Genomic DNA, 112,162 nt, shown 5'->3' with positions numbered 1-112,162 from the left:
ACGCGTTTTGAATTATTTTTGAGAAGAAAAGGTCAGAGTTATTGTTGCTCAATTCACATCTCTCTTTCTTTTGTTTAGGCGCCAGCCCAGCTTCATAGAGTTCAAAGTAATACTCCTTTTGGGCGCTAGTGTCTGTTCCAAGTCCAACTAATACTACTCCCAAATCACAACCTCCACCAATTGGGACTTTAAAGACATAATAGGAGCACCTGGAAAAGTGAAAATTCACACGATTGCCTTTACTGATATCTCCATCCATGACATAAATACAGTTCCTGTGACTCCATCTGCTTTTCAAAATAAATACAAGTACTTTCCCGGATATTACCTAGCACAAATTGGGCCGTTTTTATTTTCTTTCTCATTGGAATCATGTGATATTCTTTGTTGCCACTATGATGGGGAAGCCTGTCTTATTGTCATAATGGAAAATAAAAAACGTAGGTACAGGGGAAGAAAGAAAGATGGGATACGGTGCATTATTCAGCCAAAAAAGAAGAAGGGGAAGCAAGAAAGAAAGAGACACACTGAGCTTTGTAGTCATGAGTGTTGTTCATTGTAACTTTTTTTCATAATTTGTTGAAGTGGTTGATTATGTCTATGAGAAGTGGACAATTACGTTACATGGATCCACAACTTTTTTATTCATCACTCACAATCAATTATTTTAACAAAGTAATAACAAAAGTTATATCCCTAATTTATTGTTTCTCACTTAAAAGAGAATTTGGGTTGGATTCCTCTTTACCTCAATTATGTCTGAATTAAAGGGAGGAGAAGATAGTACAATAGAGTATTTTCATAATTGATGTTTTGAAAAATTAAATTTTCTAAAATAATGTTGTTTCCGTTCTAATGTTATTTTGTTTTTGTTTTTATTTTTATTTTTTGGAATTTTATAATTCAAGTTTACAAAATTGGTTCTTTAATCAACTAATAACTTGTTTAACTACTTAGATTGACTAATTAACTTTTGGCAAATATCTCTTACTCACACACAATTAGGGTCTGTTTGGATATCGCTTATTATTGAAAACTGAAAACAGTATAGCAAAATAATTTTTAAATATGTGAATAATACCGTGAGACCCAGTTTTAAAGTTGTTTTTCGTGAAAAAAGTACTTGTAAGTTCCGCGAACAGTGCATGAAACCCACAGAAAAACGTAGCCGCATTGAGAACCGCTCTAGACACGCTATCCAAACTCTACCTTAATGTCTATTTGGAATTCGCTTATTTTGTTGAAATTGAAATTTTTTTGCTAAACGTACGGTAGATAAAGGTAAAAATTAGTTGAAATAGTGTAGTGAGACCCATGAATAGTACCAAAAAAATACCATGGGACCCATAAATAGTAGCAAAAATAAACTGAACAGTAAAATAAGTTATTTTTTTAAGTTGGAGCCAAACACACTTTTACATACAACCATTAGTCTGATTTGGCTAAAATTGTGACTTGAAGTCATGATTTCAAATTTCAACTTTTCCAAGTCCAACTTAAAAATTGTGACATGAAGTCATGATTTTTGTATAAAAGTGGCATGTGTATATGGTTGTCTGTGTAAGACTAGCTTTTCTTGATTAGTCTTGCACTAAGTTCTTGATCCTATGCTCATGTTTTGTACTCCACACGTACCTGATCAAGCTGTTGTGCTGGTCTAAATGAATTTTGGGCTGGTTCCAGCTTTGGGCTTATTACAGGAGACCTAGCTTATGAATTGAATCAAAAGAATTATTTTGAGAAATCCATTTTAAAAACAATACTAGCTAGAGTATTATTTCAGGAAAAACTTATTATAACACTCGAGAATTACCACCCAGTTAATGATGATTGTTGTCCATTAGGTGGGGAGTATGTTCCATGTAGAATACTACCAAGTACGAAGTCAAAACAGATTCAACAACAGTCATTGAAAAAAAAACATGATTCAAGGATTTTCATAGAAGTGTTGATTCCAGGATTTTAGTGTTTTGGAATGATTCCTTTATTTGCATATTTGAAATTTGAAATTTGAAATTTGAAGGTCTTCTCCCTTATATCTCATATACGTTTTTTGCCGTATAGTTTATTTGCTTACCCTTTTTTTTTGGGGAGAGAAAGGTCATTTGCTTATTAGACCGTAGGAATAGAAGTCATCCATCTAAATGTCATAATTAATTGACAATCCCTATGATTTAAAAACTAAAAAGAAATTTTAAATCATAAATATAATTTGACGAGGAATAAGTAATTACACGGTAGATATAGTGATGATGAACTCAGAAGAAGACCTTAGAACACCTGAAAATGAAGAAGGTGACTTAGGTTACTCTGGTTAATTTTATTTTTGCTTTTAACAAATGGGGTAAAGATGAGCATTTAAATCTTACCATCTCCATAATTTTTGGAGCTTTACACATTTCAATAGTGCTTTACATTAAGTTTAAAAATACAATAAATTTACCACTCGCTCTTGTAGATGGGATGGTATCTCTCCATGCATGAAGTGCTTATGGGTTTAGGGAACTGGAATTCGAGTTGCAGAGTTAGTAACATATTAAAGTTGTAATTAATGTACAATGAAGATGATGCCAATAGTGGTTTCATATGAGAGTGATTTTGACAAATCTCAATCAACCATCTTAACAAATTAATAAAATAGTTGTGAAACATCTTGTGTTAGCAGCATTGTTGTAGTCTTTGGTGGTCCTCTGCATTTATTTTGTCTTACCATTTTCAATAAACATGAATTAAAAGAATCAAACGGTCCATAGCATTCAACTTACAAATGTCAAAAAGAATAAAAGAATTATATTACGTATGTAACAACTTACATAGAGAACATGAAATTAATCAGAGAGATACAAAAAAAATTAAAAAATAAAAGAATTGACACAAGGTTCCTAGTCCTATTTTTGCCTAGGATGTGGTACATTCTGTAGGAAGGCCTTGGGGAAACCTCTTTGTGTCTGTGCAATAGTTGTATATCATATAGTTCTTCTGCGCGGATTGCAATCTCTGCTGACTCGCTGAATCCAACCCTTGTGAGAGCCAAGCATTATTGCTAGAAGTAGCAGAGGGAGAGTTTGAACCGCAGGAGGATACCCCAGAGGTCCAAACACAAGCATTTGCGTTGAAGTTTCTATAGGAAGCAGTGAAAGGAGCTTGTGTCCAATCTGTCTTGACGAGTCCACCCCTTGTGGTCCAATCATCAGCATTCCAGAGGCTAGAGTATATCCTCATTGGTTGATTCTTTGGGAATGGAACACCATTTGACTCCAAGTTCTTGAACTCTCTAATGGGAGTGCCATCCACAGAGAAACTGAGATGAAAAAGGAAAAAGTCAATACATAGTGTATAGGGAAAAAACTGGAACAGCTACATAAATTTTAACTAGTAAGAAATTGGTGCAATACTTACATAATGCGCTGGGGATTCCAAAGTATGGAATAAGTGTGAAAATCTGCAGTTGGGTCAAACCATAGATAGAATTGCTGCTCTCTGTTGCCCTTGCCTTTGCTGAACACATTAGTGTGAAGTATATAAGGATCACCACTCAGATTCCCCAAGAATTCAAAGTCTATCTCATCCCATGTTGATCCTTTCGAGGACAACTGCAGACACAGACATAAGCATTAGCTATTGAACATATAGTCCTGTTTAAAATAGAATGAAGCACTAGTGTCAGAAAAGCTTACATAATAGGCAGTGACAGTGCCAGCAGAGTTTCCAGGGACAAGCTTGAGCTGCATGTCAATCTTTCCAAATAGATATTCATTCTTGGACTGGAATCCTGAGCCAGAAGTTTTGTCTAGTGAGAGAGTAAGGAGCTCACCATTGTTGATTATATTAGCACGGCCATCTCCCCATGTAATGTCAAAATCTTGGTTCAAGTTAGCAACAGAGGCAACCATGATTGACCCAAGAAGAAGCACTAGAAGGATGAAAGGAACTCTTGAGGAAGCCATAGAAGCCATGAATTCTATGTTAATGGGTGATAAGAAAATTGGAGTATTTCTGTATTTGACTATTTGTAATGTAAGTGAAGTTTACTGAGTGAAGAGATTCGTGTTGGCAGAACTAGTTTGGGCTAGTATTTATACTAGGCAATTAGGGTGTGAAGACAAAAAGCATAGGAAGGTCGAGTCATGTAATATGCTGTAGCCAGTTGTTGTCATGAAAAGTTATTACAAAGATAGCTGTTTGAATTGCACCAACACCACCAAATAAACCTTCAATTATACATATAACACGCTGTTTTGCATAAGTTTCCCATGAAAGTTCCCAGTTACTGCTGTCCAGTTGTTATCACCTGCCCTGCCTCTTTGGATATCCCTACATATAAATTCATGAGAAACAGTGAATTGAAAACGTATATAATAAAAAAAATGCAATTCCACGAGCATTACGACTGACCCAAGTACCAAAGACTGTACAATTCATAAAGAAACCATAGGGAAATTAGTATCACATGTATACTCTAATCGGTCACGCGCTGTTGTAAGAGCATTCACATCAACTCATGTATAATCTTCTAAAATACAAAAAGTGCTCAATTTTGCACATTTTAACCCAAAAACCTCCTACACCAAGTCGTGTATAATCTTCTAAATATACACCATGCTCTTAAAAATGAACAATAACCGTGCATATATATAGGGTTACTGTTCACCGTGCAAATGATTTTTTAATTTTTATTTTCTCTCTCCTCTATCAAACTGCAACAAACTAGCACAGCAAGGAAGAAGAATATCCAAGCGCCAGCACCACCACCAAACTACAACAACCCCAACCACCAAACCCAGCGCTACCACCAAACACCGCAAGCTAGCACAGAAAAATATCCCAAAATCAACAGAAACTCAAAAATCAACCTAACCCAAAATCAATAGAAATCCAAAAATCAACCCAACTCAAAATCAATTAAAACTCACCGGGAAACCCAACCCAAAAACAGTCCACACCCACCAAAAAACCCAGCCCAACAGAGCCGGATCTGCCGCGCGATCTGCTGCTATTGCTGCCGTTGGGTCTCCCATTGCTGCCGCCGGATCTTCCATTGTTGTTGTCGATTGGGGGTGGGAGGCGAAGGGTCAGTTGTGAAGGAGAGAGGGAGGGGTGAAGGAGAGAGGGAGGGCGAAAGCAAAAGGGAGGCCGAATTGATTGATGGCTGAGGCGGCGGCGGTGACGAGCTGGGAGTGAGCTGGATCAGTTGGGTCGGCGAGCTGGGAGTGAGTGAGGGAAAGAGAGAAACGGGTGAGTGAGTTGAAAGAGAGAATGGGTGAGGAAAGAGAGAAAGAAACGGTTTTAATAACTAATAATAAAAAAACAATAAATAATATTATTTAATTAGAATAGATTTGTAAAATAGATGAACTGATGTAGGTGTTTTGGAAATATGATAGTGTAAAATAAAAAAAGTAGGTTTTTAGTGTAAAATAGATGAAAATTTTAGCCGAGCTGATGTGGATGCTCTAAGGTTATTAAATAACAAAAGTCATATATAAATTAAAAGAGGAGATTAGATGCCAATCTTAAATGCTATAATGGTCTTATAAGGAATAAAAGCTGGCGGTAGCTTAAATTTAAATATTGTATTTTTTTTTTTTGAGAATTAATTACAATATGCTGCTAACCCCGCAGCTCGAACCCTTTCCCCCCCTAGACTCCTAAGCACTTTGTACATGGGGAGGTGCCAATTCAGTTACAAGACCTTTGGCTAAATAGTGTATAATCGTGAATTAGAAAATACATACTACGTACTATGTGTAATTCTACATTGTTGGGTTGGGTTAAGATTTTGAGCACCGGTAATTAACCAATAAGTTGAGTTAATTTTTAGTTCAATTACATGTAAAATCAATACAATCAAATCACCAAACTAAAGTTGAATGCAGCGGAAAAAAAAAGTTTGACACAGTGATTCGATCATGACGGGAATACTTTCACTTGCAAAACCCCATCCGGTAAGTGTTTAGGCCATCACTCTTAAAGAATCCACTAACAAAAATAGAAGATACAAGTACAATGAATCTTACTCTATTTCGAAATACTTACCTACAATAGAGGATACTAATCTTTGAGAAAACTTAGGTCCAATCCCAATTGGACTACTTCCTGCAGCAAACTTCTTTTTTGCGCGAACGTCCAGTCATGACTAACACCACCCAATTGTTGTTTAATGTAGCTTTATGCAAATTTCTTTAATACATACCTAGATGAAGCGGTAGCAATTTGGCACAAAATCCTAAGAGCACAAATGTCGCAGTTGCTCCATAGTATGTGCATATCTCTGTGTATATGATGACAAACATAAAAATTTACCTTTTATTTGTCTTGGAACCCTAGTGTATGAAATCAGGACAAGTCAAATCATTGTGGACTGAAACAGAAATTATTGTTCAATTTTCCCATTGCTGGATAGATCGAGAGTTGTCGAGCTAAGTGTCGAGATTCATTTGTTCTCAATAGATTGACAAGTATCAAAAGATTTCAAAATCCTATTTCTAGTAGCTTTACTTGAGTTGTCTTGTATTTTCAAATTATATTTCTTGTTTATGTCTTTGAACATACTTAAACTAAGATTGAATTACATATAGAATTCATTTTATCACATGTTTACCAACATCAAGAAATATGACCCCAACATACATGTATGAAATTACAAATCTTGTAATTGCATGGATTTTGTTTAACTTTATGTTAGAACTCTATATTCTCACTCCTAATGTGTGCGTGTTTCTTAAGAAAAAACTTCAAATGTTTTTCTTTTTTAAATGGTCTTTCTAGAAGTGAAGGAAACACCAATGATCTTTAGGTCAACTAACATCTCATTTTATTTTTAATATGTTTCGAATCTCTCCTACTTAAATGTATTGAAAAAAGAAAAAGAAAAAAGAAGTAAAGGAAGCAACTAACATTAGGATTTAAAGGTTGAAGTCTTAGTCCAAGTAATTTGTCACTTTAAAAAATGAATTTGGTAAACAACCATTATTATTTTACCACCAACTGGACCATTATTTTCCCTTTATATAAATGAATTTGGTAAATAACCATTATTCTTTTATTGGTAATTTAGCTCGGGCCGTCTATTGGTGGAACCGGCCTATGTCCGATGGTTCTAGGCCCAGGTCTAGTATGGGCTGAACTTTTTTCTCCCACATTTAATTTTGTCAATTTAGTCCACCAATTTTCTAAAATGACTCCATTTGGTTATTTTGTTCAAATTTGTTAACAAATTAGCTTATTTAAATCATTATTTTTTAAAATAATATAATGTCTATTAAGTAATATATCTCATGAATTTTTTAGTTAATTTGTTAATAAAAAATGTTTAAGCTATTTGTTTACTAATTGATTTTGAAGGAAGGATTAAATTAACTCATTTTTACAAAGTGACAGACTAAATTGACAAAAATGGAACTTCAAAATTAAACAATTTATATCTATATATAGTATAAAAGAGAAATGTTTGACTTTTTGTTGACCATTCTCTATTAAGCTACATGGCTATATAAATTATGCCATGTATACATTTAAAAACACTGAACAATTGTACATTTTCATTTTACTCGTTAAGTTTCAGTATCTACTTATTGTTTCATATAAGATGTATATATTAAAACAAAAAACTGTTATTGAGAAGAAAAGCATTGGTAAGGCATTGGAAAGAGAATGCAAATTTTAGAAAAAAAAGTATTCTTAAGGTATTTAAAGAAACTATTTAGTATTATTGTTGTTACCGTTGGTGTGGCTTGATTTCTAAGCCTAAATCAAATTGCCCAAACTGTTGGGAATTTAGAGGAGTAATATAATGAGATAACAAAATGATCTAGTAGACAAATGGAAAATTTGATTGGCTTGGAGATACAGTTGAATGATATCTTTAGACAATATTTGCCCCCATACAAGAGTTGCTAAAGGGTTATCACAAATTTGTCCCTAGGATACTACCTAATTTATTGAGTTTTACAAATAGCAATTTTGGAGAAGACCCACAGATTTCTTGTGTTTCTAAGAAAGATGAAAGAGAAGAAATTGAGAAGAAGTTACCAAATGAATATGAACCACTATTTATACCCAAAGGATTATGACCCTTTAATAGACACATTTTCATTCAATATGCATATTTTTGGTCAATAGGCATATTTTCGGTCAATAGGCATATTTTCATTCAATAGGTACCTTTTCAGTCAATAGGTACATTTTCATTCAACAAGCACCGGTTATTAGTATATCCAATTAATATACACATTTTCGATCAATAGACACCTTTTCATTCAATAGGCACATTTTTCGGTCAATAGACATATATTCGTTCAAATAGGCACATTTTTGGTCAATAGACACATTTTCGTTCAATAGGCACATTTAATATATATCAAATATAAAGGTTTGTGACTTTTCAATAGGCATCTTTTGGTATATTCAATATGAATGGTTATGACATTTCAATAGGAACCTTTTGGTATATCCAATTTGAAGGGTTATGGCATTTCAATAGACACTTTTTCGTATGAAGGGTTATAACCTTTCAATAGACACCTTTAATATATATTTAATATGAAGGATTATGACCTTCCAATAAGTACTTTTTGCTATATCCAATATGAAGGGTTGTGACCATTTAATAGGCACATTTTGGTATATCCAATAAGGTTGTTCATGGGTTGGTCCGGGTCGGGTTTGTGCCTAACCCAAAATTGACCTGATCACTTCGGGTCTCCTATACCTAGACCCGTTGCTAACTGATAAATGGAGACGGTTTGGGTGGTCAGATGCCTTCGGTTTCTAGTTGGGTCTCGGTCGGTTTTGGATTATGCGAAAAGTCTTTAAATTTTGCAAAAATCGATCCGTTTATGCTGAAATTTGTCGATTTTTTCAGAATTTGGCTGGATCTCAACGAGATCTCGGTGGATCTCGAAGAGATCATGCCAGATCTCGACGAGATTTTGGCGAATCTTGAAGAGATCAAGCCGAATCTCAATAGATTGGACAAAACAAACAGGCCAACCACTCCAATTGGTGGAGGACAACAAGTTTCCAGTGTATAGTTGGTAGGGTTGATGGAAATCATTTTTCTATACTCAAACCAGTCAACTGACCCGTTGGTGTTGGGTTTTAGAGGCGGAGACCTGCTATCGATCGTCATTGACATCGGGTTGGCTGGTTTTTGGGTTGGATCGGCTAGGTTGGTTGGGTACTGGGTTTGGTTGGACACCCTTAATATCCAATATGAAGGATTATGACATATCAATAGACACTTTTTGGTAAATCCAATTTGAAGGGTTATAACATTTCGATAGGTACATTTGGTATATACATTACAACATATCTTGTATATACCTATATAAGCAACACAAATTAAACTAGAGACATAACATTCTGTCTCTTATTCATTCCCACAAAAAATAATAAATAAAACAACATTACTTTTTCCTGTCTAACTAATAAAACTTTGTGCTATTTCTTTCAATATCATTTTTTTTTTTTAAATTTCATGCAGTTTTGCATATACTACTCCAACTAAAAAATAATGTTGTTTTTCTTTTTTTTTTTTTTTTTTTTTTTTTTTTTTTTGTTTTTTCTTTTTGTTTTTTTTTTTAAACTCATCTAATAACTATTCTTGTGCTTCGCATGAGTTAGCAACTAGTATATGTAAAAGTTGAAGCATAACATTTATTATTATTACACTCCTATTGAGCTACATCAACAGTCATGTTATCATTTTATTTCCACCATTTCTTAAAAAAAAATATGTATATAAATATTAATGTATGCAATAATGCATTATGCCTTTCCATATTTTCAAAGTGTTTGTGGGGTGTGGGGAGTAAGAACCGGGGTTCAAGTCTCTAGAAGAGAGCTTTCACACACTATTAGGTTCTAAAGATTTAGTATTGAATATTTAGAATTATTGTTGTATTATGTTGGCAAACTGAGAACAAAACATGTCTAGTCTAGGCGTTTAGGCAATACTTAAATAAGCGTGTTTCAAGGTTTGAAGTCTAGCTAATTGCAGAAAAGGAAGTGAAGCTTTGCCTTTCTCAACCGATTGAGAATTAGGCTCGACCAATAGAAAATTGCAGGCACAGTTTTCTGTAGAATTTTTAAACAGGCCCAAATCTTGCGAAAACATTTAGGGTTTCATCTAAACTTCTCTACATATAAAAGGGAAACTCTAACCACATTTTGAGGGTGCTGAAGAAGATTTGTGTGTTACTCTTTGTGAGATTTGAGAGGTTTTGTACCTTCTAACTATACAAGAATTTACCGGAGCCAAAACTACAATCAAGAATTGGTAGAACATAGTTGTTGCATCAAGATCATTACTGAGGGTGATATGAAACCTTTGAGTGGGATCTCAAAGTCACAAGCAAGGCGGCTTGTGTTGCTGTAAATCCAAGAAGAGAAAGAGTCCGTAAATTCGGAACTTGCATGTGGTCGTGTCAGTAAGTTACTACATGAGGTAGCATTAGATTTAGGGTTAAATCTTTTGTGAAAACTTCAATTCTCTTATAGTGGATTTGGTTTACCTTAAGGATAGCTAGGTTAAATCCTCCCCAAGTTTTTACCTTGAAACGATTAGTTTCATTGGTTTTCCTAGGTTATCATATCGTGGTGTTATTGCTTTTCCGCATCTTTGCATGATATGATTTATTTGTTTTTAACGTAGATTTGAAAATTAATATAAGTAATCACTTGGTTAATATATTAGGTTAAATAATCTGTTTAAGGGGTCTAAATGAACATACACACACATATACCAAGGGAGTCAATTTCGTACAGGAGGTTGTATTGGTTTGGCCAGCAAAACGATATATTTTGGTACCGGTCAATACTGGTGTATCGTTTCGGGTTTACCGCTATTTAAAAAAAAATTTATTTGTATATATTTTAAAAATAATTTAATATATATTATTTGCATATTTATAACTTTAATTATTTGGTAAAAGTTAATTTGTTAAGCAATTAAACTTATTAAGCTTATAAGTTTATTATAAAAAAATTGAAAAGAGATAAAAGTATAAGACCAAAAATAGATAATAAAAAAGAAGGGGTAGTAGGTGAGAAATGAGATATTACGTGAAATGGGTTTGGTAGAAAAAGATTAAATAATTAGAAAAATTAAAATAGTGGGTGATAAAACCAAACACATGCCTGATGCCTCTTGCCAGTTGCGTCCCACCCTTATTAATTTCTTTTTCTTTTTCTGATCTACATCACACACCAAAGACCTACAAGTACAACCTACATGTCATTACAATTTCCTACAAGCCCACATCTTCACACGACTAAACTTTTCACTTCACTATCCAACATTTCTTTATTTTCCAAGACTCTTTCACCTCCATCACAGCTCTCTCTATCTTTCACCTCAGACTCTCTCTTTCTCTTAAAGCTTCAAACCTTCAGCCCCTTCTCAAGGACTCAAAGCTTGCTGGATATTTACCGGTGCCGCCGCTCTCCACCAAATGGCATGACTTCATCGTTGGTGTAAAGAGGAGATAGAAATGAAGGGAGGCAGAAAGTATGACTGGCGTGAGGGGAGGGAAAGTTTGTGTGTAATTTTGTATCAGTCCTTTATCCATTAACTGGCCGGAATCTGGTATATATATGACCGAAACAGCTCTGGTACATCCGGTATTTAAACCGGTATGAAATGCTAGTGTTTCTGTACTAGTGAAGGTTCCGGTACGGTAAATACCGGTTGTACCTGCCGATACAGTACGAGATTGTCTTCCTTGACATAGATACTTATATTAGGATAGAGTAAAATTTCTATCTTGTATAAAAAATAAAAAATAATTATAAATATTCAATCATGACATGACTATCACTTTTCGCTACAATGACTTTACACATTCTTGAACCTAAATGTAATTTATAATAGAAAATACATATAATATAAACATCTTGGGTGGATAGGTCATTTATTTAATTTTTAGTTTATACTCACCAAAGAAAAAAAATCTTATTCCATCGCTGTATTCATATCCGTATGCTAATGAAGTATTCAATGCTAGGTTTAAAGGTCCAATTCGAGAGAGATAGAGATAATAAAGTTTTTTTTTTTTTAATTATTAAAATATTACATGCTAGTCATTTTCCTAATATATATATATTTATATATATATATTTTTTGTAGTATGCCATATTTCTCTACATGGTACCTAATATATATATATTTTTTGTAGTATGCCATATTTCTCTACATGGTACCTTCTCCTCTTTCCCCGTTTGTGTGTTAAAAATACTTAATATTTTCTTTAAAAAAAAAAAGTTCAACTTGAATAAAACTTTCAACAGGTACATAAAATCATAAACACATGCATAATAATTTAGGTAAAAATATTAATGTGATAATAAATCTGATTGAAACAACAAACTACTTTCATAGCACATAGAATCATAAATGCATGCATAATAATTTAGTTAAAAATATTAATGTGATAATAAATCATGATCGAGACAACAAACCACTTCCATACTGAATGCCTATTAATGGACTAGGATACTGGAACGGAGGAAACCTATAAATAGAGGGTATGCGGAGAATAGAATTGGGGTTTAGGGTCCTTTTCCATTTTCAAAATGAAGCAAACGAAAAGGAGACCCTAAGTCCCCAGGAGCTCCACTAAAAGTTCAAAAATCCAAATAATCTATGAGGTATTTTGAAATACCTCTCAACCATATTTCAGCCTAGCCTATATGATGATCATGTTGAAGCGGAAATCAAAAGGTTCGATTAATTCAATGTCCTTGTCACCTTCTTGATGAAGTTGCTAGCTATCAAGGCATGAAATATGTGAAAGTAATGGGTATTTCTATTTCTTTCTTTCTTTTGAATAATCATGGGTCGTTCTTGCATATTCCTTTCTTTTGTGGTTCTGGGATCAAAATTGTCTTAAATTTAATCAAACATAATTAATCAGCTTGGTATTTTACCATGAGACAATTAATTTTGGAAATTTTATTGAAAAAGAAAAAAGAAAAAAGAAAAAAACATGATGACAATTTTATTCTATATCTTCCAAGTCAAGGATTTCTATTTCCTATGTGAAGCAATGGATCCATTAATGACCAATATAGCATAAACAATATTCTATGTTCTAGGAATAATTTAATCATCAATATATTACTAAAAGCTGAAGCGTAGCATTTAATGTTGCTACGCTCCCATTGAGCCACGTTAGCAGCCATGTCATTATCAATTTTTTTCCAATTTTTTAATACAATTTTTTAACATTTAAAGTGAATTAAAAACTCTATTATATTACAATCAAAATATCATATTTAATTTATCTTATTTTTAATTATTCTTATTTATTATTAAATTTTCAATTCCATTTTAACTTTTCATATCCCCACTACTCTCTACCTTAACTTTCTTCAACCTTTCTCATTCCATTTCAACTTTTCATATTCCCACTACTCTCAATATTAATATTATTCTATCTTTTATCTTCCTTTATTTTTTACTCTTCTTATTCTTATCCTCATGCTATAAAATTGTCATTCTCCCTCTTATTCCATGTATAATTTCTATTTTTCCACACACAAAAGCCCCTCTCTCTCTCTTTCTCTCTCTCTCTCTCTCTCTCTATATATATATATATATATATATTTTTTTTTTCCTTCAATTTTTGGTATATATATATATATTTTAATTTTAGTGTAACAAGTTGATCATCAAAACATACTGATGCAGTATTGAAAGCTCCACCAAATGTATCACAGAAGGTATCACAGAAATCAGTTTTAGACTACTAGAAGTCAGTTAGTTTGCTAAAATTGGAATTGACAGGTAATCCAGCTTGTATTACTAAAAGCTGAGGCGTAACATTTAATGTTGCTACGCTCCCATTGAGCCACGTCAGCAGCCATGTCATTATCAATTTTTTTCCAATTTTTTTATACAATTTTTTAACATTTAAAGTGAATTAAAAACTCTATTATATTACAATCAAAATATCATATTTAATTTATCTTATTTTTAATTATTCTTATTTATTATTAAATTTTCAATTCCATTTTAACTTTTCATATCCCCACTACTCTCTACCTTAACTTTCTTCAACCTTTCTCATTCCATTTCAACTTTTCATATCCCCACTACTCTCAATATTAATATTATTCTATCTTTTTATCTTCCTTTATTTTTGACTCTTCTTATTCTTATCCTCATGCTATAAAATTGTCATTCTCCCTCTTATTCCATGCATAATTTCTATTTTTCCACACACAAAAGCCCCTCTCTCTCTCTCTCTCTCTATCTATATATATATATATATAGTTTCCTTCAATTTTTGGTATATATATATTTTTTAATTTTAGTGTAACAGGTTGACCATCAAAACATACTAATGCAGTATTGAAAGCTCCACCAAATGCATCGCAGAAATCAGTTTTAGACTACTAGAAGTCAGTTAGTTTGCTAAAATTGGAATTGACAGGTAATCCAGCTTGATACAATTTAGTTTTATATTTTATGTTGTTATCTTTTTTATTCTCATTGGTTGTTAAATGTTATATTATTGCATTATAAAGATAGTATATAAAAATATAATATTATTTTATTACATAGCATAACTAAAATAATATGGTGTTTATTGCTATACATTTCATTTTTATTATTTTATTCTCATCTTATTTTATTCAACATTTAAATTTAGCAACATCCTCCATATCATAATTATTTATATTTTGTCTCATTTTTTTAAAAATTAAACGTATAATATTTTATTCAATAAATAAAAATTGTTCTTATAAAGTCTTCCCATGAAATGTTACAATGCATCAATGGAAAAATGAAATACAAAACAAATATCAATTTAGAAACACTCAATTAAAAAAAAAAAAAGAATAAACAATTTTCTTATAAAGTATTCCCATAAAAGTTACAATGCATTAATAGAAAAAGAGAATACAAAACACATGCTATTTTAGAAACACTAAAATATAATAATAATAATAATAATAATATCAAACCAAACATATCATAAAATAATAAACTAATAGTTATGGATGTACTAACTTCATGGCAGCAAAATGGAGTAAAATAAAAATAAAAATAAACGTTACAATATGCATATTTAGTACATTAGAATTATCATCAAATTTGGGAAAACAATAGGATGTTAACAAGGAGGGAGAGAAAGAGATTAGTAAAAGAAATCAAACGTCAATTAAATAAATTAATTAGTAATCGTTAATTGGAAAACAAAGAGACCGACGGCTAAAGGAGTAAAAAATTAATTAAAGATGACCCTACGAATGTTATTATAAACTTTACAATGCAAATAAATAAATCGTTAAATTCACTTAATTAAATCATATAATCATCAATTAAATAAAATCATACAAAATTTAAAGTTGAAACTAATCAATCTCTAACCTAGAAAATCATATTTATTATCAAAACTAAAAGGAAAACGTTCTTCAGTAATAATAGAAATATATAAGAAATAAAGATGAAAATTTTCAAAATCTTTTTTTTTTTGACATTTCATTTAACATTATTTATGAATAATAAAATATAAAAAAAGTCCTTAAATGCTTATATTCTTCACACACCATGACTTTTAAAATCTAATGAAAGGTTCGAAGAATTTAACTCCCATTTAATGCCTCTATTATGAAAATCAATAGCCAGTAAAATATGATAATAGTAAGAAACGTTATAAATGAGAACATGAAAAAAACTAATTAGCCATTATTATTATGGAACAGATGTCTTTTTTTTATGCATCTAAGAAAATGAAATGCATAGGGTTTACTTATTAAGGTATATGTAAAGATTCACATTAAAAAAATATGTAAAGGTTTTTTGAAAAAAAAAGCAGATGTAAGGTTTTTATTAACTTAAAAGACAATGAAAAACCAATTTTTAATTACTACAACTGTCGCTACTCTATAAATCACACACAACACTATATTCAATATCCTAAACAACATAGTTAGGCCCTTTTGGATATACACCACCATATTCAACTTATAAATTACAACCCAAATCAATCATACAATTACACAATCAAAGCATGAACATGTAACATATATTACCTTCTGAATTATTGCTTGGAATTTTCACAATTATTGAAAGAGAATCTCCAAATTTAATTTTTAGAAAACATCAAGACAAGGTGAATTTTATTCTTTTTAACTTCCATGAAATGTTACAATGCATCAATGGAAAAATGAAATACAAAACAAATTTCAATTTAGAAACATGCAATTAAAAAAAAAAAAAAGAATAAACAATTTTCTTATAAAGAATTCCCATAAAACGTTACAATGCATTAATAGAAAAAGAGAATACAAAACACATGCTATTTTAGAAACACTAAATTTATAATAATAATGATAATAATAATAATAATAATATATAAGAAATAAAGATGAAAATTTTCAATTTTTTTTTACATTTCATTTAACATTATTTATAAATAATAAAATATAAAAAAAAGTCCTTAAATGCTTATATTCTTCACACACCATGACTTTTAAAATCTAATGAAAGGTTCGAAGAATTTAACTCTCATTTAATGCCTCTATTATGAAAATCAACAGCCAGTAAAATATGATAATAGTAAGAAACGTTATAAATGAGAACATGAAAAAAACTAATTAGCCACTATTATTATGGAATAGATATCTTTTTTTTTATGCATCTAAGAAAATGAAATGTATAGGGTTTACTTATTAAGGTATATGTAAAGATTCACGTTAAAAAAATATGTAAAGGTTTTTTGAAAAGAAAAAATAGATGTAAGGTTTTTATTAACTTAAAAGACAATGAAAAACCAATTTTTAATTACTACAACTATCACTACTCTATAAATTACACACAACGCTATATTCAATATCCTAAACAACATAGTTAGGCCCTTTTGGATATACACTACCATATTCAACTTATAAATCACAACCCAAATCAATCATACAATTACACAATCAAAGCATGAACATGTAACATGTATTACCTTCTGAATTATTGCTTGGAATTTTCACAATTATTGAAAGAGAATCTCCAAATTTAATTTTTAGAAAACATCAAGACAAGGTGAATTTTATTCTTTTTAACTTCCATAGAAAAAAAATATTACGCACTTTATTTCAACCCTTATGGAAAAGAAGGTTTACATATAGCATGCAAAACGTGTTTAATTGACTTAGAGATGTAAAAATTAGTCAACCAACTATGGTAGAATTAAGGTTTCAAATTTTAAATAAAACAATTCTACAATAATAAAAAATTATTTTGTGATAAATATGATTATGAAATGCATTACTTTTCATTAAATTAGTTCAAATTACAAAATAATAATAATAATAATGAGATCTCCATAAAAAATAATCACGCGCAACGCGCGGGTTTGTGATTAGTTTAATATAACAATATTTTTGAATTTAAGTAGAAAATTTAGAGTACTATTGCGAACAAATTGCACCTAAGAACATGTCAATTAAAGAAACAATAGAGAGTATAACTTTAGACAGGATATAGTGAAAAAAAAAAGAAAATAAACAATTGATTTTAACTAATTTGCCGAGGATTCATAATCAAACCCTAAAATTTTTTGGAACTAAAGGCTTTGTTGTTGTTTTGCATAGTATTGGCCCAGAACATAGAGCACAGCTATTTCTTCTGAACCAATGTTTAAATGATTGCCACTAGATTATATTAATTAATAAATATCGTCATTCCTAGTGCTATATATAAAATAACTTTGATGACATTATTGCAGTGCCAACATATTACGGGACCTTTAAATTTAGTTAAATTGCTGCAGTATGGATTAATTTTGTTTGCCACTTAAAATTTCACATTATGCATATGTTTATGTGCTTAATCATTGAAGTACCATTTTTATTTTTTTATAAATACAAGTCAATATAACCATAAGCACGCCAAGAACCAACAGCACTGGAATGTAGTGGAGAAAACAATCTCTTGTATTATAGACATATATAACGTACATTACAGGATTACAGAGAGAATAAGAATAGATTTTGGCCAATGTAGTGATGACAAAAAGGCAAATAATGAAAGAATTGAATTCTAGAAATTACATGAATAGACTAACTAATATAATATTAAAAGAATCTATATATGTATAGGATGTTCCTTTTCTCCATCAAGCGCTGCATTCAGGAGGGAGGCCCTGGGGAAACCTCTTAGTGTCTGAGCAGTAATTATATATCATGTAGTTCTTCTGCACCCATTTTAGCCTCTCTTGACTTGCACTGTCGAGCTCTTGTGAAAGCCATGAACTTCTTTTGGAGGAAGGTGAAGGAGTAGTTGAACTACAAGAAGATGCTCCAGAAGACCATGTGCAAGCATCAGCTTTGAAGTTTCTGTATGAAGCAGTAAAGGGTGCTTGGCTCCAGTCTGTCTTGACAAGTCCACCTCTTGTTGCCCAATCATCAGCATTCCAGAGGCTAGAGTATATCCTCATTGGCTGGTTCTTTGGAAATGGAACCCCAATTGACTCTGAGTTCTTGAACTCTCTAATGGGAGTGCCATCCACAGAGTATCTGAATACCAGTTAAAAAAATGTAAGACTACATGTACACTAGGAAGGAAACAAAAAGACAACTCATGTAGGAAAATAATAAGTCTAGGGACAACATTTTTCACTACCTGATTTATGTAAAATAAAAGTGGTGGACAACAGACTAGGTCAGAAGTTATGAAAAATTATGAAAAATGTTGAGTGTCTAAGCATTACTAATGGGAAAATAAATACATATAAGGAGAGCTTACATAATGCGCTGAGGATTCCAAAGGATAGAATAGGTATGAAAATCTGCAGTTGGGTCAAACCAGAGATAGAACTGTTGCTCTCTGTTGCCTTTGCCTTGGCTGAAGACATTAGTGTGAAGGATGTAAGGATCACCGCTAAGATTTCCCAAGAACTCAAAGTCGATCTCATCCCATGTTGATCCATTAGAAGATAACTGTATGTAAACACAAAAATTCAAAGGGATAAATATTAGTAAATGAACATTAATTTGTGTTGATGGATTGTGATTATACTGACTCTACAAGAAAACTTACATAGTAGGCAGTAACAGTGCCCGCAGAGTTTCCAGGAACTAGCTTGAGCTGCATATATATCTTTCCAAAGAGGTACTCATTCTTGGATTGGAATCCTGAGCCAGAGGCTTTGTCAAGTTTGAGAGTAAGAAGCTCACCATTGTTGAGTATGTTAGCCCGTCCATCTCCCCATGTGATGTCAAAGTCTTGGTTCAAGTTGCCAACAGTAGCAACTATCAAAGAGCTAACAAGAATAGGCATAAGAAGCATCAATTTAACACAAGAAGAAGTGGAAGAAGAAGCCATGGAGAGGATTTGTAGTATTTCTTATGTGTATGAGGTTTGGAAGGAAGGATGAGTGTGCTTAGGAACTTGGATTGGTATTTATAGCAGCAGAAAGGTTACAAAGACGTGTATCCAAAAGGGAAGGAAAATGCATGGGAAGATCCAATCAGCTAAGTTGTAGACAGTTGTTGCCTTTAAGAAAGAGCAAAATTAGCTGTAAAGATCGCACTACCAAACACAACCAAATCAATATCATTAATATTTTGTCCTATAGTTCGCGGATTCAATTATTTTAGAGTAGAAAAGGTTGAAAGCTTTTGTTGCCCAATTCTCATCTCTCCCTTTCTTTTGTTTAGGCACCAGCCCAGCTTCAGAGAGTTCCAATGAATAGCCGTTGTGGGTGGTCTAGTGTCTGTTCCAACTAATATTCCGAAATCACAACCACCCCCACAACTTGAGCACCTGGAGAGCACCTGGAAAAGTAAAAATTCACACGTTTTCCTTTAGTGATGTCTCCATCCATGACATAAATACAGTTCCTATGCGTCCATCTGCTTTTCAAAATAAATACAAGTAGCTTCCTGGATATTGCCTAGCACAAATTGGGCCATTTTTTTTTCTTTCTCATTGGAAGCATGTGTAAAATCATTATTGCAACTATGACGGGAAGCCTGTCTTATAGTCATAATTGCCCCCCGGGGGGGGGGGGGGGGGTGGGGGGGGGGGGGGTAAGAATAAAGAGATACCATTGTGCTTTGTAGCCAAGAGTGTGTGATTCACAGTAACTTTTTTCATTCATTAACCTGTTGAAGTGGTTGGCTATGTTTATGGGGAGTGGACAATCCCTTTAGATGTAATCACATTTTTTTTTTCTTCACTATTTATAGTTGATCACTTCAACAAGTTACGATAAAAGTTGTATCTTGAATTTATTATTTCTCATTTAAAAGAGAATTTGGGTTGGATTCCTTTTTACCTCTGTTGTGTTAAGAATAAAAGAGAGAAAAAAAGACACTTAGAACAAGCTAGTATTTTCATATCTGATGTTTTTGAAAAATAATTTTTCCAAAATAATGTTGTTTCTGTCTTAATGTTATTTTTTTTTCCTTTTTAAATTTTTTGGATTCTTCTAATTCAAGTTCACAAAAAATTGGTTCTTTAAACGACTAATAACTTTTTTATATGCTTGTAATAATTAATTAATTAGTTTGAAGAAAAATTTTTCAAACTCTTTTTATATCTTTTTATTGGATGTAAATTTTGAAAATCTAACCATTGGATTGTATGTTCTTCATGTTCTTAACATTTACGTAAAATTTTATTGAAATTAGATTTTATTTATTATTTGGTCAATAAACTTATTTTTTATGCATAATTTTAGACCGTAAAAACTTGAAAATTAAACATTTGATTATTGAATAGGTATTGATCTTTGATCTTTTTGAAATTTTGCAAACATGGAGAATATAATAAGAATATACAATTCAGCTGTTAGATTTTCAAAATTCATATCTGTAGGGACTAGGTTCGAGCACTTCTACTATTGGATGAGTAGATTCAAGCCCAACTAACCTAATACAATAAATTCATAGAGAATGGGTTTAAAAACTAGGTCTTAGTCAGGATTACAACAATTAGACACGGTTATGTATGGATTGAATAACAAGGATATAGACTAAAGTATGAAGTTCTATCCTTGGGCACTTCGTCCAAGGAACTTAGTAATCTTCTTCTTTCTTCAATGCTAGGTTCCAAAGGCTTCCAAGATCATGCAGATTTCTCCTGTATTCTCCTTTTTTCTCCCTCCTAATTCTTGATCCCTCATTCTTGGAGGATCTCTCACATTGTATATCTCCTTCCAATCGATCTTGGCCCTCCATCTATTGGTCATGCAGGTCCTTATTCGAGTGCTCGTCCCATCAGCCACCTTCCCAAACTCTCTGTGAGTTGCGGCAACCAAGACCGCACTGTTCAGGGGTCATTTCCTCATTAATGCGGTCAGAACGTTAGTTGGGTGCATTTAATGGGGAGGTGACAGTTTCTCCTTGAATCACTTCTACACCATACCCCCATGGGTGTCCTACTGTACTTGTCCTTTTTTTGGGGGCGCTCTAGGAGGCTGCCTTTGACGGCGTGCCGTTCTTTCCTTCTGGGATCTGGGATGCCAAGAACAGGATCGTCCTCGGCAACGTTTCTAAGCTGTTTGGGCTTTCTTTGTTCGTCCTCGGCCATTTCTTCCTCCTCGGCATGGGCTTTGGGCTTAGTATAAAGTGGGCCGGGGTTGTTAAATTCTTTGGCCCCACAATATCTAACAAAAAGATATAAAATGAATTTGAAAGATTTTTCTTCAAATTAGTTCAGAAAGAAACCTTTTCAATTACAACCCCACCCCACCTCTCCTTTTATTTTGTTTATCTTTTGCTTAGGCACCAACCAAGCTTCATAGAGTTCCAAGTAATACTCCTTTTTGGGTGCTAGTATCTTTTCCATTATTACTCCTAAATCACAACCACCTAACCATTTGAGACTTTAAAAGACATAATAGTAGTACTTGGAAAAGTGAAAAATCACATGGTTACCTTTACTGATATTTCCACTATCCATCCATGATATATACTGTAGGGACTAGGTTTGAGTACTTCTACTATTGGATGAGTAGACTCAAGCCCAACTAGCCCAATACAATAAATTTATAGAGAATGGGTTTAAGAACTAGGTCTTAGTCAGGATTACAACAACTAGACACGGTTATGTATGGATTGAATAACAAGGATATAGACTAAAGTATGAAGTTCTGTCCTCGGGCACTTCGTCTGAGGAACTTAGTGATTTTCTTCTTTCTTCAATGCTAGGTTCCAAAGGCTTCCAAGATCATGCAGATTTCTCCCGTATTCTCCTTTTTTCTCCCTCCTGATTCTTGATCTCTCATTCTTGGAGGATCTCTCACATTATATATCTTCTTCCAATCGATCTTGGGCCTCGACCTGTTGGTCATGCAGGTTCTTACTCGAGTGCTCGTCCCATCAGCCACCTTCCCAAACTCTCTGTGAGTTGCGGCAATCAAGACCGTACTGTTCAGGGGTCATTTCCTTATTAATGCGGTTAGAACGTTAGTTGGGTGCATTTAATGCGAAGGTGACAGTTTCTCCTTGATTCGCTCCTACACCATACCCCCATTGGTGTCCTATTGTACTTGTCCTTTTTCTGGGGGCGCTCTGGAAGGCTGCCTTTGACGGCGTGTTGTTCTTTCCTTCTGGGGTTTGGGATGCTGAGAACAAGATCGTCCTCGGCAACATTTCTAGGCTGTTTGGGCTTTCTTTGTTCGTCCTCGACCATTTCTTCCTCCTCGGCATGGGCTTTGGGCTTAGTATAAAGTGGGCCGGGGTTATTAAATTCTTTGGCCCCACAGAACACATGTAACAAATTCTAACTAATTTGTTGAAATCCATAATCAAACCCTAAAAATTTTGGAACTAAGGTTTGTTCGTTATTGTTTTGCATAGTGTTGACTCATTATGAAGAACATACAACGCATTAATTTCTTTTAAACTGATGTTTAAATAGTAGGAAGTGTTAACAGATGCCTTAAAGGTATTGGTTAAGCAACTATTTTTAGAAACATTTTATGGGAAAATAATAAATCAATTAATTTTTTTATAGCTTTTTATATTTTCCATGAAAGTGATGTCAAAACTTCTCTAATATAGTTTATTAACAATTACCCTAAGGGTATCCATTAACATGACCCTTAAATGATTGTCATTAGACTAGATAAATTAATAAACATCCTCCTTCCTAGTGCTATATAATAACTTTGATCACTATTGAAGTGCCAACATTTTATAGGACCTTAAAATTTGGTTAAAATGCTGTAGAAGATAGTATTAATTAATTTTGGAGAAAAATTAACAGATGCCTTAAAAATATTGGTTTAACAAACAGTTTTAGAAACTTTTTGTAGGAAAAGAAGAAGAAAAAAAAATTACTTTTTTTGATGGTTTTTTATATTTTCTATAAAATTAGTGTCAAAACTTTTTAAAAATTGTTTTATCTATAATTACCTTAAAGGCACCCATTAATATAACTCTTAATTTTGTTTGCCACTTAAAATTTCACATTAAGCATATGTTTATTTGTTTATTCATTGAAGGGTCCTGTTAACGATGCTTAAGATATTTGTTAATAAATAATTTTAGAAATTTTTTTGATTTTATTTTTATAGAAAATATAAAAAGTATAAAAAAAAAAATTTACTTTTTTCATTTTCAATAATTTTTTTTTAAACCAATACTTTTAACACATTCATTAACTTCTTTCTATCATTGAAATACCATTATAAATTTTTTATATGGATACAAGTCAATTTAAGCATAAGCTCGCCAAGATTCAACAGCACTGGAATGTAGTAGAGAAAAAAAAATCTATTGTATTTTTCCGTACGATTTATGACAAATAGGCCAATAATGAAAGAATTGAATCCTAGAAATTACATGAATAGATTAATATATAATAAAAGAATCTATATATGTAAAGGATGATCCTTGTCTCCATCAAGCACTGCATTCAGGAGGGAGGCCCTGGGGAAACCTCTTAGTGTCTGAGCAGTAATTATATATCATGTAGTTCTTCTGCACCCATTTCAGCCTCTCTTGACTTGCACTGTCCAGCTCTTGTGAAAGCCATAAACTACTATTGGAGGAAGATGAAGGAGTAGTTGAACTACAAGATGATGCTCCAGAAGACCATGTGCAAGCATCAGCTTTGAAGTTTCTGTAGGAAGCAGTAAAGGGTGCTTGGCTCCAGTCTGTCTTGACAAGTCCACCCCTTGTTGCCCAATCATCAGCATTCCAAAGACTTGAGTATATCCTCATTGGCTGGTTCTTTGGGAATGGAACCCCAATTGACTCTGAGTTCTTGAACTCTCTAATGGGAGTGCCATCCACAGAGTATCTGAATAACAGTTCAAAAATGTGAGACTATATGTACACTGGGAAGGAAACAAAAAGACTACTCATGTAATGGAAAATAATAAGTCTAGGGGAAACATTTTTCACAGCTGATAATATGGTCTGGTGTGATTTATTTATAACAAATAGTGAAACCAGTAGTAGACTCGTTTGAACGTGACTTGATCCAATCACATCAGGCAGACCATGTTATGCGTTTTGAGATGTGTACAATATTGTATTACTCATGAGAAGATGAATAGGTAGAAGGAGAAGGAGAGCTTACATAATGCGCTGGGGATTCCAAAGGATGGAATAAGTGTGAAAATCTGCAGTTGGGTCAAACCAGAGATAGAACTGTTGCTCTCTGTTGCCTTTGCCTTGGCTAAAGACATTAGTGTGAAGGATGTAAGGATCACCACTTAGATTCCCAAGAACTCAAAGTCTATCTCATCCCATGTTGATCCTTTAGAAGATAGCTATATGTAAACACAGACATTCAGATGGATAAGTAAACGAACATAAATATGTGTTGATGGTATGTGCAAATACTGACTCTACAAGAAAACTTACATAGTAGGCAGTAACAGTGCCAGCAGAGTTTCCAGGAACTAACTTGAGCTGCGTATCTATCTTTCCAAAGAGGTACTCATTCTTGGATTGGAATCCTGAGCCAGAGGCTTTGTCAAGATTGAGAGTAAGAAGTTCACCATTGTTGAGTATGTTAGCCCGTCCATCTCCCCATGTAATGTCAAAGTCTTGGTTCAAGTTGCCAACAGTAGCAACTATCAAAGAACTAACAAAAATAGGCATAAGAAGCATCAATTTAACACTTGAGGAAGTGGAAGAAGAAGCCATGGAGAGAATTTGTAGTGGGTGGTAAGCAAATACTACTAGTAGTAGTAGTATTTTATGCATGAGTATGGGAGGTTTGGAAGTGAAGGATGAGTGTGCTTAGGAACTTGGATATAATTGGTATTTATAGTAAGGACACAGTAGACAGGTTACTAAGAAGTGTATCCAAAAGTAAAGGAAAATGCATGGAAATATCCAGTCAGCTAAGCTATAGACAGTTGTTGCCTTTAAGAAAGTGTAAAATTAGCTGTAAAGATCGCACTACCAAACACAACCAAACGAATATCATTAATTTTTTGTACTATTGACGCGTTTTGAATTATTTTTGAGAAGAAAAGGTCAGAGTTATTGTCGCTCAATTCACATCTCTCTCTTTCTTTTGTTTAGGCGCCAGCCCAGCTTCATAGAGTTCAAAGTAATACTCCTTTTGGGCGCTAGTGTCTGTTTCAAGTCCAACTAATACTACTCCCAAATCACAACAACCTCCACCAATTGGGACTTTAAAGACTTAATAGGAGCACCTGGAAAAGTGAAAATTCACACGTTTGCCTTTACTGATATCTCCATCCATGACATAAATACAGTTCCTGTGACTCCATCTGCTTTTCAAAATAAATACAAGTACTTTCCCGGATATTACCTAGCACAAATTGGGCCATTTTTATTTTCTTTCTCATTGGAATCATGTGATATTCTTTATTGCCACTATGATGGGGAAGCCTGTCTTATTGTCATAATGGAAAATAAAAAACGTAGGTACAGGGGAAAAAAGAAAGATGGGATCCGGTGCATTATTCAGCCAAAAAAAAAGGGGGAAGGAAGAAAGAAAGAGACACACTGAGCTTTGTAGTCCTGAGTGTTGTTCATTGTAACTTTTTTTTCATAATTTGTTGAAGTGGTTGATTATGTCTATGAGAAGTGGACAATTACTTTACATGGATCCACAACTTTTTTATTTATCACTCACAATCAATCATTTCAATAAGTATTAATAACAATAAGTAATAATAAAAGTTATATCCCTGATTTATTGTTTCTCATTTAAAAGAGAATTTGGGTTGGATTCCTCTTTACCTCAATCGATGTCTGAATTAAAGGGAGGAGAAGGTAGTACAAAAGAGTATTTTCATGATTGATGTTTTGAAAAATTAAATTTTCCAAAATAATGTTGTTTCCGTTCTAATGTTATTTTGTTTTTCTTTTTATTTTTATTTTTGGAATTTTCTAATTCAAGTTTACAAAAGATTGGTTCTTTAATCAACTAATAACTTGTTTAACTACTTAGATTAACTAATTAACTTTTGGCTAATATTTATTACTCATACATACTTAGGGTCTGTTTGGATATCGCTTATTATTGAAAACTAAAAACAGTATTGCAAAATAATTTTTAAATGTGTGAATAGTACCGTGGAACCCAATTTTAAAGTTGTTTTTGGTGAAAAAAATATGTGTGGGTCCTGCAAACAGTGCACGGGACCCACAGGAAAAACGTAGCCGCACTGAGAACTAGACACGCTATCCAAACTCTACCTTAATGTCTATTTGGAATTCCCTTATTTTGTTAAAATTGAAATTTTTTTGCTAAACGTACGGTAGATAAAGGTAAAAATTAGTTGAAATACCCATGAATAGTACCAAAAATTAATGGGACCCATGAATAGTACCAAAAAATACCATGGGGCACATGAATAGTAGCAAAAATAAACTGAACAGTAAAATAAGTTAGTTTTTTAAGTTGGAGCCAAGCACACTTTTACATACAACCATTAATCTGATTTGGCTAAAATTGTGACTTGAAGTCATGATTTCAAATTTCAACTTTTCCAAGTCCAACTTAAAAATTGTGACATGAAGTCATGATTTTTGTATAAAAATGACGTGTATATGGTTGTCTGTGTAAGACTAGCTTTTCTTGATTAGTCTTGCACTAAGTTCTTGATCCTATGCTCATGTTTTGTACTCCACACGTACCTGATCAAGCTGTTGTGCTGGTCTAAATGAATTTTGGGCTGGTTCCAGCTTTGGGCTTATTACAGGAGACCTAGCTTATGAATTGAATCAAAAGAATTATTTTGAGAAATCCTTTTTAAAAACAGTACTAGCTAGAGTATTATTTCAGGAAAAACTTATTATAACACACGAGAATTACCACCCAGTTAATGATGATTGTTGTCCATTAGGTGGGGAGTATGTTCCATGTAGAATACTACCAAGTACGAAGTCAAAACAGATTCAACAACAGTCATTGAAAAAAAAACATGATTCAAGGATTTTCATAGAAGTGTTGATTCCAGGATTTTAGTGTTTTGGAATGATTCCTTTGTTTGCATATTTGAAATTTGAAATTTGAAATTTGAAGGTCTTCTCCCTCATATCTCATATACGTTTTTTGCCGTATAGTTCATTTGCTTACCCTTTTTTTTTGGGGAGAGAAAGGTCATTTGCTTATTAGACCGTAGGAATAGAAGTCATCCATCTAAATGTCATAATTAATTGACAATCCCTATGATGTACAAACTAAAAAGAAATTTTAAATCATAAATATAATTTGACGAGGAATAAGTAATTTCACGGTAGATATATAGTGATGATGAACTCAGAAGAAGACCTTAGAACACCTGAAAATGAAGAAGGTGACTTAGGTTACTCTGGTTAATTTTATTTTTGCTTTTAACAAATGGGAGATGAGCATTTAAATCTAGCTTGATATCTTCTCTCTATTGTAAAGATGGGATAATGCCATTGCTTTACAATAGTACTCTTACCACCTGCATGATTTGGAGCTTTAAACATTTCAACAGTGCTTTACAATAAGTTTAAAAATACAATAAATTTACCACTCACTCTTGTAGATGGGATGGTACCCGTACCTCTCTATGCTTGAAGTGCTTATGGGTTTAGGGGGTTGGAATTCAAGTTGTTAGTAACATACTAAGGTAGTAATTAATGTACAATGAAGATGATGCCAATAGTGGTCCCATATGAGAGTTATTTTGACAAATCTCAATCATCCATCTTAACAAATTAATAAAAAAGTTGTGAAACTTCTTGTGTTAGCAGCATTGTTGTAGTCTTTGGTGGTCCTCTGCATTTATTTTGTCTTACCATTTTCAATAAACATGAATTAAAAGAAGCAAACAGTCTATAGCGTGCAACTTACAAATGTTAAAAAGAATAAAAGAATTATATTACGTATGTTACAACTTACATAGAGACCATGAAATTAATCAGAGAGTTACAAAAAAAATAAAAGAATTGACGGAGGTTCGTAGTCCTATTTTTGCCTAGGATGTGGTACATTCTGTAGGAAGGCCTTGGGGAAACCTCTTTGTGTCTGTGCAATAGTTGTATATCATATAGTTCTTCTGCGCCCATTGCAATCTCTGCTGACTAGCTGAATCCAACTCTTGTGAGAGCCAAGCATTATTGCTAGAAGTAGCAGAGGGAGAGTTTGAACCGCAGGAGGATGCCCCAGAGGTCCAAACACAAGCATTTGCGTTGAAGTTTCTATAGGAAGCAGTGAAAGGAGCTTGTGTCCAATCAGTCTTGACAAGTCCACCCCTTGTGGCCCAATCATCAGCATTCCAGAGGCTAGAGTATATCCTCATTGGTTGATTCTTTGGGAATGGAACACCATTTGACTCCAAGTTCTTGAACTCTCTAATAGGAGTGCCATCCACAGAGAAACTGAGATGAAAAAGGAAAAAGTCAATACATAGTGTATAGGGAAAAAACTGGAACAACTACATAAATTTTAAGTTTTTAACTAGTAAGAAATTGGTGCAATACTTACATAATGCGTTGGGGATTCCAAAGTATGGAATAAGTGTGAAAATCTGCAGTTGGGTCAAACCATAGATAGAATTGCTGCTCTCTGTTGCCCTTGCCTTGGCTGAACACATTAGTGTGAAGTATATAAGGATCAGCACTCAGATTCCCCAAGAATTCAAAGTCTATCTCATCCCATGTTGATCCTTTCGAGGACAACTGCAGACACAGACATAAGCATTAGCTATTGAACATGTAGTCCTGTTTAAAATAGAATGAAGCACTAGTGTCAGAAAAGCTTACATAATAGGCAGTGACAGTGCCAGCAGAGTTTCCAGGGACAAGCTTGAGCTGCATATCAATCTTTCCAAATAGATATTCATTCTTGGACTGGAATCCTGAGCCAGAAGTTTTGTCTAGTGAGAGAGTAAGGAGCTCACCATTGTTGATTATATTAGCACGGCCATCTCCCCATGTAATGTCAAAATCTTGGTTCAAGTTAGCAGCTGAGGCAACCATCATTGACCCAAGAAGAAGCACTAGAAGGATCAATGGAGCACTTGAAGAAGCCATAGAAGCCATGAATTCTATGTTAATGGGTGATAAGAAAATTGGAGTATTTCTGTATTTGACTATTTGTAATGTAAGTGAAGTTTACTGAGTGAAGAGATTGGTGTTGGCAGAACTAGTTTGGGCTGGTATTTATACTAGGCAATTAGGGTGTGAAGACACAAAGCATAGGAAAGGCCATAGGAAGGTCGAGTCATGTAATAAGCTATAGCCAGTTGTTGTCACGAAAAGTTATTACAAAGATAGCTGTTTGAATCGCACCAACACCACCAAATAAACCTTCAATTATACATATAACACGCTGTTTTGCATAAGTTTCCCATGAAAGTTCCTAGTTACTGCTGTCCAGTTGTTATCACCTGCCCTGCCTCTTTGGATTTTCCTACTTATGAATTCATGAGAAACAGGGAATTGAAAACATATATAATAAAAAAAAAATTGCGACTCCACGAGCATAAAGAAACCATAGGGAAAGTGAGTATCACATGTATACTCTAATCGGTCACGCGCTGTTGTAAGGTTATTAAATAACAACAGTCATATATAAATTAAAAGAGGAGATTAGATGTCAATCTTAACTGCTATAATGGTCTTATAAGGAATAAAAGCTGGCGGTAGCTCAAATTTAAATATTGTATAATCGTGAATTAGAAAATACATACTACGTACTGTGTATAATTCTACATTGTTGGGTTGGGTTAAGATTTTGAGCACCAGTAATTAACCAATAACTTGAGTTAATTTTTAGTTCAATTACATGTAAAATCAATACAATCAAATCACCAAACTAAAGTTGAATGCAGCGGAAAAAAAAAAGTTTGACACATTGATTTGATCATGATGGGAAAACTTTCGCTTACAAAATTCCATCTGGTAAGTATTTAAGTCACTACTCCTGAAGAATCCACTAACAAAAATAGAAGTTACAAGTACAATGAATCTTACTGTATTTCGAAGTACTTACCTACAGTAGAGGATACTAATCTTTGAGAAAACTTAGGTCCAATCCCAATTGGACTACTTCTTGTAGCAAACTTCCTTTTTGCGCAAACCTCCCATTAGGACTAACACCAACCCAATCATTGTTTAACGTAGCTTTATGCAAATTTCTTCAATACATACTGTAAGGGCACGATTTGTAACGAACCATAATAGTGTTGGGCTCGCGCGTAAAAAGGCCCAAACAATATCATTTGTAGAGCGTGGGTTTGAAAGGTTAGGCCTTAGTCACCAGACGGCAGGTTTCTCGTGGTGTTCATACATAACTAAGTCGTTTTCGCCTTAGGAGTCTTTCTCCTGGAGGCGGGCTGGGAGGCTCTGGTTTTTAGTCATTTTTCCCAGCCCCCTCTATGAATTGTTTACTTTTCCTTTTATACTAGCCTGTGTTTTTTTATCCTTCGTCCACGTGTAGGATCGACATTCCAAGACTGATACTCTTCCCATCAGCCCATACCCAGAGTGGTTGGGGGTGGTTGTAAAAGCTGGAGAGTATGGCTCTGTCAGGTGCAGAGTATTGAAAGGACAGCTTTTCCTGGTCATTATTCTTTCCAGCATACCCTTTTCTATTGGCACAGATATTTTAGATTTTTTCTCAAGTTGTTTCTATACCATTTTAGCCCTTTCTTCTTGTGAGATCTCGGACATGCCGAGAACTGAATCGTCCTCGGCTGTGTCCCTAAGGCTATTTTGTACTTGTATTACCGATCCTGGGCTATAACCCTTCTCGGCTCGGGCCTTTAAACCCCAATGAATAAATAGGCCAGGGCCACAAACTATTGGGCCCCACACATACCTTGATGAAGTGGTAGCAATTTGGCACAAAATCCTAAGAGCACAAATGTCGCAGCAGCTCCATAGTATGTGCATCTCTTTGTGTATATGATGACAAACATAAAAATTTACTTTTCATTTGTCTTGGAACCCTAGTGTATGAAATCCAGACAAGTCAAATCATTGTGGACTGAAACAAAAATTATTGTTCAATTTTCCCGTAGCTCGATAGATCGAGAGTTGTCGAGCTAAGTATCAAGATTCATTTATTCTCAATAGATTGACAAGTATCAAGAAATTTCAAATTCCTATCTTTGGCAAGTTTTCTTGACCTGTCTTGTATTTTCAAATTATATTGCTTGTTTATGTCTGTAAGGACTCAATTTGTATCGATCCCAAACTGATATTGGGTTTGTACGTTAAAGGCCCAAATAATAAAATTTGTAGAGCGTGGGCTGAAAGGCTAGGCCTTGGTCACCGGACAGTGGTTAGTCATGGTTTTCATGGTGGACACATAGAGGTGAACCACGTTTGCCCAAGAAATCTCTCCTCGGCACGGCCTGGAAGGTTCTAGTTCTTGGCCTTTTTTTCCAGCCTTTTTTCTGGATTGCTTACTTCTCTTTTTATACTAGCCTTTACCCTCTCTCCAACGTCCACGTGTAGATTCAGCTTTCTAGGGCTGATACTTGTGGTCAGCTTTCTATCAGCCCATACCCAAAGTGGTCAGGGGTGGTTGTAAAAGCTAAAAAGCATGGTAAAGAGTATGGACCTGTCAGGCGCAGAGTACTTAATTGCAGTATTGGCAGCCTTTTACTTGGGCCGCTCCTATACTGTGCTCGCCTTTTCTTTTAGGAGCGCTCTGGGATGCCAAGGACAAAATCGTCCTCGGCTATATCCCTAGGCCATTTGGACTTTCATTGTATGTCCTCGGCAATGCCACTCCTCGGCTCGGGCCTTGGGCCCTAATGTAAAGTGGGCCGGGGTTATAAATTCTCTGGCCCCACAATGTCTTTGAACATTTAAACTAAGACTGAATTACATATAGAATTCATTTTATCAGATGTTTACCAACATCAAGAAATATGACCCTAACAAACATGTATGAAATTACAAATCTTGTGTTTGCATGGATTTTCTTTAACTTTGTGTTAGAGCCCTATATTCTCTCCCCTAATGTGTGTGTGTTTCTAAAGAAAAAACTTCAAATGTTTTTCTTTTTTAAATGGTCTTTCTAGAAGTAAAGGAAACACCAATGATCGTTATGTCAACTAACATCTCATTTTATTTTTAATATGTTTCGAATCTCTCCTAGTTAAATGTATTGAAAAAAAAAAGAAAAAAAAGAAGAAGTAAAGGAAGCAACTAACATTAGGATTTAAAGGTTGAAGTCTTAGTCCAAGTAATTTGTCACTTTAAAAAATGAATTTAGTAAACAACCATTATTATTTTACCACCAACTGGACCATTATTTTCCCTTTATATAAATGAATTTGGTAAATAACCATTATTCTTTTACCACCAAGTGGACTATTATTTTCCCTTTGTATAAGCTCTAGAAATAAAAATAGCCGATTAATACACTACCAACTAAGGGCGGATCTAGGATTTCAATCTAGGGGCCAAAGTATAAGAAAAAAAAAATAAAAAAATAAAAAAACCCCAAATGGTTACCTATACATAGTATTAAGTATTAACAAACTATCAATCAAGATAAATACACAAAATAATTGTTTTTTAATACATTAAGATGAAATTATTTACCAACAACAAAAAAACACAAACTAATATTGTTTCTTAAGAGCATCAGCTGTTGCAAAAAAAATTTATTTTCACAAATTAAAACTTACTTTTGCCACTCTAATATAGCATTTGAAATATCTCGTACATTAGTGTTTTTGGTATTTGGTGTTCTAAATACTAAATATTTAGCATTTACAACAATTGATGCTGGTACTCTAATACTGGGTTGACTAGGATTTTTTATTTTAAAATTTTGTTTTTGTTAAGTTTTTGAGTTGGGTAGTTGCTAGTTGAGTTAGGCTAATTAAAAGGGAGGAGTCTAAGTTTTTAGAAGAGGGAGGTGTAACTCTAGAAATAAAAAAATATAACCAATAATTTTTTTTTCTTTGGGCCAGGGGTCGAGTCCCCTTGGGTCCGTGCCTGCTACCAACCCATTTATAAGATTATGAAGAGTCGTATGACTCAACTGACTCCTTATGATATTTTAAACGAAAACATCCAACGTTCAAATCATTCACTCCCTCCCAGTTATTGAATTATAAGAAAAAAAAAAAAAAACTTATTTATAAGATTAACAAAAAAAATCATTTGAAAAGTGAAAAAAAGAAAAAGGAAAAAGAAAAAGAACAAACATAACTAAAATACCCAGGCTGAAGGTTTGTAAAAACTCCACAAGCTTTTCGGTTATAGAATTATGATGTGATCTCCATTTTTTATGCCCGTTAACCTTATAGGCTAATAGTGGGCCTATTTAGCAAACAGGACAGGTCTTGCATTATTGGTTTTGACCTATTGAATATGAGAAAGTTTATAGATACAAAAATTTTAACAAAACTTGTTTTATAAACAATAATGTGATATCAAAATAAGTGACAAATGCCAAAGAATAAAAGAATTTGATTATATAAATGGCATACAGATTAATTAATCAATTGGGAATGTCCAAAAATAAAAGAATTGACTTACAAGCTATCTTCTTTTCTCTAAGACATGGTGCATTCCGGAGGGAGGCCTGGGGATAATCTCCCCGTGTCTGTGCAGTAATTGTATTCCTATTTTGAATGCTGTTACTCAGGACGTATTGACACATGTCGCATAAAAATAAATAAATAAAGTTGTTGGTATTAGAAGATTTTAATACCACAAAAAATTTTAGTATTTTTTTTTTTTTTTTTTTTTTTTTTTTTTGAGAAAGGAATGAATCCACTTTTATTAAGAAAACCAACTTTAAGTCGTTACATCAACATATACCAAATAAGAAATGTCTGGCGGAACCGATTCCATCCAAACGGACAAAGGTGAAGAATTTCTTGCTCTCCTAGCTAAAGCATGAGCAACTCCGTTGCCTTGCCGCCTCACGTGAGAGAAAGAACAGGATTGAAACCAACCCCTAAGCGACATGCAGTCTTTAACAATATGTCCAATACTGGACCTGTCTGGGCAGCCCCCTGTGAGGGCCTTAACAACATTCTCTGAATCCCCTTCAAAAATAACCCTTCCCAAACCCAATTCCTCCATGAAGATCATAGCCCTTCTAGCTGCCAACGCCTCAAGAATCTCCACCGTTTGAGGCATGACGATTTTTTCTGTTAGGGACGCCATCACCTGTCCCAGTTCATTCCGCACAACGACGCCAATTCCAGCTGCATCTTCCTCTGCAAAATAAGCCCCGTCGAAGTTCGCTTTGTACATCCCAGGTTCCGGTGGTGTCCAACGCTGTGACTGAGGTTGTGATCTCACTGGCATGTTCTTTGGTTTTGCCTGAAACTCATATAGAATAGTTTCTGCCGTGTCCACAATCTTCTCAGGTGGTAAACACTACTCCTTGAAGTGGCATTTGTTTCTTCTGCACCAGACCAGCCATGCGACCACTGTGAACAGCTCTACATCCTCATCGCCTTGTTTTACAGCAGTCAAAAGATCACTAAAAGACCCCAGGTGCACTTGAGTTTGTTTGAAACTATTAAAGCCACGAGTCCAGCAGCATTGACTTTGGGCACAGTCCCAAAGTGCATGTAGCACGGTCTCCCTGCTTACTCCGCATCTGTTACACACAGGTGAGTTTACCACATTCCGTCGATGGAGGTTCGCCATGGTTGGTAAGGACTCGGTACAAGCTCTCCAACAGAAATTTTTGATTTTGTTTGGAATCCTCATCTTCCAAAGTCCCTTCCAGAAACTTCGTAGATTGCTACTGCTTGACCCCGACGCATCTCCCCTGTTTTCCCACTCTTCCAATAACTGATATCCCGTCTTCACCGAGTAGTTTCCGTCCCTAGTTCGTGGCCACACTAAGCAGTCCCTCTGCACCGATTTACATAAAGGAATGGCTTTGATTTGCTGAGCCAAGAAAGGTGCAACTGTTAAGTCAATTTGCTCCTCATTCCACTCCATTGTGACCGGATTTATAAGTGAGGAAACAGTAGAATCATCCTCTGATCCTGGTGTGCGTGGAACAGCTCCATTCGGGAAGCATCCAGGAATCCAATTGTCATGGAACACCCTAATCTGCATGCCATCACCCACTCTCCACAACATTCCTTTTTCAATAACATGTCTAGCTTTGAGCAAGCTCTGCCAAGCAAAGGAACCTGTGGAACATTTAGCTTCAAAAACCGATCCTGAAGGGAAGAATTTGGTGCTGAAAACCTTGTACAGAAGGGACTCCTTTTCAGTTTGTAATCTCCAAATTTGTTTAGCGAGCATGGCTTCATTAAATCTAACCAAATCTTTGAATCCCATTCCCCCCTCCGCTTTTGATTTGCACAAGATTTTCCAATTTTTCCAATGGATTTTCCGCTGCCCCCCTCACTCTCCCCACCAAAATTTTCTAATTAGCATTTCAATCTCTTTGCATAAGCCCACCGGTAATTTAAAGCAAGTCATTGCAAAAGTAGGGATCGCTTGGACCACTGCTTTAAGCAAGACCTCTTTCCCTGCTTGAGATAAAAGTTTCTCCTTCCACCCTTGAAGCTTCGCCCACACCCTTTCCTTAATATAGTTTAAGCTCTCCTTTTTATTTTTCCCCACAACTGCAGGCAGCCCAAGGTACTTCTCATACTCCTTTATTTCGGCAACCCCTAAAAGGTCCATGATTTCCTTCCTCATGTCAATGGACACAGCTTTACTAAAGAAAAGCGTTGTCTTCTCCCGGTTTATTTTCTGGCCGGATGCATGCTCATAGCTAGTTAGGATTTTTTGGATGGCTTGTAGATCTTCCTTCCTTGCACGGCAGAATAATAAGCTGTCATCTGCAAAAAATAGGTGAGTAATTTTTGGCCCATTTTTGCATAATGAAAAGCCTCTGATACTGTCTTCCCTTGCAGCCTTCTGAATCATTCGGTTTAACCCTTCCGAGCATAATAAGAACAAGTATGGTGACAATGGGTCCCCTTGGCGAATTCCCCTAGAAGGGAAAATTTCACCCTTAGGTTCCCCATTGACCAATATTGAGTAGGACACCGTGCTAATACACTCATGAATGAGCTTCAGCCACCTATCACAAAACCCCATCTTCCTCATAATTTCCACCAGAAAAAGCCATTCCACCCTGTCGTACGCCTTGCTCATGTCCAATTTGAGGGACATAAAACCTGCCTTCTTAGACTTGTGATTCTTCATATGGTGGAGCAACTCAAACGCCACCAGAATGTTATCTGAAATAGTTTTATTAGACTGGAAAGCACTCTGTGAGTCAGAGATAATAAAAGGCAGGACTTTTTTGAGCCTATTTGCAGCAACCTTAGATACAATTTTATAAATAACATTACAAAGAGAAATAGGGCGGAATTCGGATACTACAGATGGACTTTTAACTTTTGGGATTAAAGTTATAAAAGTACGATTAATGGAAGAAGGGATTGAACCTGAGTTTAGGCAATTGAGGACTGCCTTTGATACATCCTCACCAATAGTTGGCCAAAATTTTTGGTAGAACAACGGAGGTAATCCATCTGGTCCAGGTGCCTTGAGTGGTGCCATTTGTTGAAGAGCTTCCTCCACCTCTACCTGGACAAACTCTGCTGCTAACATTGCATTTTGGTCCTCCGTAATAACAGTGGGGACTGTCATCAGAACTTCTTCCAAGTTTGATGGAGAGGCTGAGGTAAAAAGGTTCTGGTAGTATTCTATCAAAATCCTTGATATCTCCTCCTCATCTGTGCATACCACTCCCGCCTCATTCTTCAATTCTTCAATTTTATTTCTCTTATATCTATGTGAGGCCTTATTATGGAAGAATTTTGTGTTTTGATCCCCTTCTTGTAACCACAAAGCCCTTGACCTTTGTTTCCACATCTTTTCCTCCTTTATCAACAAGCCATTTATCTCCCATTTCAACCGATTCACCGTTTCCAATGTACCCTCCCTAATTGCTCTCATTTCGGCCTGCCTTAGCTGCTGCTTTTTTTCTTTTAGTGCACTGGTAACATTGCCAAAGGATGTCCGGCTCCACTGTTTAAGCTTTTCCTGACACACCTTTATTTTACCTTCCACTTGGGCCATTGGGTTACCTGGACAAACCCTCCTCCAAGCATAATCCACAACCTCACCACACCTCCCATCCTCCAACCACATATTCTCAAATCTCCAAGGTTTCTTATACTTCATTTGGACCCCTTTTAGAAGGATGAGCAGTGGCTTATGATCCGAGGAACCACATTCTAGATGCACAACCTTTGTTGCCGGAAACTTTTCTATCCAATCAATAGTAGCAACTGCACGATCAAGCCTTTCCCATATAGAATTACCCCCTCTAGAACCTCTATACCACGTGTACTTTCCTCCCACATAACCCAAGTCCTTAAACTCGCAATCATCAAGAACTTCCCTAAAAGCTTCCATCTGTCTAGTTGGCCTAAGCCTTCCCCCCAATTTTTCATTTGCCTTCAATATTTCATTAAAGTCACCTGCACACAACCATGGAAGGGTGAATTTATTTTTTAATCTCCTCAATTTATCCCATGACTCATTGCGAATTCTAGTATCTGGTTCTCCATAAAACCCAGTAAACCTCCATTCATCTTCCAACCCTTTATTCAAGATCACATCAATGTGGTTGGGGGAATATGTGTCTAGGGAGATATTACATTCCTCTTTCCAAAAAATAGCCACCCCTCCCCCTCGGCTTATTCTTGAGACTTCTATCAACCCTTTAAATCTGTAACGCATTTTAATTTCCTCCAGCCTAACTTTGTCAAGCCATGTTTCGGCTAGGAACACGACTAAGGGATCTTGTGCCCGGATTAAGTCACCAAGCTCCTGATCTGTCTGTGGGTTCCCAAGCCCACGACAGTTCCAACATAAGATGCTCATTGCCTCTGGCAGGGCTGAACATCAGACCCCGCCAATTCAATTGTAGTAACTTGATCCTCATGAGAAACCTGCTTCTTCTTTTTTGGTAACTCAAGATTCACCAATTCAGTACCCGGACGTTTGAGAGAATTCAATGGAGGACACGTAGGTAGGCTGTTTATTTTCTTGCGCACTACCCTCTTCCAAGTAGAGTTTACATTCACGGCCACCCCAACCAAACTTTTCTGCTCCTTATTTTGTTCATCTATCACGTTAGGTTCAAGACTATTAGGGTTATCTTCATTAAGTGCCACGTATTGCTGAGTTTCCATTTGTTTTCCACACGCCTCCTTGTCATGCAACCCATTATCTGTCATAATCCCACAATAATTGGAGTTTCCCTTAAATGCACCCTCCGTTTCCTCAATTTGCACTGAACCAGCTTTGGAATCTTTCTCCAAGTCAAACTTATTTAATTCCAAATCAATCTCACGTAATTTTGCATTAAACAGCTCCCCTTGAAAACCGGCACCCTTCCCCACCTGAATTAATTCTGCCTCATCACTCCTTGACCCTTCAGCAATCTCACAGAATTCCTCATTTAATAATTTCCCTTGAAACCCGGCAACCTTCCCTAACTGACGTGATTCTGCCTTATCATCCGTTGAGCCTTCTTTATGAGTAATGTCCATAACGTTTTCTTCCATAATATTTGCATTAACTGCCTTCATCCTGCTCCCCAGCGCCTCCTCCACCGGACTTCTACCATGCACCACCGCATCTGCCTTGCCACAAGCTTCACCGAGATTGCCATTGGAAAGAAACTCCTTCGTTTTCTTGTTACTGTCTAATTCCTTTTTCTTTGCATCGTAAAACCCCGGGACTACTAGCACAGAATTGTTGAATGCCGGTAAAGACGATGCACGCAGCCATGAGCCATACTTCTGGTCTTCTTTCGTTAGAGTACCACTGCTCTGTATCCAGCGCTCGCAGTCTCTATCGACATGATTCAACCGACCACACCAATAGCAAATATTTGGCAACCGCTCATACTTGAAGGTTACCCAGCCCCTCGATCCATTGCCAAGTTTAAAGACTCTCCCACGACAGAGAGGAAGGGTTACATCAACCTTCACTCGCACCCGCATAATTGTACCACGATCCACCTCACGTAGGCTAGTCACCTTGTCTACTACCCCCACTGCTTCACAGAGTTTCTCAGCCACCTCTCTACTTAGATATCTTGCTGGAATATCATGAACTTGCACCCACAAAGAGACATGATCAAAAACCAAGTCCTGTATTGGGATGTTGTAATCGTATCTTTTTAGCATCACTAGATGCTTGTCGAAACTCCACGGTTCACCCTCTATAATTTTCTCAAAAACCTATTTTATAACACATAATAACTGATAAAATAGTAATAAAATAATATATATTTTATTATATTTTTTATGCCTCCCTTGCTATCGTGAAGGGTTAGTCTTAGCAGTTTACTGTAATGTAATAAGAAGGTAAAAAAATTTGCCTTTATAACTCCACCAATATTGAGTACTAATTGGAGTTTGAGGTGGTAAAAAACTATTTTACCACCATGGTGATGCTCTTAAATAAACAAGGTTCTTGGTATTTTTGGTCTTACCGTTTCCAATAAAAATGAATTTTATCCAGAGTGCAAAGTGGGTAAGTTTTTTTTTTTTTTTTAATGTATGTAAACTTTTTTGTTCTAAGTAACTGACAAATGTCTAAAAGAATAAAAGAATTGAAATTAAATTCTATAAGAACGTGGTATAAAATTTTATCCCTCCAATTCCAACATGCTAAATCATCTTATCACATATTTAAAAATAAACATAATCATACTCAATTAATTTTAAACCCATATATAAATCCAACCAAATTGGGAATCTATTGAAATGTTATTAGGTATGGTAGGATGTATTGAATTTTAAATAAAATGTTGATGTGGTAATCATTTATTGGATGGTGTAAAACATGAATTTTATCCCTCATCTTTATAGAATTTAATTTCAAAAGAATTATATTACGTACTTTACAACTTTCATAGAGAACACAAAAATAACCAGAGAGTTACGAAAAATTAAAAAATAAAAGAATTGACACAAGGTTCCGAGTCCTATTTTTGTCTAAGATGTGGTACATTCTGTAGGGAGGCCTTGGGGAAATCTCTTTGTATCTGTGCAATAGTTGTATATCATGTAGTTCTTCTGCGCCCATTTCAATCTCTGCTGACTTGCTGAATCCAATTCTTGTGAGAGCCAAGCATTACTGCTAGATGTAGAAGAGGGAGAGTTTGAACCGCAAGAAGATCCCCCAGAGGACCAAACACAAGCATTTGCATTGAAGTTTCTATAGGAAGCAGTGAAAGGAGCTTGTGTCCAATCTGTCTTGATGAGTCCACCCCTTGTGGCCCAGTCATCAGCATTCCAGAGGCTAGAGTATATCCTCATTGGCTGGTTCTTTGGGAATGGAACACCATTTGACTCCAAGTTCTTGAACTCTCTAATGGGAGTGCCATCCACAGAGAAGCTGAGAGGAAAAAGGAAAAAGTCAATACAAAGTGCATATGTACGGGAAAATTGGGAAAAGGTACGTGAATGAGAAATTAGTGCAATGCTTACATGATGCGCTGGGGATTCCAAAGTATGGAATAGGTGTGAAAATCCGCAGTTGGGTCAAACCAAAGATAGAACTGTTGTTCTCTGTTTCCCTTGCCTTGGCTGAACACATTAGTGTGAAGTATATAAGGATCACCACTCAGATTTCCCAAGAATTCAAAGTCTATCTCATCCCATGTTGATCCTTTTGAGGATAACTGTAAACAAAATATTCAAAGAGAAATTAGCATTAGCTATTGAACATGTAGTCTTGTTTAAAATTGCTTAAAGCACTAGAGGCAGGAAAGCTTACATAATAGGCAGTGACAGTGCCAGCAGAGTTTCGAGGGACAAGCTTGAGCTGCATATCAATCTTTCCAAATAGATATTCACTCTTGGACTGAAATCCTGATCCAGAAGTTTTGTCAAGTGAGAGAGTAAGGAGCTCACCATTGTTGATTATATTCGCACGGCCATCTCCCCATGTAATGTCAAAGTCTTGGTTCAAGTTACCAGCAGAGGCAACCATGATTGACCCAAGAACAATGGGCACTAGAAGAATGATTAAGGGAACACTTGAAGAAGTCATAGAAGCCATGAGTATTTGACTATTTATAATGTAAGTGAAGCTTGCTGAGTGAAGAGATTGGTGTTGTAAGTATTAGTTTGGGCTGGTATTTATACTAGGCAATGAGGATGTGAAGACACAGCGCAAAGGAAGGGCCATAGGAAGGTTCAGTCACGTAATTAATACGCTGTAGCCAGTTGTTGTCATGAAAACTTATTGCAAAGAGAGCTGTCTGAATCGCACTAACACCACCAAATAAACCTTCAACTTTTATACATATAGCACACTGCTTTGCATATACTACTAATGAAAGTGCCTAGTTACTGCTGTCCAGTTCTTATCAGCAGCCTGCCTCTTTTACGCTTATTTTTTGAAAGCACCAGCCCTGCCTCTGCCTCTGCCTCTGCCTCTGCCTCTGCCTCTGCCTCTGCCTCTGCTTCTGCCTCTTAGATTCAAGAGAAATAAGGAATAAACTAAAAATTGTAATTCCGCCAGTATTTCAATTACCAAAGTACCAAAGACAGTGTATAAATCATAAAGAAACCTCAGGGAAAGTGAGTATGACATGTATACTCTAATCTGTCACGCTCTCTTGGAAGGTCGGATTTTATTAATTTTTTTAAAGGACCTTATCACCTACCTAATATATTTTGGCTCACAAAATTTTTACACCACTTTTATTCAATCCTCTCTCATACAGGTAATTAATGTAACCAAAATCAAACTATAAACGAGGAGATTAGCTGCCAATCTTAAATGCTATATATATTTTTTGATCAAGATCTTAAATGCTATATTGGTCATAAGGGAGTGAAAGCAAGTGGGAGCTCAAATTTAGAAATGCATAATCGTTAATTAGAAAATGCATACTATGTGGATTAATTAGAAAATGCATACTATGACTATTGTAGGTCAACTAGTTGATACCTTTTGATATTTTTAATAGAGATATGAGATATCCAATGTTCAAATCCCCTCTTTACCAACTATTGAATTTTTAAAAATGAAATAAAAAGTGCAGTCCATGCAGTATCATTCATGAAGAATTTTACAAGTCTGATAAATAATAATACAAATTTATTATTTTTGTTTTTTAAATAGTCTTTCTAAAAGTAGAGTAAACACCAATTAATGACCTTTAGGTCAACTAGCATCTCATATTCTTTTTATTGTTAAGAGAGACGTTTCAAGGTTAAAACCTGCCTCCTCCTACTTGAAATGTATAAAAATAAGTAAATAAATAAATAAAAAGCTAGCATTTGGATTTGAAGGTGGAAGTCTTAGTCCAAGTAATCCGTCAATTTTGAGTAATGATTTGCTCTTACAATTAACTGGTATAATAACAAATTGACAAATCATGATACAACTAAGAATAATGTTATACCAGGAAAAATTTCTATTGGACACTTTTTAAAAAATGAATGTAGGAAAATAGACTACCATTTTTTTTTTTCTTTTCTGAATACAAATCTTCTGTAATTTTTTTTTTTTTTTTTTTTTGTATTCTATATTATATTCCACCATTCACAATTTATCATGTATTTTAAAATTCCCTTTATATAAGCTCTCCCATAAAATTAAAAAAATAAAAATAAAAATAAAAGGAAAAAATTCTGACTGATGCACTACATTATAAGATTATTTAGCCAAAAAAACCATCTATAAGATTAACCAAAAATAAATAAACTTGTTAAAAAAAACCCTTAGAAATGAGGATTTGTAAAAACTCCACAATCTTTTATAGGTTATTTGAATTATGATATTATCTTTACTTTATAATGCACGTACACCTTATAGGCTAACAGTATGCAAACTTGGCAAACGGGATAGGGTCTCGTGTGTTTGGTTTTGACCTATTAAATATGGGTTAAAATGTGAATGGACCATACCATATCGTCGGGTTTGGGTCAGTCAGCCGAAATGTGGTTGGCTATACCTGGGTCAGTTCAATCTTTTAGGTCAGTTGGGCTGACTATTGGACTGGGCCTTAAACGTGTTTTTTAAGTTAGAATGGGTTGGAGCCTAAATGTGTGTGTTTGACTTGAATGGGTCGGGCCTCAAAATTTTATATATTTAATTTTGTTTTCTTAATAAACCAACCAATTCATGAATATGGGACATTTTTTAACCATTAAGTTTTGGACTCTATTAATATTTGGGTCTCTATTAATTGAATTCATTGACAAATTTCTATCACCTAAAGCAAACTGCTCCATATTTACAAGAGTTCAAGCTAATTCAATAATCATCATCGTAGTCTACGAGGTCTTATTTTGATAGCTAGCAATGATCTAGATGCAGTAATTCTCTTTTATTAATTCCTAGATGATCAATTAAAGCTAAAAGACATAGGAGCACTCAAATATTTCCTAGGCTTGGAGGTTGCAAGGCCCTCTAAAGGTATTATTGTCTGAATCTGGCTATTTTGGGTTGCAAATCAGTAAAATTTTCGATGGAGGAGCTTTCGAAGTTTTCAACTCATGAGGGAGAGCCACTAAACCCCTAAGCACCAATTAGCTGACTTTTTCACTGAACCCCTCGGATTTTAACAATTTACTAATCTACACTCCAAGATGGGCATCAGCAACATATATGCTCCACCTAGAGGGGCTACTAAGATTTTGTTGTTATACGACTGGTAACTTAGTGAATAGGCTCAGTAGACTACATGTATCTTAAGATCTCTTATTATTTGTCTCATACACGTGGATTGCCAAGTGTATAGATATGATTGGTTCTTTGTAGTTAGTGGATTGCCAATAATAATTTTCCCAGTTTTTTAACAATTCTTGATTTTTTTTTTTTGGTCACACTGTTATCAATAAACATGAATTAAAGAAGTAAACCGAGGTTCATAGCTTGCCGAGAATGTAAAAACTATTATAACTGTAAGGGACAAATGTCTAAAAGAATAAAAGAATTATATATTCCGTGGTTTATAACTTACATAGAGAACACAAACGTAATCAGAGAGTCACGAACAAATAAAAAATAAATAAAAGAATTGGCTTAATAGATGAAAGAATCGACACAAAATTCCCAGTCCTATTTTTGTCTAGGATGTGGTACATTCTGTAGGAAGGCCTTGGGGAAACCTCTTTGTGTCTGTGCAATAGTTGTATATCATGTAGTTCTTCTGCGCCCATTGCAATCTCTGTTGACTTGCTGAATCCAACTCTTGTGATAGCCAAGCATTATTGTTGGATGTAGAAGAGGGAGATTTTGAACCACAGGAGGATGCCCCAGAGGTCCAAACACAAGCATTTGCATTGAAGTTCCTATACGAAGCAGTGAAAGGAGCTTGTGTCCAATCTGTCTTGACAAGTCCACCCCTTGTTGCCCAGTCATCAGCGTTCCAGAGGCTAGAGTATATTCTCATTGGCTGGTTCTTTGGGAACGGAACACCATTTGACTCCAAGTTCTTGAACTCTCTAATGGGAGTGCCATCCACAGAGAAGCTGAGATGAAAAAGCAAAAAGTCAATACAAAGTGTATACGGGAAAATTGGGAAAAAGGTACATAAATGAGAAATTGGTGCAATGCTTACATGATGCGCTGGGGATTCCAAAGTATGGAATAGGTGTGAAAATCCGCAGTTGGGTCAAACCATAGATAGAATTGTTGTTCTCTGTATCCCTTGCCTTGGCTGAACACATTAGTATGAAGTATGTAAGGATCACCACTCAGATTCCCCAAGAATTCAAAGTCTATCTCATCCCATGTTGATCCTTTAGAGGACAACTGCAGACACAAACGTAAGCATTAGCTATTGAACATGTAGTCTTGTTTAGAAATTGAATAAAGCACTAATGGCAGGAAAACTTACATAATAGGCAGTGACAGTGCCAGCAGAGTTTCCAGGGACAAGCTTGAGCTGCATATCAATCTTTCCAAAAAGATATTCATTCTTGGACTGGAATCCTGAGCCTGAAGTTTTGTCGAGTGAGAGAGTAAGAAGCTCACCATTGTTGACTATATTAGCACGGCCATCTCCCCATGTAATGTCAAAGTCTTGGTTCAAGTTACCAGCAGAGGCAACCATCATTGACCCAAGAACAAGGGGCACAAGAAGAATTAAAGGAACACTTGAAGAAGTCATTGAAGCCATGAATTCTATGTTAATGGGTGATATGAATATTGGAGTATTTGACTATTTGTAATGCAATTGTAGCTTGCTGAGTGAATAGATTGGTGTTGTCAGAATTAGTTTGGGCTGGTATTTATACTTGGCAATGGAGATGTGAAAACAAAAGGCAAGGGAAGGGCCATAAGAAGGTTCAGTCATGCAATAAGCTGTACCCAGTTGTTGGCATGAAAAGCTGTTTGAATTGCACTGAAACGCTACCAAATAAACTTTCAATTATACATGTAGTCACGCGGTTTTGCATTGATTTATAATAAAAAATATATATAAGTGGAGTTATTGCAGTCACGCCGTTTTGCATTGTTTATTAGTCTAATGGATCGCTCTCTCTCTCTCTCTCTCTTGGTGGAAGGTAGGATTAAAATAAAGGAATGGACCTCACCTAGCTAATTAGATTTTCGGTTCACACAAAATTTACCCCACTTTTATTCATTGTCAGGTTATTAAATAACAAAAGTCATTTAAACGAGGAGATTAGCTGCCAATCTTAAATGCTATCAAGGTCATAAGCAATAAACTTCAAAAAAAAAAATAAATAAAAAAAAAAAATAAAAGAGGGTCATAAGCAATAAACGCAAGTGAGAGCTCAAAAATTGCTTTTTTTTTTTTTTCACGTGGGAGCTCAAATTTTAACGCTGCATAATCGCTAATTAGAATATGCATATTATGTAGTGCTATCATTCATGAAGAATTCTACATGTGGGGACCAAATTTTTATTTATTTATAGTTTTAATAAAATAATCTTTTTGAAAAGCAAAGGAATCACCAATGACCTGTATGTTAGTTTCTTTAAAATTTTCTCCCATTTTTTCTTGTGTGTGTGTTAATATACTTAGTATTCTTAAAATATTAAAAAAAAAAAAAAAAAAAAAAAGCCCTATGTGTCAACTTGCAACTTATAGTGTTTTTAATGGAGATGTCTCTATTTTGGGTTTGAATCTCCCATTTCTTACAATATATAGAGGGTTAGGTCAATATATTTAGGGGTGGCAAAACTGGACATGATTTACGAACTCAATATGACACAACACAAAATTAGCAGATTATGGGTTGATGCTTAATGAGTTAGTGTCATATTCGGGTTGACATGACTGAGTCATTTAATAAATGGGTTGGGTTAGTGTCCAATCTATGGAACTTATTTGATTTATCTGACCCGTTTAATTAAGTGACAAATTTACCAATATACCCTTCAAATCTTAAGTATATAAACTAATTAGTTGTTGCGGTTTATTATTTTTTTTGGGACATATTATGATTTATTATTTGTGATATTGAGATATTTTTTAGTTTCGAATGATTATTAGTAATGCAGTTACTTGTTAGTTCTGAATTTTATAATAAAAATATTTATTTTTTTGGCTTTTCATAATTCAATTTGGTTAATATGAATTTTTTTTCTTTCCATTTTGATAAAATCTGATAAGCAGGTTAACACAATTGACTTATTTAATAAATGAATCATGCTAGGGTTGAGGAATCTTTGTCCTTTTAATAAACATGTCAGGTTAATATTGACTCATATAGTCAGATACTCATGAGTTGACACGACATGAACTCGAGCGAACACGAATTGTCACCCCTAAATATATTATGAGATATAAAGTAAAAAATTTTAATGGTCTTTTTCTTAACACTAAATAAGTAAATATCAATTAAATATTATTTATAATTTTTTATTAAAACCATTTTTTTTTAAATGTAAATTTGCTAATTAATTTTTTGTATTTAAATTTTATTTATCTCTTTCACATGTTAGAAAATTTTTATCAATGATTGTTTGACATACTCATAATAATAATTTTTTTTTTTTTTTTTTTTTTTAGTGAAAGAGTTTATAGTTTTAATTGAGTTGAATTTTTATTGGCTCAATATTTTGGGAGCCGTCTTGGAAGTGGGGGAAAATACAAAATCCAAATGGTAATGGAGTGAATATTGTGCTTTATTATAACGGGATGAACGTTGGGCCTATTTCAAGCATTGGCCCTAACGGAGGAAACAAGTCCAGCATTGACTAGTCCATTTTGATAAAGAACATAAAACCTTGGATCATTAGTCAGGCCTAATACCCTTCTAGGCCTCATGTTTTGAGGCGTGTCCGAGCTACTGAGGTAAATCCCATATATAGAAGATAAACTTCTCTAAGGTAGCTTTCTGAAATTTCTTGATGATTCCACAACAACCTCTACATTAATGAAAGTCACCTATCTCGCACCACCACATTTAATGCAAAAGGACAAGCTTGAACCGTAAGAAAAGTCTTAGAAATCTCCATTCATAATGAAAACTCAAGAAAGAATAGTCTAATAAGACTAGAAGTTATCTAGATGGATGCTTGAATAGTAAGGAAGACCTCAGAAGTCCCCGTTCATGATGAAAAACCAAGAAAGAATAGCCCGATAAGACCAGAAGTTATCCAAATAGATAAAGAAAAAATATGAAGAAGAAGGGGATAGCTCATATAAAAATGAAAAAAGAAAGAAGAGAGGGAGACAACATAGAATATATATATATATATATATATATATATAGAGAGAGAGAGAGAGAGAGAGAGAGAGAGAGAGAGAGAGAGAAATAGTGTAAACATTCAAAAGCAATATCCTTGTAACAACATATCAAAATAAATAAAGAATAGTTCATTTTGGATGATTTATGTGTTTTTGCCCAAATTTCCCATTATGGATAAATATCAACCCATAACACAAATTAGTTGTGTCGCATGTCTTGCTTAGTGTCCTAAATCACAAAATTAAGGAACATGTTCCTACACAAACTATATTTTTCTTTAAAAAAAATTATCATTTTACAATTTTAAGACATTTTAATAAAATTTTGGGGGTCTTATCACCTTTTAAAATATTTTGGTATAAGTGGTACCTTAGAGTTGGCCCATATATATAGAAAGTAAAGGAAACAACTAACATTTGGATTTAAAGGAGGAAATATTAGTCCAATTAATTTGTCAATTTTGTGTAATGGTTTTACCTTACAATTAATTACTATAATAACAAACTAGACAAATCATGAACACCATTCTTCCAAGCTTTTTGGTTCTCAAATAATAAAGAAAATTCTTAGTTGAACAGCCTCATTGAAAATACTGGACAACTAATCCAAAAGAAACAATGGCAATTCTATTAAAAAATAATTATAACAAGAACCACTGTACTAATCACGTTATGATTCTGTCCTTGGTGAAAATTATTTCAAGATGATCACTGATTTATTTGGATAACATAAAATATATTGTAGTATAGTCATATAACAATTCACATGCTCTATCTACAGTTCATAGAAGCATTTAATCAAACACATAATTTGCATTACAAACCCACAAACGAAAATAGAAATAGAAAATAAAGATAAACTCAAAATAAATCATTAAAAATACTATGAAATAAAATGCACAAACAAATCAAACGAAACCCAAACAAAACCCACACAAATTAAAAACTAAAGTTGCTTTTAATTTTGAAATTCACTATCATTTAATATTGTTAATTACCGAATAGGTGATGAAGGTGCTATAGCAAATATATTATCGCTCTAGAAGTCGATCGAATACACATCCAATGATATATGCATGCCTAAAGAAAATAATTAAGAAAAAATTTATTTAAAAAAAATCCAAATTTCACTGTGCTTGACAGATCGCAAAGAGATAGAGATGTAGTCTTCAGCCTTATATATTTCCATTCCATCAATTGTTGTTAAGCATGCAAGTAGGTCAAAATTGCTTCTAGTTTATTATAAGATTGGGTGAGGAAGAGAGAGCGTGACGGAGTTGAGAGAGACAAACTTTGCTGTGAGAAAGAGAGAAAGAAGAAAAGCTTGGACAAGGAAGAGAGAGTGTGACTGAGTTTCTAGAGACGATGAAGTATTGATAAGAGAGAACTAGAGTGAGGGCGAGGGATTTCTAAATTCTTGGGTTTGTGAGAGGATTTCAAATCCATGGATTTGGACTCCTGAAATCCAAGATGGATTTGGGCTAAATCCAAATCCATTTCTTTTAACTTACCCAAACAAAGGATTTGAATTTGGGGCCCCTCAAATCCAAATTCAAATTCAAATTCAAATCCAAATCCATGCCGTGCAAACAGACCACAAGAGAACTTACATAGTAGGCAGTGACTATGCCAGCAGAATTTCCAGGGACAAGCTTGAGTTGCATATCAATCTTTCCAATTAAATATTCATTCTTGAATTGGAATCCAGAGCCAGAGGCTTTGTTAAGGGAGAGAGTAAGAAGTTCACCATTGTTGAGTATCTTAGCACGGCCATAACCCCATGTAATATCAAAATCTTCATTGGTACAAGTTACTAGCAGAGGCAGAGAATCCCAAGCATGAGAGTACTGATCAACAGCATCCCGGGAAATGTTGAAGGAAAGAAGCCTTGGAAATTTGATAGCGGATAATTGAAATTATGAATAAGAAGCTTATAAAATGGATGGGTGTTCTCGAGAACTTGGGTTGGAATTTACAGTGTAGGAGGAAATGACATATATAGGAACTAGAAGGTCCATTATTCAAGTCAACTGTGGACAGTTGTTGGGTTTAAGAAATGCACAATATATATTAGCTGCCAAAATGAAAACCGCACTTCCCAGTCCTAGCATGGCACCAACAACTGTTAAAAAGATAATTAGGGAAAATACATTTGTCTATTATGTCGCTCACCATAATCTTTTTTTTTTTTTTGATGACTCATGTGTGAGATGATAGGCAATAGTTTTTCTTCCAATTTTGTTTTCTTTCACTCGAGAGTCTAGAGCAATCTGGTTATGAAAATGGATTAGGTATCATTTTCTGTATGCACGCTACATATACTTTAGTCTTATACTTTAAAAAAAGTTATTATAAAATAAAAATCAATATGTATTGTTGGTCCTTAAAATTTAGTTAATGGGTGATTTTAGTCTATAACATTTAAAGTGATAACTTTTAATTCTTTCAAGGCCAAACTAACAACAAACACCCCTTAAGACCTTTCATTTCACAAGGACTTAAAGTGATCACTTTAAGTTTGTTAAAAACTAAAATTGATCATTTAAAAATTTTTTGAAACTAAAAATAGAATACAATTCTCTGTACCACATTTTGTGTTTTACTTTATGTTTTACCAATCACAACTTTTTATATGTTTATTTTTTTTTTCCATTTTAAATTTTGGCTATTTTATAAAAAAAAAGTTAAACAAATATATGATGTGATTGATAGAACATAAAGTGGAATACAAATAATGGTAGATGATTTGTATTCTTAAAAAGCAATCATTTTAGACTTCAATACTAAAATTCAGATGATTTGTATTCCTAAAAACAATCATTTTACACTTCAATACTAAAATTGCTTATGGGCTAAGCTTTTGGTTGTGCCTGAGTGTGTATGTTTTAATCAGAAAGGGTTTGCTGCTTTGAACAATGTCAATTAATATACAATACCATGATACGAAAATAATTAAGTGACAACTGGCAAAGATTTTTTTTTTTTTTGGGTAGAAAGAATAAAAGAATTTGATTATATAAATGGCATAAAAATTAATTAATCAAATGGGAATGTCGAAAAAATAAAAGAATTGATCTACGAGACTACAAACTATATATTATGTTCATTTCTTTAGGACATGGTGCATTCTGGTGGGAGGCCTTGTGGGAATCTCTTTGAGTCTGTGCAGTAATTGTATATCATGTAGTTCTTCTGAACCCATTTCAACCTGTCTTGACTAGTTGAGTCCAATTCTTGTGATAGCCACGCATTGCTAGTGGATGGAGACGAGGGGGAGCTTGAGCTGCAAGATGATATTCCAGAGGACCAAACACATGCATTGGCATTGAAGTTCCTATAGGAGGCAGTGAAAGGAGCTAGTGTCCAGTCTGTTTTAACTAGCCCGCCCCTTGTGGCCCAATCATCAGCATTCCACAGGCTAGAGTAGATCCTCATTGCCTGGTTCTTTGGGAATGGTACACCAATTGACTCAAGGTTCTTGAACTCTCTTAACGGAGTGCCATCCACAGAGAAACTGAAACAGAGAACATACAATTTCATTATTTTTTACAACCTATCAAAATTAAATAAATAAATGATGGAAGACAATTTTGAAACAAGGAGTCTATGGATACAGTAGTTTTCACAGCTGTTAATATGAACTGTTGTGATTGGTGTGCTACAAAAGTAATATTCATGTCAAAGTGACATTGCTCCAATCACAAAAAAATCATGTTCTATTGTGAAAAATATTGTGTCCTTAGTATTAACATTTTGGAAAGGTGGATTTGTAGGTACTTACATGATGCGCTGGGGGTTCCAAAGGATAGAATAGGTGTGGAAATCTGCAGTTGGGTCAAACCAGAGATAGAATTGCTGCTCTCTGTTGCCCTTGCCTTGGCTGAACACATTGGTGTGAATGATGTAAGGATCACCACTCAAATTGCCCAGGAACTCAAAGTCTATCTCATCCCATGTCGACCCTTTTGAGGATAACTGCACACATGAAAGGATGATATATATATTAGCATACCTTTAAGCATGGAATTTATAAATAAAATCGTATTATAGAAGATTGAGACAAATAGTGATATGGCAAGAGAGCTCACATAATAGGCAGTGACTGTGCCAGCAGAGTTTCCAGGGACAAGCTTGAGTTGCATATCAATCTTTCCGAATAAATATTCATTCTTGGATTGGAATCCAGAGCCAGAGGCCTTGTCAAGGGAGAGAGTAAGAAGCTCGCCACTGTTTAGTATCTTAGCACGGCCATCTCCCCATGTGATATCAAAATCTTGGTTCAAGTTACTAGCAGAGGCAAGCGATATTAAAGTGCAAAGCATGAGAGTAATGATCATCAGCATCACTGGAAATGTTGAAGGAAAAGAATCCATGGAAATATGAAAGAGGGTAATTGAAACTATGAGTAAGAAGCTTATGAAATGAAGGGATCGATGAGTGTGGTTGAGAACTTGGATTGGTATTTATAGTGATACGTTTCGTTAGGCCAAAGTAGGAGAGGAAGTAGCATAGGAAGGTCCATTAGTCAAGTCAGCTATGGACAGTTGTTGGGCGAGTTACAAGATATTGGCTGTCAAATTGAACTCAAAATTCCGCCTTAATTTCCTAGTCCTAGCGAGCATCGGACGCGGTTTTGCGTTACGCGATAATTTGATACTAATGAGACGAGTTGGGTGTTGCATCACTAGCAGATATATGCTTGTTGCTTGTTGAAAAATAAAAGTCAAAAGAAGAAGATATGTACATGCACCAACGGTGTCTTGGTCTAGTGGTGCCAGGGGCTAGACTTGGTAGGGCGAACTAAGGTTCGATCCCCCGCAAGCCCGTTGGGAGGAGTTTAAAACCTTAACCCCGGGACCCGCTCCGAAACCGGATTAGTCGGCCCAGTGGGTTCGGATACCGGTTGGGAAACCAAAAAAAAAAAAAAAAAAAAAAGATATGTACATGCGTTTGCACCGACTGCTGCAGTTAACACCGGCTAAGACATTAAAAACAGATGATCTTATCTCATTGCCAAAAAGTTTTTATTTTTTATTACTTTTTTCTTTTTGGTTGAGGGTTGGGGCGTTTCAAAATCAAAATTTTATTTGGTATAAAATTCAATTTTTAATCCTCTCACTTTACTTCCGTTCAAATCAATAATTTAACTTTGTTAAATACAAAACAATGTCATTTAATGGCTCTTTGACCACTCAATTTGGACAGAGACTAACAAAAAGACTTAATTGAACAAAGTTAACAGTTAGATAATTGAATTGAATAAAAGTAAAGTTAAAAAACTATATTTATGCAATTTCAAATTGTATAATTTGTAAGTCAGTTTTTTTATTTAATATGATGTATACTTCATATATATCAAAATCTAGTTTTGAGTATGGTTTTTTCCCATGATAAACACCAAGTTTATTTAAAGAAGAAGGATACATATTATTAAAGAAAGCTTCTGGAAACTATTTTGAGAGAAAAATCTATTCCTGAATTGATTAGAATGAAAAATGAATTGAATTAAATTTACACTGAAGCTTTGCCTTTATATACGTGTTTACAGAGCTAAAATGGGAAATCAAAACAATCTAACTAACTCTTAACAGACTAACTAACTCTAATAATACAGCTGTACATTTCTCAATCATCCTCACGTGCTTGCTGTCCCACGTGACAATCACTTAAGTCAAGTGCTGTCGTTTTGCTTTCATCTTTCCTTTCTTCTTTTGCTTGTGGACTCTATCATTTTGATCATCACTACAGTTGTGCCGTTCTTCTTTCTTTGTCTCTGTATTGCTTTGCTTCATGCCTTCTTTCTCAATTGCATATTCAACACTCCCCCTCAAGTCATGATTCACAGAATCATTGACTTGGCTAGTTGAAGTCTTCAGATTTGGGGAGTAAATATCAATCAAACCCAGACAATTGATCAACTTGCTAAAAGCTGGAAATCCTAAAGCTTTGGTGAAAATGTCTGCTGTTTGAAATTGACTTGAAACATAAAAAGTTTTAATCACACCTTCTGTTATCTTGTCCCTGACCAAATGACAGTCAACTTCTATGTGTTTTGTTCGCTCGTGGAAGACAGGGTTAGCTGCTATATGCAATGCAGCTTGGTTGTCACAGAAAAGCTGAGCACTACATGGATGATCAACCTTTAAGTCTCTCAGTAATTGAAGAACCCACACAATTTCACAGGTTGTTGTAACCATTGATCTGTACTCTGCCTCTGCTGAGGACCTAGAGACTTTACTTTGCTTTTTGGACCTCCATGAGATTAAGGAATCTCCTAAGAACACACTGTAACTTGTGATTGACCTTCTGGTGTCAGGGCAACCTGCCCAATCAACATCGCAGAAAGCTTTTACTTGCATTGTGGAGTTGCTGGAGAAGAACAATCCTCTGCCTGGAGTGCCTTTCAAGTATTGCAGCACTCTATTGATTGCCAGCATATGAGGCTCTCTTGGTTCAGCTAGAAACTGACTCAACCTATGCACTGCATAAGTGATGTCAGGTCTGGTTAAGGTGAGATAGAGTAATCTTCCTATTAGTTTTCTGTACTGACTTGCATCTGGAATTAGCTTGCCCGCATCCTTTGAAAGATGTAAATTTTGTTCCATTGGAGTTCTAAGTGGTTTAGACCCCAAAAAGCCTGTATCTTGCAAAATTTCCAAACAATACTTCCTTTGGTTTAAACTTATACCATTTTCACTTCTAGCAACCTCTAAACCCAAAAAATACTTCAATAAGCCTAAGTCTTTTAAGCCAAACTTAGTATCAAGCAATTGCTTCAAGTCAGTAATGCAGCTAGGGTCATTGCCTGTGAGCAAAATGTCATCTACATATACTAGCAAAGCAGTGAAAGAAGCACCTTTAGTGTATGTGAAGAGAGAGTAATCTACCTTGGATTGGATAAAACCAAAATTCAACAAGGTGGAAGAGAATTTGGCAAACCATTGCCTAGAGGCCTGTTTCAGGCCATATAGACTCTTGTTGAGTTTGCAAACCAAAGGACCAGAATTTGAGGCATTAGCACACTCCCCCTTGCTGTGAAAACCAGGTGGAAGGCTCATGTAAACTTCTTCATCCAAATCACCATGAAGAAAGGCATTGTTCACATCCATTTGGTGAAGAGCCCAACCTTTCACTGCAGCCAAAGACAACACCATCCTGACAAAAACAGATTTGGCTACAGGGGAGAAGGTATCAGTGTAGTCAAGACCCTCCCTTTGTGTATATCCTTTGGCAACTAAACGAGCTTTATGCCTTTCAATAGATCCATCAGATTTATACTTAGTCCTAAAAACCCATTTACAGCCAATAGGGATCTTGCTAGGAGGGAGAGAAGTTAAGGACCAGGTGTTAGTAAGTTCTAGAGCTGCAATCTCCTTATCCATAGCAGCTCTCCAATCAGGGGAGGTGGAATCAATTGCCATGACAAACTTCTTGTAATGCTTATTAAGGTTGGAATAGGTGAGACAAGCAAAAATGTCATAAGGGAGGCCAGTGGAAGGTTTAGGTGGGTTGGAGGTGACAGATTTGCAAGAATAATCCTTTAGGTAAGATGGAGGGTTATGTGATCTAGTGGATTTTCTGAGAGGCCTGGAAACAAGCATAGAAACAAGATCATGCTCAGAATCAAAAACAAGTGGAGTGACATGTGGAAGTGGGGAAGGTAATGGAGAAATGGAAATCTGATCTGCAGAAACATTATTTGCAGAATCAGGGAGTATAGCTGGACTTTCATTTAAGAAAGTGGAATCTGAAAAACAAGAATCAGGAACAGAAAGAGGGAAAACAAATGAAGTTGAATGAATAGAGGAAGAATCATGAAGGTGCACAGAGGAAGAAGAAGATCCAGAAGCAAAAGGAAAAATGTGTTCATAAAAAATCACATCTCTAGACACAAAAATGGAATTGGTTGCCAAATCCATGACCTTGTACCCTTTAATACCACTGGGATATCCTAAAAAAATACATTTTCTTGCTCTTGGTGCAAATTTGTGCCGGTTTTGACAAAGTGTGGAAGTAAAACATAGACAACCAAAAGTTCTCATATGGACATATGAAGGAGATGTTTGAAAGAGCATTTCAAAAGGAGTTTTATTTTGTAAGTGTTTAGAGGGTAGCCTATTGATGAGATAGACTGCAGTGAGGATGCAGTCACCCCACATTTTCAAAGGCAAGGAAGAATGAAACCTCAAAGCCCTTGCAACATTTAAAATGTGTTGATGTTTCCTCTCAACAATTGCATTTTGTTGAGGGGTCTCAACACAAGTTAATTGATGCAAAATACCTTTTGATTTGAAAAAATCTTTCATAAAGAATTTTGTGCCATTATCACTTCTAAGACATTTGATTTTTGCACCAAATTGTGTTTCAATCATGTTAGAAAATTGTTCAACAAGAGCCTATGTTTCTGACTTAGATTTAAGTAAACAAACCCAAGTACATCTAAAGTGATCATCCACAATGGTAAGAAAGTATTTGTAACCTTCAATAGTTGGAACTGAAAAGGGTCCCCAAAGGTCATAATGCACAAGATCAAAAGGACAATGAGAGACATGGCTGCTATTAGGAAAAGATAACCTTTTTTGTTTGGCAAAATGGCAAATGTCACAACAAGCTGCTTTATTAGGATTTAAACCAGATACAAACTTATTGAGTAATGACAATTTTGCATAAGAAGGATGCCCTAAACGAAAATGCCACAAATCAGCATTATTGACAGAATTATTACTAACAGAGGGAATTGAAATAGGTATCTGTGAAGAGGCAGCAAGAACAGATGAAGGTGGAAGACTTTGTTGCAGAAGATAAAGGCCTTTTGATGCTTTACCTAGTCCAATCATGTTCCAATTGGCCAGGTCCTGGATAAAGCAAAAGGAACCAAAGAATACAAGACAACAAAAACATGTTTTAGTGAGTTGGCTGACTAATTTGAGATTAAAAGTAAAGGAAGGAACACAAAGAACCCCATAGAGAGTGAGTTGATCTGAGACATGAACTGTGCCTATGTGAGTAACTAAAGCTCTTTCTCCATTTGGTAAGTAGACATGAGTGTTAATGGTGGAAGTAATGGAGGTTAAGCAAGACACTGAATGAACCATATGATCTGAAGCACCAGTGTCAATGATCCATTCATTGGTTTTATGAGCATGCCTATCAACTATATGTGCAGAAAAAATGGAATGGGAAAAATTTGGAGGCAACCAGAAGGGATTACCTGAAAAGTTGGCAAGATAAGGCATGGAAGAACTAGGGCTTCTAGCAGCATTAGCACCATTCAGTGGAGACAGAACTGAGGCAGCTTGGTGATGAGAAGCCTGAGAGCCATTGGACTAAGAGGTAAGGAAGGAAAGTAGCTGCTCACATTGACTCTGAGTGATGGGACACTGAGGTGCACTGAATTGAGACTGGGCTGCACTGAATTGAGGCTGTGGCATGGTCAATTGTGGTGCATTATGCATCTGATCAGGTTGGTTATGAAAATTGGACATTGGCTGGGAAGCAACATTCCCAAAACCACCATTGTTGCAAAAGAAATTTCCAAATGAACCATTGCCACTGCTAGAAACTTGATTAGCCAATGCCTTCCCTTTGTACTTATATCCTGGAGGGTACCCGTGCAATTTGTAGCACTTATCTACTACATGACCAACAATTCCACAATAAGTGCACACAGGCCTTTCCTTCTTTGCATTGCCATTCTTTCCACCTTGATTACCCTGAGGCACACCTTGATTCCAGCCTTGATGAACCTGATTCCATCCTTGATGACCTTGAAACCCTTTTGAATTAGGGTTATTAGCATATAAAGCTGTTGGGTTCAATGACCAAATCAGCTTGACCAACTTGCCTGCGTTTTTCTTCTTGTAAGATCAAAGAATATGCCTTGTTCAAAGCAGGTAGTGGCTCAGTAATTAAAATCTGACTAGTAACAGTGGAGTAACTGTCATTGAGTCCCATAAGGAATCGAAAAACTTGATCCTTTTGCTGAGCACACAATTGATTTCTTTGAGAACCACAAGTGCAAACACAAGTACAAGCAGAAAAGGATTGATAATGCACAAGTTCATCCCACAAAATCTTGAACTTAGTGAAATAAGAACTCACAGATAAGGAACCTTGTGAAAGTTTCGAAATTTCTTTATGAATTTCAAAGAATCTTGGAACATTTGGCTGAGAAAACCTATCACGCTTGTCAATCCACAATTCCCTTGCAGTGTGAATGTACATGACACTGGTAGCTAGATCCTTGCTCAAGGAATTCACCATCCATGAAAGAATTGTGGTGTTTGCTCTGTGCCATACATTATACAAAGGATGGGAGAGATCAGGTGTAGAAATTGAACCATCAAGAAAGCCAAATTTGTTCCTACCACTGAGAGATAGAAACACAGCCCTCGACCAACTGAGATAATTTTTTGGACCAATCAACGATTGAGAAACCAGAACAACATCAAATGGTGGAATGAAATAAGGGCTCGAAGGATTGGTATTCACATCATCCATTGAAGGAGCTTGATTGGATGATCTACGATTCGCAGTACCATAAGCATTTGGAAGAGTTTCAGAATCTGAAGCAGCGTTAGAGACGGAAGCCATTGATGAACTATTGAAGCTCTTATACCATATTAAAGAAAGCTTCTAGAAACTATTTTGAGAGAAAAATCTATTCTTGAATTGATTAGAATGAAAAATGAATTGAATTAAATTTACACTGAAGCTCTGCCTTTATATACGTGTTTACAGAGCTAAAATGGGAAATCAAAACAATCTAACTAACTCTTAACAGACTAACTAACTCTAATAATACAGTTGTACATTTCTTAATCATCCTCACGTGCTTGCTGTCCCACATGCCAATCACTTAAGTCAACTGCTGTTGTTTTGCTTTCATCTTTCCTTTCTTCTTTTGCTTGTGGACTCTGTTGTTTTGATCATCACTACAGCTGTGCCGTTCTTCTTTCTTTGTCTCTGTATTGCTTTGCTTCATGCCTTCTTTCTCAATTGCATATTCAACACATATTAAGCAGACTTTATCTCTAGCTAGGTCCCTAATTACATTAATAGAAGACGAAATTGAGATTGCAACTAGCCTAAAATTGTCTCAAAAGCTTAAACAAATGAATTTAGACCCAATTATGTATCAAAAGAAAAAATAAACTAATCACACCACTCATACATGAATTTTACAGCAATATTAATATAATATAAGCAACTTAACAATTTCAAATAGAGATTAGTTGATTACAGAAAACATCACATCACTACCGGAATTAATTATATGCCATACATAGGTTGTCCTCTCTATTTAAATTGGTAAGATGGATATTGAATATTTTACTTGAGGTAGAGGGTCAAAATAAATACTTCATTTAACCGTCCCATTGGCACGTGCTTTGATTAATAAAAAGATGTGGAAGTGGCTTTGGTGTCTACGGCTGGCTTCTAGGGTCACTGGTGGGATTGTGATAGCCATTTATTTGGGTGCAAGGATTAATATTAGCAGTCACCTTAACTTGCAAGGATAAATATTAGTAGTCATCACCTTTACTTGAGTGACTTTGATAGAGTTTGGATCCACGTTTCTGCGTCCATGTTTGCATTTTTTTTTTTCATACATTTAAAAATTATTTTGCTATAGTGTTTTCAGTTTTCAGTTTTCAGTAAAATAAGTTGTGATTTTACTTGTATCCAAACGGACCATTTTTATTAATGATTGCCCCCAAAAAAAAAAGTTTGGGATATAATGTATTTGGTTATTTATACATTATACTTCATACATGTGTGTTTGAAGTTTGCTAAATTCAAATAACTTATTTGCATAGTACTTATTGAAAGAAATGGTTTTTGGCAATTTTTATGTTAAATGTGTTACAAAAGCAAAAAACTAATTTATTTAAAAAAGCTACAAGTTAGATTATTTTCAAAAAGTTGATTGTCGTTCAAATCCCAAATGCACATTGTAATGCAAAATGTTCAACTTCTAAACTCTTGTACTATCTGAATGTTTCATAACACATCCGCAATTATGACTAGAACCTCCGACCAACTTCAAGAACCTTTTGAAGCTTTTTTTTACAGCAACAGGTTTGTATAATAGCAACGTGGGGCTTCACCGTTGATTACTATTCACCAAGAATACCATCTTCAGGTCTACTTCTTCAATATCAGTATGATAGTGAAATAGATAAAAACACAAATAGCTCTCACTCTCTCTCTCCTGTTTTAGTCGTCCCTCGAATCTGGGCTTAACTAGATCATTTGCAAGACCTTATAGGAATCTAGTTCAACAATTTTTGATAGATCGAACAACTGTTGAACATAATAGAAACTCCTCTTTCTTTGAGTTGAACCTGGGTCTTCTTCAATGTTGAGTGTTGACTATGTTAGTCTCTTATATAAATATTGAAACCTTGTATGCTATTGCCAAATGTAATAATTAACATTTTTCATGGCTAGCGATTTGCTTAAAATACAATTTTTACTATTTAGTGAATATTCCTGTCTTTCCTTACAATTTCTCATTGACTATTTTAGCTTATATATTTAAAGCGAAACTACATTATTGGTCCCTGAAGTTTGCCCTGTGTGCGCAATTGGTCCCTCAAGTTTGAAATGAGCACAATTAGTCCCTTAAGTTTTAAAACTGAGTTGTATTAATCATTTTACTAACTACTATTAACAGTATTACTTACGTAATTAACGGAACAATGACTTAACATTTTTTTAATGATGTGGCATGTTTTTAATTAAAAAAAAAAAAAAAATAGTTTCCACATTAGATGAAATTGAAATCATATTGACCCGATTAAAAACAAATCTGAGATTTTTTTAACAAAGGCACGATGGAGAGAAAGAAGGGGAAGAGAGAGATTTGCCAAGTTAAAAATTGTGCCTTAGTTTTTTTCGACTTAATCTTCCTCTCTGTCTTTTTCCGATCTTCATCTTCGGTCCAAATCCGATGACCCAACTCGCCGAGCTCTCAAAACTAACAATTGGGGAGGACCCACTTGGCAAAAAGGGGTCCGAACCTCCGCTCGGGTCCGCTCTAGCAAAGGTGGCATGTCCGTGGTCGTTACCGGAGCTGCCGGGTTCGTCGGAACCCATGTCTCCGCCGCACTCAAGCGGCGCGGAGACAGTGTGGTGGGCATCAACAATTTCAATGACTACTATGACCCAACGTTGAAGCGATCAAGGCAAGCGCTTTTGGAGCGTTCGGGAGTTTTCATTGTAGAAGGAGAAATCAATGACATGACGCTTTTGAAGAAGCTTTTTGAGCTTATGACTTTTACCCATGTGTTGCATTTGGCAGCTCAAGCTGGAGTGAGGTATGCTATGGAAAATCCTATCTTATATGCATGGTAATCTTGCTGGTTTTGTTAGCTTGTTAGAAGTTTGTAAATTTGTGAATCTACAACCTGCAATTGTGTGGGCTTCGTCTAGTTCAGTTTATGGACTTAATACTAAGGTACCCTTTTCGGAAAAAGATCAAACAAACCGGCCTGCTAGTTTGTATACTACTACAAAGAAAGCTGGTGAAGAAATGGGCAAATCTCTCTCTTCCCCTTCTCTCTCTGTCGTGCCTTTGTTAAAAAAATCTCAGATTTGTTTTTAATGGGTAAATATGATTTCAATTTCATCTAACGTGGAAACTATTTTTTTTTAATTTTTTAATTAAAATCATGTCACATCATTAAAAAAAAATGTCAAGTCATTGTTTCGTTAGCCACGTAAGTAACACCGTTAACAGCAATTAGTAAAAGGATCAATACAACTCAGTTTTAAAACTTAAGGGACTAATTATGCTCGCTTCAAACTTGAGGAACCAATTGCGCATACAGGGCAAACTTCAGGGACTAATAGTGTAGTTTCACCTATATTTAAAGAAAAAAGTGGTTTTAATTTATTTATAGAAATACTATAAATTTCTCCGATTCTGTTTATTTAGAAAGTTCCAATTTTTATTTTAAGCATGGATCAAACAAGAGTGTAAATTTATTGAAAGGAATCAAAGAGTTGAATGTAATATTTGTTTGAACTGTAGTATTATGATACGTGGTCTTTGATATGGACCGAAATGAATTGGATATATTTTGGAAATTAACTGTGCTTTGAATGAAAGAAAAGTATTTTAATCTTTATTACTTTTTATGCCTATTGGAGATGCTCTTATGCCTAAGAGCATTTGTAGCCGTGTAGCTATATTGCTATATTGCTAAATTTTAGCTCATCAAATACTAAAATGATGCTCTAGCAGTGGAGCTAAATCTTTTTTTTTTTTTTGCTCCGCTGCTACAGTGCACATCTATAGATGATGTGCACTGTTCATAAGAGCTAAAAAAAAATATTATTTTATTTGGCCGGTGATTAAAATAATAAAAATGCCTCTCTCTCTTAGTCACTCTTGCCTCTCTCTCTCAGTCACTCTTGCCTTTCTCTCTCTCAGTCACTCTGTGCTCTCCGACCCATGCTTCCACCGGCCTCAACGTCACTGGCCCAAGCCGACCCAAGCCCCAAGCCTTTGACACACGCCTCCGTGCTCTCCGACCCATGCTTCCACCGACCTCAACGTCACTGGCCCAAGCCGACCCAAGCCCCAAGCCTTTGACACACGCCTCCGCCGGCCTCAACGTTACCGCCCAAGCCGACCCAAGCCCTAAGTCACCGATCCACGTCTCCGACCCACGCCTCCGCCCACTTGATCAAACCCATGTTGACACTGTCCTCCCTAAGCCGCAAGCCACCGCTACTGCCCATCTCTCTATTCTCTTTGCTGTGATTGAGTTTTTTATTTATTTATTTTTATGTATTTTCATATGGGTTTGATGGCTGTGGTGGTGGTGGTTGATTTTGGCTATGGTAGTGGTGGTGGATGATTTTGATAGTGGGTTTGTGGATTTTGGTTGTGGTGGTGGTGGATGATTTTGGCTTTGGCTATGAGTTTTGTGGTTTATGGTTGTGGTTGTGGTTGTGGGTTGTGGGTTGTGGGTTGTGGTTGTGGTTGTCATGGTTGGTGGTTTGTGGTGACTGGTGGTGATGGGGTTGTCTATGTTGTGTTGTGGTTGCCAAAGTAGAGTGGTGGTTGTGGCCGGTGGTGGTGGTGGTTATGGGTGTGGTTATGGCTGTGGTTGATGGTAAAAGTGGTTGGTACTGTGGATGTTTTTTGGGTAGTGGGATATATTATTTTATTATGATGTTTATATTATTTTATTGTGTTGAAAGCTAAAATAGATCTACTGCTGCAGCATGTATATAGGTAAAATAGATAAAATAACTTTTGGTGGAACTAAAAAGCTGAATTTTTAGCTTTACTGCTATGGATGCTCTGTTAACTTTATAGACTAACAACAAGAAGAATTTTTTTTTTTTTGGTTGAGGAAAAACAATAGGCAGACTTGGCAAACAGTTGTTAACTCGTGTATTTGGTTTTGACCTATCAAATATGGGTTAAAATATGTATGCACCAAGGTCAGTTACCACACGTTAGAAACCATACTGCACCATTAGGCTTGAAGCCCTGGATCAGTCGGCTAAACTATGGTTGGTTATCCCTGGGCCAGATCAACTGTTAGACTGGCCTTGTGTTTTATTTTTATTCTTTAGCTTAGAATGGGTTGGGCCTAAATGTGTGTGTTTTAATCAGAATGGGTTTGCAGCTTTGAACAAAGTCAAATAATAGACAATACTGTGATATGAAAATAGGCGACAAATGAAAAGAATAAAATAATTTGATTATATCATTGGCGCATACAAATTAATTAATCAAATGGGAATGTCAAAAAATAAAAGAATTGATGTACAAGCTAATATATTTTCTTTTCTGTTCCCTATGACTTGGTGCATTCTAGAGGGAGGCCTTGGGGGAATCTCTTTGTATCTGTGCAGTAATTGTATATCATGTAGTTCTTCTGAACCCATTTCAGCCTGTCTTGACTAGTTGAGTCCAACTCCTGTGAGAGCCACGCATTGCTAGTGGATGCAGAAGAGGGAGAGCTTGAGCTGCAGGATGATATTCCAGAGGACCAAACACATGCATTGGCATTGAAGTTCCTATAGGAGGCAGTGAAAGGAGCTTGTGTCCAGTCTGTCTTGACTAGCCCACCCCTTGTGGCCCAGTCATCAGCATTCCACAGGCTAGAGTAGATCCTCATTGCCTGGTTCTTTGGGAATGGTACACCAATTGACTCCAGGTTCTTGAACTCTCTTATGGGAGTGCCATCCACAGAGAAACTGAAACAGAGAACATAGAATTTCATTAGCTTGTACAACTTATCAAAAATAAATAAATAAAATGACGGAAGACTACAATTTTGAAACAGTAAGTCTATGAATACAATGGTTTTTACAGCTGCTATTATGAACTGTCGTGATTGGTGCACAACAAAAATATTATTCAGGTAAAAGTAATGTTGCTCCAATCACAACAAATTATGTTCCACTGCGAAAAATGTTGTGTCCTTGGTATTAAACATTTTAGAAAGGTGGATTTGTAGATACTTACATGATGCGCTGGGGGTTCCAAAGGATAGAATAGGTGTGGAAATCTGCAGTTGGGTCAAACCAGAGATAGAATTGCTGCTCTCTGTTGCCCTTGCCTTGGCTGAACACATTGGTGTGAATGATGTAAGGATCACCACTCAAATTGCCAAGGAACTCAAAGTCTATCTCATCCCATGTTGACCCTTTTGAGGACAACTGTAAATTCACACGTAAAAAGATGATATATATTAGTATACCTTGAAGCATGGAATATATAAATAAAATTGTATTATAGAAGATTGAGGCAAATGATGATATAGCAGGAGAACTCACATAGTAGGCAGTGACTGTGCCTGCAGAGTTTCCAGGGACAAGCTTGAGTTGCATATCAATCTTTCCGAATAAGAATTCATTCTTGGATTGGAATCCAGAGCCAGAGGTTTTGTCAAGGGAGAGAGTAAGAAGCTCGCCACTGTTTAGTATCTTAGCACGGCCATCACCCCATGTAATATCAAAATCTTGGTACAAGTTACTAGCAGAGGCAGACAATATTAAAGAACCAAGCATAAGAGTACTGATCATCAGCATCACTGGAAATGTTGGAGGAAAAGAAGCCATGGAAATATGAAAGAGGGTAATTGAAAATACGAGTAAGAAGAGCTTATGAAATGAAGGGATCGATGAGTATGGTTGAGAACTTGGATTTGTATATATAGTGAGAAGTGAATAGTGATACGTTTCGTAAGGCCAAAGTCGGGAGAAATTATAATTTCTCCAAAGTCGGAGAGGAAGTAGCATAGGAAGGTCCACTAGTCAAGTCAGCTATGGACAGTTGTTGGCTTTAAGAGATAGCTGTCAAAATTCAAAAGCGTTTTTCCTAGTCCTAATAGTAATAACTCAATCACAAATTTTCTACCAAAAATAAAACTCATAGAAAAAAATATTAAGGACAAGAATTTTTTGGTTGTCAGAATCAGACTCAACCTAACCCTTTTGTTTTTTTTTGGGTTATATCATTGTGGGTGATGGGACGCGGTTTTGGTTTTGGTTTTGCATTGATACTGCACAGTACGCATCACAAAGCTGCTTCTTAGCTGGGTTAGCATTAGCCCATCATCATCATTATCTATATATTTATATAAAATCGAAATCTCTGCTAGCTCCATAATTTTCCACGTCACTTTTTTTTTTTTTTTTTTTAATTTTTTTTATGTTTATTATATTAAACATTTATACATTTAATCCCCCACACCCCCTCCCATCAGCTTTCACGTTACCTCTTTTTTTTTTTTTTTTTTAATTTTAAATTCTTCCTTAACGTATATATATATATATATATAATTATCAAATTATAACCCCCCTTCTTATCCCCAATAGTTAACCCCAAAACCTCTCCAAAATGCCAAAACTCAATCCTCCGCCGCCGCTGCCGCCATGGATCACCGCCACTACATCGATTTCTCTTTGCCTCTCCATCATCGCTCAATCTAGCCCATCATGTTTTATTTTGAGGTAATTAAAACATGTTTTTTACTCTCCTTAATTTCTATATATTGCTCTCTTTCTATCCACTTCAATTGTTCATGGAATTTTGTTAGTTTGTGGTTGTGGGTTGCTCTGGATTTAAGTTTTTTTGTTTTTGTTTTCATGGAATTTTTGTTGGTTTGTGGTTGTGGGTTGCGGGTTGCTCTGGATTTAAGTTTTTTTTTTTTTTTTCTTTGCAGATTTCCACGTTTTCTTCTTCTTACTTTGTTGTCAAATCTATGGCAAAGAAGAATCACAAAATTTTTGTAATTAGATTTTCTTTTTCCGTTTTTTTTGTATGCAATTTTTATTGGATTTTTGGTTTCTTGGGATTCTTCTATTTGGTTTTAATTCTGGGTTTGTTTTAGTTGATATATAGTGTTTTTCTCATCTTCATTTTACATTGGTTTGGATTTTCTTTTTCCCTTTTTTTGGTTATGCAATTTTTATTGGATTTTTGTTTCCTGGGATTCTTCTATTTGATTTCAATTTTGGGTTTGTTTTGGTTTGATATATAGTGTCACTGTCGTCTTCATTTACATTGGTTTTCCCTTTTTATAAATTATTATAATCTCTGGGTCTTATTATATGATAGCCTATGGAATGTTATGTTGGGGCTGCCACTATTTTGGATTTTGTGGGAATTTTTTTGGAAGGTTGGGGTTGGTTAGTATAGTTGTTTGAGATTGCTGAACATGTGTTTGATAGAATGCTCAGATGCTGGTGTTGCTATAACATGGTACTCTTTTTTCTTTTTAAAATTCTCTCTTTTCATTAAGCTTTTTTTTTTCTTACACGTACACAAGCCGTTTGATAAAATTTGTAAGTGATTTTTTGTTGTTGTTCTAGAAGTCATAATACATGGAGAGTGGTAAGGAGGAAGATAAGTAGGGAATGTGATGCTGTGTTGTTGATTTAATCAGGGTGAGATGTATTTGTTGGCCTTATTTTCTCAATGTCATTTTTTGTGTGATGTAAAAACATGACTGTCATTTTTTTTTATGCTTTTTCAATTGAACCAGGATGGATTTTTTTTCTCCAACTTAAATGTATGACTGGCTTTTATGTACTGCACCTATTCTTTGAACTTGCTTTCAAGTTTCACATGATTATATTCTTTAAGAAAACATGTACATACTCCAAATTAAAAGGTAGACTCTAACTATTTGTATTAAAAATTTGTTGTTTTTTTCCTCTTGGAATATACTTTTAAATCCTTTATGAGATTTTGTGTTACCAATATTTGCTATAGCTCAATTTGTTGTATAATTTATAGTGGTGGAACTATTGAGTGTGTATTTTGGTTTCTACAATGAAAATGGTTGGTTTGAGATCTCTAAATGTGACAAGAATTATTTGCGAAGTTGTGAAGTTTTGTTTAAAGGTAGGGAGCAGAATTTTGTGTTGGGCAAGAAACATAGGCAACCACAAAATTTTAGAGGGTGGTTAGAGATGATCACCCGGAATGGAAGTGGTAGCTGGATGGTATGGATGATATAATATATTAAGTAAATGTTTTGAGTTGTTGTGAGAGTGAATATTATTTTTTCACTTTAACATTAGAGAAATCGTTGCATCAATAATAAAATTTATATATTATTTTTATTAATATATTTCATTCTATTTTTCTCCTCAAAATTTGATAGAGATGGTAGTAGCTTCAAAGCATACACAAGTAATTTATTCATATTATTTTTTTCCTATAAAGTTTTATTCTCTCATCGTGACCATTATCTACTCATCAATATATTTTAGCGTACCAATTACTTGCATTGGTACCAATTAATGAATTTCCAATAGGTTTAATTCTTTTTCTTGGTGATAGGTTTCAAATTTGCTACATAGAACGTTTGGTCTTTGTTTTCCTTTTTATTCTTGAAAAGATATAATAATTTCATCGTTAGATGATAGTTGGAAATATTTACAAATTTTCAATTAGTCCAGAAATTTGATTTTCCAGGTTCCAAGGATGAAGGAGATCAAGATTTCAAAGGCCAATTTGATGTAAGCCGTGGCTTTTGTGATGGGTGGAATTCAGGAAGCTTGCAATGATATTTAAATCTTTCAACGGTATCATATACATAATACCAAGTTTTGTATTTTTATATTCCCAGTATGTGATATATTGTTTTAACCAATCCAGTTGATTGTATTTTTATACTCCCAGTATTTGATAATTGTTTTAACCAATCCAGTTGATTGTATTAGTTGCGGTGGAGGTTGGCTATTATGGTCAAATCGAAACCAAAGGCATGTGGATGAAACTTTGAAGTTAGTAGTGGATTTGGTGCAAACAACCTGTACACTTGCTGTGGAATATATGGAAGCTTAGAGAAATAATCAGTCTAGATAGCCTGTTGAAAGGTGTACATGGCCTCTATGGATTTGGGGCTTCAAGCAGTAGAGATAGAGTGTGAATTTAATAGTCCAGTAGATGAAGTAAAGTCAGCTTGACCTACCAATTTGAGCATTGGCCACATCCTTAATGATGTTAGACTACTTGGTAGTTGGTTCTTCTATTAGGAATATATTTTTCTCTTGTGGCTTTCCTTGAACAAACGGACCAACAGAGAAGATAGCATTTGAAGCAAAGAACTGGCTGGGTTTGCTAGACAATGATGTATTGGATGGAGGAGCATCCCCCATGTATTAAGACTCTACTAAACAGTAATGTACCTACTCATTGAAAAAAAAAAAAAAAAACCAAATGTATTTGTAGCATTTTTCAGTAGAATTTCTTGCTTCCTTTCGGCATTTTTACTATAGTGATACTCCAAAAAATTTTAAATCAAAATTTTTTTTTTCTATTAAAAGTTGTGCTATTACCCCAATCCATTAAAAATCACTACTCATGTTTTAATTTTTAAGTTGTAATATCTATTGGACAATATAGTATTTTGTGTTTAAATGCATTAATATTGTTCTTTTTTAAAAACCAAAAAATTGTCATATTTGAATGATATCTTGAATAATCACTAACTATATATAGTATATTATTAATGTCATCTCTTATTTATAAGCATTTCATTTAATTATATAAGTTATTCCAACTAAAATAAAATGAAATGAAGATTTGAAATAATATTTTAAACTACCATAAATAAATATTTGATATAAACTAAAATTAATAAAATTCTCTTTTTAAAATCCTATTTTCAATAGTTTTCCCGTACATCGCACGGGTTAGCGACTAGTGTAATAGTTATTCTTATAGTTTAACTATTCAATAGTTTGGTTATATTTTTATTACAGGGAATAGTCATTCCTTATGAATAGTTATTCTTTAAAATGAGGAATAACTATTCCTCTCTAAAAGGGTTGTAATAGTTATTCCTTAGTAGATGTAATAATTTCTAACATTTATATATTTCCAAATAAATAAACTTTCCATATCCACCTAACAATTATGAAAATAAAAAAATCATAAAAAAATAACTCATCTCTCTAAAATTTAAAATATATTATTTTCTAGGAAATATAATTGTATGAATGAGATTTTTCCTAAAATAGATTATAAGTTTTATTCTAATATTACAACTCGCAACCAAACTAATGAATAGGTTTAGTTATTCCATTACAACGCATTTTATTCCTAGTAATAAAAATTATCATTCCTGTTATAATCCACATTCAGTGTACCAAACGTACCCTAAGAGTTATTTTTATTTTTATTTTTTAACCTTATAGGTGACTTTGTCTCTAACAAGTTTCAAATTCGAGCTTACTATGTGGATACCTTGCCAATCTTCGTATAGGGTTAAGTAATTGGCAACTGTACCACAAGTTAAATTATTTGAGTGTGGTAAGTAAAACCATGGAACAGGGCAATGGCAACAACAACATGCTAGGCCAAGAGCCTTGTAACTTAAGTGACTTTTTAAGTTTTTCCAAAAAAGAAGTCCAATATTTATTCCTCCCACTATTCCCATTATTGTAACTATCCAACAGTATAAGAAAAAAAAAATAACATAAGGGTCTTTTAAAAACTTTGTCTTTATCATATTTAATTCTCATCATTGAAATTTAAGTATTAATTTGACATTTTGAATGTAATAATAAGGGTAAAAATCAAACTTTCTACATCATGTGTCACTATGAGTTTGTGGAAATAACAGTAATCTTTACAAATTAAACACTCTGAACCAATTTTTCTTATGTCAAAAATTGGTTTTTAATTTTTTATTATTATCTAGGATAAGATCGTTTGTGTTGAATATTGCTTTTTTCACCAATAATAATAGAATATTAAAGGCAGTTACTATCTTCACCCTCTTTATATTTTATCATTGCCCCTTAATATTAGAGGAAGATATTATCACATGTATATTAAAATAATAAAGCTATGATGATATTTTAGAACTAGGATAAAAATGCTGGATTGTTCAACGCAAAATAGTAGAACCCATAAAAAATAAAAATAAAAGTTTTATAGAAGGCTGTCAGTTTCATATGAATTTTCCAGATGAATTTTTGTAATGTTGGGGTCTATATGGTCACTCTGCAACTCGAACAAACACTGTGTTTATGATGTTAGACGAGGCCCACAATCAATTTACAAATCCATTCATCAACTTCGTAGTGGATTCTGATCGATAATTATAATAATAAGTCGAAGGAAAGAAATCGCTAGTGGAGGAAGTATCACCAACATGATATCTCAAAGTCATTCATACATCAATTCTTCTGTGGTGGGTGAGACTGCCTTTCTTGATCGTTGAAGCATAATATATGTAAACTATTTTTGTTGTAGTGGCACCTTTAAAAGATAGTTCACACTTCACATATTAGGATAATCCAATGTCCCAAAATATTGAGACCCCACCGATTGTTGTACTTAAAATTCTTAAATTGCAAGCCTTGGTTTGCATATTGTTCCACAACTTCTAGATCTCACTCTTCCTTTTTTTTCTTGACAAAGTTATTAAAAATATAAAGCCCCAGTCAGTTTCAGTTCCATCTTTATGCCATTAATATGTCCTTAACACTCCTGGTATCTCTATCTCTCCACACCTAAATTCAGTCTTCCCTATCAAGATTGACTTCAATTTATTTTATTAAATAGTTTATCAGAAAGGTGTACAAGGTGGGGTGTTGAAACTGCTACAGTATAAAGTCCTCTAAATGACGTGTTATTGATGCCAATGAAATCTTACCTCAACACTAAAAAATCAGTAAAAAAAAATCCACCTATATAGAAAGAAGTATTTTACCTATCAAAATTTTGTCTGGCTAATGGCTTTATTGGCTTATATTGAGTAGCTTGTACATATTGCCAATCTAAACGTATGGTTCTCAATCAGCAAATCAAATCCGATCAAGCCATTTTTTCAACCAAAAAAAAAAAAAAATCCAATCAAGCCAAATTCAAGTGAAAAGTCTTGCAATCAAATGTCATTACTGGACATCAAGATTAGGGCATCACACCGTATGGTCCAGATTCTCACGGTGGCCCATTCTTGAGGGTATAATAGATATTAGTTGCCGAAAGCATGAATTGAGCTGTCTACATTTCTAGGCATAGGTTGCTTCGGAATCAAGTTCAGCTAAAGGGTGATATATGACATATATATATATATATATATAGAAATTTTTTTTTTTTTATCAAATATATATAGAAATTTCTGAATAAAGAGACTAAACTAAAGAAGATACACCTTTTTCTCATTTCTCATATTCAAATAATAGGAGAGGGAAAGACAACCTGGAGGATGAAAAGAACTTACTGATCCTTGAACCCAAAGATTCAACATTACCTAACTCTGTCACACTTGTTTTTTAAGCAATAATTCACACCCAAAGCTCCCACTCCCACCCCATCATTCTCTCTTTCTCCACTTTCCCTCAATTCCAATTGTAATATCAATGAATTTCTCAAACCAGTAGCTTGGCTATCTGTGAGCTCCACCCATATCAAATGGAGCATCAGATAAGTTCACTGCAAACAACAATTAGAATGAGAAGCACTGCATTGCTAGAAACTTCATGTGGATATTTACTTCAGGAATTGCAGGCAAGAGTTTTTTTTTTTTTATCGTAATTATTTGTGTACAAAAGTAATAGTTGGAATGTTTCTCATTCACTGTTCTTATATCAAAAATTTGAAACAGATGATATGGGATGAAGTTGGAGAAGATCAATTTGAAAGAGAGAAGGTTCTGCTAGATTTAGAACAGGAGTGTCTAGAGGTTTACAGGAGAAAAGTTGACACTGCAAATATATCAAGAGCTCACCTGCATCAGGAGTTGGCAGAAGCTGAGGCTGAATTTACCCATCTTCTTTTGTCCCTTGGTGAACGATCTCTCCCTGGACGGGTACCACTTATCAACTCATGTAACCACAAATGCATGCATATAAATTAGAATACCGGTATGCATGTGAAAAGTAGTCAGGATGTAGCGTTCACTTTCTCCAAAAAAAAAGGATGTAGTGTTCAATTCTGGAATCCTTCAGTCATGTGATTTTTGGAGAATATCAATGCAATTTATTAAATACAGTTAAGAAACAAGATTCAAACTTCTAATTAGAAAGTCTCGTATAATTAGAATACTGGTATACATCATAGATGTGAAAAGTAGTCAGGATGTAGTGTTCAATTCTGGAATCCTTCAGCCAAGTGATTTTTGGAGAATATCAATGCAATTTATTAAATTGAGTTAAAGAAACAAGGTTCAAGCTTCTAATTAGAAAGGTTTCATATAATTCAAAAGAAAACAGAATTTCATTAAATTAGTCACAGTAGAAAATTGACCACAGGTTTTTCCTGCCATTATAAGGAATGGCCCAATAAGTAGGCCCGACAATGTTGTCATGGCTGACTTCCAGCCAGAAATATGCTTTTGGGTGAGTCTATCAAATTGTGACTATTACAATGAGAGTGAAATATTCGAACACAATGAATCTACTCCTCTTGACATCAGAAAATCTCAACTCACTTATACTTGCATGGACTAAACTAATTCTTGTCTGAACAGCCAGAAAAGATGACAGGAACATTGAAAGAGCAGCTAGACTCAATCACACCAGCTTTGCGGGAGATGCGGTTAAGAAAAGAAGAGAGGATGAACCAATTCCAAGCTGTGCAAGGACAAATTCAGAAAATTTCTGCAGAAATAGCAGGTCAATCAGAGTACGATAATTCATCATCAACTGTCATAGTGAACGAGAATGATCTTTCTTTGAAGAAACTTGAGGAGTATCAGATTGAACTACAAAGACTCCGTAATGAGAAGGTACAAATAAAAGTGATTAAGAAATTGTTCTGTGCAATGAACAGAGTATAACTGAAATAATCAATTTTCATATTCTTTTACTCTTTTGTCTACCTCGAAGAATGAAAGGCTCCAAAGAGTAGAAAAATACATAGGCAAAATCCACAACCTGACTGCAATACTGGGGATGGATTCCTCAATGATCATAACCAAAGTTCATCCAAGCCTGAACGAATTGAGTGGAATGTCAAAAAATATAAGCGACAGTATTTTGGCTAAACTCAAAAGCACAGTGGAGTCTCTGGAGGAAGAAAAGCAAAAGCGGCTTGAGAAGGTAATGCTTAAGCTGTTGTGCTACTAATTTTTTGATCAGAACTTATTTGCATGAGGTACCAACCTGCCTCGGCAAAACAAGGTACTTTGGTGACTATCAAGTGAGTAATCACAAATGTAAAGAGTTTCACATAACTCGAAACACAATGCTGACCTGACCTAATTGATGGTAAAATCACATAAATTTGATAGTAGTGATGCTAAGCACCCCAGTTTCCTTTGTTTTATATTTTTTTTCAGTTGCTATATACTGATAGTGATTTATTTCTTCATATATTTTGGTAGCTACGCCAACTTGGTAGAGCATTGAAAAACTTGTGGAATCTCATGGACACACCCTCCAGAGAGCGTCATTCATTCTACCATGTTACTGATTTATTATTAGTCTCGTCTGAAGTATCAGATCCAGGAAGCCTCACTCCTAGTATAATTCAGCAGGTCAGTATATAATGTTTATGACACTCAAACGTATCAGAAACAACTAGACATAATAGTAACTCAAATGGTTTCAAGGCTGAAGCTGAAGTCAAGAGACTGGATCAGTTAAAATCAAGTAAGATGAAAGAGTTATTCCACAAGAAACAAAATGAGCTGGAGGAGATATGCAATAAATCACACATGGAGATTCCTTCACAATCAGAGATGGATAACATAACAAACCTCATAAAAACTGGTGCGATTCTTGATATGTATTTGTTTTCTAGTATATGGTGGTGTTGTTTGAAACTATAGAAACTAATAATCTAGCATGAATGTACAATAGGAGAGATTGACCATGCTGATCTCCTCATGAGCATGGATGAACAGATATCAAGAGCAAAAGAAGAAGCTTCTAGCAGGAAGGCTATAATGGAGAAGGTAGAAAAGTGGATGTTGGCACGTGATGAGGAGCGCTGGCTGGAAGAATATAACAGGGTTATTTTTTTTATAATCATTGGTTAACGAGATTAGTTGTCTCTGACCTTTTACCTCCTTTACATGTTTGTTAATCCATGTATGCTTTCAGGATGAGAATCGATACTCAGTCAGCAGAGGTGCCCACAAGAACCTCAGACGTGCAGAACGTGCCAGAATAACAGTCAACAAAATCCCAGGTGTTTAGAGTTTCTGTATGTTAATTTATACACCCAATGGGAAGAAAGAATTTGACAACCGTGTCAAGAAATATTACATTTTTTTAGGTGAAAACTAAAATTTTGCAGAATAATGGTATATTATGCAATATTAACCAAGTAGATCATAAAATATAAACTATTAGTGAAATAAAAATAGCCATCAATTTATTTTGGACAGCGTATGACATTTACCTTGAACTAAAAAGATCAAAAGCTACTAAATGAAATATCATGTGGAGTTCTGATAAATATATAAATATATTTAACATTATGTGTTTTCACATGATGGTTAACTGCAGCTTTGGTAGATTTGCTAACAGTAAAGACTAAGAGCTGGGAAGAAGAAAGAAAGAAAGTTTTCTTGTATGATGAGGTAGATATTCTGGTGCTTATGACTACATTCTGATAAAAGATTGTTTCTTATCACTGCATGACACTTATCTATGCTTGTTTGTTTGGCCCTTTGTTCAGCCTTTTTAAAGCCTCACTTTTTCTAGATACAGAAGTTCTTTTCTCCAGCTTATTTTTTAAGCAAAATAGGCCAATGTAAATAACCTATACTAAAAGAATTGTTGGTTGAAACTATAAATAAGAAACACCATTTTTTATTCAGTGAAACCACAGAGCAGAGAAGTTCACAGATGGTAAAAATTGAGAATCAGCTAGAAGTTCTGATATAGAAAACTCTAGAATAAATAGAAATAGAGCATCATCAGACAAGATTCATAGGCAAACTGTTCTAATATGATTCAGAATCTGTGCTAAGGAGAACTAATGTTCTTTGTAGATTTCCTCCCTGTGATCATTAATTTTTCCCTATTTTGATTGATATCACCCCCATTACTCTAGATACCTATACAAAAATGTTCAAACAGCAGGGACCCACACACTCAATTGAATTTAATTCTAAGCGAAGACTTACTAATATATTCCTGTGTAGGCCTGCATATTTCGAAATCAATCTTGCAAGTCATTACTCATATGGTTCCCTAGAAGCAGATAAAAACAAAAGCATTCGACTTTTTATTCTAGCTTATCTAAAAGAAAAAATAAAGAAAAATATTTTTTCCTTCATTGTGTATTATCAGCAATGTCAATTACATAATCAACATTGAAGAGCATTTGGTGTAAATTAAATTTTACCAACCACAAAATAGGATTTTTGACATCAAAGAAAATCTGCAATTATGATGCTTCAAAACTTCAAAAGTAATTGCTAGTCATAAATTTTTCGTGTTACAAAAAAATGTCAAGCAAACTCTTTCATACACATGGATTCGTTAGTGTAAACTAAATTATACTTGTCAAGAAACATGGAGTAATAAATTAAATTAAAAAAATGATACCAAAAACCTAAAAATATTTTGAGCAGAAAACATGTCAAGTCGGTGGAACTCTTAACTCCTGGGTTCTTTTAATGCCTGACAGTTTGAATTCCAACTGTACAACTTCTGTGTCATTTGGTACTGTGCATCTCCAGACTCATTGAGTAAACCAAGTAACCTATCATATTGAAAATGGTATCTCCTGTTGTTTTAGGTACCTCTCCTGGCAATGTTAGAAGAGTATAACATGTTCAGGCTGGAAAAAGAAGAGGAGAAGCAAAGACAAAGGGTTAGTGTAATATGGCAATGCAAACACAATTTCATGTTTTTCATTCTTTTGCTTATCAAGTTCATGTATTCTTGAAAGTAAATATTACAGTCTTCTTTCTATGGTGGAGCTCTCCTGTAAAACATTCTAAACACTAAATATATGCATGTACCAATACTCACAGTAGAACTGTATATTCTTACCTACTCTCTGATATGGTCTTTGTCATACAGGAAAATAAGAAGGTACAAAGCCAAGTAGTAGTTGAGCAAGAGAATTTGTTTGTGTCCAGGCCAGGTACCAGCAGCCGACGTCTTTCAAATGGGAGCCTGAACGGAGGATTTACTAATGCTGTGCCTTTAAACAGAAGGGTTTCTCTGGGCATTCAACACTTGGGATCAAATAGCATTAATTCAGCAACACAAGGCATATCGTTCATAAAAGAAGGAAGGAAAGTACAAGGTGAAAAGATGTTTGCTCGACCAAGCCTTGCTCATCTTAGAGATGAAACAGCTTCAGTGGTGTCAACCTTTTCAGGCCCATTATCTCCTTGAATTTTGAGTCAGATCTGTAGACCTTCATGCGTGATGAGGTAGACGAGATTTGAGAAAGTTTCTTTTCTGAAAAAAATAACAAATCCTGCAGACAATTAATCCAAAATATTGCCATGTATTTTATCTATTTTTCTGAACTATCTGCCCTGTCTAGGAGTTCAAGACAAAAGGTGATTCTAAGGGCTAATGTAATAAGTTTTAGGGCCATTTTATTCTCACTTCAAGTACAACTGATGTACATTTTGCAGTTAGATGTATCAATAAAATTTGTGTTTAAAATTATAATAAAATTGTGTTTTTAAGTTCTGTCAACCTCTAAATCTTCACAGTAATTGATTGTGAAGACACGCTATCAAACTAAACGATCGGTTGATGGTATGAAAACACTTCTTGATGTCAAATTTCAAAAACCAATGGGGCTCACCACTCTTCTAGGACCATGCCACAGTAAGAGCTCCCTCTCAAGCACCTAGCTTTTAGACCAAACAATAGCGAACCCAAGATCCCAACAGCAGTCCTAAGTGGGAGAAAGAGATGCAGCATTTGACATGAACTTTGATCTTCCTTCTTATCAGCCATAGCAAAGCTATTATGTACAGTCTTCATTTCTTTGTAAAGGCAAGGAAAGTCATTTAAGCTCCATATTTTTTATTCATTTAGGCTTTGAGAAGACAATAGACAAGCAGCTCTCCAACTGTGTTATACTGGTACTCTTTATAATAGCATCAGTGTGAATAAAGTAAAGACTAAGTAAATAAAGTATATCAGTTATACAGTTATATACTTACATTTTGTATTTGTGAAGAACTTCATTTTGATTTTATATATATGCAACTATCCTCCAACATTGCTTGAAGAATTTCCTGCAAGAGAATTCATCTTAAAACTTGGATCTTGAAAAAGAAAAATAATAGCACCATAAATGTAATCTAGTATCCTGCTACCATGAGATCTTAACAAGCTTATAAGCATCTTGATTCTTGAGACATAGACTCCCAATGAGGCAAGCCTCATCACACGATATTGATATAATGTGCACCAATGGACAGCCAACAAGCATAAATCTGCTACTGCTCTTGCATTAAGTGGACCATGTCCAATCTATATAAAAATAAAATAAAATAGAGCCATGTTGTAGCTCTTCTTTTTCCTCTTTTAGGTAAACAAGGAAGGGGGGACAGAACTTGAACAAGATGTGCAACTGAAGGAGACTTGATCAAAGTCTGTGGTACTACCACTGTACCACAAACAAACTTTACAGAGTCCAGTTGGCATCATAAAATTCATTTATGGCTCCATCAAGAATTACACTCTGCTAGTCTCAATATGATACTTTCAAACTTTTCTTGGCTATGGCAATAATTTGTGTAACAATTTAATCTTTAAGAAATAATAGTGATTTGCATCTGTCCTGGTTGCATAGGTTATTGCTGTAGCATATTAGCATCTCTGCTGAAAGGAGACAAGGTCCAAGGGGTTCACCAAACAGGCATGCAAGATCATATCTGGGACTTATCCCACCATCTGTGCACATACAAACTGACAAGAGGGAAAGGGAAGTACAGCACCCAAACTCTAAAGAAAAGGGCAAGTAATATAGAAAGCAGCACAGGAGCTGATATATACGATATATTACTTGAAACCAAGTCAAAAGCAAAACAATTTTGCATTGCATCATATGAAAAACACACATGGAATTGAAACAAGTAGTGCTGCCCCATTGTCATTACCCTTCACTGAAGTGCTTATATTGAAAGCTGCACACTAATAATTAATTACACACAGACCAAAGAAAACAACAGATATAATGCAAGAACAGTAAGGTAGCAACCAAAATATGATTATTTTAGGCTTTTAGCTCCTACCTTTAAAGGAGCACTGCACATTTATAAATTGACCTCTTTTATATAAAATGACATGTTATTGCACTTATCTTCCTACTAAACAGTAAACATATATGATGTAGGACAACCTAGGCTTCCCACCTAGAGTAGTCCTACCATAGAACCTTAGGCTTCCCATCTAAGGTGTTTGGAATCACCACCAAACAAATACTATGCAATATCTGCAATAATCTCAATAATAATAATAATAGTCTGTAAAATACAAAAGAAACCATCTGGAGCTTTATATATAGCTTCCAGGAATCACAATGATAAAGATAAACTCTCCTAAACAAATCCTAAACAATCTCAAATACTAATTCGATAATCCTAACAATCTCAAATACTAATCCAATACTAAAGAAAAACCCAAAATTAAGATAACATAAATGATTAAGATAATCTCCACAGATCTGCCATCATGTGGTGTCCGCACCAATATATTATCATGAAATGTGCAGCAACGTTGGTAATTGATACCTTTTACTTCTTGTCTCTTCTGCAATTTTTGAATGGCATTTCTGGATCTAGTGCATCAAGTGATAATGAGAATGTTGGGAATACAGTTGTTCTTTGACCTTAGGGTTTGCAGACAGCCAGTAAGAAATCTCTTTAGATTTGACCACCTCCTTCTTGTTCAATGATTCCAGCCGGGCACAAACTGGTTCCCACTGTTCAGAGCGTTTGGAACAAGGTTGCAGATGGTTAACTCGGTTACCACGTTTTCCTGCCACATTAAAAGCAAAAGAAAATGATTACTGATAATCTGATCAAATCTTCTAACAACAGATATAGATTCTGATTCAGAATTTCAGTGACTAATGCAAGATGAAAATTAATAACTTAAACTATCCTATCTTCCTCTAGATTTTAACTGATGCAGATACAGATACACCCAGAATAAGCAAGGACCAGAATTCTTATTTGAGCTACACCTTCTTTATATTCGTACTGGAAGTCAATCCCAGGTGATCCAAGCCTGGAGGCTGGAGCAATGACACAGCCAGGGAGGTTAATGGGAGACTATTTTGAAAATCCTACAAGCAACAGACCAACCTCAAAATCTCAGGCATCCATTGCTAATTAGTTTTCACAGTTCAAAACTTAGCTCTCAAATCAGATATAAAATATCATTCTTTGAACCCACCTAACTTATTTTCAAATTTCTTAGTGCACAAAACATTTTCTGAATAAGTAATCACATTATGAAGCATACATGCAATGGCCTAATCCAAGCATTGTCATCAACACAAGTTCTTAATCTTGTGCATATAAAACCATATATTTTAATAAGCTCAGCATGACTACATATGTAACTGTCATAAAATCAAAGCATGGATGTACAGTTACAATGTGACACCAATTGTTGAACTCCCCAAGCAAAAAACTCAAAGAAAAAAATGAAAAAATATATATTGAAGGACAATCATAGACATTTGAAATAACATAATTATTGCAAAAACCATTTGGTGATTATCTACAACTTTACAATCCCCTCTACAAACAAAATTCAGAAAGACTTTTCCTAATGCCCTTGCATTAACGTCTTCTATCTGGTCTCCTGTGATATGACATAAAAATCAACAAATTCAATCTAACAATCGAAATCATGAACACAAGCAAGGAGAAAAGAAAAACAAATTATAATCTAGAGAAGAAATAAAAAGAGAAAAGTTATTGAGAGATACAAAAAAGATGGTGACAACAATCAAACAAACAAACTGCATACCAACAATTACTTTCACATGAGCCCACCATCAACGTTTAACACCACTTTCACAACGTACAAATCACGTCACATCAGCAGTAATAAAAGTTTTTGTCATTAGACTTGATTGTAAAGAAAATTAAGATTTAGTCATTGTCAATATCAAATATGCTATAAACACATTGCAATCAACCAATGAAATAACAAATGTTCAATTCCCATAATTGATTGTGTGCAACAATTTGCAGACCCCACAAATTGCACATTATTTGAAAGTGTACATAAAATCGGTAGCTTACACACAATCTTTGGCAATTTGAATGCCCATTTTCCGGCTAGTTGTAAATGCTTGGCCTACAAAACATAAAAGGTACATTGATAAATCGCCGGATTTATAACCTCCCAATTGCAACAATCTTTTCTTTAAATTTGAAAAACAAACCTCACCATCACAACTACGCACAATTAGCTTTTCTACTTTTTGATTTATACATAAACTACAATAATTGGATTAATTCATTAACCTTGATTTGGCACATCTCAAAATTTCTCAATTCACTAATCTTTCCCTTAACGTAAACAAAAAGTTAAAAAAGGAAAAATGCGCAAGTTACATTCAAACATTCATAATTGAAAGTACTCGATCGAAAAGAATCTACGACTCGTCGTTGTCGATCAGAATCGGAGCTTCATTTGCCGACTTATGAAAGATGTGATCGATTCGCCGTGTGCCTGCCGGGACCGGTTTCTCGGAGACTGAGCCAGAACGCTTTTGATCGGTGGCCGGACGATCTGAAGGCTGTGAAGATGGCATGGGAAGCGAGTCGAGGAGGAAATCGCTCGTCGGCTGGTGCTTCTTGACGGCGATTCGAATGTGTTCGAGCTTCACGATCTTCCGCTTCCTCTCCGTTGTGATCTCTGCGGATTTCTCGGCCAGGAATTGGAGGAAGAGCTCGGCGGAGCACGTGACGAGGAAAAGGGCTTCCGAGTTCACTTTGTTGATGTCATTGTCGAGCTTCATGATCTTCTTGACCCTTCCGATTGGGAGTTCGGGTTGGATTGCCTCCGTGTTTTCTTCTTCCGCCATTGATGCGTTTTCTTCTTCCGCCATTGATGAAACGCAAAGCTTCGATTTTGGAAATGAGGACGGAGATTAACTGGAAAGGATAAACGATTTTAGGGTTTTGAATTGGCGGGAAATTGAACCTATATCTATTTCTTTTTCTTCTTTTGTTGCTTTTGGTCAAGAATACCCTTGAATATTACCTCAATTGTCAAGAACGTTTCTGAATTTTATGCGAGGGTGCTTCAGTCATATTATAGTTTGCCCCGCCACACAAAGTGCTTTTTCCCGCCTGAAGAGAAATTAGAGAATTTGAATGAAACAAAAAAAAAAAAAAAAAAAGGTTTTAAACATGTTTTGAGCTAATTGAAAATATCATTTACATATAATTTTAATAATAGTAACGTGTTCTCTAACTTGTTTAAATAATATATATGGATAATTTTATAATTAGTCACCTAATGAGTTAGAACTCTATACCTGTATCAAGACAAACTTTGTCCAATTAAAAAATATTGGCTTCTGCAGTCAAAATATATATATATATATATATATATATTGGCTTCTAAATTATCAAAAATATAAACGAACTAAAATCTCTTTCTCCTAATCTATATATATATATATATATATATATAAAACTGAAACCTTTAAAACTCCCATAATTTTCCACATCATCATTTTAATTTAAAAAAATTTTAATTTTTAAAACTAAATAGTGAGAGAGTCCTAACAGGAGTCTCTTTTATATATATATATATATAGATAAGAGACAAAATCTTTGAAAACCATAAAACAATCTCCTCTGTCCGTCTCCACTAAGAGAGAAAACCCTAAGCTTCAATTTCTTTGGTACGCTTGCTATTACTTTTTCTCTTTTTTGTGAATTAGTTTTTTTTGCTTTTGTTTTGTATGGAGTAGTACTTTACAATATATAGTATAACTACAAGTATTGTAGTAAGTTTGCTAACTTTTTGTGTGGTTCAAATATGCTATATTCTATATTATTTTAGATTATATAACCTTAAGTTTTACCTTAAGGTATATGCACTATATGTTATCTTATGTTTTCTCTTATGGTGTCATGCTTTTTTGTTTATTAATTAAAGATTATGTTGGAAGCCTATATTATTTGCACCTTCAAAGTGTTCGACAATGTTTGAACCAAATTTTTCATCAATTAGGAAGAATTGGATAAAAAAAACTTAGAAAAGCTTTCCATCCTTACTGAAATTGTCTCGCAATAATGACTTCTTTTGTTTTGTTTTTATAATTTGTAGGTTTTGAATGTTTTGATTTTTAATTTTATTGTCTTTTGAAAGTTTGACCATCTAAATTTTTGGGTTCAATTTTTTGCAATATTTGAAACAGTTTAGCAAATTTCAACTGTTATAACTATGAATTATTTTCTTGAAGGTAATCTATCTTTCTCTTATATTTCTCTATTTGGTAGTCATATATATTAGTAAATTTTCTGATTTTTTTCCCCTTTCGAACGTTTTAACATCAGAACTTTTTGGTTTTTTTTTTTCAATGTCTAAATTTGGCTTATTCATAAAATTGTAACTCAAAAAGATAGGAGCAATTCACGCAATAGTATAGTTTCATAATCAATTTAAAATTTTATAAAATTATTTTAGTCTATTATAAATAGGTAAGTTCTCGTGCGTTGCACGGGTTTCCGACTAGTATATATATATATATATATATCTATTCTATATTATTAATAACAGGATTTTCCGTTTGGTTTTTAATATTTTGCGTACTAAAATTCTCTCACACAAATTCCTAAACTCTCCAAACTACCCCTATCTTTTAAATAATTTTACACAAACTGGTTTAAAGTGTAATTTACTATTCCTAAATTTTAGGTTTTTTCCTTTATCTTCTAGGTTTGGCTTACTTCCAGTACTTTTTTAACTATAATTTTTTTTTACTTTAATGAGAAACTATCACATCATCTACTAACTAAATAAAATGTGGATATTAAAACCAACTATCACTTGTCATTGTATATTTGAAACAAAAGGACATGTCCAATTAAAATAGTATTAGAGATAAGTCAAACCATTATCTTCTCCATTAAGCCTAAAACTTAGGACACTATCTTTATCTCATCTTTAAACATTATTTCACCTTACCTTATCTCTTTCTTAAAAAAATATATACAAACTGTTATTTATATATATTATTTTTAAACACTAAACCAAAAAAACAAATAAATAAAAAAGAGCATTATTGCATACGCAAAACACGTATGATGAGTCTAGTATGTGTATATATATATATATATATATAGAAAAAAAAAAAAAGTTAGCTGAATAGTACAATGGACCCATTAATAGTACCAAAAAGAATAGTACAATAGGACTTATAAATAGTACCAAAAAGTACAACTAGACTCATAAATAATACCAAAAATAAGCTAAAAACTGAAATAAGCTGAAACTTTCATTAGCTCCCAAATGGAGTCTACATCTCATCATCCTCTACTATCTTTCTTAAAACTAAATAAATAAACAAACAAAAAAAAAAACCTTTTAGAATGGGATTCAAGTATATCTCTATGGTTCCACTTTAAACACCTCTTGTGATATATTGGCATTGGGGTTCAAACCCTACCAGCCCTCCCTCCCTTTATAGTAGAAACATTTTTTTTCCTTTTATTCCTAAAACCAGCAACCTTTAGGATGAGTTGCCATGATCCTGCTGCAGATTGGGATTCAACGTCTATGTTTGAGACTCTGGTGAGAGATTCTTGTGCAGTGAATGAGCTCTTATACCTACAAGATAAAGATTGAGCTGTTAGAACTACTTGCATCGGATTAGGAGATAATCCTTCATGTACTACTTTGTTCCTATGATTCCAAATGGTCCAAAGGATTATAAACAAATTTTGCAGGTACTCCATAGAGACTTCATCCTTGAGGTTGTGCTTCCTAAGGATGATGCTTAGACATTGCTGAATAGAAGTACCATGAAAGTCTGAAGCATGTATGGCAAGAGTGGAGCCATGCTAGCAGGCTCTAGAAAAAGAACAAAGGAGAAATAAATGGGTAGGAGTCTCATCCTTTTCATTGCAGAGAGGGCACAAAGTAGTGACAAGAATACCTCTATGTCTTAAGCAAGAAAATGTAGGAAGGCAATCCCGCAACAACTTCCAAACAAAAGTATTGACTTTGAAAAGAACCTACACTTTCCAAACCTTGGTCCAAATTACCTGATCCAATGTATTAGATCTAGAATTTGTCCAGGTCTTATTGTTAATGAGGTCATAGGCTATGCTTACCTGGTATTCTCCACTGCTAGAATGTTTCCACATCAACTTATCTTGGGCAGAATTGGATTTGGGAATTGGAATTTGGAGAATGTCATTAGCTTGTTGTGGGGGGTACAGATCTCTGACCAAACCAGGTCTCCAAAAAGAAGTGTTATGGTTAATGAGGTCTCCAACCGTGCTTGTTGGCAACCTAGGATCAGGTAGGTTTAGAGAAGGACAATGGAACCAGCTTGAATGGTTTAGAGGAATATCAAACCCCTTCCCAATCCACCATCTCCCTTCCCTTAAGGCTGGGTGATCATTATGAATAATATTTTTCCAAAACCAAGAATGGTGTGGTTTTTGGGACAGCAATCCTGGATAGAGCAGTTAGGGTAATACTTTGCTTTAAAGGTTCTAGCAAACAGGGACTGAGGTTGGAGGTTTAACTTCCAGAACTGTTTAGCAAGCATAGCTTGGTTCATGGATTTAAACTTTTTCAAACCTAAGCCACCTAACTTCTTAGGTTTACAAATCTGATCCCATTTTAGCAGATGCAGTTTCCTCTCTCCCTACTCATGCCCCCACCAGAAGGATCTAATGATAGAATCCATTTTGTTACAAATGGTATCAGGAACCTAACAGCAAGCAAAGGTATATAGAGACAGAGATTGAAGGACAGAGGTAATAAGGGTAGTTCTGCCAGCTTGGGAAAGCAATCTTGCCTTCCAACTTTGGAGTTTATCCACCAGAAATTGGAAATCAATACACCTATTACCTTTGAGCTTAAAGTGCATTCCAAGGTACTTGGTTGGATTTTGAATCAGATTAACTTGAAGGGTTTGAGCAAGGCTTTCCTGATCTTCAGCAGGCATATTGGGAGAATAGTAAGTCTAATTTGGCAAGGTTTATTTTCTGACCAGAAATGGAACAATACCAATCCAGGATAAGTTGCAAGTTCCTAATAGTCTTATTATCCTTCTTGAAGAAAAGAAGTGAGTCATCGGCAAAGAAAAGGTGAGTAAAGGAGAGTCCATTTCTACCAATCTTCACACCCTATATCTGCTTAAGGTTCTATGCCTGAGATAAAGAGATAGAAAGGATGTTTGCGCAGAAAATGAATAGATAGGGTGAAAGAGAGTCTCCCTGTCTTAACCCTTGGGAGGGTTTAAAAGAAGAAATCAGATTGCCATTGACAAGAAGAGTGTAGCTAACTGTAGTGACACATTCCATAATCTATTTAATCCACTTGTCCTCAAATTTCATTACTGTTAAGACAGCCTTAAGGAATGTCCAATTTACCCTATCATAAGCTTTGCTCATATCAATCTTGAGCACTCCAAAACTGGTTTTCCTCCATTTTTTTCTTCTTAATGTATCGATGATCTCATGGGAGATGAGAATGTTATCAGAAATGTTTCTCCATTTAATGAAAGCATTTTGGTAAGGGATGATAATGCTATCCATCAGGGGCTTCAACCTATTAACCAAGACCTTAGAGATGATTTTGTAAACAACATTACAGAGGCTAATAGGTCTGAAATGGGAAACCTCTTCTAGAAAGGGTATTTTAGGAATGAGAGTAATAAAAGTTTGATTGAGCGGTTTAAACAAATAACCAAAATGAAAGAAGGTTAAGACAATACTGATAACTTCAGATTTGACAGTACCCCAATATTTCTGGAAGAAAAAAGCAGGAATGCCATCAGGCCCAGGAGCTTTGTGGGCACCAATTTGGAAAACATATTCTTTAATCTCTGAAGCAGTAATGAGTTTGTTGAGGGAAGCAAGTTGTTGAAGGGAGAGAGAAAGATTAGGGAGGGATTGAAGTTCCTGAACAATGCTATCAAAACTTGACTGAATTGAATTATGAAAGCAGAACCTAAAGTGATTAGTGAAGATGGCCTCAATTTCATTAGGATTTTCAGTAAAGCACCCTAGATCATTCTTGATTTGGATGATTCTATTTCGAGCCCTTCTTTGTCTAACCACAGTCTGAAAGAACTTAGTATTACTATCCCCTTGGAGAATCCAATTTGATCTTGCCTTTTGAGCCCACATCAACTCTTCTCTGTTTAGAAGCTCTTCTAAATCATTCCTAAGGGATCTTTCCAACCTAACATCCTCAATTGTTGAAATGGAATTTTAAATTTGTTGTAGCTGATCTTGTTTCAGTCTAATATCTCTCTCGACTTTTCCAAACACCTGCTTCTTCCAAGCCAAAGCTATCTTTTTAACATTAAGGAGTTTTTTTCATAATTGTTCAGCTCTAGACCCATGAGAATGAAAGAGTCAAGCCTGTTGGGCTATGTCTTTGCATGAAGGATGAGTAGTCCATATATGCTCAAACTTAAAGGGCCTTTTAATAAAAGGAGTGAGGTATTCAAAATCCAGGATAATAAGGCCATGATCCGATCGAATAATAGGCAGATTCCTCAGAGAGTAGAAAAGGTATTGATTGAGCCAATCAATACTTGCAAAAGCCCTATCTAATCTTTCCATAACAAGGTCAGTATCCTCTTTATTGTTCATCCAAGTGTACCGCTGTCCAGAGGCAGACAAGCTACATAAGTTTAGTTCAAAAATAACTTGTTGAAGTAAATTGGCACCAGCAATACTGCCCTATGTGAATGAGAATTTCTCCTTCCTAGACAGGATCTGATTAAAATCCCCAATGCAGATCCATTGGGGGTGTGCTTTAGTTTTAAGAGCTAATAGCTAATGCCAAGCTTTTCCCTCCTAGCTAGCTCAGGGTGACCATAAACAAAAGTGATAGAAGTAAGTAAACCCTTATTATCCAAGAAGTTGATGTGGATAAGGTGAGCAGACTCAAAAATAATACTAACACTTTGCCTAGGCATCCAAGTAAGGAACAGCCCCCCACTAAGACCCAATCTAGGAACCTCCCAACCGTCAGTGAAACCACATCTATGCCAAATATCTCTACCCTTCCCTTGAACTAATTTGGTTTCCATAAGGAACATAAAATCAGGTTTATATTCACGAGCTTTTTGTTGACATTGTAGAATTGCAGAAGGATTGCCCAAACCTCTACAATTCCAGGTCAAGATCCTCATGGCTGCTGGGGAAGCTGTTTAGGGTTAGCTTCCCAGCACCTATTTGGATATGAAGGAGTAGTTCCATTGGTAAAACAAACAGAAGTTTCAATAAAGTAATAGGGGGAACCAAGTGATGCACTAAGATTACCTTCCTTTAAGAAGAATAATCTACAAAGGAGTTTCTGTCTTATGTTCCTTCCAATCCTTCCCAGTTCTAATCTGACTCTCTTCTTGGAGGAAGCTTGATTCCCATCCAACCATTCCTCACAGAGCAAATTTGTTGAGGTGCTAGGATCCGAAGCAATTGAAGGTGAAAAAGGAGGTCCTGGGCCAAAGTCAACAGATTCAGAGGGTAGTATGTTGTTGAACCCAATATCCAGGCTCACTGAGTGACTATGAACAATGTGATGTGGATCAGGGTCAGACAAAAAGTGAGGCCCATCAAGGTTTTGGCCAAGTGTTTGAAGTCTGTGTATTTGAGGTCCATCACTAGATCCACCGACTTCCAATCTAAATCTATTTTTATCCACCCGTTGGACCAAAGCCTCAATAAGAGGTTCAGGGTCTTCAGGAATCTACCCTCCTCCCCATGCATCCCTACGTACCTATTCAGGATGTCCCTCATTAGGTCTATCAAGGTTGAACATCACCACTGTCAATTTCAGAACCAGCCCTAAAGTTATCTCGCCAAACACCATTTGTCATAAATGGTCCTCTGTTAGCAACCCAAGTCCAATGAAGAGAAGAGTTAGAAGGGATGGCCCCAGGAGGTCGCATGGTAAAAGTAGCAGTGTTCTCAGTGTTAAGGACATTGTCAGTGGGGTTAGCAGGGGATTAATCAAGTGAGGGGTTGGGAGGGGGATCCGTGGTGTGAGTCTGAGCAGGGGATGAAATAGGGGAATTGAAAGGAGTGGGAGGGATAGTAGAAGTACCTAAGGATAGGGAGAAAATGGCAGAATTTAAAGTTGCATATTCGTTTTTAGATTCAAGGTAGGAGGAAATGGGTTAGAAGGGGGAATACTTGAGGAATTGGGGATGTGGGGTGTCTTGAGGTAAGGAAACACCTGCTGATCATCCTCTTGAGAGTGAGAGGAGGAGTTGGATTGGGATGGGGCTTGATGATGATGATGGTTTGGATTGTGAAGGTAGGAATGGTGAGAGGTTTGAAGGTTTTCATACCTGACTTGGGTAGTCCATCGGCGCCGTTTGTTGTGAAAAGCTTGGAGCTCATTGTGGAAGTGAGCTTCCAGAGAATTAAACCCAAATTGCACCTGATGAACGCGTTGGATTCGGTTGCATTGTCTGATGAGCATCCTTTCTATCTCATCCATGCTTTCACTGCATTGGCTTTTAGTATGGCCAATCAAACCACATCGGACACACAATTTATGGACCCTCTCATATCTACATTGTACCCAAGTCCTCGAACCATCATCCATTTGGAGCATGAAGCCTGTAGTCAGTGGCATCCAAGGGTCAATCCGAACTCTAATTCTCATAAATCTAATGTTCCTAGGTATCTGATCCTCCCAGTCCACTTTTTCAAAAATACCTATAATCTTTCCCATGTGCTCAACCAACTCTAAATGCTGGTATTCTAAGGGAAGACCATGCAATTGAACCCATAGAGAGACGAAGTTCAACTGTAGTCTGTTAAGCACCAGATTAGGCCTCCATTTCTCCAGTACCAGAAAAGCTCCATCCACCGCCCAAGGCCCAAGGCCCTTTTGAGCAAAAGTGGTTTAAATCCTCTAAAACCTCAAAATGTATCAGATAGAAAAAGGAATCATGCCCTATAACTGAAATCACCGCTCTAATCCGCCATGCAGAGTTAATTATTTGTTGGAGATGATGGATGGAGAATTTTCGATAATCCAAGATGAACCCAATGGCACAATGGCTCCAGAAATCTTGTTGCATGTGAAGGTTTTTAGTGTCAACTTCTAGAACAGGGCCATGCTTGGCAAAAGGCACTTCATTGCCCTTACTCTCCTATGAAGAAGCATCAGATTCCTCCACAAAGGGACCAACACTGATCTCGGACCCACTACTCTCAGTCCAGCCAAACTCTCTAGCTGAAAAGTGGTCCCCCATGGTCAGCATAAGCAGGAGACAAACAGTACCAAACAGAGAACAAACCAAGGAAGTAAGATTAAAAAAAAAAAAAAACACACACACACACAGTCAAAGGTAAGGAAAGGTAGGACAAAAAGAAACAGGTGAGGAAAAAAGTTGAAACAAAAACAACACTTTTTAGTACAAATAAAAGGTATAAAGTAAAAGGTGCTTCTAGATTTCCACAATCCACCACACACAAGATGGGTCTTGGTAGTTAAAACAATGCAAAAGAAGTATGGGGAAAGGTAAGAAATAAATAGAAGGATGGTGATAGGAGTATAGAAAGGAACAAAGGAAGACTAAATAATTGGGAAAAGAAGAAGGAGGGTATGGGGTAGAGCATCGCAATGAAGAGGCGTTGTCGAAAGCTTGGTTGAAGTGAAGACGCTCTCAAGAGAGAGAACTAGGGATCCTTTTTCTTCTTCTTTATAGTAGAAACATAAAGCAATAGAATTCACACATTTTTTTTAGTCAAAGATATATGATTTGAAATTCATTTCTTTTTTCCTTTTTCCTTCCAGCTTTCACGCCTGAGCCTTAAATTAGGAGAAAGTATACATTGTTTCGGGTGTATATTTTCTCTCTCTCACACAAGCTAGTGGGACCCATCAGCTATGGGTCCCACCAACTGTAAGGGGGAAGAAACATACACCCAAAACAAGGTGTATTTTCTCCTAAATTAGGACCAATATGCTATTGGAAGTTCAATCTTCAAAGAAACACTTACATGAGAACATAGGTGCCAAGCAAAGAAGTAGATTGTGTATTACATTCTTCAAAGTGAATTTACAAGTCTTTAGTTTATTTTTTGTTATATATATATATATATATATTCTTTTACATAAAGAAAATACATTAAAAAAATACGAGCTAATTCAAATCTACGCTTATAAAAAAATAATGAAGATTCATCCTTAACTTGAGGAGTGAGCTAAGGCATGTTTGTTTAAATTTGTAAGTTGAATTTTCTTTTAGAAACGTTTAAAAAGCTTCAATATTTAGTAAATATAACTGTATATTAGTTGATTAAGTTTTGAAAGTTGAAACTATAGAAATTGATCAAAGTCAAGCCAGTAATACCACTCCTAGCTACCATCGTTGATGCATGAACAAGTGATTGATGATTTTGTGGAGAATTGCATGTCAAATGGTGCGGTCATCAATTCCCATTTTCAGGTTGGGTCTGGTTAAGAGGTTTTTTCAACCCAACCTAACCTACTATGGTAAGTTAAAAAAATTCAACACAACCCAACTCATCACAAGGGTTTAATCTAACCCAAGCCCGTGAATCAAGTTGAACCTATGGGTTAATTTTTTTTTTTAATTACTATTATTATTATGAAATTGAGCATTAGAACATCATCACCTCAAATAAAAGCAAATTTATAACCAATTAATCCTAAGCATAATACCAAACCAATATAAACTATATGAGGAGAACTTGGGGTTTGGATTTTATTTAGAAGGAGGAGCAAAAAAGTAGATAAAAAATTGTATAATACATTTTTAAATATATATTAAATATAGGTGGGTCAGGTTTGGTTAAACGGATCTGTGAATCTTATGACTTGAACCCAACCTGATTCATTTAAAAAAAAATTCACAACCCAACACAACCGACCAACCCCTAAAAACTGACCCAATCCAATGGATTGGGTTGGTTCAAGTCAATTTTGGCTGGTTGGTAGCACACCCCTACCAATTTCAAAATTTCGACAAAAATCATGCCAAACCGAATCCATTAAAATAGGTACCACAAATCTATTTCTATTTTATTGGTAGTATCTCTCTTCACTTACCCAACATATATCATCCAAACGGCCCAAGCACGTCATTAACAAAATCCCAAACCACCATGCACAACCCCTGTCCAAACACAAACACTCAAGAAAGGGGAACAAGGGCCCAACCATGGGGAGCAAATTAAAGAAGGAAGGTGAGAGCTATGGCCATGGAAGCAATATATCATTTTTACACCGAGTGAGAGAAAGGTCATTACTGGCAATGGTGACATGTTTTATTGTGACTGTGCAAAATAAAATGATTTTAGTGATGGATTCATATGAGAATGACATTATTATAATCACAATTTATCACTTTAACAAGTTGTAAAAATTTTATGCTATAAATTATATATCATATAGATGTTTTATTTCAACACAAGTTTACAACTAGACATGTTGGTTGGTAGTTCTTGACTTCTTGGGTGGAACTTCAAGTTATATTTGAGATTGGCCCATTCAAAACTTTGGCCCACTATTAGTAAGCTAATAAGGTGGTATGGGTAAAGGTGTGCATGGGTTGTGTTATGTTTGAGGTATTTTTCAATCTAACATAATATTGTTGAGTTGACAAATCATCAATCAAGCTCAACTCATGACAACTCTTGAGTTGTTAATTGAGCCATTTTGTATTGTCTAATTAAAGAATTTTGATGTTCATTCAAGGTTTTGAACCAAATATAGTCAATAAATGATTACAATTTACATAATTGGGCTTAATATTTCTATTTTATCAAAATTAAGTCTCAATATAGCAAAATAAATCAAATTAACAAAATTAAACAAAATCTAAAAGTTCAAAATTAATCAAACTATTAAATTAAAAATATATATTCCAAACTGTCAATAATATTGTGAGTTGGGTCGGGTTACATGTTGAAAATTTTGCGAACCTAAGCCTTAAAAAACAAACCCATGAAAAATTAATCCAAGACATAAGTTGGGCTGGGTCCATGGACTGAATGTAACACGTGCGAGCGGAGAAGACCGGGTACCTTTAAAGCTAAAAATCGAGTCAGAACCCGCAGCACACGCACACAACTGTAAAGTGAGTGCATATAACAATTCGACAAGGCGTATATTTCAAACCCTAGGACTTGGCTCACAGTACACACACAGTTCACAACACATACATACACAGTTTCTCTCACAACAACAATCTCCTCTTCTACCAGTCCAGTCCAGACCGTACAACATGGAGTTCTCTCAGGAAGACTTCGATCGCCTCTTGCTGTTCGAGCACGCTCGTAAAACTGCCGAATCTAACTACGCCCAGAACCCCCTTGATGCCGATGTTAGTATCTCTCTGTCTCTGTTAATCTCAATGTTTCATTCTTCAATTTCAACCTCCATTATATTTGACTATGTGTATTTGTGTCTGTGTTTGTATATTATGCTTTCATTTTAATTCTTTAATTTTTTTTTTTTTTTGTTGGTTGAACCGTTTATTGGAGTTGATTCACAGTTTTAGCTTTTATGTGTTTGTTATGAACTATTTGGGATACTTAAATTTTAGCATGGTTTGTTAGTTTAAGTGATATGACTTTTTAAATATTCATATTTTTGGTTCAATGTTACACCACTTAATATAATTTTTTTAATTGGATGCGAATTTTATCATATCCAACATTGGATTATATGGGTATTCTCTATGCATGCAAAATTTCAAGATTATCGAAGATTAATAGCAATGTCAAAATTCAAGTTTTTGTAGTTTAAAATAATTCATAAAATATGAGTTTATGGGTCGAAAGGTAAATAACATCCAATTGGCATGCATGTTAAGAACATATAAAACATGTGGAATTCAAAATATGAATTCAATAACAAGTTATTGGGTGGTGTAACATTGTTTAGAGTTATATATATATAAAGATGTGAATTATGACATCATCTGTTTGGCTATGTGAATTACTCTGCAGAATCTAACAAAGTGGGGAGGAGCATTGCTGGAGCTATCACAATTTCAAAACATTGCGGATTCAAAGAATATGATTAATGGTATTCTGAATTTCTTATAAAATTAAAACAACACTATGGTATTTTAAATATATACATAATTGAACTGGAATCGCTGTTGCAATGACTTTTTCTTTTTGGAACTGAACTATTTTGATGGGGTAACTTAAAAAAAAAAAAATTGAATTATGTAGATGCTATTTCGAAGTTGGAAGAGGCTTTGCTTGTCGATCCAGTGAAGCATGAGGCATTGTGGTGCCTGGGAAATGCCCAAACCTCTCAGGCATTTCTCACTCCTGACATTGATGAGGCGAAGGTTTTTTTTGATAAGGCACGTGACTATTTCGAAAAAGCAGCAGATGAGGTAAAATTTTAAGTTCCTTAAGTTTTCAATTATATTGTATTTTATAGTTTAAGACTCTTTTAGAAGCTTGATTACTGAATATGTTTTTGTAGAATCCATCCAATGAACTCTACCAGAAGTCCTTGGAAAACACGGATAAGGTATTTTTCAAGCTTTAAATACTATTTCATTTGAGCCATAATATCCTATTAGACTGCCTTTTCATATAGTCACTCACATCATATGAACATTGCCTAGAAAAGAGGATGTATTGGTTTATTAGGTTGCATGGTAGAACTAGTTATATGGCCGAGAATATACTAAAATCGTGCTTTGCTTAGTGGTTAATTAGAATTTTTAAGTTTGGGAAACATCTATGTAAATTTATTCATTTTATAAATATTACTTTTGTGTCATTTGTTTTAGGGCTGTGGTCTGGGACATATATAATTGGGGTACGGTTGGGATTGAGATTGTGATGAGATTTTCAAAACAATTAGCATTTTGCTGGTAAAGGTGCAAGAAGTATACACTAGTTTAGTGACAATACCCACAACCATAAATGCACCTTGCAAAATGGCTAATCTCTTTTATTGGTGAATGGTGACTTAGCTAATTATACATAGAAAGGAGACCATATCTAAGAAGGACAGAGCAGCCTGCACTATATGTTGAACTGGGCTTGAACTCATAGGATTGATTAGGTTGTGCATAAGTGTCTTGTTTGGAAAATCTCTCTTTTTAAGGGAATATTGGTCAACGGATTGTCTTTCAAATAAAAAGGTAAAAGTTTTCAATACTTCTCTTTTTAATTTAAACTCAAATGAAGTTAATGAAAAAGAGGTATTGAATTTCAAAGAAATTAAAAGGATAAGTCAGGAAAGTTATTAATATTGCACCCATTGAAATTTTAAAGAGGACCATATTTTTGGAATATCCCAAAATGGAATAGATGACTAACAATAATGGATGGAGGAGTAATTAGTTTCATAGTTTTTTTATCTTACTAATCTGATTCCATTGTTTACTGTTTCTTCTTAGGCGACTGATTTGCACATGGAGATCCACAAGCATGGTCTTGTTCAACAGACTCTGGGTGGTGGGCCATCTGCTTCTTCTAATGAAAAGGTTAGATTATCAAATTATTACTTCACTGTTATTTGCTAAATATTATTTTGAAGGAATAGCACTTTATCTAAGAAGCTTCTATAATCTGTGATGCAAAGAACCTGTTTACTTGGTTGGAGTTCTTCGAGCTTCTATCATAGTTGAAGTGAGAATGCTATGTTTTTCAGGGCTTAACAGATCCTTGACCAACGTCTTCAGTTTTTTTAATAACATCACATCTATCTGAAACTGCAAAAGTCACTCTTTTTTTGTTTGTGTTTTTGGTTTTTGTAAAGATTTGATGATAGTGTTTCAATATCATGTGCATGGTATTGCAGTTTTAGTTCGGACTAACTACTTTATGGCACTTTAGATTGCTCTTTCACTCAATTGCCCTTTTAGCTTGCTCATTGTTTTCAGCCCTGCTTCCAGATACATATGATATAATAATTTTCTAGGGACTCATGTTTCAACTGTCTCAGCATTTATCAAAAAAAAAAAATGTTTCAACTGTCTCAGCTATTCTATGTGAAAAACGTATGAAAGCTTAAGATTTTTTTTTACTGTTAAGTTACATGCTGGGTCTTAGACCCTTGACCTGACACTCTATCCCATTATTGTCGAGGAGGAAGTCTCATTTTAGCTAGAGCTTATTATTGTAAGATAGCCTGAGATTGGTACAATAAATTCCCAGATTTGGCTAATATCTTGGTAGATCTTGTAATATATGATAATACATCTTGTATTGAATTTTTAACAGATCCTGATTAGATTTTTTAAACTGGTTGTGGTTGGGTCTGGTCTGAATTGGGGTGTTCCCTGTATCAATTGTTTGGTTCAGCTTCATGAAATCCTCCTCATTAATTTTGTGTTCTTTATTCCATCACTTGGTTTCAACTTTCAACCAAATTTCTTAATCAGTCAAATGCTTTGCTGCACATAATGAACAATCTTATAAACTCCCCCTCACCTTCGTCTTCTTCCCCATTTAGGCATCAGTTTCCTATGTGAATTGAAGAGTTGAGATTTGTGGAGGGATTGATTTGGATTAGATGTTTCTGGGTTCTGGGTTCATGTTCAAGCCAGATCTAAATTCATTATTTTTTCTTTTTCCTTTAAAATTGATAATAAAAAATTTATTCATATGCTAATGTGGCATTTATTATTATTATTTTAGTTGTCATGTAAGCTTTAAGTGTGCCAACAGTGCATACCGTTTGCCACATAAACATTTTTTGTTAATGATTTAACGTTAGAGCATTCACATCAAGAATGCTAAAAAATATAGCTTTTAGCTACACAAAACACTACTTTATTTATTTTAACACCCCACTTTATAATATACCAAACATCAAAGGTTTTATATTTTTTACCACTTCATTAAAATATTATTTCTTTATTATTTTTTAGGCAAAAATCCAAAACTGACCCTCTAATTTTTAGCTTTTGTTATTTCAATTCTCTAACTTTCAATTTTGTTATTTCAGTCCTCTAAGTTTCAATTTTTGTTATTTCAATTCTCTAATTTTTAATTTTCTTATTTCAGTCCTCTAAGTTTCAATTTTTGTCAATGTAGTATTCTGTTAGGTATCAAATACTCCTCCCGTCAAGTTTGGCCTTTTTTTTTTAAAAAAAAAATAATAATTTTCATAATTAAAAGAAACTAGACAAAAAAATGTAAGGGGAACAACATCGTTCCCCTTCCCCTGAAATCAAAACCGGAAAACGAAAAAAGTCAATCTCAATCTCTCTCTCTCTCAAATGCACCATCATATATGCATTATGCTTTAAAGCAAACAAGCACCAAACCTCAATATTTCAACAAACCAACCATAACGCATGAACAAACCCCAATGCAAACACCACACCCTCGCCAATCGACCACCCAGTTAACAGTGAGCATCAGCCATGGGTCACACTCTCTGATCGATCACCATCACCATGATTGAGAGAGATCGAGAGGCAAACAGAGAGAGAGAGAAATGAAATTGATCTGAGAGAGAGAGAGAGAGAGAGAGAGAGAGAGAGAGTGAGGGGTACTGAGTTAATCTGAGAGAGTAGCAGTAAGGGTGTTGGCGGTGGCTCTGACTTTGACTTTGGGTCACTGATCTTCCCTTTCACAAGCCAGTATGCTACAAAAAGAGAGAGAGAGAGAGAGAGAGAGAGCGAACGAACGGGGAGGCTGAGGATGAAGACTGAAGGGGACCTTCCTTTTTTTTTTTACAGCTTTTTTTTATTTTTATTTTCTTTTAATTACAAAAATTATTTTTTTTTTTAAAAAGGGCCAAACTTAATGGCAGCAGTAACTGAGACCTAACAGAATACCACATTGACAAAAATTGAAACTTAGAGGACTGAAATAACAAAACTGAAAGTTAGAGGACTGAAATGCAAAAACCAAAAGTTAGAGGACTAAAATGACAAAAGCTTTTTAGAGGGTCAGTTTTGGACCTATTTTTTAATTCTTTCTTATTCTCAATCTCATCTCTTCCACAGTTCCACTGCCCACACTGAAACCCACTGCAATACCCAACCCACTGCCACTGCCCATACCCACTGCCACCGGCCACCACCACCCACACCCTCTGCCACAGCCACCACCACCCACAACCTCAACCCCAACCGCCAAAATCACAAACAAAAACAAACCCAAAACCAAATAACAAACCCAAAATCAAATCACAAACTCAAACCCACACCCACTGCCACAGCCAGCACCACCCACAACCTCAAACCCCCAACCACCAAAAAAAAAAAAAAAAAAAAAACTTCATACCCACCCACCATCAACCACCACAAAAACCCATCAAGCGGATACCCACCACTAGCCACCACAGACCATACCCACACACTATCAACCACCATAAACCGATGGAGAGAATTTCGCCAACAAAAAAAAAAATACCGATGGAGAGAGGGAGAGAGAGGCTGGTGAAAGAGAGAAGAAAAGAGAGTCCCCAGTGGAAGAAAAAGAAAGAGGAAAAGTGAGAGCCGGTGAAAGAAAGAAGAAAAGAGAGAAGCAAAAAGAGTCCAATGGAAGAAAAAGAAAGAAGAAAAGAGAGAGAGAGAGAGAGAGAGAGAGAGAAATGATATTTTAATTGAAGAGTTATAAAATATTATTATTTTTTATAAGTTTTGAGCTACAGTACTGTCAAAAATGACATTTTACTGTAGCTAAGTTGCTAAAAAATTTAAGAATAGCAACATTGATGTAGTGTGTTTTGTGGGATGAGTTGCTAAAATGGCTCTTTTTTAAGTTTTTAGCATTCTTGATGTGAATGCTCTTAAAAGTCAAATTGATTGCAAATTAAAAATAACATGGACCAAATTGATTGCTTCTGAAATGTAGGGATCAAATTGACTGTGACCCCAAAATGTAGAGACCAAAATGGTATTTTCGCAATAAATTCCCAGATTTGGGTAATATGTTGGTATATCTTCTAAATATCATAATACATCTTGTATTGAATTTGTAACAGATCCGGATTGGATTTTTTAAACTGATTGTGGTTGGGTCTGGTCTGAATTGGGTGTTCCTGTATCAATTGTTTGTTTCGGCTTCTTGAAATCCTCCTCATTAATTTTGTGTTCTTTAGGCCATCACTTGGTTTCAACCATACTTCTTAATCAGTTAAATGCTTTGCACAATCTCATAAACTCCCTTTCACCTTCTCAAGATGTGTGGGTCCCACATGCTATGATGGTGGTCTCATGAGACCTTCCCATTGGATAATTTACCCATCTTCTCTCACCTATTGGAAATATTTCCAGCTTCTCATTCTACAAATATACTCATGCAGTTACATAATCCGGAAGCAGTGAAGCCACTATTTTATCTGATTGTGAATAATTTTATTGGATTTGCTTGGTTGTCAATTTTTGGAATCTGAAAGATGAATTGTTTTGGATAGCATTTGGATAATAACGAAGTTCGGTTCTAGCCTGAGTTGAAATTCGTAACTTGTCTTGGTTACTGCTAATGTCCTGTCATGTTTACATTATGTATTTGGATATTACATTACATATAATCTATGAACGCATATTTGTTTTGTATGTTTTTCTTGTGTGGAGTATCTCCATGATTTAATTACAGTCTATACACCTTGGTTTCTATTTGTGGAAAAATAATAGAAGTAAAACAACGGTGAAAGGAAACATTTGATAATTCTTATAAATAAAGGCATATTTCACTCGTTTTACATTACATTCAACTTAATTGTGATTTGTCTGAATTACTCTAGACATGCATGGACATGGGTGCTGTTGTTGCATCATTCCCCAATATACCATCCAGTGTCAGGAGAAGTTCTTTATAGGTGCAAATATGCTTCATTTCTTTTTTCTTTGAGCTTGCGATTAAATTATTGTTGTTTTTCCAGACTTCCAAGAAGAAGAAGAAGAGCAGTGATCTCAAATATGACATATTTGGATGGATTATCCTAGCAGTTGGAATTGTTGCATGGGTGGGTATGGCAAAATCCCACGTTCCTCCACCTGCTCCAAGATAGGCCTTTTATCTGCTCCATATTCATGGCTACCTAAGGTTCAAATTTATTCTGATAGATTCATCAAAATTTGGGCTGACAAATTCACCATTCTGGAGATGTAGTAAATTTAGTAGCATGTGATATGCTATCCACATGCTGATTTTGAGTAATAATGTTTCTTTTGCTGATTTGGTTAGGCAGATATATTATTGTTGTTCTCTTGTCAATTTTGGCAATGTAGGCTGATTATCTTAAGCTATTTGTTTTTCATTCATACAGTCTTTGAATATATGATTTTTTAAGTCGGCTTTGGCTTCTTTAAGGTTATATAAGTAATGTTATCGGCATCAACAGGATAAAAGACGCAAGGACGAAAATATCTTCTCTCTTTTTTAATAGGTGTGTCACGCGCAGGTCATGCACTGATAATTTGTCTTCTCTTTACGCCCTCACTAGATCAGAACCCACCAACCAAACCACAAGAAGCCGATCCACAACCCAATCCACCAACTCAACCAACGCAACCCAATTAATGATCCACCACCACAACTCGGTTAAAGAGAGGAGAGGGGTCTGAGAGAGAGAGAGAAGAGAAGTATGAAAGGAGAGAAGAAAAAAAAGAGTAGCATTGTTATGGTGAATATTTTTTGCAAATGGCACACCGGATGGAACCACTTTTCAGTTATAAATCTTTTGCTCATAATGAATTTACTCGCTTTAGAGCGTGTATTGTTGCTGGACTTTTTATTTTATTTTTCCTTTTTATCTTTCATAGTGGTGGGAGATTGTTCTCTTTTGTTTTTTGATAATTCAATAATTACAATGAGAATAGGGGGTTTGAATTTCAGATGTTTTTATTGAAAATATTAGATGTCAATCAATTGAATTACAAGACTCTTAGTGGTAATGGATTGCTCATAACGTACATAAAAAAGAGTGTTGTAGTGTTGAGCTTAAAAAATTGAAATTTGCATTTCCATAATAGCTTAATCAGCCACTGCAACCAAGCATGATGCTTGATTCCATCAAATTGCCAAAAGTTTTTGAGATTTCTAATTAGTTAATGGGAAGCACAATTAAAAGGGTAAAATAATATGAGTATGATTCGTGACAAATGATAGTAGCCTATAAGCAGGAAGAGAGAGTGTACGCGGTTGTTCATGTCTTAGAGAACGAATGTGTTTAATTCGACATAGTTTATAGGCTTTCAAAATTTCCTCTTCTTAGGCATCAATACATTGTCAGTTTTATTTAATTGGGCTTCCTCCCAGTTCTCTTACGTAATCCAAACTTCTTTTGCAGTGATTGAAAAATTTGTAAAAATTATTAATTGTAGTTGGAAACTTGGAATTGGATCAAGGCTTACCCTAATTAATGTCAACAGTCAAGATTCCTTTTGCCTCTAGTTGTTGTTTGGTGTTCTTTAAATTTTTGTTTCAAATTTTCAATGCTACAAAATTGATTTGGATGATTGATGACTCTCTGTTTGCAATGAGTTTTTTCGTTTAGGTTTTAGCTTATTTTGTTTATGTACAACTTTTTAAAACTTTATTTTTTTAAATAAAAATATATTTCAGCTCACTTTTAGCAAAAAAAAAAAAGCTAATGTTATACAAACTATGAGGAGATTTTGGTGTTTGGTTTTTTTTGGGGGGGGGGGGGGAGTTTTTGTGTTACATTTGGTTCCTGAGAAAATGAGGGAAAATTAGCTCAAAATCTAGGTTTCTTGTTTAGGTTTTTCACCTTTAAAGTGAATGGATTATGAGATTTGATTTTGATGTTATTGTCTAAGTTTGTTTGCTAGAAAATTAGTTGGTAATTGATGGTGAGATAAGGTTGATGACAACACTTGTTTCTGCTTAGATGTTACCAGTGGAGGAGGATGGGTGATGGATATTTGGGACTGTTTGGCTATATGAATGAAACTTGTTCGGTACAGTTTAGCTATAATAAGTTCTTTTTGTTTTATTTTAAACTCATATAAATTAAAAATACACTAAAAAGTGGTTTTGTTGAGAATATTCCTCTAAAAATGATTATTCCATCTTAACTCAGTGTCATTTACCACGAGGGAAGTTTTGCGGGGCGCCGGGGGGGGGGGGGGGGGGGGGGGGGGGGGGGGGAGTGTCAATTATTTTGATAATTGGAAACACAATATCATTTTTTGAAAATAAGGTATGGCAAGGCTAATTTCACCATACCTTAAAGGTGATACCTAAATTTTAAGAAGTTTGCTAAGATAATAGTAGTATAATTATATAATTAAACGGGCTCAATTAATTTGAATGGAAATCATTTACAAAAAGAGATTATGAAATGTAAATCCTAGAAAATAACAAGTCTAATCAAGTTTTATGTCTTATGTAACCAAGGAATTAGTAGTAATCCCTTCATCCCCTTTTTATGAAGTAAAAAACTCACATATCTTTTATTTTTTTTAAGGAAAATGTTGAGGGCGGCTAGAGTCTTGAGTATATTATTTTAGAAAAGTGTGAGAATTGTGATAATTGGCATGAGGACATTATCAAATTATGCACAATGTAACTTTAAGCTATATTACACTACCTGATCATTTTTTATTGGATTAATATTTAGAAAATTCGATCAATGGATTACATGTTTTTTATATTCTTAATACACACTTCAAATTTCACGTTAATCAAATACTATTTTCTATTCGATCCATAAACTCTTCTTTTATGCATAATTTCAAAATACAAAAAATTGAAATTTATACATTTTATAGAATAAATAGTTATGGATCTATGATTATCTTGAAATTTAGTAATAAAGTATCCGGATAAATTTGATTATAATGCAGATTGTTTCCGGATTGCAAGAGAGAGTATAGATCTGTAAAGGAGTATAAATCTCCATAAAGAAGAAAAATGTCTAAGTGGCAAGCAAGAAATGATCCCCCAAATGTATGATAGTATAGTAACTAAAAAGTGATCAAGACTAATTTAGCAATTATTCTTTAGAATGCTTTGATTCTACCATTAGAGTTACCAAACATTATCTAATTAAGTATTCATTTAGGTTATATGAGCCAAACTAACAGTCAAGAATTTAATTGAACTTGACCTGTCAATGAGTTGGGATTACATGTGGCCTATAAATCAAGCCAATAATGTAGTGTTCAACTATTTAATTCTAATGTCTCAATTAGCTAGTAATCAATTATAAATTATAAATTAATTATTCATGTGGCTTTGGCAGCGATGGTGGTTTTTTTCTTAGAAGTAATTTTGGTTTTGGATAAGCCAACAGGTCTTAATGGCCTACCTGTAAGAACGAATTGTTTCAGGAATATCTGGTCATGGAAGTATGGTATGGAATGCACGGAACAACATATAAATCTTTGTTGAATTTATAAAGATCGACCCAAGAATCAGGCTTGTGTTGCTGTTTTAGGCCCACCACTTTCTCTTAATGGAATGCAGTGTTGTGCGAGCAGGCAAAATTTAGCAGGTACACCCCTCCAATAGTGGAAAGAAATCTCAGACAACTATCAATTCTATAATGATAATTGATAATCGTAAAGAATTTTCTAAGTGCAGTGGTTGGTGTGTCGTGTACATTTATGTTGTTAAATACTATGATAATAAATAAAGTATCGAAAGCTATCAAGGATATTCCACTTTATAAGGAGATCTCCTCGCTAGAAGGGTCTTACTCTTGCTAAAGAAATATATATGCATATATTATATTAAATTTGTGCCTGAAAGACTACAAGCTTTTGCATTTCTATTTAACAAAAGTGAAATTCTTTTTTTTTTTGTCCCACTCTGATTGGTGGAATCTATATTCATGGTCATTGTCCTAGACGTATTTTTCTTCCCACCTTCATAGGCCATTATCTTTGTTCTTTCATCCAAAGTAATGGGCTGCGCCAATAGTGGTGTGTTTTATATTCCCCTTAGCCACGCTTTGTGCAAAGTTGAGTCCTCGTGATCCTGATAGAAACTTAAGGGTGTGGTGAGGTTTTGTTGGTGAAGAAGCACCCACGCCATCTTCTTTTGCTTTTCTCTAATTAAATATCCTGAGATTACAACTCCTCCTCCTCCTCTGGTGTGTAATATAATAAAAAAATTTCTCTTAGCTTTAGTTTTATAGGCCCCAGTGATATTGGACCCTTTTGGATGAGAGCAACAAGTGAAACCGTTGAATGACTATAATGTACTATTGCCTATTGGGCACTGCTTGAAGCTTCTCTCACTTTTGTCTTTGAATTGTGTTTATTTCTGGTTGGGAGAGAGGTGGTAGCTAGTTGTTAGCAAAATTTAGAGAGTTCTGATTTGTGTCTACTAAAGATGACGAAGTTTATATATATCAAATGCGATTGGTATAAATTCAAGAGTGGATTTTAGAGTAATAGGTGACGATTGATTAACTATTAAGGACTCTCCACCAAGTCCTCCCCTATCTGCTTAGAGTGGAATTGCTATTTATTTAGTGAGAAATATATTGGATATCCTTGCAAAAATATATCTTATTAGATAGTTCGTATCAAAAAAGCATATCTTATTGGATAGGTTCAGCTTTACAAAGCTCTTATACAATATTTGGAAGATCTAGCACAGTTTTTTTTGTCTTTGTTAATCAATTGGTCTACGTCCTCACAGTGAATCTTCCCAGAAACTTCTCCAGGGTCCCTAGTGCTGTGACTCAAAGTGAGTATTGACGAATACAATCATGCTGTTTATTAAATTAGCTATTGTTTCAAAAAAATTTAAATTAACCACACAGTTCTAACACTGTTTAAGCAAACAAAATGGTGTGATAAATATTGGTTTTCATGACTGTTGCAATAGTATTCAGCATTCAAAATAACTAAGGTGTAAAATTGTAAAATGCAGCTCAAAAGTTGCAACTATAGAACTGTATGATTGTTAATCTGTCTGCTGTTGCAAAAATTGTGTTTGTTGGTTACACAGCTGTATAAAGCTACAATAGGAGTAGATTTTTCTGGAATGACTTATAAATTTAGTTGAAACATCAAATTGTCAAAAAAAAAAAACAAATACATTTTACATAGATGAAGTGAGTCGTCTCACCAACGGGGGCTTGGCTAAGTAGGTAAGGCTCAGACGTTTTATACAACACACCTAGGTTTGAGTCCCGCTGCCTGCAGGAGTCCGTTGGTGGGCATCCTTGGTGAGGGTTGGCCCCCTCACACAAACTGGCTAGAACGGCTTGAGCCTATGTCAGACTGGCGCCTTACCTGGAGTTGTAATATAACCATAAAGGCCCCCATTTTTTTTTTCACCAAAAAAAAGAAGTGAGTCGTCTCATCTTGAAGCTCAAAAGTATTGTCCATATCTAAAATAGGAGTCGTGATAAATAAATAAAAAAATTATGAAACTGATTTTGAAGTTAGGCTAGACCTATTGATTAGGATAAAATTTAGATACAGTACCTTAGGTTCCCCTCTCAAGATTCAATCATGTGACTGTTTATTTAAAAAATATACTTCCATCTCATGAGAAAAAATCCACATGATATAATCTTAGAAAGGGAACCTAAATAACAACACCTAAATATTATATCTAAGTCTTACTCTATTGGTTTTATTATAGAATTTGGGTTGGCCCAGTTCTAAATGCTCGTAACTTTTTTAACCATAAAATAATTTTAAATAAAGTATGAGACTGGGGGAGCCCAAATCTGAATTTAATGCCTCCTTTTATGATAGAGGTTAGTTTGCAGGCAGGTGCAAATATCCATTTTTTTTTTCTATGTTAAAGTCAGAGATATTAGGAGAGATTTGAAGTTCGTCACCATTGAAACAAGCGCAACATATAAAGGACTATTGGACATCACACAACTTTAGAGTTTAGATGTTATATCTTAGGTTATCTAATTAAATTCAACTATGTAGTTGAATCAATTCAATCACATGTGAACTATATAGTTAAATTTAATTATCATTAAGAAAAGATAACATGTTTTGTGTTGCATTTATTATTGCAAACATATGAATGAATTTAATTAGAGAATCTAAGATATAATTCTTAGAGAAATGTGCAAAATTTTTAACAAACTTTGAATAATCCTACATTTAACCCCTTAAGATCTGAAATGAAATGAAATTGTTCAAATTAGTAGATTTTATATTTTTGGGCAAATGCTTTACAATATTGTAATTTGGCCAAATCACAATTTAGTCCCACAAGATTTTCAATAACTACATTTCACCCTTTAAAGTTTGGACTAAAAATGAAATTCTAAACCTTATTTTTGTATTGGTGAGTTACACGCATTTAGTGGGTTTTGAACCTATGATCTCACTCTACATCTCATTAGTATGGAAGACCGAAGTACAAGTTTTTTTTATATATTTTTTTAAGAAAGAGAATGAAGTACGAGTTGAAGTAACATTATAACCTTCTTGTAAAATTATATGAATAAATCCATTTTTACAGCTTTGTATGGTACAATTTAAAAATGAAATTAAGATAGTTTATTCTTTTAAACATATCCCTTTTTTTTTTCTAATTCAATCGTCGAGGGAGGTAGATCTAAAATTTTAAACCATAGACATCTTATTTGGAAACACTAGGAAATGGCATTGGAGCTACAAGGCTCTTGGCTTAAATACATGTTGTGTTTTATTTTTATTTTTAATAAATTTTAATATGATAGAATTTAAACCTATGACATCTGCACTATGATGATTAGGCCTGTCCAAGTTCAACCGTGTACCCGACCCACCCAAATTTCTGACTGACCCGATCCGGAAATCGGCCGATCCGACTCCCGTGACGGGTCGCGATGGTTTCTGAGGTATCCAACCCGATTTCGGCAGGTCGATTGGCAGGTCCTTGCATCTAAACCCGATTTCAACTGACCCGACCGATTCTACTACCAACGAAGCGCCGATCCCCACCGTATATAAGATTTCTCAGTTCAATATCGCCAGATCCGGCATGATTCTGTAGAGGTCAGGGGAAATCTCTTCGAAATCCAACAAGATCTTGCCATACAAGGCCAATTTTAGGCCAGATTTGCCAGATTTTGGCCAAATATGCCCAATTTTTGGCCAGATACGGCCAGTTTTGGCTAGATTTGACCCCGACTGAGACCCAACCACTTCCGACGAAGAATCGTCCGATCCGACCCAACTCTCTGACTGATCAGCGGCAGGTCTGAATGTTGGTAACCCGACTTGGTCGGGTCGGTTGCGGGTTGGGCACAAACTCGACCCGGACCGACCCGTGGTCACCCCTAATGATGATTGTTTTCTATCATCATGTCAAGACATAAATTAGTTTTTAGTATAGGAGAGATTTGAATTTTGGATCTCTTATTTGATGACAAAAAACTTTACCAGTTAAGCTAACTGTAACCCGCTAAATACATATTTTTAAACCCTTTCATTTGTTTAAAAATACAATTTCACCAAATATTAACTTATTTTCACCTTACCAAAATAACTATTAATTTAATGATAACTTTAAAATCACAAAAAAATTCACAATTATGATGTAGCAAGTTATTAATGATAAAAATAGTGTAACCAATGCATTCATATATACAAGAATCAATAATAATTAGTGAACTTAACTGTTATGAAAAATATTTTTAACTCAATTAACACTTTTTGGGATCTCTAATAGAGACGTCTAAGGTTAAAATAATCACTTCTTCAACAATCAAATTATTATTATTTTTAAGAAAAATAAAATTATCTTTAACCTTAGGGTCTGTTTGGATACAACTTATTTTGCTGAAACTGAAAACTTATTGATAAAAATACTGTAGATAAAAGTAAAAATTAGCTGAAATAGTACAGTGGAGCCCATGAATATTAGCAAAAAGTGCAATGAGATCCATAAATAGTTGTAAAAATAAACTGAATAGTAAAATAATTTTCATTTTTTATAAGTATCTGAACAGAGGCTTAATAAACTATACCAAGAGTCCGTACACCGTATGCAAGCTGATGCTGCTTATATGTGCTCGCAATGATGAAGTCCGTGCTTTTCTCCAATGGGCTTGGAGAAGGCCTACATGAGCTGCTCGAATACTCTTAAGTCTTTAACCATGGTTAGCAAAAATGACCAAAACTTGAACCAGAATCACTTTCCACATGCTATATATTCAAGTCACCCACACCATGCAATCCTCACAAGACAGACGTCTATCTCTAATACAATATTACTAGCTTTCGATCTTTTCTCAATTACCATTTCCAAATCCCTCTTTCGGTTTTGGAAAAAAAAAGATATGAAGTCCTTAACAATAGCCAACCTCTCTCTTTTACTGCTTTGTATTGGAGCCACACACCAAACTCCATGGCCTTTCACTCTACTATTTCCCTTGTTGTTTTTCTTAGCTATCCTTCTGAACTATTGGCTTGTCCCTGGAGGCTTTGCATGGAGAAACCATAACCAAAACTCTCCCAAACTGAATGGTCCAAGTGGCTGGCCTATATTGGGCACTTTACCTGACCAAATGGGTGCTCTTGCTCATCGCAAACTAGCTGCCATGGCTTCATCATATGGCGCAACTAGGCTCATGGCATTTAGTCTTGGAACCACACGTGCAATCATAAGCAGCGATCCTGATACTGCTAAGGAAATCCTTTGTGGGTCTTCCTTTTCAGACCGACCTGTAAAAGTTTCGGCTCGTTTGCTAATGTTTGAGCGTGCCATTGGGTTCGCTCCCTACGATAACTACTGGCGCCACCTTCGTAGACTTGCTGCAAATTACATGTTCTCACCTAGGAGAATTTCGAGCCTAGAGGGACTGAGGCAACGTGTGGCTAATGAAATGTTGGGTGGAGTGTTGAAGGAGATGGAGTTGAGAGGGGTTGTGGAATTGAGAGGCATATTGCAAAAGGGTTCTCTAAGTAACATATTAGAGAGTGTGTTTGGAAGTTGTGTGGAGCTAGAAAGAGAGGAGTTGGGTGATATGGTTAGAGAAGGGTATGATCTTATTGCAAAATACAATTGGGAGGACTATTTTCCACTAAGGTTTTTGGACTTTTCTGGGGTGAAGAGAAGGTGTCATAGATTGGCTGGTCAGGTTAATAGTGTTGTGGGGAAGATGATTAAAGAGAGAAAAAGAGCTGGAGAGTTCAGTAGTGGTAATGATTTGCTTAGTTCTTTGTTGTCTTTGCCTATGGAGGATCAACTCAGTGACTCAGACATGGTTGCTGTCTTGTGGGTAAGGACTCTCTTTCTCACCATACACTGTCTCACACGCATGCATACACTTGTCACACTCTGGTGGTGAGTGGGTTAGGATATGGGACAGGGTTGATGTTATGATATGATATGTTTTGGGCTAAATATTATCTTCACTCGTGTTATAATAGGCGATGATGAAGATTGTGTTTAATTTCCTATTTCATATATTATTCTTGTCATTTCTAGCTAATATAAAGTTAAGAATATTTTAGGAAAATCATTACATCTTTACAGTTTTATTAATAATCCTTTGTTGTTTTAAACCAAAATATATAAATTATATGTAAAAAATACACACACACACATATATATATATATATATATATATATGTATAACTAATAATTCAATAAAATATGTATATACACACACATAACTCATAGGAAAATCTGAATTTGAATCCCCTATCATCCAATTATTGAAAAAAAAAATCCCATAAGATAAAGAAATTAATTAGTAATTATCCTCCTTCATAGCAACAAGTTTTAACATGATATGATAATCCAGATCATCATTCTTCTCTTTTTGAGAAACAAACAAACATAAACACAAAAATAGAGAATAAAATTCTAACACAAAAGCATATTACAAACTCCACTTAAAAGCTATAATAATCTAAATCATCCATATTAATTTATGAAGATTGGTGTACAACTTAGTTACATAAATATTAAATAGTACTCAATAAGGAATCAAAGTTAAAATCTTTGTTTTCTTCCTATATGTTTTTCCATCTTTAATTTTGATTGTTCTAAGATTTATTCTCTTTTTTGCTAACATAAGATTTATTCTCTTTTGGATTTTATTATATGTTCTCCTCGTGATATTGCTTGGAATTTCAATTTCCTGCTTAGCTAGGTTGACAGATTTTTTTTTTGGGGGGATAAAATTAAAGATATTTGAGATATTTCGTATTTATTCCCTAGTTATCGTTTTACAAAAACTTTTTATAGAACCTTTTTTTTTTTTTGCTAAAACTTTTTATAGAACCTTAAATCTGTCGATTCATGTAGTCCATATCAATATTGAGCAATGAAAGTTGGCTTTTTAGATTCGGGCACAATGATTATGAGTTTGTGACATGACGCCAATACCAAATACTGTGCATATGATTGGTAGTTGACTGAAAGTATTGCAATCTAGCTATAAGAGTCATATTTAATATTTTGTCGTGGTACACTTCGTTAGCTTTTAACTTTTCTTTATGTTATTTTATAGTGTGCGTTATCTCATACTTACATATTAGATTGTCTGGTAAGTTGTAATCCGATTCTTCCATTTTGGGGTTTTTCCTTCTCATTTTTAGGTTGAACTATATATAGCAATAACTGATAAAAAATCTGACATCAAAACTTGGCTTGTGGGTACTGGGTCGTCCTTTTAAGCCCAGCTAGATCACCAACAAATTAAAATAACTATTTTTTTGGGGGATTTACTATATTATAGTGTCTTGTGGATGTGGGTTCCACTTTCCACGTTCAACATTCTTTCTCTTGTGACATATCAAAAAAAAAAAAAAATCTTTCTCTTGTGACACATATAAACTATATATTATATTATTTGGGACTGCAAATATTTTTTACATGCAAATAAAGATATTAATTTTGTGCACTCTTTATGATCTTATACTATATATCCTTCTTTTTTTTTTTTTCAGGAAATGATTTTTAGAGGAACTGATACTGTTGCTATACTTCTGGAGTGGATTATGGCAAGGATGGTTTTGCACCAAGACATTCAGGCAAATGCACAGCATGAGCTTGACACGTGCGTTGGAAATCACAGGCACGTGCAAGACTCTGACATACAAAACCTACCTTACCTCCAAGCCATAGTGAAGGAAGTTCTTCGTATGCACCCTCCGGGCCCATTACTCTCGTGGGCCCGCCTTGCTGTCCATGATGTCCACGTTGGAAAGGTCTTTGTGCCAGCTGGCACAACAGCAATGGTCAACATGTGGGCCATAACCCATGACTCAACTATTTGGAAGGACCCATGGGCCTTCAAGCCCGAAAGGTTTATTGAAGAGGATGTGTCTATTATGGGCTCTGATTTGAGGCTTGCACCATTTGGGTCTGGCCGCAGGGCATGCCCTGGCAAGGCATTAGGCTTAGCCACGGTGCACTTGTGGCTTGGAAGGCTTCTCCACCAATATAGGTGGCTTCCGGCACAGCCGGTTGATCTTTCTGAATGCTTGAACCTCTCTCTTGAAATGAAGAAGCCACTGGCGTGTCGCGTGGTTCATCGGTGTGTGGGATTATGAGCTCATGAAGCTAGTGAATGTAATTTGAACTTCTTACATTTAAAAAAAAAAAACGGTGAGTATGTAGTATGTCCAATATTTGTGTGTCTGAGTTAAGTTTTTGGGGGTGACTGAACTGAACCTCCAAACCTCAAAAAAAAAAAAAATGGTAATGTAAGTTGAGTAGTGTCTCGTGGACATTGTAAGATATTTGAATTACTTAATGAAGTTGCTTGAGTTTATGTACGTAGCATCTGAAATGGTATAGTTCAACTGATTCAATCAAGTTCAGCAAAAAAGAAGACTGTGTCATCTAATTCCATATGATTAGTCCAAAGAAAGACAAACGTAATCTCAGATCATTGTTATTGATTTCGTTCCGTTCCGGCCGGAACAGTCGAAATTTTTCGTACCAGTATGCAAACTGGTACCGGAATACCCCACGTTCCACCTCGGGTCAAATTTCGGGCCGTTTCGGTCCATTCCGGTCATTCCGGCCAATTCCGGCCGAGATGCAAATTTCGGCCGGTACCGGATTTGGCCTATTATTAACTTTTTTTTAAAAAAGTTTTATTTGGGAGTTCTTTTGATGATGAATTTGATCCTTCTCTCATGGATGATGATGAGGAGGAGGAGTAAATCTTGTATTATTTGATTTTTAGTTATTGTCTTGTAATCTTCTTATTGTGTGATGTTAAATTGATGTTATATTTCAAGTTATTGATGTTTAAGACTTAAGAGTTAAGACTAAATGGTTTGTATTATTTGATATTTAGTTATTTATTTATTAGAATTGACAATTTTATGTTATACAAGAATATTTATAAAAATTATTTTTTAAGAACTCCGAAACACCCTGAAACGGTACGCCGAAATCGACCGATACCGAAATATTTCATTCCACTGGACAAACCGAAACGGGGTCCGAAACGGTATTAATAACAATGTCTCAGATATTACATTCCTTTACATAAATTAAAACAAATATTGTTTCTCAAAAAAAAAAAAAATTAAAACAAATATTAGATTTCAAATATAAATTCGAAGTCCAACATTTATATCCTGAATTCAAGCAC

General features: G+C 34.9%; 11 protein-coding genes, 1 long non-coding RNA gene and 2 pseudogenes across 13 annotated transcripts; 4 read left to right on the top strand and 10 right to left on the bottom strand.

The window, feature by feature from the left end:
• Positions 1–2,822: 2,822 nt before the first annotated feature.
• Positions 2,823–4,035, bottom strand: LOC115981733 (probable xyloglucan endotransglucosylase/hydrolase protein 23). The gene is made up of 3 exons (XM_031104059.1): positions 3,678–4,035; positions 3,400–3,593; positions 2,823–3,301 (listed from the first exon to the last, which is right to left on the bottom strand). The coding sequence occupies exons 1-3, from the start codon at positions 3,954–3,956 to the stop codon at positions 2,899–2,901; spliced, it is 876 nt and encodes a 291-aa protein (XP_030959919.1). The 5' UTR covers positions 3,957–4,035; the 3' UTR covers positions 2,823–2,898.
• Positions 4,036–17,916: 13,881 nt separating this feature from the next.
• LOC115982192 (xyloglucan endotransglucosylase/hydrolase protein 22-like) lies at positions 17,917–19,386 on the bottom strand. Its single transcript, XM_031104725.1, has 3 exons — positions 19,040–19,386; positions 18,746–18,939; positions 17,917–18,516 (listed from the first exon to the last, which is right to left on the bottom strand). The coding sequence occupies exons 1-3, from the start codon at positions 19,322–19,324 to the stop codon at positions 18,117–18,119; spliced, it is 879 nt and encodes a 292-aa protein (XP_030960585.1). The 5' UTR covers positions 19,325–19,386; the 3' UTR covers positions 17,917–18,116.
• A 4,320-nt stretch (positions 19,387–23,706) lies between these two features.
• LOC115982190 lies at positions 23,707–25,195 on the bottom strand (annotated as a pseudogene). The gene is made up of 3 exons (XR_004089531.1): positions 24,823–25,195; positions 24,536–24,728; positions 23,707–24,253 (listed from the first exon to the last, which is right to left on the bottom strand). The product of XR_004089531.1 is annotated as a xyloglucan endotransglucosylase/hydrolase protein 22-like (transcript).
• Positions 25,196–28,272: 3,077 nt separating this feature from the next.
• Positions 28,273–29,548, bottom strand: LOC115982194 (probable xyloglucan endotransglucosylase/hydrolase protein 23). Its single transcript, XM_031104727.1, has 3 exons — positions 29,179–29,548; positions 28,901–29,094; positions 28,273–28,794 (listed from the first exon to the last, which is right to left on the bottom strand). Exons 1-3 carry the CDS (start codon positions 29,455–29,457, stop codon positions 28,392–28,394), a joined length of 876 nt encoding a protein of 291 aa, XP_030960587.1. The 5' UTR covers positions 29,458–29,548; the 3' UTR covers positions 28,273–28,391.
• On the bottom strand, positions 28,273–45,702 carry LOC115982193 (probable xyloglucan endotransglucosylase/hydrolase protein 23). The gene is made up of 4 exons (XM_031104726.1): positions 45,260–45,702; positions 44,981–45,174; positions 44,496–44,891; positions 28,273–28,398 (listed from the first exon to the last, which is right to left on the bottom strand). The coding sequence occupies exons 1-4, from the start codon at positions 45,539–45,541 to the stop codon at positions 28,392–28,394; spliced, it is 879 nt and encodes a 292-aa protein (XP_030960586.1). The 5' UTR covers positions 45,542–45,702; the 3' UTR covers positions 28,273–28,391.
• LOC115982191 (probable xyloglucan endotransglucosylase/hydrolase protein 23) lies at positions 40,259–41,499 on the bottom strand. The gene is made up of 3 exons (XM_031104724.1): positions 41,179–41,499; positions 40,890–41,083; positions 40,259–40,797 (listed from the first exon to the last, which is right to left on the bottom strand). The coding sequence occupies exons 1-3, from the start codon at positions 41,461–41,463 to the stop codon at positions 40,395–40,397; spliced, it is 882 nt and encodes a 293-aa protein (XP_030960584.1). The 5' UTR covers positions 41,464–41,499; the 3' UTR covers positions 40,259–40,394.
• A 5,351-nt stretch (positions 45,703–51,053) lies between the features above and the next one.
• LOC115982189 (xyloglucan endotransglucosylase/hydrolase protein 22-like) lies at positions 51,054–52,629 on the bottom strand. The gene is made up of 3 exons (XM_031104723.1): positions 52,174–52,629; positions 51,867–52,060; positions 51,054–51,599 (listed from the first exon to the last, which is right to left on the bottom strand). The coding sequence occupies exons 1-3, from the start codon at positions 52,456–52,458 to the stop codon at positions 51,197–51,199; spliced, it is 882 nt and encodes a 293-aa protein (XP_030960583.1). The 5' UTR covers positions 52,459–52,629; the 3' UTR covers positions 51,054–51,196.
• An 8,295-nt stretch (positions 52,630–60,924) lies between these two features.
• Positions 60,925–61,694, top strand: LOC115981049 (annotated as a pseudogene).
• A 2,133-nt stretch (positions 61,695–63,827) lies between these two features.
• Positions 63,828–65,250, bottom strand: LOC115982187 (xyloglucan endotransglucosylase/hydrolase protein 22-like). The gene is made up of 3 exons (XM_031104721.1): positions 64,892–65,250; positions 64,581–64,774; positions 63,828–64,309 (listed from the first exon to the last, which is right to left on the bottom strand). The coding sequence occupies exons 1-3, from the start codon at positions 65,174–65,176 to the stop codon at positions 63,907–63,909; spliced, it is 882 nt and encodes a 293-aa protein (XP_030960581.1). The 5' UTR covers positions 65,177–65,250; the 3' UTR covers positions 63,828–63,906.
• A 6,482-nt stretch (positions 65,251–71,732) lies between these two features.
• Positions 71,733–77,175, top strand: LOC115982186 (65-kDa microtubule-associated protein 8-like). The gene is made up of 11 exons (XM_031104720.1): positions 71,733–72,092; positions 72,190–72,393; positions 73,054–73,311; positions 73,412–73,624; positions 73,909–74,061; positions 74,137–74,296; positions 74,387–74,538; positions 74,630–74,717; positions 75,038–75,111; positions 76,278–76,352; positions 76,565–77,175. Exons 1-11 carry the CDS (start codon positions 71,997–71,999, stop codon positions 76,883–76,885), a joined length of 1,794 nt encoding a protein of 597 aa, XP_030960580.1. The 5' UTR covers positions 71,733–71,996; the 3' UTR covers positions 76,886–77,175.
• A 93-nt stretch (positions 77,176–77,268) lies between these two features.
• LOC115982188 lies at positions 77,269–80,830 on the bottom strand. Its single transcript, XR_004089530.1, has 3 exons — positions 80,776–80,830; positions 79,249–79,495; positions 77,269–77,748 (listed from the first exon to the last, which is right to left on the bottom strand). It is a non-coding gene; the product is annotated as an uncharacterized LOC115982188 (long non-coding RNA).
• A 9-nt stretch (positions 80,831–80,839) lies between these two features.
• Positions 80,840–81,681, bottom strand: LOC115982185 (nuclear transcription factor Y subunit gamma-like). Its single transcript, XM_031104719.1, has one exon. It carries the CDS (start codon positions 81,585–81,587, stop codon positions 81,132–81,134), a length of 456 nt encoding a protein of 151 aa, XP_030960579.1. The 5' UTR covers positions 81,588–81,681; the 3' UTR covers positions 80,840–81,131.
• Positions 81,682–92,786: 11,105 nt separating this feature from the next.
• Positions 92,787–99,957, top strand: LOC115982219 (mitochondrial import receptor subunit TOM20). Its single transcript, XM_031104756.1, has 6 exons — positions 92,787–93,050; positions 93,679–93,757; positions 93,910–94,079; positions 94,172–94,219; positions 95,100–95,186; positions 99,545–99,957. Exons 1-6 carry the CDS (start codon positions 92,952–92,954, stop codon positions 99,671–99,673), a joined length of 612 nt encoding a protein of 203 aa, XP_030960616.1. The 5' UTR covers positions 92,787–92,951; the 3' UTR covers positions 99,674–99,957.
• Positions 99,958–107,597: 7,640 nt separating this feature from the next.
• LOC115979147 (cytochrome P450 78A5-like) lies at positions 107,598–111,332 on the top strand. The gene is made up of 2 exons (XM_031101113.1): positions 107,598–108,823; positions 110,502–111,332. Exons 1-2 carry the CDS (start codon positions 107,645–107,647, stop codon positions 111,105–111,107), a joined length of 1,785 nt encoding a protein of 594 aa, XP_030956973.1. The 5' UTR covers positions 107,598–107,644; the 3' UTR covers positions 111,108–111,332.
• The last annotated feature ends 830 nt before the right edge of the window (positions 111,333–112,162 follow it).

This window comes from Quercus lobata, chromosome 3, assembly GCF_001633185.2.
Source record: "Quercus lobata isolate SW786 chromosome 3, ValleyOak3.0 Primary Assembly, whole genome shotgun sequence".
In the NCBI taxonomy this organism is placed as follows: domain Eukaryota; kingdom Viridiplantae; phylum Streptophyta; class Magnoliopsida; order Fagales; family Fagaceae; genus Quercus; species Quercus lobata.
Note: the sequence above shows the minus strand (reverse complement) of the source record. Positions and strands in the feature narration are given on the sequence as shown.

Coding starts and splice junctions, on each gene's coding strand:
- LOC115981733 (XM_031104059.1), bottom strand. CDS start 3,956: ATGGCTTCTATGGCTTCCTCAAGAGTTCCTTTCATCCTTCTAGTGCTT. Junction 3,594..3,677: donor GCACTGTCACTGCCTATTAT/GTAAGCTTTTCT, acceptor CTGTGTCTGCAG/TTGTCCTCGAAAGGATCAAC. Junction 3,302..3,399: donor TGGAATCCCCAGCGCATTAT/GTAAGTATTGCA, acceptor TTTTCATCTCAG/TTTCTCTGTGGATGGCACTC.
- LOC115982192 (XM_031104725.1), bottom strand. CDS start 19,324: ATGGCTTCTTCTTCCACTTCTTCTTGTGTTAAATTGATGCTTCTTATG. Junction 18,940..19,039: donor GCACTGTTACTGCCTACTAT/GTAAGTTTTCTT, acceptor GTTTACATACAG/TTATCTTCTAATGGATCAAC. Junction 18,517..18,745: donor TGGAATCCTCAGCGCATTAT/GTAAGCTCTCCT, acceptor ACTGGTATTCAG/ATACTCTGTGGATGGCACTC.
- LOC115982194 (XM_031104727.1), bottom strand. CDS start 29,457: ATGGCTTCTATGGCTTCTTCAAGTGCTCCATTGATCCTTCTAGTGCTT. Junction 29,095..29,178: donor GCACTGTCACTGCCTATTAT/GTAAGCTTTTCT, acceptor CTGTGTCTGCAG/TTGTCCTCGAAAGGATCAAC. Junction 28,795..28,900: donor TGGAATCCCCAACGCATTAT/GTAAGTATTGCA, acceptor TTTTCATCTCAG/TTTCTCTGTGGATGGCACTC.
- LOC115982191 (XM_031104724.1), bottom strand. CDS start 41,463: ATGGCTTCTATGACTTCTTCAAGTGTTCCCTTAATCATTCTTCTAGTG. Junction 41,084..41,178: donor GCACTGTCACTGCCTATTAT/GTAAGCTTTCCT, acceptor TTTTGTTTACAG/TTATCCTCAAAAGGATCAAC. Junction 40,798..40,889: donor TGGAATCCCCAGCGCATCAT/GTAAGCATTGCA, acceptor TTTTCCTCTCAG/CTTCTCTGTGGATGGCACTC.
- LOC115982193 (XM_031104726.1), bottom strand. CDS start 45,541: ATGGCTTCAATGACTTCTTCAAGTGTTCCTTTAATTCTTCTTGTGCCC. Junction 45,175..45,259: donor GCACTGTCACTGCCTATTAT/GTAAGTTTTCCT, acceptor TTGTGTCTGCAG/TTGTCCTCTAAAGGATCAAC. Junction 44,892..44,980: donor TGGAATCCCCAGCGCATCAT/GTAAGCATTGCA, acceptor TTTTCATCTCAG/CTTCTCTGTGGATGGCACTC.
- LOC115982189 (XM_031104723.1), bottom strand. CDS start 52,458: ATGGATTCTTTTCCTTCAACATTTCCAGTGATGCTGATGATCATTACT. Junction 52,061..52,173: donor GCACAGTCACTGCCTATTAT/GTGAGCTCTCTT, acceptor TCATGTGTGCAG/TTATCCTCAAAAGGGTCGAC. Junction 51,600..51,866: donor TGGAACCCCCAGCGCATCAT/GTAAGTACCTAC, acceptor TCTCTGTTTCAG/TTTCTCTGTGGATGGCACTC.
- LOC115982187 (XM_031104721.1), bottom strand. CDS start 65,176: ATGGCTTCTTTTCCTCCAACATTTCCAGTGATGCTGATGATCAGTACT. Junction 64,775..64,891: donor GCACAGTCACTGCCTACTAT/GTGAGTTCTCCT, acceptor GTGAATTTACAG/TTGTCCTCAAAAGGGTCAAC. Junction 64,310..64,580: donor TGGAACCCCCAGCGCATCAT/GTAAGTATCTAC, acceptor TCTCTGTTTCAG/TTTCTCTGTGGATGGCACTC.
- LOC115982186 (XM_031104720.1), top strand. CDS start 71,997: ATGGAGCATCAGATAAGTTCACTGCAAACAACAATTAGAATGAGAAGC. Junction 73,312..73,411: donor AAAGACTCCGTAATGAGAAG/GTACAAATAAAA, acceptor TCTACCTCGAAG/AATGAAAGGCTCCAAAGAGT. Junction 74,062..74,136: donor CTCCTAGTATAATTCAGCAG/GTCAGTATATAA, acceptor AATGGTTTCAAG/GCTGAAGCTGAAGTCAAGAG.
- LOC115982185 (XM_031104719.1), bottom strand. CDS start 81,587: ATGGCGGAAGAAGAAAACGCATCAATGGCGGAAGAAGAAAACACGGAG.
- LOC115982219 (XM_031104756.1), top strand. CDS start 92,952: ATGGAGTTCTCTCAGGAAGACTTCGATCGCCTCTTGCTGTTCGAGCAC. Junction 93,758..93,909: donor TTCAAAGAATATGATTAATG/GTATTCTGAATT, acceptor TGAATTATGTAG/ATGCTATTTCGAAGTTGGAA. Junction 95,187..99,544: donor CTGCTTCTTCTAATGAAAAG/GTTAGATTATCA, acceptor TTGTTTTTCCAG/ACTTCCAAGAAGAAGAAGAA.
- LOC115979147 (XM_031101113.1), top strand. CDS start 107,645: ATGGGCTTGGAGAAGGCCTACATGAGCTGCTCGAATACTCTTAAGTCT. Junction 108,824..110,501: donor ACATGGTTGCTGTCTTGTGG/GTAAGGACTCTC, acceptor TTTTTTTTTCAG/GAAATGATTTTTAGAGGAAC.